Source organism: Fundulus heteroclitus, chromosome 19 (genome assembly GCF_011125445.2).
Source record: "Fundulus heteroclitus isolate FHET01 chromosome 19, MU-UCD_Fhet_4.1, whole genome shotgun sequence".
In the NCBI taxonomy this organism is placed as follows: Eukaryota; Metazoa; Chordata; class Actinopteri; order Cyprinodontiformes; family Fundulidae; genus Fundulus; species Fundulus heteroclitus.
Window position 1 is genome coordinate 9253635 of NC_046379.1, and position 144179 is coordinate 9397813.

The window sequence follows — 144179 nt, forward strand, 5'->3', positions numbered from 1 at the left end:
AACTTGACTCGAATTAAATGAGCTAATAAAATGTGACCTTAAAAAAAACTGAGAAAGTTTCAAAGGAAGATTTCTCTTTTTCTTAAAATGAATTTCAATAGTCCCAGGAGAATCAACATGAGCAGATTCAGATCCTGATGAAGAGCTGTCCAAGCTGACGGGCCAGAGTAGAAAATGCTGGAGCACAGAAGAACATAAAGTTCTGAGAAAGACGTCTGTAGCCGGACTGTGTTGAGGGATACGTGGGACGATGGCTTCATAGATGAAAATGTACCAGTGAGTGAGTCTACAGAACGATCACCAGTTGACCCATGAGGTCTGGAGACGTGGAAGTGGTGTGCTCCCCCCTTTGCTCTGGACCTCAACGCTCCGGCCTCGTTTTGTGAAGAGGCTGTAATGATTCATGCTTGAGGCCCGGAGGCGACTGCTGGTAGAGGGAGATCAGTACATGTCAGCAAGACGTTCTGTGACTTCTCCATCACTGACGTCTTTCTCCTCTGAGAAGTGAGCGCTTAAAATCCCGTTCCCACTGACTCCTGCATATCTGTGGGTTATCGTTCACATCTTCAGCAGCCGTGATTACAGGGTGGAGGCTCTAACAAGCAGAGCTTTGCCAAACTATTCATACCCCTCGGTCGTTTTAGCAAGGTCTAACTTAAATGTATCTCATTGGTTTGTATGTGGTGGATCAACACAAACTAGTGCGTAATTGAGAAATGGATATATGGTTTTCAAAGCCTGTGTGGCAAAATGTAACTGGTGGCATCCTTGGCAGCAGCAACTTACATCAGACCCTTTGGAGACCTGGCAGTGAGTCTTTTCTATCGGTGAGGAGGATTTCTGGCTCCTCCGTTGTTCTAGAATAGTTTTTATCCAGCCTCATCAGAGGGTTTATGATCTTAGGGCCATATTTAAGAACACTCCGCAGAATTGCTGTCTTAGTTTTAAGTCTATGTTTGGACTAGGACACTCCCAGACCTTCATTTTTTGTTCTGTTCAAAGAATGACTTGCAAGTGTCCTTTAGGTCACCGTTCTGCTCCAAACCTAAGTATGAGCACAAACTGAGGGCTGGGATTTTCTGTTAGAGAGTTTATGGCACCGTAAATCGCCAAAAACGGCAATAGTCCAGATCATACTACCACCACTATGTGTTAATGTTGGAATGCTGAAATGTTATTAGTTTTATGTCAAATCTACTGGCACTCGCATCTTAAAAAAAAAAAAACACTTTAATCTGGTTTGTTCACAGAATATCTAAAATTATATGGATTATCCAAAAGACCTTAACTAAGACAAAGTGAGGCCTGCAGGGCTTTAGATCTTGTTGCGAGTCATTTATTTTTTTTTACTTCCTGGATGAGTCTTTCAAGCTCTCTTGGAGTAATTTTGGTAAACCGTCTGTTCTTTGAAGGGTTCATTCCTGTTCTCTAATGGATGTCGCTGCCATTAACTAGAGTCCCAAAACCCTTGAAAATGGCTTTGTGATCCTTTCAGATCGCTAAATGTCAATAACTGTTTAGATCTTTCATCCTACTTCATGTTATCAGGCAGAGTTTTTTTTTTTTTTGTGATTTAATTTCATTCTACATGTCTGGAAGTAATATGAAACTGAACTGCTCTTCAGGAACTCTGGTTATTCACAGTTATTTCCTAAAGTAAAACGGAGTATTTTGATTTATTTTGGTTACTTTTGGGTTGTTTGTTCTGTCTGTCTATGTGTTGTCCTGCGATAGACTGGCGACCTGTCCAGGGTGTACCCCGCCTCTTGTCCAGTGAACGCCGGATATAGACACCAGCACCCCCCGCGACCCCATGAGGGACTAAGCGGGTCAGAAAATGGATGGATGGTTACTTTTGATATTAAAACTCATTTGATCTGAAATATTAAAATGCGAAAAAAGAGCAGAAACCAAAGTAGTGAAATGCTTTTTCAAGACCTTGTATGTACAGTACCCTTTACGCCGATACTTCTAAATAAAATCCAGTGCAACATAAAAAAACAACATAAAAAACAAACAATCTGTGGCATTTTTATTTTATTTTCACCTAGAAAGCGCATTAACACAATAGAGAAGAACAGATTTTTTACTGTGCTGAAAGATGAGATTGATGCGGACTTTATCTGCACAGAAAGCTGCTGCTGTCTTGCATGTTAAAAAGGCCTTCTAGACAACAAGACTGTTGTGCTTGCTGGCTGACTGGGAGAGAGGGTGGAGGGGGGGGGGGGGGGGGGGTGTCGGGTCAAGAGCACCAGCAACACAAGATCAGCACATTCCTCGCATTCTCCCACACCGTCATGCTGCAGTCAGCTGATGGGAGATCTGACTTTTGCTTTGATGCAAGCCTCGCCACGCCGCTTGCACCCGCAGCATCTTCATCACAAAGAAATCGCCTTTCACTGGCTGGAGTGAAACATTACTATTCACTCATCTAGGCGTGCTGTTCATTTAAAGGATCCTGTTGGTAAAATGGGATTTAACTGATAAACTGAAAGGGGAAGATTAAGTAGCGGTAGTTTCATTCCAGGCTGTTTTTTACCTCTGTGTAAGGCCTCATACATTAACAGGAACTGTACCAGACCCTTGTCGTCGTTGCTCACCATCTCTCTCTGTTGTGCAATTCAGCTCTGCAAGCTTCTTTGGACTCCGCCTCCTGAACTTAGATTTATGCTCGCACTACGCCAGCGCAGCTTCAGCACAAGCAGCCCACTCCCTGCATCTGCTCTCCATCAGTGTGGTATGCGCCGAAGAGTCTTTGATCCCCACCCACCCCCCCCCCCAAATCTTCTCAGCGTGTTTATGTGAGTCAAACAGAGGTAGAAACAAAACCTGCCGTGCTCTATTGCGAAAGACAATGCCCGGCGAACGAAAGCGCAGCGGAAAGAGGCAGCTGCAGCACAAAAGAGCAGTAAACATTCATTATACCCACTCCTTTAGGGGGTTGCCCTGAGCCCTTTAGTTATAGGTCTAAGTCAGCTTAAAGTTTGTGAAGAAGAAGCCAGACATCCGCGCTGGGAATCCGCAAGAAAGAAATCCAAAATGCCAGATGTTTCAGCTATTTTTTTCTTTTTCTTTCATATAATCGTTCTGCCTACAATAGGGCATTAGGGTGGGGATGCAAATACCTTCATGGACCCCCCCGTGACCCCTCACTACCTTTTTGTTTTTGTGTCAAGTGTTATTGTGCTTTGAAACTGAACACCAGTTCAAACAGAGGGCCGTAATTAGAGAGAGGCAATGGTGGGGTTGGAGGGAGGGGGGGGCACCAAAGGGGCCCCAGGCAGTGGGTGACTGAGCACCTTCAGCCATGGGGGTTCTTGTCAAAACAAGAATGAAGGCAGTAACGTGTTGATGAGACCGCCAGAGAAAGGGGGAGAGGGACTGGACACGTGAGGTCCGTCTCCCTTGAGGTGTTTCAGCAAATTCATCAATAAGTCAATCGCTGAGCAATCGGCCGAGCAAGCCGTACGGCTGCTGTTAGTTGAATCACATTATAAGAGAGAAATAAACATAAAACACATCCAAAGGCTTGGAGCCAGCAAACCAATCATCGGCAGTCATGTGAAAATAACCAAGCATGCCGCTCAGTAGTGGTGGTATTGAAGGCCCTTAAACCATTTAAAGATTTTGTCGCTTTATATCCACAAACCATGTTGCGAACCCACCTTTTGTTGCCGCTACAGCTGCGGGTCTTTTGGGGTCTGTCTGCGCTAGCTTTGCACGTCTAGAACCGCACGTTTATGCCCATTCCTCCTGTACAAAATACCTCAAGGTCCACCGGTCCATATAGCGGCCACATTTGTTGCCTTCACAGGTAATAGTTGTCAACAGATCCTCCCACCTGAGCTGTGGATATCAGCAGTTTCTCTAGTTACCGCGGGCCTCTTGGCTTCTTCTCTGATTAAGACTCAACTTGCCCTGTTTGTTAGTCTAGGCCGGTTCTTGGTGGGTTTGCAGCTTTGCTGGTTTTTTCCCCCTCCGTTTTGAATGTGGTGGTTTGAACGGTAAAATGTTCAAAGCTTTGGAAATTGAATCATACGCTAAACCTTGTATACATTTCAACCATGACCTGTCTCCTGTGTCCATTGGTCTTCACGTATCAGATCGTTTACTGATGTTTTGTAACATACCTCTTAGATTTAGGGGCACCTTATTAAAATGTGGGGGTGAATATTATATGAAATATGAAAGAAAACCATGTGTCATTTTATCCTACAGCACAACTGTGCACTACTTATTGCTGGTCTATCAAACAAAGATAGGTACATGTAGGTTTGTGCTTGAATCCTGACGAAGCGTGAACAGGTTAAATGGGTATGAACGCTGTTGCAAGGCATTGTGGTTGGTTGCGCAATCACTCACATGTTTTAGCAAAACTGCCATAAAGCCCTGATTATAGAAAGCTTTTAAAGAGCTCAGAAGAATCACAAACCAAATGAGGAAATCTGATTTCACCATCATCTCACTTCCCTGGGAAACAAACCTGAGCGATTATTTTCGCCACGAGTTTCCCACGACTACTCTCCCCTCTTCTTCATGTCTATATTGATATAGATCAGGATGTTTAGTTTTTAAGATGTTTTATTTATTTTTCTGAGACTGCAAGATTAATCACATATGTGCATCTGAAGGAGTAGCTATTGGAAAGCCATTTTATGGAATGCAAAAGCCCATTCATGGCACCGGGATTGAAAAAAGACTTTGTATCGTCTAACTGACACAGTTAAGTCTCAGTTTATCTTTTTGCCTTTGCTTAGTTTTTAAAATATTGCTTTTTAATTATGACATAGTTATCTCGTTAATGGATCATGTGTCGTTATAATGATGAGATAGTATCTCATCATTGTGGGACAGCCAAATCCTAATTCTGAGCTAGTATCGTATAATAATGATATATGATCTCCTCATTTGAAGAAGCTATATTATATCAATTATGAGATTGTATTTCACGGTTACACAAACATATCTCATATTTATCCCATTATTACAACTAAAATTATGTTTTCATTATTACATAATATTATCTAATATTTATCTGAAATTTACTGTCTCATAATTTCCAATTATGACATATAATGACCTGTCTATCTCATTATTATAAGACAGGTAAATCATGTTTATGAGATACTACCTCATATTTATCTCATGATTGTACTTCTAATGAAATAGATGTGTCATAATTCTAAGACATCATTTGATCTTTATCAGTTGGTACATCCTTATTATATACAGTGGAGTCAGATATGATGAGATCCCATCTTATAAGAGATTAGATGTTCATGAGACACTTTCTCATTCAATTCAATTAAGTTCAGGTTATTTTTTTTTAGCATGGAATCACAACATATATCTCACTTTACAGAAAATATCCAATCCAATCTTGTTCGATTAAATATGTAAATTGGTGATAAAGCTCCCCCGTCAAAGGAATTATCTCTTTATTTTATGAAGTGAATTATGATTATTTGTTTTTAGAATTTTAAAGAAATCGCAAGAAGCTAATTGTGAGAAAACCTACCAATTTCTAATTGCTATTGTTTCTAATGATTTTGTAGTAGCAACGTCTTAGTTGCTACTACAAAATAGTTGCATATTTGCATAGTTCTGACATACCATCTTAGAATTCTGATACATGCGCTCATAATTATGACCCAGTTGTCTCATGATTATGATGACCCCTCTTCATTGTAGCATTTTATAATTTTGAAGCACCTATCACAAGTACTATGAAATTACTACCTAATCTGATTGGATAGAGTAGCCAAACCTAATCTGATTGGATAGCGTAGCCAAAACTTGTACTCAAGTAAAAGTAAAAAGTTGTCAGCCAGGAAATTACTCAAGTGAGAGTAAAATAGTATTCAGTAAGACGGCTACAGTTCTGAGTGACTAATAACAGCTGATGACTTAATATTTAAAAATTATGTAATTGGACAGACACAAGTATAAGGTTATGTCCAAATTCTGTTATTTTAAAGACAAAAGATACACTCAAGACACTAAAGGCAAAATAAACATTTTTCTAAATAATTTCTTTAACATTAAACTTAAAAGTAATACTTACAAAAGTTAATATACATACTGTGTGTTAGAACAGTGCAAAGTACTTCCAATGATAATATCTACTGTTTACAGATAGAAAAACACATTAAAATAACAAAGCTTGGGTACAAACAAGAAGTCTCACTTTAACGTAAACTCAAAGTTATTTTTTCCTCTCTGGTGCATTTTTGGTTTAAAACAAGTCTGTTATTTATTTGTGAAGTTACTCACAGTAGGTAGAGTAGCCAGAAATGTTGCTCAAGAGAAAGTAAAAAAGTTGTCAGCCAGGGTAAATATACTGACAACATTATTTAGAGGAACATTTTGTTTATCTCATTTCTATTTATGTTCAAATGATTTGGAACCGGAAAGTTAATGTAATGTTTACCAATTACCTTTTTATGTGGTACTTTGTTGATTGTTTGAAGTATTTCTGAAATTGATTTATTTGTTATTATTATTATTAATTTTTGTTAATTTCTGAAACTGAATTATTTAGTATTTGTTAAATGTGTTAATTGTCTGAAATAAATTCCTTTTATCATCATCATCATCATCATCATCATCATCATCATCATCATCATCATCAAGAAGTGATACTCGAGTATTATGACTCAAGTAAAAGTAAAAAGTACAGCGTGGTAACATTACTCCTTCAAGTACATTTTGCTCAAAAAAAAGTTACTCAAGTAAATGTAACTGGTTACTACTGAATTATAATATAGACGCGGGGTTTCCAGAGCTAAACGTCAAACTTTATTTAATTTTTTTTGATGAGGCCCCTTTAAGAATTCCCCGATTGTAGTCTTTGTTTACATAACAGATGGTTCCACCCACGGAAAGTACACGGTGGGGAGACGGAAAACTAAACCAACGCTTTGTGGACTTTATCCTCCCGAACACTGAACTGATGAGAAAATATCAGCTGTTGACACTATTTAGGGTTTTAAAGGACGAGTCAGAGCCCGGTTTGAGCGCCGTCTGGGCGGGAGCGGGCTGAGGTGGGGAGGAGTGCCCCCCCTACAGAAAGTGAGGCCGGAGCGAATGGTACAGTCCGGCCCTGCTCCTCGCTGTTTTTGTATCTTCTGTAGAGCGGATTCAACCGCCAAGTAAGTTACGCTCTGCCGTGGTTAGCCGAGGAAGTTAAAGAGAGCACTTTCTTTTCTTTTTCTCTCCCTTTTTTATATATTAAATAGAGGAAGAAAAAAAAACTGGATTTATTTTAGACACGGATATACACACAAGCTGCGAGACTCGTAACATGTAGTGAGGGCTATTCGTGTGTTTTTTTTATTATTATTTATTTATTTTTTACTTCGCTCTTAAAGGGAATCTGTTTTATTTGTGAGACACTGTTATTATCACTGTTTAGCTAACTCCGTTAAAGCCTCATGTTTTCGTCGAGCCAAGAGGAGCACTGCGCCCCGTCCAAAGACCCGGTGAAGTACGGGGAGCTGGTGGTTCTCGGGTAAGATTGTTGGTAATTCTTTCTAAAACACATTTACTGGTTTAGGACAGAATAAGAGAGCGGCTGTTTGTCTTTGTTTCCCCGGATGTCTCTCTCTCTCTCTCTCACACACACACTCTCAGCCGAGCCATTTTAACTTGACTCTGAATTAGCAGGAATGTTTTTTTTGTTTTTTTTTTTATCTTATTTACGGTAACGGTCTGGTTGAACTCGACAGGCTCAGTTTAGAAACGCGCGAGCTCACGTTACTCCTCAAAGTAGACACGTGCGCAGTCAGAAACGAGTTCGTGTTCCAGTTGATGATGATGTTGGTGATGATGATGATGATGATGGTGATGATGTCTCGCTCCCTGATAACCAGAGGGGGTATGATGAAGACAACAACCCGCCCAGACAAGGGAGCACAACCCTGGGTGCTCCTCATTCCCAGCAGCCCCCGGACGGAGCGCTCCTCCCCGCCTTGAAGTTGGCTTCACGGGGCTTCAAGAATTCGGAAGTCGTGGTGGTCTCCACCCCCAGCCCCCAGGCTGCTTCCCTTTCTGCTGCCGCAACCCCAACACTGCCCAAACTGTTGTTCTAACACGCACTGCGCGTTGATTCCTGCCCTAAGGATTAATTAACCACCCCATGCATTGTTGCGTTGAGCTGCGCCCCCCCCCCCCCCCCCCCCACACACACACACACACACACAGACACCAAAGTAAGAGGAGGAGGTGGTGGGGATCAGTTAAGAAAGAACAAGCTAAAACCTCATCCGTGTTGTGAAATCCTCCCTTTAAACTTAGGTTGGACATTTCACCGACAACCACTATTGTGCAAGTCAGGGTTACAGGAAGTTGTGCTGTGCATAAGTCATCAGTAACAGGATACCAGTCATTTAATTCTTTAAAAAAGAAAAAAAAAACACAGCCAGAGGGCATGTTAAAGTTTGCATTGCACGTCATAGGTCAAAATCTAGGCACAGAGTTCACATTTTAGGTCCTGGGACCCCATCCCCCCTCCCCTCACCCTGGGGGTCCTGATGGAACCCCCCATTAAGTCATTAAAAAGTGGGAAAGTTTTAATTTCTCTAAGTGCGGAAATAAGAGTATTCTATCCATCGTTTTCAGCGTGCCCTTTCCATTCATGATATTTAGTTTGCTTAATTCAAGCCTCTATAGCTACGTTTACACGGACAAAAGTAATCGGAATAAAGGGCCGATCGGAATAAAAAACTGCGTCATGTAAACAAGCCAATCGGAATACGATGATCGGATTAGAGCTGGGCGATGAATCGATTTAATCGATTAATTTGAATTTACAATTCTTTAAGATTTAATTTTTGGAAAATATGGATTTTATTTTGCCAATACACTCATTGGGTTTCCATGAAGAGAACAGCATGTGATGCTGAATATATGTTTAGGCAAAATTATTGTCAAAATATTGTTAAGTGGAAACTTTTTTTTTTACCATAATACGAGGTACTTCATTTACTTTTTTACTTTTTTTTAACTTAGTTTGAAGTTCACAAGTGCAGTGAAGCCTGCTCTTAGCTCAATGTGTAATACCACTAGCAGCAAATGTTTTGTTATATTTTCATTGTTTATAATGGCACGGCTGCCATCTTGTTTTACAAGCATGTTTCACAGCTTGTTTTTAGTTGCACTTTGAATCCAGGTCAACTCCCTGACGAAATGCTTGACATAAAAAGCAAGGTTTTAAAATAATTTCTTTAATTTCTTTTTATGAAACAAAATGGAGGAAAAAATTGATTAATCGGATTTGGTATTATAAAATCTGAGATTTATTTTCTAATCCATATCGCCCAGCCCTAGATCGGATTAAGCTCAATTGGAATGAAATTGTAATCCGAATCAGAGGGGTAGTTTATGACGATTGATAATCCGATCAATGTGTATATAAACGCTTGTCAGGCTCAAGTTATTCCGAATGTGGGAAACTGACCCGAGTGCACCTGTGCGCCCGACATAAACGTGACGTATTTCCGCGTTGGCGAGTGGTGGAAATACGCTGGGAAGCAAAATTGTCGGAGCCCTGATACAACCTTTCTATTCGGAAAAACAAAAGAGCACGAAGTTGTTGCTTACCCAGTAACATTTTAACCATAAATAGAACATAGTGAAAGTCCATCCTGGCCGCCTGGAAGGCAAACTAGCTCATAAAATACTGTTTCGTTTACTATTTTTGTAGTTTAGCAAAGATGGAAGAAGTTCTTCTGTGTTTCTTTAGGGAAATTTGATAACTGCGCATTTCAGAGTGGTTCTATTCTGAATAAAGCCAGGTGCATATAAACACGCATTATGATTGGATTAATTGATTGTGTGCCCATATAAACTGTACAATCTGATTATTTAACCTCAATATGTTTTAATCAGAACGTGAAATTTTGTACACGTAAAGATAGCTACATGTGAGCTTGGCTTTAATATCTCATTCAGGTTGGAAACTTTATAATGTTCTTCTAAAACTTATTTTGTTTTGCTTCATTATTTACACAGTAGTTATATATATAATATATGTAATGTGTTGACAGTCACCACAAAAGTCAATCATTTGTATATATTGTTGAGACCATATATTTACATACCCCGTATAAAAAGACGATTACATTTCTTTAAGGCTGTCTGATATCAAACCAGACTAATTTCCTATTTTAGGTCAGTTAGGATTAATTAAGTCGTTTTGAGTACTTTTGTTGAATTCAGAGGTTTACACACACTAAGGTTTCTTATCAGCTGATGTCATGGCTTTGTGAGCTTCTGATCAGTTCTTATCTACAGCCGTTTGTTCAATAAAAAAGTGCCTGTGAGACATTTGGGATAAAGCTGTGATTGAGAGATGTCTTTTTATATTTACTTTATGAATAGTAAAACATATAAAGATAAATATCGTATATCGGCATTCAGCCTAAAAATATCGAGGTATTACTTTTGGTCCATGTCGCTCCCAGCCCCACTGTGGATGTGTTTTAAAGCAACGCCTCAAACACACCAGTCTCTTTTCTAACATAACGAGGAAATCAACAGACAGGGTATCAGGAGGAGCATTGTGGAGCTCCACAAGTCTGGTTGACCTCTGAAGACAATTCCCAGGTGGCTGGAGACGCCACGGTCATCTGTCCAGACTGTGGCTACATCCACACTGAGCCAAGTGAAGAATCTGAGCATAGCGATGAAACCTTAATAGCTGTTGTAATACCTAAGCATACCAGTGAGTGGCGTGCTAACAACGTAATGAATGGACGGCTTGTCATTCGTCCTCATAAACGCCGTAAAGGAGCAAAATGTCTCGCCGTAACATCCAGTTAGTTGAAAAGTGTCTGAAACACAACCGTAACTCAGAAGTCCGCCATGGTTGTGTTAATTAGCGTGTGCGTTTACATTGTGCAAACACGACAGTGTAGCCGGTTATGCGGATTGGGGTTATCCAGTCGAAGCTGAGGTTGGAGACGGTTTCAAACGCTTCGTCTGGACGGAGCCCCTAGCCAACCAAAAAGTTTGTCAGATGGAGCCTAACCCGTCTTTGTGTGGATTGTACGCCTGGATAAACACAGTGGGAATGTCCAGCTGTCATACCTGTCAGGCTGGAGGTGAGATCTGGTTATTATTTTTAAACCCTTATTTCCTTGTCTTGGTCCAAGCCAGGTTTGGTGATGAGTTATTCCAAATAAAGTAAAAAAAAAACAAAGCAACTGGACTTGTTTTCCGTAGTTGACGACGTTTCGCTTCCTCTCCAGGAAGCTTTCTCAATTCAAAAAGTCTTGAGTAATGTGCAGTACCAAGCTTTATACCACTGCCCAAAACAAAGGCCTTGTAATAGCTTAGATAACATGCAAATTCATGTTTTAGGCAGTAGTATAAAGCTTGGTACTCCACATTACTCCAGACTTTTTGAATTGAGAAAGCTTCCTAGAGAGGAAGCGAAACGTCTTCAACTACGGAAAACAAGTCCAGTTGCTTTGTTTTTTTTACTTTTTTTGGAATGACCATGACCTGGATGACTGAGAACCTTCACCAGTGATGAGTTATATTTGCCAACTCTGGGAATAATCGCGGGTTTCATCCATCTATCCATTATCTGTACCCGTTAATCCAGCAGGACTGGTGCCTATCTCCAGCGGTCTTTGGGTCAGAAACGGTCAGGTTGCCAGTTCATCACAGAGAACCAAGCATTTTCTCACCCCTTTACCTGACATCTCTTTATTGGAGCATATACATTTACAGTTAGCACAAAATCCCTCCCTAAAATAACCCAGAGCTCCCTCCACAAATGGCGGCAGCACTATTCTTTTCCCCGTCAGTCACAATCAGACAAAAAGGCTACTTCATAAAAATGCCTAAAACTGTAAATAATGTGAGGCGTCAATTTGGGGGACCTCAGCATTTCTCCCTGCTGTCTCCCAGAGACGAACACGCAATGGTCTGAAATGTGCGTGTCAGCTCACCCAGGGGGCGGGACCATCATGTTGTGTGGGCGTTTAGCTGTAGAGGAACTGGTGCACTCCACAAGACAGCTGCCAGCAAGAACGTTTTGCGGAAATGTTGAGGAAACATCTCGAGACGTCAGCCAGGAAGTTAAAACTTGGCCACAAGTTAGTCTTTCAAACGGATGATGGCACCAAGCGTACCTCTAAACCTGCTAGAAAGTGGCTTTCGGACAACAAGGTTAATGTTTTGGAGTGGCCATCACTGATCTCAGTCCCATAGAGGCTTTGTGGGCCCGAGCTGAAAAGGCCTGAGCGAGCAAGGCTGCCCACAAACCTGACTCAGCAGCTCCACTTCTGTCCAAAACATCTGACTAAAGTCATACCGGTCCAACGGCACTGCTGCCAAATGCTAAGGTAACTGTAAGCCAACTTCTGGAGCCAAGGTAAAAAAAAAAATAGACTCCATGATGGTGAAGCGTCTCAGTCATCCAGGTCATGATCATTCCAACAAAAGTTAACATGTTTGCATGTTATCTAAGCCATAACAAGGCCTTTTTGGGCAATAATATAAAGCTTGGAGCTCCACACTACTCCAGACATTTCAATTGAGAAAGTTTTCTGGATGGGAAGCGAAACATCTTCAAACTTTGTAAAAAAAAAAAAAAAAAAAGTCCTTTTTTTTTTTTTTTACTTTTTTTGTTCTCTCTCATTTCGCTGACATTCGGTAAAAGTAAATTATTTCTGCACAGTCCTTGGAAAATAATCTAATCGCGATTTTTTTTCTTAATATTGTGATTTAAGGCGATTTTTTTCCCCCCAGTTTAATTTATCATGTCTTCTTAAATATATACAAACAACAAATTAATTTGTTTCCTTGCTGTGCAGATTAGTTGCTAAAAGACCCGCAGCATCTAAACAGAAATTATTGCGTTCTGCCAACGAAATATTTCAACCAAAATTGCAATTTTGACTTTTACTCTGCGTTAACCACAAGCAACAAAAATTACCTCTAAATAAAGATGTTTGTAAACAAGGACTATTTAAAACAAGAACTTTTAATGTTTCTATTAATCAGAATATTATTCAAGAGAACAGCTTTTAGTAGATTTGGACATCAATCCTTGTTGAACATAAAGTGCAACCAACAAGCAAGTCTATGTATTAAACTGATTGACCTGTACTTAATGCTATGTATGATTATATAAACTCTAAAACAAGTAATAAAATAAGATTATCTCACTGCTGCAACTGCCTTCCCTTCCATGTGGAGGCAAACCCACTTTAAACATTTTACCAACACCTAAAGGATGTGTCTAATTCCCTAATTGTTACATAGCCAAAAATTGCAGACTGCGATTTGGAAATTGCGTTTTTTTTAATCGCGATTATATTAATAATGCGATTAATTGTTCAGCCCTCATTGAGATGCAGCAGAAAGTCCAGAAGTGGCCTGAGCAGCAGTAGAGATAAAGTGGCGCCTCTCTCTTTACAATAACAGCAATGGGATAGTTGAACATATTTTTCGTTTCTTTTTTTTACTTTGGGATTTTATGTTGTGAAAATCTAACAAAATGATCAAACACTATGTGGAATAAGCTGTTATTTTAATGCTGTGCTTATATTCTTCTTGGTCTAACGATATAGAGGAAGTTCTTTTTTTTTTTTTTTTTTTTTTTTTACCCCAGAAATACCAGTTCCCTGAAAAAGTTTATAAAAATCTCCACGCGCCGTTGGTGATGTGTCCAAAATACAAATTTCTGTTGCGTAAATGTGGAAACGTCGTTCAGTGGCCTTCTCTGGACCTTTTTTTGATGTTTTTTCTTCCGTTTCAAAAAGGAAATTCAGATAGCTTTGAGCACTTGTTAACAGCCTCGTCTATCTTCGTGTCTTTCTCTCTGACTTTTTTTTTTTTTTTCAAAAACACAGTTTCATTGTGATTTATAATTAGAAAGTCCTCTCTGAACGTTCTGCCCCAACAAACAGAGTTTATCATTAGAAACACAGGAGCAGTGCTGGAGTTTAGCCACGCAAAGGTCAAATACTCTAAAGCAGTGAAGCATGAGTCCCTGTTTAAAACTTCTCACAAGGGGATCTTTCCTTAATCATTAGCCTTAATGGATTATCTCGTTATTAGCTGATTTGTGGAAAGTTACCAGCAATGACTGTGTTGTAATGAATTCCTTAGAAGAAAACACACAGAAAAAAAAAAGTTGATCTGGACAATCAAGCTGCAGCATCTCCAATGCTCCGCCATGCTCTGATGCCGTTAGTGATAAGGCTTCGGTCTGTTTTGCCACCGGCCTGAACGCTGGAAATGAATAATTAACAGTTATAAGAGTCTGTGCTGTTCGTATCTCACGTTTACAGCACTTGAAGCAAGTTGCGCCAAAGTTATAGACTACGGAGTGGAGTGGGTGGCTTTGCCCCCCCCTCCCCTCCAGCTGTCCATTCAGCAGCCATCCTGCTTATTGTAAAGGACAAAAAGCGGCGCTGACTGGTTATCACCCAGGGCTGAGCGTGCGGTGTGTGTGTGACGCCGGGACTTTTGTTCTCCCTCCTGACATCAAGACACCCGTGCGAATCAGATGTGACGGGCGCATAATTGCCGCCGTGACATCACATCCCCATTGATAAAGCTGATGGTAGACAAGATAGCTGTCACCATGGGACAAAGCCTGTTTGAGCGGCGGCTTGTTGTCACGGCCGCGGCGGCTCTTGTTGCTGCCCTCCATCTCTGCCGCTCTACGCTGGGGTGGGATTGGCTCGGTGCTGGTCAGTGAACGGAGGAAGGTGGAGGGAGTGTGGGGGGGGGGGGGGGGGGGGGCTCTGGGCTGGATGGGTATCTCGGAAATGAAAGGACGGATTGATCAGGTCTCCGTCTTTGCTTTTCCTCAGCTTCCTCTGTCCATTGTGGCTCGGAGACTGGGCCCATTGAGTGAACTTTCAGCGTTTTCACCATGAAGAAGTGGTCGGCAAAGGAAGCCGGGCCAGCCTAGCTTTGTTACAGGCTTCCACTGATTGTTGATTCATAATGCCGTCTGCGGGAACTTGGTTCAGGAAAGAAAGCTGTCGTTTAGTCTTCTGCCCTACAACAAAAAGTTAATTTTTAATTTTGTATTGTCTTCTATGACCCTTAAAAACCAGCCTCTACTCCCTCCTCCCCTCCCTGATGAGTGTTGGAACATCTCTGCATACAGCGGACTCCTACATTATTCTCCTACATATTTCTTCTTTTCCTGCTTTTTGTTACTTAAATGTTTTAGGTTACCACATTAAAACAAGGATACTCCAATGAAGCTTTAATTTATTAAGTGAAAAGGCCCTTTGTGGAAAAGTAATTATTCCTCAGTCTCTAAAACTGGTTGTACCAGTGGCAACAGCAACCATTGAGTGTTGGCGATGGGTCTTTTATATCATAGTGGAGGATATCTTTGCAGATATTTATAAACTGCCCCACAGTCTCAGTTGGACTTATGTCTGGAGTAACGAGGCCATTCCAAGACCTCATTTTTTTTATGAATCATTCAGATGTGGACTTGCTGGTGGCCCTTTGTTGTGCTACACAACCCGAATACGCTTGAGCTACTAGTGGTAGCCTAGTGGTTAGAACAGGGGTGTCCAAACTTTGCTTCACGTGAGCCAAAATAGTAAAGTCAAAAGTACACGAGGGCCACAAATTGTATAAACCGGTATGTTAAAAACAAACTAAAATTACCAAAAAAATTCTATTGTGAATTTGTTTTAGCCTGCTCCACAAAATATGTGCATGAGCTGTTTTACTTAAACTAGTCTGATTTTATGTTGGAAAGAGAATATGCAAATAGATCCAAAACTTAAAAATGGTTTTGCATATTTGCCAAATTAAAATTTGGTCATCCAGTTTTCAAAGTCTCTTGGAATCGATTTGACTTTTTATCTATTAATTTTCGTGTCCATTCTCAGCGATAAGAACAGGATTTGGGTCGGTCTTTCTTTGAAAACGCTTGTTGTATTCAACCAAGTTTAATAAAAAACAAATAAGCAGACATGCCTGTGCACATTCTCCCATTTATGCCTGTTTACTGTTAAATAAAAGCAGAGTTTGTGCATTTAAGTCGTTGGATACTTGTGGTCCCATTTGCTATGAAATTAAAGAGAATGTCAAAAGTGTAGTGATTAAAAGACACAAATACTCTGTGTTACACCTTAATATTTTCAATCGAAAGAAGATTTTAACTAGTTTGTAATAATTCTTCCCTAGTTAAAAACAGGTGCGGGTGGAGCCAAATCATTTGACAGAATACAGTTGGGGGGGGCCGCAATAAAACAGTCCAGGTGCCGCAAATGGTCCCCGGGCCGCACTTTGGACACCCCTGGGTTAAAACAACACGCTTGCGTTCTGAGAAGGCTCCTGGTTATAACACTGCAGACTGCCCTGAGCCCTTATGGGTCCCTGAGCATGACCCTTGGCCCCAGATCGCTCCATGGGCGCTTTAAAACCTGCCCACTGCTCTCTAAGGAGTGGACAAAACACAGAAGACAAATCTTCTTAGAATGTACAATTGCAATGATAAATAAAGATTTCTAAGCCTAAGTTCATAAACCGATGGCAAATATTTTCCTTCAGGATTTTCTTTTAAACTACGTTCAAACCGAACACGAAGGCAAAATTTTCTCGTTGGTCGCTTGACGTTTCGCCTCTCTCACAAACAATTCGCACTGAGAACCCGCTGATAACGCTGCCAAATTTCGCCCAGCTCGCTTCACCGCCCCATCAGACAGGAGGAGCGTCTATCCGGTTCCAGTCGGTTCCCTTTGTGTGTTCAACTCACCGTGCCGGACGTGGACTTTATTCAGCCACTCACAGGGCTCTGTGCAGTGTCCAAAATTAACTTCCTGATTCACCGGCCAAGTTGACCGGTACGTGTAAAAATCTACCGACCACGAATATGTTTTACCGGCCAAAGTTAGTCTGACTGACTCTTGCTAAATATCTCCACATAATCCCGCTACGTAATTAGCCTGAGCTGATGGACATGACGTAGTTGCTGTCGTTCTCGTGTCACGTGTGGGAGTGTTTGTGTACGTTGAACATAAAGCCACATAAAACCCAAATGATGACTGAAAAACACGGCTTATTTGGTACAGACATTTTACTCAACATGTGGCAGCTAGCCCTCTGAAATTTACTCTCCAAACGGAAAATTTACTCGCATTTGCCGTCTGGCGAGTGTTAATTTCGGACCCTGGCTGTATGTGAAGTGGAATGTCGATAAACGACGTCGGCGCCCCTGGGTCCACCAGGTCCTCCAGAGACGGACCCGGGTTGGTGAGTACCTCCACCTGGAGCTGCTTCTGTATGACCGTCGCTTCTAGCCGTACATCCGTCTGACCAGGACCCAACATGAGGACCTGCTGCCCCGCACTGGAGGACGTTTCACCCCCTGGGACTCGAACTACAGGCGTCAGTAAATCCATCATTGATCAACAGTAATGTAGCCTAAATTTACTGTCTAAATATGTAACATATAAAAAACATTTTTCTGCCTAAATAAATGGACCAGGAGACAGAAAAGAGATTTCCCTTCACTCAAGTCGCACGTCCACCGCGCCTATTCACAGTTTAGCTGCGCTCTGTTTTCATTCCTCGAAATGCGTCGTTTGCATCGGTGACTGTTAATTCGTATGCCGTCTAAAGTATGAAAGCTCCTTTAGACGGCAGGATTCATGGTTCCTTAGGTTATAGAAAAAGGTCCAGGTCCAGTAGTAGCAAAGCAGCGCCACATCATGGTTCTTTTTAGATCCACAAGCCTACTTCATGTTGTCAGATGGGTTCTCTATGAGTTGAGCTCTTGATTCTGCAGACTTAGCATCAATAAGGCCTCGGTGCGGTGAATGACACTGAACTCACCTGTCCAGAAAAAGGGGCTAATTATACTTCATTTATAATTTAACATGGGAGGTAATTATTATTATGTATTTTTTTATTTTTTTTTTACTTTACACAGAGTCTGGTTGGTTTTAGACTGCCCATTAATGAATTAAATGACCATTCAAAAACTACATTTTGTATTTACCAAGGTAATCTTTGTATGACTCTAAAATTAGTTTGATGGTCTAAAATCTAAGCGACGAAAACAAACCCGTGAGGGGGCAAACACTTTTTCACAGCGCCGTATCTCCCTGCCGTTCTGCAAACACCTCCACATTAACACAAGAGGTAGGAGGTGCTGTTGGCTCCTCGCTGCAGTCCTGGAGGATTTGCGATATGCCACAGTCTTAATCCCTGCTGCTAAATATTGGAAGGTAAATCCGCCGTCTGCCTGGCACGGGTCAAAAGGGAACGTGATCACAATTAGTTGGTAGCGGCGCTCTAAAGAGCCTGTCCTAGCTAATGTGACGGTAGCAGCTCCTGGATGGCATGATATTGTTCTACAGTCTGATGATGAATTAATTTGAAGCTCGTGGAGCTTTTTATTACATGCTTAGAGGTTATGTTCTTCAGTATAATTGATCATGGGGAAGCTAAGCTTCGTGTCATCTGAATGCACGCTTAGTGTGAGACATTCAGGTACAGGGAGCCAGGCAGTGCCGAGTGCACGGCTGAACAATGTGGCCCTTGTTGGCCTTTATTTAGCCTGGGAGTTTCTGCGGTTGATCTGGGATATTTGTCGACTGCTGTCATCCGCCGTGGGACACATTGCAGCGTCTGTGTTGCCTTAAAATGTGAATTTTTTATTGCAGACGCTGAAACGTTTCAGTCAAAGCCGTAAGTGCAGATGGAGTCGCAGCGTTTCAGGTGTTTATGTACCTTCTGATCTGATGTACGGCCGTGAGAGGGTGTCATCCGTGGCGTGAGAAACAAGCTCGTTTCCAGCATCCAGAACCAAGACTTTCAAAGTAATAAATGTTTTAAATCTGCCAGGATGATCCGTCGGGCCATTCCTGTGGTTTTAGTGATATGCTTGAGGCTTGAGTCTTCTCCAGCAATAGGGGGTGTAGGATAATAGAGTGCTGCCCCTCCCCTCACACATTGCTGCATATTGCCTGTCAGCTGGCTGAAAGAACTTATAAAAAAAGGCGATTTTGGCTGTTTGGAAGTATTTCCAGCTGCTAAAAACTCAGACTACTATGAAGGCAGCGCTGTTTTAAGACTTGGTTGAGACTGTTTGACAGCCGGATGCAGTTAAGGGGCGGGGTTCAGTAAAATTACCTCCGTTTCATGATACTTACGCAAACCTTTGAGCAAAACTGCAACCTGGTCTAACTGACTTCATTGAAAACAGTTTTATACACTATATAATTTGTTATCATTTCAGCTCTAATAATGTTATCTTGTACATTTTATTTATTTCTGTTCTGATACATAGACTTGAGCAAAATTAATGGATAAAACCCTGTAAAATGTAGAAGTTGTTTTTAATTTCTTTTACTGAACAGATTATTAGTATATATAGAAATAAATAAATTGGGCTGTCTGCTTAGGTTGCCTGCAGTTGGGTGCTCCGCTGACACGTTGCTTGTTGCCAGCTGTAGTTTTAAAACTGCTATCCTACTAAAGCCTGGTTTATACTTGACGCATCTGTACTACGCTGAGAGTCCTGTGCGGATGAGCAAGCGTTCCTTCTGGGCGACGTTCGTAAATATAGACTTCTTTACCATTCGGCCCATAAAGATCGCCGTGATCAACAAATTGTTAACAGTTCCTGGACAGAAATCGCCGCCACTCATGGAAGAAAGTAAGAGGCTTAGAGCTATAGCTGGTAATCCTGTTCCGAAACATTTTTTGTTATACTGGGAGAAACTGTCCTACCATTGTGAAAATAGCAATATTTAAAATTAGATCTGCGTGCGTACTCGTTCCTCCTTAGTTTCCGCTTGCTGGTTGCGCATTCACACTCCAATGCTTGTGTATCCTGTTAGCTTAGCGGTTAGCTTCGGTGTTAGCCGTTCATTGTTGCTCTGCCTCAGTAGAAAGAAATAAGACCAGAGTGGATTTGGGATATTCTTTTTATTCAAAAAGGGACTTGGGGAAACTTCCTGAAGAATCGCTGACTCTGCCTTTAAATGTTAGAAACCACTGTTTTCTATTTTTATCTGTAGTGGCGTTTAAGTACGCTTGGCGCAGGAGCACAACGCTGCCCTCTAGAGCCTAGGAGAATAGTGCTACTTCAGAGGAAAAGCCGCATGGAGAATAAATGCATCAGGCGTGGTGTCTGCACGTGTCATTTCCGCGCAGAACGCACAGAACTTAAGACAGATGGGTGATACCGTTTTACTTTTTTGCGACCACAAATATTTCCTAATGGCTTGCTAGTCTAAAGTGTAGCAGTGGCCCAGCAGTGCTGGATTACTCTGTGCTTCATACGGCTGGAGAAAACAGCTCACTCCAACACTTATCTCTGTGCGCTCAATAAAAGGACTTTAACCACAGAAACAGTGTGGCGGAAATTGTTCTTAAAGCCTTGGTGTACCTTGATACCGTCTGATAACCATCCCATGGTTATAACCAGCTGCCATCAACTTGTAATCCTAGTGTTACTCTATGAAGAGCAGGCTGGAGTAAGTGCGAAGGACAAATTTAGCTGGTAATGTACAAGTTGGAATGACAAATAAATAGAAATACTATAACTGTTAAAAGGTTAAATATTCTGAATAATAAGCTATTGAATACTGCTAATACATTTAGCAGATCTTAATTCTCTATTGAATGAATGAATGAAAACTTTATTATCATTGTCACAAGAACAACGAAATTTAAAAAAGTGCCATTTATCCGTGCATATGTTTAAAAAAATAAAAAATTAAAATAAATAAATAAATCTCTGTCCCACAATTTACACACAATATAAGAAATAAATAACAAATAACTGATAAAAACAATTAATAAATAAAAAAATAGCACATTCTCACACACATCATCCATGATTATTAATGGTTATTTTTGGTTGCATTTAGTTTTGTTATTGCTGTCGGGTAAAAACTGTCTCTAAAACGGTTGGTTGTTGTTCTGATTTCTGTTCTGATTTCTGATTGTTGCATAAATCTGTGTATCAAATAAAAAAAGGACAATTACGTTGCACAATATAGTTTATATGAATCGTATCTTTGCGAGACATGCGTGCAATAGACTAAAGGGGTTTTTGAAATGCTACAATTACATCCATGTTATGAATTCACAACTGGGCGGTTTAATCATCCGGAAATGTACATTGAACGTGCAAAGCACAGCGGTTCTGTCAGGAACGATGTGCTTTACGGTGCCACGCAACCCGTAGCGTCTGCGTCCGCTACAGACGCGTCAAACATGATCAGAATGTGAGTAAAGATGTAAGAAAGAGCGATTAAAATGGCCCGGGGTGTGTGTTCTCGCACAGGATCGGCCTTCCTGGCTCTCCGTGGGTGGCTTGTCTTACAGGCCAGCTTTTGTGCACTGCGCTGACTGGGACCATGTGTTTCCCTGGCCGGCCAGCCGTTGCGGAGACTCGGGCGCAGGTGGACCAGCATTAGGAGGGAGGCGAGGGAGGTTCTGTTGCCTTCATGTGGCGGCAAACGGGAGACGGGTCCCATTATGCTGCGGCCGGTTGAACCTCCTCCCTCAGACGAATCGCTACGCAGAGTCGGGAGTCGGATGTAAACATTTCTGTCAGACGGCACACAGTGGTTCCATGTGAGGGCGTGAGCAGAAGGTCTGCATGTTGGATGGGATGCAAAGCGTGGGGTGGCCCAGCTGTAGGAACCAGCTGGTGGACAGAAAGTGGATCAGTCCCACCGGAAAGTGCTCCTCCATTCATGAGGAGGAGCCCGGGCGAGGTGCCTCACGCCGGACAGGAGGGCCAAAGCTGGAACCCGGTATGGGCATAGACCTCAGATGCTCATCCCACACCCCCCTCCTCCCAAAAAGCAGTCAAATCAAGATCTTGTAGCTTTCTGTGTAATTATATTAAATTCTGCTCAGTTTGCCACCCAGACTGCGTTTTTTAAAATGTGTTCCTGCTGCTAGCTGCGGCTTACAGAGCCCCGGCTCAGTGAAATCACCAGCGCCAGAGTGCATTATGTAATAAGAGACATTATCCAAGGTGACGCTTAGATTACTAATATGGTGTATTAGATTGCCAGTGATGTAATGCGTGGAAAAGCTCCCCTTTCAAAAGCACGCAAACGTTTCTAAATCTCCGTGTGTACTTTTTACATGATTACAAGAATTTTGCCTGCAAATCTCATTACACACATCTTTTTTGGAGCTACAAAAAAGACCGGCTTTTTATCCAGAGGAAGAAAAAAAAAAATGTAACTGTGAATGTTGTCCTTTTCTCCCCCATCCCCCCCCCCCCCCTTCTCTGTGACAGGTACAATGGCTCTCTGCCCAATGGAGATCGGGGTAGACGGAAAAGCAGATTTGCGCTTTTTAAGAGGACCAAAGCCAACGGTGTTAAGCCGAGCACCGTGCACATCCTCAACACACCCCAGGATAGCAAGGTACAGAACAAAAGATGAATTAGCAATTTAATGAACGCACTCTCGGTGCGAATGGCGCGTAGTTTGGACCCAGTGTGGAGAAATAGGCGTAAAAGGTTGTTGTCTGTCTTACCAGCCTGTAAACGTCGTCTCATTATGTTAAGATTAGCAATGAAGTGAACGAGGTGGGAGTTAAGGTTGAAGGGACAGTTTTCCGGATCTCTGACCCTCATGGAAGCTGAATTTATGTTGCTGTTGGCTCTGACTGTTGTGTTGACGTTTCCGGTTCAATAGCCATAGTTCCTCTTCGCCTCTCTTCACACCAGAGAGCCGGTATAACATGTTTCCCTTCCCGCATTCCTCTCCTCAGTTCCAGAGCCAAGCCGTTAAACAAGGAGCTGCTTTTTTCCTGCCGCTATTCAGACGTTTGTTCTCGGTTTAGCCCTCCGACCAAAGGCTCTCAGGTTCAGGTTTCTGTCACCTTGTGTAACCTGACTCCTGATATCTGCTTAGAGGGTTTGTTTTCTGTGAGAAAGGCCTCTCCACCGCAGAGACTGAACATTATTTCATTGGAGGACAAGCTGAATGTTGGGGTGCACTGCAAAAAGTGTACTAAAAGTAAGTGAAATTTTCTTGAAATCAATGTAGTTTTCCTTAATTAGAGCAGGTAAATAAGACTATTTGCCAATGGAATAAGATTTTTGCACTTAAAATAGGAACAATTCATCTCCATCATCTTATTTCAGATGTAGGATATCTAATTATCTTATTTTAGGGGTAAAAATACTCATTCCATTGGCAAATAGTCTTATTTAGCTCCTCAAATCAAGGAAAAATACAATAATTTCAAGAAACTTTTACTTACTTTTAGTTCCCTTTTTGCAGTGTGCGGTGGTTCACTGCGGCTTGGAAAAGTATTCGTACTCCTTGGACTTGGATTCGAACTCAATTCAGGATACATGTCGTCTCAAGGAACTTTACAAAGTCTAATTCTAGCAAATAATCCAGACAGATTGGTCAAAAAGTTTCCTCTCTAAGGAAACCCAGCAGATTGCATCAAGTCTCTCCAAGCAGCATTCACTCCTCCTGAAAGAGCGTAGAGCCACAGTGGACAGTCGTCTGCATTGTCCATGGCTTTGCAGCAATCCCTCATACTGAGCATGCATGAAGTAACAGTGGAGAGGAAAACTCCCCTTTAACAGGGAGGAAAATCTCCAGCAGAACCAGAACCAGACTCAGTATGAACGCTCATCTTCAAAGACCGACTGGGGGTTAGAGAAGACAGAGCAGAGACACAGAAAGCACAGAAGCACATTGATGCAGGAATCCTTTCTATGTTATAGGGGCGACAGCGGATGATCTGTCTCCCCTGGATGATGTCACAGCTAACAGAACGCCAGACCAGGTGTACCTTCTATGAAGAGGAAAAAAGACAAAGAGAACAAAATGTTAAAAGTTTAAATAATAAACAAGGCAAATTGGAGAACAGTAGGAGAACTCAGCAGAGTAAGAGAAATAGATCTTGATGTCCTCCAGCAGCCTAAGTCTATAGCAGCATAACTATAGAGATAGCTCAGGGTAACCTAAGCCACTCTAACTATAAGCTTTGTCAAAAAGGAAAGTTTTAAGATTAGTCTTAAAAGTAGACAGGGTGTCTGCCTCACGGACCAAAACTGGGAGTTGGTTCCACAGGAGAGGAGCCTGATAGCTAAAGGATCTGCCTCCCATTCTACTTTTAGAGACTCTAGGAACCACCAGCAGACCTGCAGTCTGAGAGCGAAGTGCTCTGTTAGGAACATACGGGGTAATCAGAGCTCTGATATATGATGGAGCTTGATTATTAAGGGCTTTATATGTGAGAAGAAGAATTTTAATGCATAATAATTGTAACTTAGAAGGAGAAATACAAATACACACCACACTAAAAAGTGTGGTTATGACTTCCTTTACTAGAAATAAAATTCAGTGCAATCGTGACTCAACAAATTGATAAACAAAGAGTCTTAAATATGGCTGCTCTGCATTTAGCTCCATCCATCTTCCCATGAACTCTGACCAGCTTCCTTGTTCCTTCTGAAAATAAGCTTTCCCGCAGCTCGCTGGTTTTTTTTACTCGTTGTCTCCTCCCCCATAAACTTAAAATTTATCTAAGGCAAAACAAAGCAGCTCCCTCAGCAGATTCTCCACCTGAGCAGAGCATTTGTGCAGCTCCTCTGGAGATCTTCTGGTTGCTTTACTGACTGATACGTCCCAGGGCTGTTAGTTCATTTCATGGCCGGTTTGCTGCGCTGCCAGTCTTTCCATTTCCAGAGGACAGATTGAACGCCGCTCCGTGAGACGTCCAGCGCTTAGGAAACTGTTTTATAGCCCAACCGTGCTTTATGACACTGTTTGTTTACTGGTGTTCTCAAACAAACTTTACAGAACAGCTCCGTTTATACTGAGATTGAAAGTGCACACACATGAACTCTGTTTACTGATTAGGTGACTTTAAAGGCTGCTTTTCGCCTCGGATTTTATTCATAAAAACATAAAAACAGGCCTTATTTTCCTTCTTCTTCCAGATTGTGGACTAGTCTGTGTTTGCCCTACATAAAAGATCTCAGTGAAACACATCAGAAAGTGTGAAGAAACTGAAATGATGCAAATAATTTGGCACGGCATTGTTTAAATTCTAGTGAAAGTTAGTTCTCAGAAACATTTACTGCATTGTTTGTGGCTTTAAAAGAACAATGTAGTGTTTTTTTTTTGTTTTGTTTTTTGCAGCCGTTTTCGGTACGAGAACCGCCGCAACGCTCTTCCTCTTTTACCTCTGTTCCTCTTTGCCCGCCCCGTTACCAGGCCATGGGGGGGGGGGGGATTATCAGGCTGGATGCCGGCGCTCTCGGCCAGCCCTCCTCCACTCCCAGCTGCACGCACTGTCAAAAATAACCATCTGTGAGAGACAAACAAGGTGGCGCGCCAGCAGCGTGATTAAATATATCAAACACCGAAGGAGCCGGATGAAAGAAGCCTCGGTGTCTCCTCTCATGGAGCGGTCTGCGGGGCCCCACGCGCGCTCCCTGACGGCGCAGCCTACGAGTGAACCGAGAACGCCCGGCGGCTGCGAGCGAACGCTCACATGTCTGCGCACGCGCTGGTGTTCATGACAGATAACCAGAAGCTCCCATGATGCCGCTGCCAGCCTTCTGCTCGTTGCTGTTCGTTCTGACTCCTCATTCTTCCGCCCTTATTTGTGTGTGTGTGTGTGCGACTTTTCCTGCTCAGGTAGAGAGCAGCGCTCGTCAGCGGCGGCGTTGACATTTGTCCCCCCGTCTGGTCTGCGTCTGAAGTTACAGCAGAGCGCGGCAGCTCTGGTGACCCACTTTCTCTCTCCTGCACGTGACGAAATAGGAAAGAGGAGGAGGAGGAGGAGGAGGAGGGGGGGGGGTTGTTTTGGAAATGCAATTTCCAGATAAGAGCTGGATGATGGCGGCATGTGTTTAAATGTTGATGAGAGCTGCCTTTTCGGGCCTCGACCGGCCCTGCCCTCAGCGGCTCTAGCTGACAGAGGCCCGGCGGGCAGTTCACTGTCACGGGACTGTGACTGTCACGGGAGGCTTGTCGCTGTTGCCGTTCCAGAAATGTGTGTCGCCCTGTGCAACCTGGGGTAATGCAATAAGACAAAAAGGCTGCAACAAACCGGATGAATTCTGGCTGCAGTTTAGTCTTAAAAACAGGACGGCCGTATGCACGACTCCCAACTCGGCACGCGATTCATCTGTTGAATGCCTTGTGAGTCGATGGAGGGATTACGTAAGATATCCTGTAGCGTCGTTCCTGTAAATGACTCTGCTGATTAGGGCTGAACAATTAATTGCATTTTCAATATAATCGCAATTTAAAAAAACACAATTTCCAAATCGCAGAGGTCAGCAATTTTTGGCTGTGTAACAATTAGTGAAGCAGACGCGTCCATTAGGTGTCGGTAATATATATAAAGTGGGTTTGCTCCACATGGAAGGGAAGACAGTTGCAGCAGTGAAATAATCTAATTTTATTACTTGTTTTAGAGTTTATATAATCATACATAGCATTAAGTTCTGGTCAATCAGTTTAATACATAGACTTGCTTGTTGGTTGTACTTTTATGTCCAACAAGGATTGATGTCCAAATCAATTAAAAGCTGTTCTCTTGAATAATATTCTGATTAATAAAAACATTAAAATTTCTTGTTTTAAATAGTCCTTCTTTACAAACATTTTTTTAGAGAACATTTATGTTGCTGGTGGTTAATGCAGAGGAAAGTCAAAATTGCAATTTTGGTTGAAATATATCGTAGGCAGAACGCGATCATTTCTGCTCTGAGTTTAGATGCTGCGGGTCTTTTAGCAACTAATCCACATGGCGAGGAAACAAATTGATTTGTTGTTTGTATATGTTTAAAAAGACATGATAAATTAAACTGGGGGAAAAAATCGCATTAAATCGCAATATTAAGAAACCGCAATTAGATTATTTAGCAAAATTGTTCAGTCCTACTGCTGATCCAGTCAGAGCCACAAGAAAGTGGTTGAAGCACAAAAATCACTTTTTAGTGATAGGAAGTTTCAGATACGGTGCCTAGCAAAGAAAGGTTCACGCCCCCGCCGCGAACCTTTTCGCATTTTTCGTTAAAACCACAAACTTCAGTGTATTCTGTAGAGATTTTCTGTGACGGACCAACACAAAGCAGAGCAGGGCTGTGACGTGGAGGAAACATTGTTCATTTTCAATTTTACAACGAAAAAATCTATCAAAAGTTGATTTGCATTTGGATTTTTTTTTCTGACACCCTTAAATAAAATCCAGCACAGCCTTCAGAAGTGACTGAAATAGTGAGTAAAGTCCACCAGCTGTTCTGTGAAGGTTTCAGACTCGTCAGAGAACATTGGTATCTAAACAGTATCATGACCGTTTGTGTTGTTTGTTTACCTAAAGTCTCAATAAGATGCATTAAAATGTGAGTTTGTGGGACAAACTGTCAACAAATGGGAGGGTATGAAAACTTTCACTAGTCTGGGTATTTGTGTTTTATTATGAAGGTTAATTGTAGTTCAGAAAAGTTTGGAATTTATTTTCCATCTCTGGATAAATACGAAAAAAAATTAAAAATATTTGCATTTCCAGCCTTTATAGCCGGTCCAATTGCCTAAATGTTGTGTCCTCAATTAGTTTTGTCCTACCTTTGTTCCTCATATACTTCTTTTTTTCTTTCCTACCTCCTTTCTGTCTTTCCATCCTTATGTCCCACCTTTCTCCCTCCCTCTCTACCTACCTTCCTCTCTTCCTTCCCGCCTTTCTTCCAGCTTCTGGTTTTTGCAGCCTCCATATTTAAAGCCGTCAGTAACGTGTGGTCTTGTTTCAGGCCGTGAACTGTAAAGGCCAACACAGCATCTCCTACACGCTGTCCCGGCACCAGACGGTGGTGGTGGAGTACAGCCATGACAAAGACACAGACATGTTTCAGGTAAACGCCCCGTTTAATCACACGCTTGTTTGGAAAGGAGGCTGCATCGAAGTTTTATGTGTACATTTCAGATTTTTTACTTTTTTTTTTTTTACACATTTGTGTCCTATAGTGCGCTGTGATGTGTAAAATATGTGGTTTAATGCTGAAATGTGTGAAACGCTGTGGTTTAACGCATTTGAAAGCCAGAATATTAATAGAAAGATGAGTTCACATGTTAACCCGTCGTCGTATTCCGTTGTTTTAGAGCAAGTGTGTCAAACTCATTTGTATATGGGGCCACTTTGGCGTCATGAAGTCTTTAAAAGGGCTGGTTACATGTGTAGAGACGATACTTTTCATTTCATAATTTCATTCCAGTTCACATAGTAGTATAAAAAATGCACAGTAACATAGAAATAGCAACCATAAGCCCAGTTTATACAGTTTATCTGCAAAAAAAAAAGTTGATATTGGGGTGAGTTACACTTACAGGAGGCACAGTTTTAGCCACTTTATACACTTTAAAAGGATATATGTCTCTACTTTATGACATGATATGCCTTTTTTTTGGCTCTTGAGGGCCGGATAATTTATCTTGACGGGCCGGATTCGGCCCGCGGGCCTTGAGTTTGACACCTGTGTTTTAGAGCAACACTGGAAACACAAAGTAGAAAACAGAAAAACTGAACAAATGAAGGATTTTAGGAAGTTTTCAGAGAGCAGAAAGTAATGGTCAAATGAAAAAGGGAAACGTTCCTTTCTGCCTCTGGTTTCCTCAGCATCAGTCTGATGCAACGCTTAAAGCTAAGCCTAAAAACATGTCCCCCCCCCCCAAACTAACAAACCCTTCCCAAAATACGATGATCATGCCTCGTGATCTGGGTTTAAAGATGGATCTGAGGACAGTATTCCGTTTGAAACGGCAAAAACCGTCATATAAATAGCTGAAACTGAGACGGTTTACCGCGTTTCGATAAACGGATGCTAATTTTGAACCTGACGGCAGCAGCATGTTTAAAAACGGAGCTGAGGCTGGAACATCAAAAGGTCATTCGCCTACAGGTCAGTAACATGTTATAAAAAGAGGCTGGCTGGGTGGGTGGGGCTTAGCGCAGGGGCCTAAACTATAAACACCACACTTCCTGTCTCTAAGTCACTGAGGAGCTCTCCTCTGTTGGTGTTACACTGAAAAGTGTCAACTTTAGCCTCAGGACTTAGATTATTGAACAACGTTGGTGACTTTTAATAGAAGCTGCAGCGCCTTGCAAACATATTTCTACCCCTTGAACCTTTCCATCACTTTAACTGGGGGGAGGTGGGGTCAGCAAACTTTTTAATCCAAAAAAGCATTTTTTCTTTCTTAACCATATAAAATGTACTTGTTTTATTATTGAAATAAAGAATCCCAACATAATCGATCAAAGGAAAACAACTGAGACATATTTATGTGTGTGTGTGTGTGTGTGTGTGTGTGTGTGGGGGGGGGGCATATTATTTGGAGCCTGAGCAGAAAAGGAAAGGACTAAACAAACAAAAGAGGAATTTATTTATTAGTGTTATCCTAATATGTACCATGAAATGTTTTTTTTATTTAAAAAAGTGAGCAACTGGAAGACAAGTCTGTCTTTTAAATGAGACCTCATGTGTTGATGAAACTACTCGTATAAATAAAGGTTTAATAGTAATAAGAAAGACCTAAAGGATCACATGAAGCTCCACAGCCGACCTAAGATGGACCAAAACAAAGTGGTATAATTGTGAAAGGGAAGGTCATTTTCTACGTAAATCTGGAAAGTGTGGCGTACACGTGGATTAGAACCGCCTTCAGCTTGAATTATAGCCTCAATTTTCAAATATTCTAAATCATCTATTGGAGTTATGTCTAGGTTTTAGATGGGTTGTTCAATTCTATCCATATTTATTTATATTGCACCAATGCACAAAACATGTCATCTCAAGGCTCTTTACAATGTCAAATTCAATCAAATCCTCCAGATTGTTCAGAAAGTTACCTCTCTAAGGAAACCCAGCAGGTTGCATCAAGTCTTGACAAGCAGTATTCACTCCTCCTGAAAGAGCATAGAGCCACAATGAATGGACAGTCGTCTTTATTATCGATGGCTTTGCAGCAATCCCTCATACTGGACAAGCATGAAGTGACAGTGGAGAGGAAAACTCCCCTTTAACAGAAAGGAAAACCCTCCAGCAGAACCAGAACCAGGCTCAGTGTGAACGCTCATCTGCCTCGACCCACTGCGGGCTGTAACACACGTATGAGCTTTGTTTAAAAGCAATCCCTTGTAGCTCTGGCTGAATGTTAGGGTCTACCTTTCCTTACTTTTTAGAGACAATGTTGAAGGTGAAGGTGTCGTCCTGCAGGGAGCTGAAGCTCCTTCTCAAGGCTTTCACTGCCTCTAACGGGTTCTCCTCCAGCATTTCCCTGTATCCATCTTCATCCATCTCATCTTCCCCTTAGCTCTGATTAGCTTCCCTGCCTCTGCTGCAGAAAAACCTCCCAACAGCATGATGCTGCTGATTGGTTTAGTGCCCCACTGGTAGAGGTGTGAATCTCTGCAGCTCCTCCAGAGTTACCGTCACCCTCTTAGCTGCTTCTCTGAACATTGCTCTCCTTGCCTCCTTATGTATTTGTTAGAAAATAGGGAAGGTCCAAGGGGAGCGAATACTTTTGCAAGGTATAAACTGGGATCAGACTGCAAGAGGAAAAACTGTCATGTGGTTGGATGTAGGGCTGAACGATTTTGGAAAATAATCTAATTGCAATTTTTTAATCATGTCTTTTTAAACATATACAAAACAACAAGTCAATTTGTTTCCATGCCGTGCGGATTAGTTGCTAAAACACCCACAGCATCTAAACTTGGAGCAGAAATGATCGCGTTCTGCCTACGAAACAAGAACTTTTAATGTTTCTATTAATCAGAATATTATTCAAGAGAACAACTTTTAATTGATTGGGACATTGATCCTTGTTGAACATAAAGTGCAACCAACAAGCAAGTCATTGTATTAAACTGATTGACCAGAACTTAATGTTATGTATCATTATATAAACTCTAAAACAAGTAAAATTAGATTATCTCACTGCTGCAACTCTTTTCCCTTCCATGTGAAGGCAAACCCACTTTAAACATTTTACCGACAACTAAATGACGCATCTGATTCCCTAATTGTTACATAGCCAAAAATTGCAGACCTCTGCGATTTGGAAATTGCGTTTTTTAAAATTGCGATTTTATTAAAAATGCGATTAATTGTTCATGCCCTAGTTGGATGACTTTAACATTCAATACGTTATCAGCATCCCCCACACAGAGGAGAATATGGACTATCTGGCTGCTTTAACGCTGCTCGCTTTGATAACCTGAAGGCTCATGAGGTCGCTACTAGAACCTAGCAACAAAAAGCGGGCTTAGAACCTTTTTTCTACTAGAGAACGTCAAACCACGCATTGCAGAGGAGCGAGTCTCCGGGCTCCACGTCTCCACGGCGCTCTGCTGTGCTGTTAGACGGCGACAAACGGGATTAATTGATTACAAAATGGTGAAAACATTTTTTTTATTATTCCCGCGTAAATTGGCCCGATTACCTCCCGAATGTTTACTCCAGCATCAGTTGGGCGGTGATGCAACACAGTAGTGTTGTTTTGAAACCTGTTTTTAACATCAGGCGGACGTTGGGCTTTCAAAAACAATCAATTCCTCAGTTTCATCACGGCCGGTGTGTTTTCTTCATTCTAGCTCTCAGAATCTGAACTCTTTTTTTGGCGGTTCTTTTGTTCTGATGAGCTGAATGTGACGGACTTGTTCCGCAGATCGGACGCTCCACGGAGAACCCGATAGACTTCGTGGTGACGGACACCGTGGCGGGAGGCCAGGACGGGGAGGAGACGCAGATCACGCAGAGCACCATCTCCCGCTTCGCCTGCAGGGTCGTCTGCGAACGCAACCCGCCCTTCACCGCACGCATCTACGCCGCTGGATTCGACTCCTCCAAGAACATCTTCCTAGGGGTGAATAATAGTCACGTTTTCCCTTAGATCGGCTCACGCGAAGACATTAAATGTATTTTTTTGTGTGTGTGGAAATAATAAAATCTGATTTGTGCACCAGGAAAAAGCAGCGAAATGGAAGAACCCCGACGGCCACATGGACGGGCTGACCACCAACGGGGTGCTGGTGATGCACCCTAAGGAGGGCTTCATGGAGGAGTCCAAGCCCGGCGTCTGGAGAGAGATCTCCGTTTGTGGAGATGTCTACACTCTGAGGGAGACCCGCTCAGCGCAGACCCCAGGAAAACTGGTTCGTAGAGTTCAGCAACAACACCATAAAAGTATTCACACCCCTTAAACTCGACCACTTATGTCACTCACGCCAGTGTTTTTGTGTTAGAGCAACACAAACCGGTTTGACCTACAGCGCTTAGTTGCGGCTTAGGCTGTCACTTCTCAGCTGCACTGCAAAAATGGAACTTAAAATAAGCAAAATATTCTTAAAATTAATGCATCTGTCCTTGATTTGAGCAGGTAAATAAGGTAATTTGCCAATGGAATAAGATTTTTTCACTTAAAATAGGAACAACTCATCTCCATCATCTTATTTAAAGTGCAGGATGTCTAATTATCTTATATTAGGGGTCAAAATATTCATTCCATTGGCAAATCATCTTATTTACCTGCTCAAATCAAGGACAAATACACTAACTTTAAGAACATTTTACTTATTTTTAGATCTGTTTTTGCAGTGTGGAAAGTAAGAAAGCAGCAGTTTAAAAACCTTTTGCTGCGTCTCACCGTGTTTAGCCCTGACCAGCTTCCCTTCTCCTGCAGGACAAAAGCCTTCATGCACTATGATGCTGTTTAATGGGGTGCTTTGGTTGTTGGTTCTGTGCCGCACTGAAGGTCAGGAGGTTTTCGTTTGGTCTCATCAGACCAGAGCGCCCTCTTCCACATGTTTGCTTTGTACATGGCGTCCTGGAAATGGGATTCTTTCAGTTGCTGCTCTCTTCTTGCTACGCATCCAAAAGCCTTGGGAACTTCACATCTATTATGGTTCCTGCCGTCAAATTCTCCCACCTGAGCTGCGGATCTCGTCTCAGCTGCTTCCTCCGAACGACGCTTACTTTGCCCATTCTGGCAGTTGCGCTGAAAAAGGGAACGTAAAAGTTAGTAAAAATGTTCTTGAAATAAATGTATTTCCCTTCATTTGTGCAGGTAAATAAGATGATCTGCCAATCGAATAAGATTTCTGCACTTAAAATAGGAACAACTCATCTCCATCAACTTATTTCAGGCGAAGAGATCTATGTATCTTATTTTAGGGGTAAAAATACTAATTCCATTGGCAGACCATGTTAATTACCTGCTCAAATCAAGGACAAATACACTCATTTCAAGAATATTTGACTTACTTTTAGTTCCATTCTTGCAGGGTGAGGTGAACGGCCACGTCTCAGACGGTGTGCAGTGGTGCCGTTCTCTTTCCCCTCTACAGCTGACGGGTTCATCAGAGCTCAGAAACGTTCAGAGTTGTTTTAGAACCCGAGCCTGGGTCAGGCTTCTCCACAGCTTTTCTTTTTTTATTTAAATAGTGTCCTGTGTGGCAGTGTGGCATTAAGAATTGTTGTCTTAATGCCAAAAAGAGCCCATAGTGCTCCGCTTGATTTATACATGCAAGAGGCTTTATTATAATTTATGCAGAGAAGATTTCATGTTATATCGACACTAAAACAAGAAGGTAGAAGAGGGAAAAAAGGAGAAAATGTGAAAGAGGAGAGAAAAGGGAGAGAAGAATACATCTTCAGTCTGCTTCTTCACCTGCAAAGAGATGTAAAAAGAACAGCACAACCAGCCGATAAAGTATTACAGATACAATCAAGTAACGCCTTGATACCATCACTGAAGATTATACAGTATTAGTTAATACAACATTAATAAAGTGATAGGAGAAGATAATAATAGGGGTTTTCTGTATAGAAGTGAGTCTGTAAGCACCTGCAGGTGTTTGTGAGAGCCTGTTTGTGTATGTAACGTTTATCCATGAGAAAAATGCTCCACAGCTTTTCACTGCTGGGCTCCTTGGTCTTGGTGATGCTGTGTTTCCACTAGTTTTCCTCAACAAACCCGTGAGAACAGCTGGATTTCTATTGAGATGGAATCACACGCATCTTCTGTTCAATGTCAATGTCAATGTCAAATTTATTTATATAGCACTTTAAAACAGGCATAGAACTGCACCAAAGTGCTGTACAAGAGTGACAACAACACAAATTAATAAAAACAAAGTATCAAACACTAGTTTAATTAAATGCCAAAGAATAAAAATAAGTTTTAAGAAGCAATTTAAAATGATCCAGGCTGTGGGCAGATCTAATTTGGAAAGGTAGATTGTTCCATAGAGAAGGAGCAACAGCAGAAAAAGCCCGATCTCCTTTCCTCTTAAGTCTGGTCCGAGGAACTGTTAGTAAAAGCTGATTATTAGAACGTAGGGTTCTGGACACGGGCTGAAATTTTAAAAGTTCCAGAAGATAAGGGGGAGCTAATCCATTTAAAGCTTTATAAGTTAATAAGAGAATCTTAAAATCTATTCGATAAAAAACAGGCAGCCAATGTAAAGAGGCCAGTATGGGCCTTATATGGTCACGCTTCCTGGTTCCTGTAAGAAGCCGAGCCGCTTCGTTCTGGATCATTTGGAGTCGCTGCATCTGTGATTTATCCAGGCCTCTATATAATGAATTACAATAGTCCAAACGAGATGTGATGAAGGCATGGATAAGTCCTTCAAAGTCTGTTCGGGTGCATCAGCAACAGGAGGCCCAGACTTTTACTTTTAATCATCCTTCTTCCACCTCACATCGATGTTTTTCTGTCGGTCACTCACACAAAAGCCACGTTTTTTTTTCACAAAGGATGCGTGAATCCCGTTAGGAAGGTGCTGTAGACGTCATCAGCCCTTTTATTTTTTTTTAATAAACTAAACTCGTCTCTGTTTTTACAGGTGGAGAACGAGAGTAACATCCTGCAGGACGGCTCTCTGGTGGATCTGTGCGGAGCCACGCTGCTGTGGCGCACCGCGGAGGGCCTCTTTCACACTCCCACCCAAAAGCACCTGGAGGCCCTCAGGCAGGAGATCAACGCGGCGCGCCCCCAGTGCCCCGTGGGCCTCAACACGCTCGCCTTCCCCAGCATGCAGCGCAGCCGGGCCCTCTCCTCGCTGGAGGACAAGCAGCCCTGGGTCTACCTGGCGTGCGGCCACGTGCACGGCTACCACAACTGGGGCCACCGCTCCGAGCGGGAGCCCAACACCCAGCGGGAGTGTCCCATGTGCCGGGTGGTGGGGCCCTACGTGCCGCTGTGGCTGGGCTGCGAGCCGGCCTTCTACGTGGACACGGGCGCACCCACCCACGCCTTCGTGCCGTGCGGACACGTGTGCTCGGAGAAGTCGGTCAGGTACTGGTCGGAGATCCCGCTGCCGCACGGCACCCACGCCTTCCACGCCGCCTGCCCCTTCTGCGCCACCCAGCTGGGCCCCTCCCAGGGCTGGTCCAAGCTCATCTTTCAGGGCCCGGTGGACTGAGAGGAGGAGGATCTCCGCTGCGGGGAGGGGGGGAACATTTGGACGTTTGGACACACCGGCCTGGGAGTGGAACCGGTCCGCCTGAGTTTTTGGCCGTCTAACCGTGGATCCTGTTTAAGCAGAGAGCGAAAAAACAAAAAAAACACAAACGGCAGGGGGACACTGTCCAGACAGCAAGTTGTTGTTTTTCTAGGCTCCAGACCGCTTAATCCACACTACCAGCAGATTGCCGTTGAAGAAAGGCTCTTGAACGAATGACTTATTTCTCCCACACAGAACACAGCGCTCGGTCTGCCGGGAGGGAAAGCAGCTGTTTTGGTTTCTGATGGGCCGGGGATGAAGCTTTTTTACAGAGCCAGACAGCTGGACTGCTGGCTGGGAGAAAAGCCGGGAGAGAAACTTTGGGCTCATCTTGGCCGTAATCTCTCACCGGCACCCAGATCTTCAGACGCGCCACCAGTGGCTTCCATTCACCGAATGGAGGAAGAGATGCAATCCAGTGCCTGAGATCCCGTCAAAAAGCGGGAGTATTTTTATTAGAAATTGAAAATATATATATATTTTGTGGACGGTAAAGAAAGAGACGACGACCCGCGTGTGTTTTGCTACGCCAGAGGCTGTTGAAATGTTTTGTAACCCAAATGTTAATATATTTTTTTCTCCTTCGTATATAACGTGTGTGAGAATGAGTGCTGGCTCGTTAGGTGCGTGCGTGCGTGAGGTTTTTACCCCCCCCCCGCGTTATTATTTTTACCCCGACCGCTAAATATAATCTCACACGTCGACCCAAAGCGCTAACAGAGGCGTCACAGGAAGGAGGTCGCTACGTTTCAGAACGACGGCGTGGGAATGAAGCTGCGCTCCTCACCGCCGCCGCTTTAATTACACGACCCGCTTTTCTCGGTTAATGGCAGTGTGACGTTTCGGGCTCTGGCGCTGACACCTACGCCGCTGTTAGCTCTGTCCTGCGTCGGGTCTGATCCAAGGACTCGGTTGGCTGTGGAGTCCTGGGCGCCGTCTCGGCAGCACTGTGAGATTATAACACAAGGGACGGCTTTAGAGACCCAAAGTGTTCCTGTGAGCCACACGGCTGCAGGGTTCCTACACAGCCCCAGGGCAACGTACAGGTGTCCAGTTAGTTACATTAGAGAACGCGAAAACACATTTAGACTCTTCTCCGTGTTCCATTTGTGAGAAAATGAACATCTGAGTTTCTAATAACTTGCTCAAAGTGGGTGGAGTGATGTTCAAACTGATTGTTTAGAAGATACGGTGTGTGAAAGCAGAAGTAGGCTCCAACAACTTCTTTAATTCTGAATTTCTGCCGTTTACGTCATATTAAGTGAGATGAAATGTATTTTATCTATTAAAAAAAACTATCCAACCGCTAACATCACCGTCCTGATTTCTAAGTTAAGTAAATAAATTAATTAGTTCAACAAATCTATCAACATAACATTGACATCTCGATTTCTTCTTGTCTTCTTATTGGGATAATTATCTTCTTATATCGAGATGAAATAAAGCCGAGATGAAGCCACTATCTAAAAAAAATAAATAAAAAATTAGCTGACGGTCACATTAATTTACGATATTGAGATAATAAAGCTACTTCTGTGACATAATGAGCTTGAACAGTTATTTTGAGATAATGAGAGGGTTTAATTGGAATAACAAACAACATCCCTGGTGGTGAAAACAATTTCAAATGACTTAACATTAAAAAAAAAAAAACTGTTACACCAACAAAAAGAACTTAACTTAAGATCTCCAGGTCTTGTTATTGTAAGATAAAGGAAATAATGACGGTGTTATAACAAACGATCTCCTCATCTCAACTTAGTGAAACCGTTATCAGTGAATAAACCCGAAACCACCGTCACAAGATAACGAGGTTAAAAGTGAAGATCTCGTTATCTAATCCCCCAAAAGAGACTAAAATGTTGTTGGGTTGAGATTGAGACATTTATTATTTTATGAGGGTTTATTTTTAGAAAATTAAACCGTCATAAAAGCGCTCAGAGTATCGTTATCCCAACAAACTGGGATAATTGAAGGATTAGAACAACAACAAGAAGAAAAAAACCTAAAAAGAACACAATATCTCGAGATAACGACACTTGTTGTAGCGCCAACAACTGATTATCTTGACGTGATGAGATAAATGAACGATTATAACATTAAAACACATACGTAGACATGATGAAACATTCATTAAAACAAAATGAGCTCAAGCTCTTGTAATATTGAGTAAAATAGGCTATGACCCATAGAATAAAACGCTTAAAATATCCTTATCGACATAAATCTTGTAGTGACAGGACCACTTTGACCTTTGGTCATCATCAGAGATATCTCTCTGGTGTCTCTGTATAGTTTTAATCTTTACAGCGTGAAGTGAAGAGCTTAACGACAAAGCAAAGGTGTTATCTGGTTGTCTCAACATTTAGAGACAATGGAAGCTCATTGACCTCGTTATGGGGTCACTAAACCGTCGCTACCAATAATGTTATCCCTACAAACTAAGCCTGCGATGTTACCTCGTTATAACAAAGGTACTGAAAGCGTTGCTGCAAACCGACCTGGGAGCTTCTTACCTCCAGGGCGACGGACTTATTAAATGGTTTCCAGGAGAGGTTTTCAGATGTTGATGCCGCAGCGTAACCTGCCGACACGAAACCTCAAACACTGCAAATAAAAAAAGAAGAAGAAGAACTCTACTAAATCACGTCAAACCTTTAGACCGAACTATTCCTCGTGGCCTTGGGAATCGATAAGTCTGAACATCGGACTCTGGGAAAGGGCGGGATTTTGGGAAATGTGTAGGAACCCCCGTCTGTAGTGAACGATGTCGTGGTCGGAGGAGACGAGCGGCCCAGAACAAAGTAGCCGGAGAACTGAAATGTGAAGAGTCGGGGAGAAATGGCTTCCAAATCTGATCAGTTTATCAGCAGCATTGAGAGCATTAAAAGGAGGAGACGCGTTCAAGTATACTTCCAGGCTGTTCCAAAAAAAGTAAAAAACAAAGCAACTTGACTTGTTTTTCGTAGTTGAAGACTTTTCGCAAATGTCTTCAACTATAAAAAACAAGTCTAGCTGTTTTGTTTTTTTTTTTTACTTTTTTTGGAATGACCATGACCTGAATGACTGAGAATCTTCACCATTACTTCCAGGCTGGGCTGCAATGAGAGAAAAATGCATCACAGGGGGGGGGGGGGGCAGAATCCATCCACCAGTGAAGGGCTCCAACATTTAAACAAAAAATCTTATTTTTTTCCCACAGAGAAGCTATTTAAACATTCTTATAGATTCTTTACAAACACCAGCAGCGTCTGTCCTACCACTGAGAAATCTCTGGGTTTCTGCCTGTTTTCTAAAAAACTGCCATGCTGGCGTGGGTTGGTGGGGGGGGCGATGCACCACCTGGACCTGCCCTCTCAGCAGACTCAGGTTTTCAGACACTGAGACCGTATCCTGTGACAGCTGCAGCGTAGCCGCCCCAAACACCCCCCCCCCCCCCCTCGCTAAACATGGCTGGGGCTTTGCAGTTTCTCCCAAGGGCTCCCTTCTGTGAAATTTGTATTTTATTTCCCTTCCTGCAGGAACTCTGTACTCTGTACTCAAGCCATAGAACACGCCGATGCTCCCGATGCCTCCTTTTGCAGAGAATAAAGATATTTCTTTTTTTTTTTTTATAAAATAATAAAAAGAAAAACACCAGCAGTGGTTTGAGCTTCTCTCTCTCTGACTTGTCAGGTTGTATTTTATCCTTGTGGTTAACGGTGAAGGGGGGGGGGGGGGCGCAGGGCATTTCATCCACTGATTTAAAGGGGCTGGGTGCATTTTAAAGGAGATTTGTTGGTTTTCTTATTCAGCCCTCGCCTTTGAACTCCAGATGTGTGCGCCGTGTTCGCTCAGCCAGCACAGCAGCGGCGTTTAATCATCGTTACACATGTGTTTCATCATGCATCCGTGTGAGCATCGGCTCTACATGCTGATAGCTCTATCAGAATAGTTCACTCCAGATAAGCCAAAGAATGTTCTTGAAGTTTGTTTTCTTCACATTTTTTTTTTGTCCCTGTCATGAGAATCCTTTTTTTCTTGTGTGTGTGCGCGCAGTTCCCCCAGAGGCCGCAGGAGGGCACTGTTTCACCAACAATGGCGCTGTTGGCGCTGCGCCCTCAGGCGCCCAGCAGCCGCAGCAAAGAGATGAAAGTTTTTATGTGCGCATAAATACATTAGAAACAAGAGAAGCAGAATTATCTGCACATGACTGAAAACCCCGCAAATAGGCAACTAAAGGAGATGCATGTCAGCCGTATATTTAAAGCTATTACAGATGAATCTCTTGCATTCTGGATGCTTTTTGCTTGTGCGGTTAATTTAATTACAGGGTGCTTTTATTGCCCTTTTATCTCCAAGAAATGCTAAATGTGTACATTTAGATTTTTTTACTCATGTATTGCCTTTAATTTTAAATTCCCTTAAATAGGAAAAAAAAAAAGAAACGCAAGATGCTGACAATGACATTTCCAATCATTCTCATTTGACTCCATCTCGCCTATAATAAGGCCACATGAAAGCGATTTAAATACAGTGCATGTCAGCCCGTCACTGGCAGAGGACTGAAGCTGTGCGGTGGCATGCGTCCTGATTAACATTTCTCCAGCAGATGGGGAAAATGGGTTCACATGTCTGCACACTCGCCTGTTTTGCTGAATGACAGAAGAGACGGCGAAGGTGACAGCATGCTAATTTTGGGATCACTCACTGACTCCTCTCCCTTAAGCAGGGCAGGGTTATGCAAATGTAGGGGAATTGTGCCGTTTTTTCTTCTCGGGGAAAGTTTGTACGCAGGACTGGTGCTGCTCCTTATAAATGTACATAGCCGCTTATAATTACACCAACGAACTACAAGTGATACTGTAAGGGTGTGTTCTGGAAAACTACTAAAACTTGTCACATTCTCAAGAAAGAGCACTCTATGGATGACAGAAAAATTTGAATTAGGAACAACCCCAGCTCAAGGTTAAAAGATTAATTTAATGTGCATTATTATTATTATTATCATTATTATTGTGCTCTATTTAAATGATACTCCCTTTCAGCCTTTTATTCAGCCAACAGGACAAAAATGCTTGTTTAAGACAGGATTAGGTTCTAAAACATCCCCCCTGAGATCTGTTCAATAAGTCATCTGGAAACAAAAAGAGTGTGGTACACCTGTAGACCTGTGTCACTATCCACCGGCTAGACGAGGAGAACATTAGAAGAGCCCAAAAGTCACATGTTAACTCTGAAGGAGCTGCAGATTCAGTGGTCAGTATGACAACTATTATTATTACAGTCGGGCCTGTATGGCAGCGTGACGAGAAGAAAACAACAGGAAGTCCCGTCCAGAGCAGTGCTTCTCAATCCTTGTATTCACTGTTCTTGGTGTTTTAGATGTTTATCTGCTCCAGCACAACTGATTCAATTCGAAATGCCGAGTTTCGGCGTGCCAGTCAGCTACAAAGAAGCCTGTGAATCAAATCAAGCATTCATTTAAGTCTGCCGTGTGGCAGCTGGGAACCAGTGGTGGTTCTAGACCAAATTTAGCAGGGGGGCCAGGCTGGGGCCAGTGTTTTTTCACAGGGGCACAGAACAAAAGATTGGGGGAAAAAACCTAAACAGATCAACATTTCATCGTTTAATATATTAAGTAAGCCAAAGAGCCAATTGTGGCTCTGGAACTGCAGGTTGCAGACCCCTGATCTTTTCTCAATACAGCGGGAGCTTAAAGTGGAACAGCTTAATTTTTTTAATTATGGTTATTTTTTTTATATTTATTTTTTAATTATTTTGTTATTTTATTATTGGGAAAAACCATAAACGTAAAAAATACAACTGATTCAAATGACCAGTCAGTCACGGTATCTTTTATCATTTATCATCCTAAGAAATTTAATATGTCTTTAGTACAGGGGCCATAACAGTTCTACAGGGGCACAGGCCCCTGTTGGCCCCTGTCTAGAACCGCCCCTGCTGGAAACCCCCTACAACCTGCAGTAGGTCCTGAGGACCACTGGGTCAGAGAACACCAACAGTGATGAGCAGATTTATCAAGCAGGTGAGCCATTGTAAATAAGAACTTGTTCTTAATGGCTTGCCTGTAAAAATAAAAGGTATAATAACAAAAACGAGAGGCCCTCTGGTTGGTAAGATTAGACTACAAGCAAAACACTAACGCTGCATGAGCCCCTGAACACACCACCCGTATGGTGAAACAAGGCGATGGCAGCGCCATGCTGAGGGGACGTTTTTCTTCAGTGGGGTAAGTGGAACTGCTCACATTTGATGGGAAGGTGGACATGGATCAAGATGGGATAATCCTGGAGGAAAACTTGTTAGAGAAGACTAGAGACTGCAGTGTAAGTACATCTTCCAGCAGGACGGTCTACGGCTCTAAGCTTACAGCAAGAGATGGAATTGCTCAGATCGTGTTTAAATGTTAGAATGGCTCAGTCAAAGTCTAGAGCTGTGATTTTGCAAGGCGCTATATATACATACGACAGTAACAAAACAGATCCCTCTCCCCAGTGACATCCTCCAGCTCATTCTGGTGGGATCCCAGGTCAGATGGGATATATACTCCCTCCAGCGAGTTATAAATCTTCCCAGGGTCTCCTCCCAGTGGGACGCACCAGGAAGACCCCCAAAAAGAGGCGTCCAGGGCGCATCCTGATCAAATGTCCGAACCACTCCTACTGGCTCCTTTTGATGCAGGGAAGCAGCAGCTGCACTTTAGGCTCCCCACAGATAACCGAACTCCTCAGCCTATCTTTAAGGCTGAGCCCGGCCACCCTCTGGAGGAAGCTCATCCCTATCTGTTGGTCCATCTCTGGTCCCATCCTACCGTCACACATAGAAAAGACACTTAAACTCCTCCGCTTAAGGCCGAGGCCGAGACCGACCCCCAACCCCCAGTCCACCCTTTTCCAGCCGAGGGCCAAAGGTTGGGGGCGTTTAGATGCTAATCCCTGGTGACAAAACATTAAACACACAAGGTAAGTCAAAACTCTATAAGACTACAAACAGGTTTAAAGCACCACACGTATAGCGAGATACACAGTCAGTCTTAACAGCATTCATTCAGAAAGAAAAGGAAGCTATGCAGCGGTCTGTTCTGTTGGCTCTGCCTCTGATGTCGCGTCACCTTTTGCCTGACTGCAGCAGTTCAAAAAAAGAGGATGAAGATGGTGTGAGGCGCCTGTGGTGGTGGGTAGAGCTCTGATCCTGCAGCAGTTTGGAAATACATCCAGGACAGAAGGTAGAGGGACACCCCATGACTCTTGAGCTCCTCTTCGCTATCCTCCGGCAGGCACACGCGGCCCAGGCCCATGTTGCAGCTGAGTTCTCACTGTTTCTGGCTTGTGTGGTGTTCACTCTTTGTGTAGGAACCAGGTTTCCTGGGTTTTTAAGCTTGAAATTGGGTTCATTGGTCACTGTCCAAAACATGAAGCGTTCACTTTAGACGCCGGTCTCAGAATCCATAGATTGCTTTCTCGCTATATAGAATGAGACAATCAGCAGCTTTACGCGGTGCCGTCTGAAGAGGATTATGATTATATCATGCCTATTTACTATTTCATGTGGTTCTTGATGATGCTTTGTACTCAAGCCACTCAGCTTATTACATATCAATGAATAACAAATGAGTTTTGGAATAAAAGACAAATAACCAGAGACAAATAGATCAGCTGAGCATATGCCGGAGGAACAGAGGTTCGGAAAATCAAGCATTAAATTCCAACATGAAAGCTCCTCTTTGAGCACCTCGTGTCCTTTTTTTTTTTTTTTTGGTCCTCTGCTCTTACAGAGGCACATGCGGCGTCTTGCCTACTCATCCAAACAAGGGGCCAAATGACTTTAATTATGGAGTAATTGCAGAGTCTGGTGTTAATTAAATCTTTATCAGTTAATGTAAGTGGATTTCTCCCACATGGAAACGACGCAGCAACGTGCCGTCTCGCTCTCTCCCCCTCCTGCCTTCTGCCCGGGCGTAATTTTCTGTTTGAGGCCGCCTTTCGTTCGCTCGCCGTCCGGCCGTTCTCCCACCGCTGGGTCCCCCTGAGATGATTGGGATTAGCGGGCCACGGCGAAAGGGGGTTGTTTCTCCAACCCGGTAGCCAGCTGTGTCTTAAAAACACCGTAGCAAACATGATAGCGCCGATGTGAGGGAGTATCGTGCGCTGGAAAATGAGATACATGATTTATCTGAGGTTCCTGGTGTTTGACAAAATTGAATCCCCCTCATTTTAATTGCTCTCGACGAGGTGTGCTGCCCTGGGCCATGGAAACGTGAGCTCTGTGTGTTGTCCCTTGTTCTCCACAGACTATTATTCTCCATTGTGCAAAACACAGATTATGAATTGCCGTATCCTTGTCATCTATCTTATTTAGGATCGTTTAGGTAGCCACATGTTACAAAGAAACAGCAGTCAGCCCTGTTATTATGTGTGTTTGAGTCCCCCTGCTTCCTGTAATGAGAACAGGATCACAGAGGAAAATTAATCTGTCTGAAGTCGCATTCGCTGGTTCAAGGCCTCACTGTGCAGACCTTTTTATCCACAATAATAGAATGATAATGTGTTCCTTTTTTTTTACATTTTCAAAAGCACACATTTACAAAGTGCTTCACAGATGACAGAGCTATTTTGTCCCCTAATTGATGCACACAGAGCCTCGCGAAAGTATTCAGGTGGTTTCTTTCTCAAGGAAATGGTATCACCCTTGAGAAGTGAGTGAATATAAGCACCGAGCAGACAAACACAAACATAAACATGTTTACCATCTGCTCTAACTGGGAACAGACCTACCATCTAATGTAGAACAGATTACTGGATCAATGTGTGCTTCTGTGCTTCTTTGTCTCTCTTGTTGTGTCTCTGCTCTGTCTTCTGTAACCCCCAGTCGGTCGAGGCGGATGACCGTTCATACTTAGCCTGGTTCTGCTGGAGGTTTTCCTTCCCGTTAATGGGGAGTTTTTCTTCCCACTGTCGCTTCATGCTTGCTCAGTATGAGGGATTGCAGCAAAGCCATGTACAATGCAGACGACTCTCCCTGTAGCTCTACACTTCTCCAGGAGTGAATGCTGCTTGTCGGGACTTTGATGCAATCAACTGGTTTCCTTATATAGGACATTTTTGACCAATCTGTACAATCTGACCCTATCTGTATAATATGATTGAACTTGATTTTGTAAAGTGCCTTGAGATGACATGTTTCATGATTTGGCGCTATATAAATAAAATTGAATTGAATTGAATTGGTGCAAAACTGCTTTGCAGGTCTGCAAACTTTAGGATGTTCCCATTTTTCTTTGTGAAACAACTCAGTCTCAGTCAGATTGGATGAAGCGTATTCGTGAGGATCAATTAGCAAGTATTTGCCACCCGTTCCCAGATGGCTTAAGGTCTGGACTTTGACTGGGCCGTTCTAACACATGATCATCCTTTGGTCAGCATCGGTCCACTGTAGCTTTGTCTGTCTGTTTAGGATTCTCATCCTGTTGGAGGGTGAACCTTCTCCCTTATCTCTAACAGATTTCTTCCAGGGAATATCCTGCAGCTAGCTCCATTTATCTCCTGATCACCTTTAACTAGCTTCCCTGTTCCTGCTGAGGATAAACATCCCCACAGGGTGATGCTGCCACCACCATGTTTCACTGTTGGACGGTCAGTTCAGGGCGAAGTGCAGTGAATGCAGGCCAAAATGTTACATTTTTCCTCTCATCTGGCCAGGTCCCACATGCTTGTTGTGTCTTCTTAAACCTTTTTTTTTTTTTCCAGTGTCCTGTCTAGCAATGTGGCAATAACAATTGATATCTTAATGCCAAATAGAGCTCGACAGATTTTACTTTCACAAGTGGAGCAAACAGCTTTCGCCATAATGCTCCGCTTGATTTGTGAATCAAACCTTAAAGGAGACCTGTCAGCTTGTTTTAACAGCTTGCCATTGTACAATAGGGGCTTGGATTGTGAAGTGCAAAACTAATAGTTATAAGTTGACAGTTTCCTCCACCTGAGCTGTGGACTTCTGCAGCTCCTCCATAGTTACCATGGGACTCCTGGCAGCTTCTCTGATTAATAAAGCTTTTCTTTCCTGACCTGTATGTTAAACTGGATGATGGCTAAAATCTATTGATCAGAAAGGCAACGGTTTGGGATTTATATTATTTTTATGGACCCACTCAAACATTTCCAAAAGGCCAGCTGTAATGATTTGTGATCAGAAGATGAACCCGGTATTCAGCCAGACACTAGAGTTCTATGCTTCACAGGATTTATTGGAGTGATGACGAGGGAGGATCAGCCAGGTACAGAGAAAACATCCAAGGAGGGCAAAAACAAAAATAGACGAACTGGGCAGACTCAAAAAATAGGCAATGGGATAAGGACAAGAAATCAGACAGGCAGATAACAAGAATGCTGGGAAACTCTTACCGGACAGGTGAATGAGGAAAGCAACACATATGTGACGTTCTGGCAGGGAGCAGAGAACCGAGGCAGGTATAAATAGGCAGGAGAACAAAGGAGAGAGGGAGAGCTAATTAAACACAACAGGTGGAACTAATCAGAAGGAGAAGAAGTGGCTGAAAGAGTGACAGGACAAGTGGCAGGAACAGGACAGAACTGAACTAGACAAAATACTGAACCAAAGTAACATACAAACTAATCCAAGACAGGAAAACTAACTTTAACCAAAATAATAACATAAACCAGAACAGAACATTACACCAGCTTCAAGTCTATAAATCTACATCATAGATGGTAACTAACTGTAGTGCTAGAGTGACCTTCTAAGGGCCAAATCTCAGCATCACTGTGTGGTTAAAACGTTTGCTTGGCTCTTTGCACTCACAAAGGGTACGCATTTTAATCTTTCGGTGTCTCCAGTTTGAACATTTTGGCTCGTGGACCCAGTGCCTGTGTTTAGCGGAGAATGTTTGCGGGGTGATGAATGGGTGTAAAATGGCTCTGAAGCAGATTCAAAAGGGCTTAACTGGATTACACCTCATTTCAAGGATGCTTAAGGTAAGATTAAAACAGATATGGGGTAAGTAGGGGAAAATACAGAACCAAATAGATGGAATTTCACTCGGTTGCCTCGTAAGCCACTAGCTCATGCATCCCTCCGCTGTTTCTGTTTGTTACGAAACATTAGCAGCAAAAAGCACAAAACCACATGTCGGTTGCTAGCGCAGAAAGGTCTCGACAAAGGAGGCATTTCCCCCACAACAGTTTTGCTCCACTGGACCATCACGATTTACCATTAACGCCCTTTCTTATCTTATGCAATAAATCCCCCGAGCTGGAACATTACAACTCTCTAATCACACACACACACACTGCCATGCAAACACACGCGTACATTAATCGCACACCTCGCACACAATCTGAAAAGATAATGAATTTAATACAGCTGCTGTTAATGGTAATAGTACGGCGCAAGACGGAATGAGAGTTTCAGCCATTTGGGTAATTGCCCTCTTTGGACGAGCTGTCAATAAAAAAGGCCTTGCATTTTCTGGGATGCATGGTGTGTGTGTGTGTGTGTGTGTGTGGGGGGGGGGGGGGCTTAATCCAGCAGGCTCTAATGATTCCTCTGTGCCTTGAATTGGAACTACAGGCCTCAGTGAATGTGTTTTATCTCTCCTATCAGAGCTCCACGTTTGTGTCTATATTAGCACCCTATTGAGCTTTAATGCATATGATGTAGGAAATGAAAACAGAAGTCTTTATGACGTACTTTATTACCCCCCCCCCCCCCCCCCCCCCTTTCCTCCAGCACTGCAACCCGGCGGATAACCAAGCTTGGATTAGCAGTGACATCACAGTGAAGAGAGGGCTGAGCCACCCCCCGCGCCCCCCCTGTCTGAGGAAGGGATAGTGCTTTGGTTTCCGCGTGGCAGATGGGTGTGAGTGTTGTGTGTGTGTGTGTGTGTGTGTGTGTGTGTGTTGGAGGCTGATTAGACAGCAAGGGTGGCGGCGAGAGGAAGAGGAGGATTAGAGAGCCATCGGAGAGTTAGTTAGGTGCTGACACCACTCCACCTCATCGAGAGCTCAACATACTGGGGGATCAGACTCATTTATGGTGAGCTGGGATTATTATCAGTTCAATAGGGCAATTTCTTACGTACTGTCACCCCTTGACCTGTGAGATACAGGCGCTTGTGAGACATTTACGAGATTGAGTATATCGTTTCAGGTGTACTTAGAGATTTTTTTGTGTAGCTGTAATAAAGTGTAGCTATAATACAGTAAAAAAAAAAGGGAGATTTTTTGATTCATGTATGCAGTTAAATATAAATATACATTTTATTTGTTTTTAAAGGACTCTGTTGATCAAGAAATGTAGTTGAAATTTAAAATTTACCCAAAACATTTGAGCAGTACTGTGTCAATGCGATGTTCATGATTTGAATGCATGCTGTATTCATTTTGGTCTTACAATGACACATCTGTTGGTTTTCAGGTAAGACTGACGACACTACATGAAACTACAATGTATTTTAATCATGGATAATCGGGTGTTATTTCATTATATGTTTTTGAGCTCAAACACAAAGACCAAAGTAAACCTGTAGCATCAAGTTGTAACTAAAAAAAAAAAAAAAAAACAGAAACAGAAATTTGAAAATTATTCTTCGCACATTTACAAAATAAGCTTGCCAATTTCTTTAAGTCTTAAATTTTAACTTTATACCAATTTTTCTATGCTAAAACCATCAAATCAAATTTAATAGTATTTTAATTCCCAATTGACAAAAATAAAAATCTTTGACCACACTGTGTCTGCTGTGGGGCACCTGCTGTGGGTTGGGTTCCTAGGAATCACGATCTCTCTGGACCTGACAAGGTCCTCACACACAGCTGTTCAGAAAAAGGCAGCGTCTTTCTAAAAAAGAACAGGGCCAGACTGCAATGGACAATTAGGTCTGCAGTGATAATATTCCGGGCAGACCATCCATTGATTAATCCATCCATTCTGGATTTGTACAGGTCTAGGGAGAGGAATAGGATAGCTAACATCTCTGCAGACCCCACACATCCTGCACAAAAACTGTTTAGACTTTTACCTTCAGGTTGGCGCTACGGAGCGCTACTTGCAAAAGCCAGCCGCCAGAGGGACAGTTTCCTCCCACAGGCTGTCTGATCTGATGAACACTGTGTTAATCAGACAGAGTTCAGAACACGTCATTTTCAGAGTGCCCATATCAATATCAGTCAGTCTTGCACTAATTCAAACATGCCTTTCTTTTATGTAAAAACGCTGTGTATGTATATGCACATTTACAAAAAAACATACACTTTTATATAGGTAAATTTAAAATGTCAAGTAGAATAATGCTGATTCTGATTCCATCTCCGCCTGCATCCTCTCAGCCCATACTGTTGTTTAACTCACTTTACAGTGAACAGTGACTCACATGTACAACCCTGCTAAAGAAACCTTTCACGGCGAGATGAGAAGAAGGGTTGTTCAGCCACAATAACCAAAAGTATGGTTGCAGAAATCAATGAAGGTTTTCAAACCAAAAAAACATTGTACAAACTGTCATGCATAGTGTTAATAGCATCATGTTGTGGGTCTGTTTTACTAGAGGTTCTGGTGCAAAATTTCACCTTATGTCAACAACTTGGTAAACATACCACCTTCACAAAAGGATGGTTCAAATGCAAAATTCAGTGCTCACAGTTACTAAGAGAGGCTGATGACGAGTGGAAAGCTGTAACAGGAAATTAATATAAATAAGTGACACGTGTGTGGAAAAGAATGTATAGGAAAAATCCATGGGTAATTCTTTGCTCAGAATATGCAAAAATATTTAGTAAATATGACTTTAGTAGTAGATTTAAAATACCAGATGTGTTTTTGAACCAATGAAAATGATAAAATATTAATGTTGCACTGCATTAAATATTTAGATAATCATTTTCCTTCCAGAGCCCCACCACATATAAGTAAATAAAATAAACATAGACAGAGCCCCACCACATATAAGTAGATAAAATAAACATAGACAGATTAATTGTGAAATAAAAATCACAGCTTTTTCCACAGAAATGATCCAGAGAAACACTTCCTGGTCGGTAATATCGCGAGGTTTGCCCGTGAGCGTGGCTGTGGATGCTATTTCCCAGGGAACAACAACACCACCTCAACTTAGCTAATTATCATGCGTTTAAAGATAAAACTTTAGACTCAAAGTGCGCTTATGTTCACCTTGTCCATGCCCGGCAGCGTAGTTCGCAACAGGAAATCGCTCAGATTCAAGTCTGAACCCTGTATCTCTAAATGTGGAGGCATGCTAACATTAGCTTGCTAGCTAAGCAACACACCGCGGGCAGCTTCCGGGATTCTACGGCATATAAACATGCCTGCGGAGCAGAGAGGAAGCTGGATACTGACCGGGACTACGGTTGCCTTCGTGACGGCTGTGTATGTGCCCCGTGTGCAGAGGACTGTCCCCGGGGGAGACTCAGGTTGGTGCTACCAGGCTAACACACGCTGCTCGGGTCACGTGGCTTTGTTGTTCTCTGCCGGGAAAGCCAATGGCTGTTGCTGTCCATGGTGCTGCAGCTGTAGGCGCATTCATTTAAATAACAGGGCTGTCACAAACATCCCTGAATTATTCTGTTTCATCTACAGTCATAAAGAAAAAGGGAAGCTGCATAAAAATAGAAATGATTGAAAGAGTTTTTAGTTTCTCTGTCTGCTACTATAAATAGGAACCTGCATAATTAAAGTGTTAAAATCATTTTATTTCTGTTTGGTAACAGAAATATTAACGGGTTGGTATGTTACAAAACAACAAATTGTCTTTCACTTCTAGGGTTTTCAATTATTTGGTCATAATAACAACTTTATTATTATTATTATTATTATTATCTGTACAAAACTTTCAAAAGCTTTGCATGCCAAAACAGTTTAATCTAAAAAAACAGTATTTGATGCAAAGATCAATGATCATGCATGCAATTTATACCAGCACACTCAATACTGGGGTAGACATGCACTGCAATCCGTCCATCATTTTCTGATTGATCTGTGATGAATTTCAACATTTACCACGCTAACTGACTCCTGTAGAGCCTGAGGTGGAGTTCTTGTTTTTTTTTTTTTTTTTTCTCCAAGTACAGCCTGACCTTGTTGTGCATTTGATTTGATGTCCATTCCTGGGAAGATTGCTAGTTTAGAATATTTTCATCTTATTAATTACCTGTGTTTATAATTATAAGCCACAAGAAGTTCAGAAATTGCCTCACGACCCTTCCCAGATTCCCAGATCCTCCTGGATCATTGCTAATGTTGGTCCTCCTTGACTTTATGTTACCACAGAGAACGTCTAGCTGCCAAATCCGCTTTAATACAGATGGACAAATTAAGAATAAATAGTCGAGTGCATTAGATTGTTACACCTGGTCATTAGTTTGCTAGTTTCCTGTTGAAATACCACAGAAGTAGCAAAGGTAAACTTAGTTTTTCATACACAGTTTTTCTATTGTTAATTTTTGTTTGGTGTATGATAACAGTGTAGATTCTGCTGTGTATTTTATACACTTCACGTTAAATATTTTAGATATAATTTGGACCGGTCAAAGGAGCAATAAGGGAATTTTTACCACTAGGGGGGCTGTTGAGCTGTGTCTGTAGTAGGGCTGGACCATATAGGAAAAAAAGCGATATTCGATATTGATAATTTTAAAGATATTGTATTGAACTTTTACTGACCCTTTTTTGTCTATTGAGCGATATATACGGTTATTGAATTGTCGTCCAGCCCTAGTCTGTAGACCAAAACAAAATGTGTGACAAGCCACGACTCTCCACTCCAGCTGCAATTTTTTATTCTATCCAAAATAATGAGGATTTTGCTTATTGCTCCTTTAAAGACCAGATATCTTTAACGCCGTCCTGATGTATAATCCTATAATTGAAAGATGCCGCATTTACCATGGTCACAAGTAATTATTTCAGCTGAAACATGCCACCTGTGTGTGTGTGTGTGTGTGTATATTTATTTAACCTCCACCATTCATAAAAGGCATTTTTATTTTGGTGCTGGTTGTGGGAAGGGGTAATGCCACGTGCAATTAATCTATTTCGGAGGGATAGCAAGGTTACAAACTTGTAAACGTGGACCTGAGGGCATGAAGGCTCCCCTTGTTAGGTGTGCACTGCTCAGACACGCGAGCGGCAGAAGGCAGAGCGTTTCTCGAGAGTGAAGGGATAAGAGAAGCTCGAGCGGATAGAAAAGAGCTGAGGAGAGGAGCGGGCAATGGGAGCGCTGAGTGGCCCCGCTGCTTGTGCTGCTGTCTAGCAGGGTCTTTGAAAAAATGGCCAGCCCCTTCTCCACAGCGTTTAGGGACGGTGCAGGATGCCCGCTCTGATAGTGCCAGCTGAACACCCTTCCGAATTCTCCAGGTCTCCGTCTCTGTGTCCTAATCTCTTTAGGTGTGATGTGCCCCGGAGAGGCTTGAGCGCAGCCCCGTGGGCACACTGTTGTCTAGGAATGTGAAGTGTGGAAATGACGGGGATTATGGGAAGACTGATGTGGGTGCCCGTGCTCCACCGTCACAAAGACTTTTGGCACCCGTGCTGCATCCCTGTAGAGTCAATATTTTCCCTTTTTAGTGGTGGGGCTGCAGAAGCGCATCTCTGTGGCGCCGAGATGAATGTTTTGGCTTAGTGCTAGTTTCTGCGCTGAATGGGGTAAAAGTGTGCCACTACCGCGGGAAGACGAGTGAAATTGAGAAACTGATGAAGGGTGAGAAAGTGCGATGTGGCATGATGGCTGGTAGCTGGCGGCTGGCGCCAGGTGAAACGGAGCCATAAAAAACATTTAAGCCGTGCAGGTGGAGGAGTTCTGACTTCATGGTCCATTAGACTGATAAGTGCTTGGGCTCCTCGTGTGGCAGAATTTTAGGCGCCATAATTCGCTGTATCGACAGGGTTGCAAAATATATGTGAGGCAGCCGGTGCCATCTGAAATTCAGCCATTCTGCTCCAAAATGGAGGGCTCCTGTGGACGACGTTCTTGCTCTGCACACGTTTATATTTGATCTGTAGACACACTTACCGCTGCTCGCGTTTGAAATAACCTCTTAGGCCTTTACTGCGCCTTGCTAAACTATTCCTACCCCCTTGGACTTGTTCACATTTTGTCACGTTCCAACCGCTAACTTCAATGTGGTTCACTGTGAATTTACATTATTGCAAAGTGGAAGGAAAATTGTTCAAGGTTTAGAGATTTTTTTAAAAGAAAATCTGAAAATGTATTTGTATCTGGAGTCAGTAACCTCCTTATACTGCAATTACAGGTCAGTTAGCAGCTTTGGACATTTACAGACTGAGGTTTTTGCCCTTTCTTGTTCAGGATGAACGTTTGTGATTTAGAGATTATACACATCGTAACACACAGTTGCTCAGCACCATGTAACTGCTCTATGGGAGCCTTTTTGATGAGGCATTGTTTGAATTTTTAGATTGTATTTATTCTATGGGGTTGTGACTGTTGGCAATGATACAGGTGTAGCCAAAAATACATAATCATCCTCTTTTTTTATATTTTATCATTGAAAAATATTGTGATGGATTTTTAAGCCCTATTCCTACTGTAAACATAAATTTTCAGCACAAATTCTTAGTTGGAGTTCAGGTCAGGCCTTTGACTAGGCCATCCTTACAGATGAACATACATTGATTTAAACCACTCCCTGTGTTGATCTAGGCAATATATCGAGATTTTAAAAATATTAAGATAAAAAAAAAGGGATATAAGATAAGACTAAATCGTTTATATCAAGATGGTCTATGTTGTATTATAATTATACTTTTATGTGTTCCAGGTTATTTTTCAGCTGTATTTCATATTTATCTGCATCTTTATGTAAATAAAAATGAGCCTATGAGACATTTGAGATAAAGCTTTGATACAGAGATGCCTTTTTATAACAACTGATGTACAACTGATGATACAAAGTTATGTACTTTCTACTCATAGTTTAATGTAAGGAAACATTTCTAAAGTGTAAAGAGATTATGGGCTTCTTGTAGGGGTGGACAATAATTCAATATCAATATATATCGCCATATAACTTTATTCAATAAAGGTGATATGATATCTCCAATATTTCAATATACATTACAGTCTATGATTATAGCATTTGTCACCAACAGATGTTCTGGGTTTTATGTAATTTTATATTTTATTTTATAAATCAAATATTTCTATGTTATTTCGGAGGAGATTTATAAATATGGCAAAAATAATTGTTCTAAGTTTATACAGGCATCTGTTGTAGGCATTCTTGACAGTCTTTCTGGGTTTTTAAATTTTGTTTATATCGATATCGTAATTATATCGTATTGACAAAAATTAAGAAACATATCATAATATGAAGTTTTGGCCATAATGTCCAGCACTCGCTTCTTGGCTTCTTCTGTAAATAGAGTTCTCCTTTTTTTGGCGTCGGTTTAGGCAGATTTGCACTTGTGCCAGACTCTTCTTGTTCAGATGATGGATTGAACACTGCTCCATGAGATGTATTAAACTCTGAAGCTGTTTTTAATTTCTCAACAACTTTATGTCTGACCTGTCTGTGGCTACCTTTTGGCTTTTCTAACATATCACATAACATAACACATCTGATAAGCCACATTTATCCTGGGATCAAACTACACTCAGGTGGACTCTATTTATCCATTAGACGACCTCTGACGGGGATCTGGCTGCACTGGATGTTTATTCAGGAGTGTGAGGCTAAAAAAAAGGGGCCGAAGCCACATGCATGCCACACTTTTCAGATTTTTATTTGAAGAAAGAAAACAAAAATGGATCTTGAGTTCTTCTTTTTCTTTTAGCATAAAGCATTAGCCTCATTATCCTGTCAGCGCTGATGCAGGAAACCAGACAGGGTCGGAGCAAGGTGACGAGGCGAGAGGACTTCCCCTGGAGCGCCAGTAGAGGGAGCCGTCCTGATCCCCCAGCATTTATCAATGTCATTTAATCTGAACCAAATTTCAATTTCCATGAGTGGGAGATGCAAACATTGGGTGAGAAATCAGTCTAATTTGAAACGCTCTGGGTGTATTCTGGCACAAATGGGTTTGCGCCCAGATACATTAAAGCTGCCTCAAATAGCTTTTAGGGGTTTTCTTTTCACTTTGTGCTGCGCCTCACACAGAGCTTGTCAGAAAACGGTGCAGCCGGCTCTTATTTTTTCCTTAAAGCTTACCTCATTCTGTGACTGTCACCGACGTAGCCTTTTCTGTTTGTGCCCAACGGACTAAAGGAGACACTAAGACACTGGGAGTGTGGGAGCGGCAGAGAGGCACATTGAGCGTGGAAGAAAGGAAGAAGGGAAGGGGACCCTGATGCACGGGGAGGATGGGAGTGGAGGCATTATTCTCAGATCAGCATATGTGTGTCTTTGTGTGACAGGGCATTGGAGAGGGAGTCTCATGGTTTGTGCGCTTGTTTATATCCATGTGTGTGTGTGTGCAGAGGAAAGGGAGGGAGGCATCAGGGGAGACGCGGAAGATGAAGAGAATGAGCGTGCCGCTTAGGAAATGTCACACTGGGAAGATTTGCAGGTTTTGATCCTGGCAAATTAATGCAAAACCCCAGTGCAAGTATTTGATTTGGGAAAACTTTGGGAGCAGACTTGTCTCTTAATAATAATTATTGGGTTTACATTAATTTCCTTCCCTACTCTCTTCCACAGGAGAGCTGATCACCACCGCATGTGAGCTGGGGGTAAGTATTAGCCGTATTGTTTAATCAATTCACTCATTAACTCTTAGAAGCATTAGGGAAGTTTAATTAAGCATGGGCAGAAAGCAGATTAATTTACTTTCAGTCCACAGGTTTTTTCCCCTGCTTTTCTATACACTTATTTTACTAAGTTGCAAGTAGAGAATGCTATAATTTGCAACCCGTTTTTCAAATCCAATTAAAGTCAATGGTAAGGCGATGGCTTTTGTAGGCTTTGCCTTATGTACGGTATAAGGCTTATTATATCCACCCCTCTTTTTTTTTGTGTGTGTGTGTGTAAGCCGCGAAGAATGAACTAAATCGGGTTAACAGTTATAATAAGTTTTATTATTTAATAAAGTTTATTACGCTGCTGTGATCCTTTTAGGGAGGCTGTGTCGGTGTCACTATGCCAGTAATCCTGCGGTTAGTGCTGCAGTCCGTGTGGCCTGCCTGTCTGCCGTTCAGGCCTCCCCAGGGCCTCGCAGGCCATCCCTCTGCCCCAAGCTGCCCCCCCCCCCCCGCCCCCCTCTCTGGTCCTCAGGGCTGTAGACTTGCTCTTCCTCTGGCTTCATGTGGCCTTCAGCCGCACGTCTGTATACTTGAGTCGGTCGTTTCGTTCGCCCTGCCTCCTTCAAACGATCCCTCGTTACTGTCTTTCGCTCCTCAGCTCTGTGCCGTCTTTTCCTGTCCTCCCAGGTTTCTCTTTTCTCCACCCGTCTCGTCGCTTAAACCAACCACCGAGACTTTCCCTTGTTTAAGGTGACTGTGGAAGCAGTCACTTTTTCACCTTTCAGCTCTGTGCTCATTTGTGAGGGGCCGTCCCTTCTCCCTGCCTGCACGGCTCGTGTTATCAGTGCCAGGGAATGAGCCCGTGTTTAATGACTGAGCCTTTATCTGGGTGGAGGAGACTTAGCGGCTAATTGCTGTGATTGCCGAGATCCCCCAGGCGAGAGCAACCGCGGCTCTTAGGTGGCTCGGGGGCTGAGGCTGTCGAGCAGCACGTGGTTCGTCACGGGCCCCGGGGAGCCGTGTTGTCCTTGGGAAGAGGCCAGAGGAAGGCGCGAGGAAATGTGGGCTATAGTATCACAGCAAAGTCGGCAGCAGTCATACGAAGCTGTCTCGCTGCCCTCTATTTTCTGTGCTATTATGATTGCATGGTCTATAAAAGCGCAACCCACAGCAGCCTGGAAGTATTCATACCCGACGAACTTCTTGACATTTGGTCAGATTACGACAGACCGAGCCAAACTTGGACAAAACCGAATGGAAAATTTTAAAGGAAAAACACAAATGGACTTGATAGTAAAGTAAAGTCTGAAAACTGTAGAATAACTTCCAGTTCAACGGCCTGCCTTCCAAAATTGCCTAATTAGTAAACTGCAAATCTAGCAATACATGGTCGTCCCCCTTAAACGGACCGGCTGGTCAAGCCGAGCATTAATCTGAGAACCAGGTAAAAGACCCATAGTAGCTCAAGGTGAGCTGCACGGATACTAGATTAGCGAGAAGTTTGACACTGGTGGAGAAAACCATAAGAACTGCAGTTTAAAGTTTGCCACAAGCCGTTTAGGTAACACAGCAAACACTTGGAAAGTGGTCCGCTGGTCAGAGAGACCGGAATTTGGCTTTTTGGCCTACGTGCAAAGCACCATGTGCAGAGGAAAACTACCTCTTCACATCTTCTTGGAAACTGCATCCCCACAGTGGCATTTGGTGCAGGAAGCATCATGCCGTCAGGATGGGTCCCCCACGCCCCATACAAAGATATGGAAGCTGATCAGAGTTGATGTTAGGGCGGATTGAGCTAAATGAGTTTTCCTTCATTCCCTAAATGAACCCCAGACTTGGCCAAAGGGTCGCCTTCCAGTAGGACAGTGATCCTAAACATGCAGCCAGAGCCACAACGGGAGGGTTTAGGTCCACTTAGCTCCCAGTTGATCTCTCACATGAATCCCTATAAAATATAATGGTTATAATGTGATAAAATGTGGAAGATATCAAGGGTTCAGAAGGCGTTATGCATTTGCTGATTGAAACACTACCTGCTTATAGCTGTAAGTCCAAATGTGAAACCATTTTGCCGTGTCTCTGCTGCTAGCGGGTCTAACCTCTCCGTTTTTGTTCTTAGGTGGCTCATCCTCCAGGATATCCAGTCTTCACCCTCTTGGCCCGTTTGTCCATGTACGTGCTGCCCTCGTTGTCTCCAGCTCACAGCGTCAACCTGATGTGCAGCCTGCTGGGAGCTGCAGCTTGCGGTTGCTTCAGTCTGACCGTCTGCAGGTAAGAAAATGCATGTTCCCTTCAGCTTTGTCACCACTCTACTTTGTCGTTTTTGTATGGGTAAAATATCCATAACTCACTGTAAATGTGTTCTTTATCTTTTAATTTGACATTTTCTGAAGGTTTATGTTCCATCTTTGAAGAGAAGTCAACAAGCTGTAACGCAAAAGTACTCATACGGCTGTAACTTTTCCACTTTTTGTCACATTACAACCACAAACTCCATGTATTTTATTGGGATTTTATGTCATAGATCAACGCCTGGTCGTGCATAATTGTGACGTGGAAGAAAAATGAACCAACTTTCCCTACAATTACAGCTGCAAGTCGGTTTTGCTTGTGTCTGCACCTGCTTTATTATTTTAGAGACATCATTTTAGTAATTACTGAGTTTAGGTCTGGAATGTGACCTCTCTAACGCGTCCAAACCTTTTCATTGTAGCTCGAAACGTATGTTTACGGTTGTTATCCTGATGGGAGGTGACCCTCCATCCCAGGACCTTTGCGTTCTGGAGTTGAACATTTTGAAAAAATCCCGGTCTTCATTGTGGCTTACACAGGAAAAACAGAACCTACCAGTGTTGGGAAGCCCGGCATGCGCAGTATGACTTAGCGGTGGCGCCTTTTTGAGCAGGGAGGGTTTCTACGCAGGCACATGTTGTTGAGTGTCAAAGAACATAGCGCCTACTAGTGGCATGGCGGGGACATTACAGTTTTTAACGTTTCTGCACGGAGATCGTAATTTTAACATTTGTCGTGTATTCGTGTTGACAGAAAAGGAACAATCCCGTTTTTGTTGTCGTGTGCACAGAGCCCCAGTTTCACGTCTTTAGCAGCTTCTAACTGGTTTACTTCTCGGACTGACCTGCATTTAGCTGCATACGTCCAGTGTGACCAACTTCGGTGTCCCTAATGCATTATTGTTTTTCCAACAAACGGCATTTTGGACGCAGGTCAGAAAAATGTACGCAGGTATCATCCCACCAGAGCAGCTCCTTCCACATGTTTGGTTTCAGAAGGATTTCTTGAGGCCTTATTTGCATTTGTCCACTATTGTTCTTTGTTATAATAATTAGTTTTACTTTGGGGTTGATTGTGGTTTGGTTTCTGATAATTTTTTTGTTTATCTGAGTTGTCAGTCATGAAAAATACCTTTTGAATTTGGTGACTTGTGAGGCCAGGGAGCACTGGGTCTTTTTTAGGCGTATTATATTAAGGCGAGCAGAGTACAAATGTGGTTCTAGCGGTGTGAATACTTTTTTCAATGTGCACTTTAAAAAAAGGAAGAAGCCGTTTCCGAATGGAAGTGGCTTTTAAACACCTCCCTGCTTACTTCTTGCATCTTGATGCCGTCTGTGACGCGGAGCAGTGTTTTCAGGTCCTGACTGACACGCAGTGGCGTCCCTGATCCTCTGTTCTGTATTCAGCAGCAGAACCCAGCCACCCTCCTTCCTCCCACCGCCCTTCCCCGCCTATTTACCCATCAGCCACCCGTCGTGATGGCGCGTGTGTGTGTATGTATATCGCAATTATCGTGCCCTGCAGCCCCTCCCACCCCGATGCCCCGTGTTCTCCTGCCCCAGCGCTGCCCAGCATGCTCCCAATCCTGACATGGCACGATTTCTAATCTCCCCCTTCTCGCCTCCAGTGTCTGAGGGGAGCAGGATCCCTAACCGTGCTCCTCCCTCTCGCCACCTCTCCCCTCACTCAGCCGTGAAACGCAGGTTACAGCCTCTGCATTGTCATCCACCCACCGCGCTGTTTCGCCTGCATGCTGACTCCATCATGTAAGGAGTATTTGACGCATTCCTTCTTTGGCGTGTCTTTTTTTTTGTTTGTTTTTTTTATCTCGGGTGGTTAGCAGGACAGCCTTACATCACGCGTTTGCTGATCATAGTCATTTTCCACGTTGTTGGTGATGGCTTAGTGTGACCATTTCACTTTCTTTTTTTTTTTTTTTTGTCCCAGTTTATGAATACCTAAACATTTTCAGTCCTCCGTATCTAATTTACTTCTTTTATAATAGGAATTGTAAAGCATGATGTAATTTCTGTGAGGCAGGCAGCAGAAGAGCAAATGAAGATGAAAATGTAAGTGTTGCCAGGTTTGCAGTAATAGGCCTGCGTGTGTGTTTGGCAGCAAAACGCCAGGTTATGACATAATTTAGGGACCACAGGACAAGAGCCTTTAGTTCAGACTGCACCGACTTTCTTGTAAGAGACGGATGCTGCAGTTCTGGGTACTTTTACTGTATTTTTATTGCATTTATTGATCACCCAGCCATTTAGAGAATTAGTTCCTTTTTTTATTTCATTGGCTGGAAATCTACCAGGGTGATATCTGGCTTTCAGTGTCCACGTTAGCCGCAGCCTTATTGTAATCTCTGAGGATTTAGATCCAGTTATGGATTATGTTCTGATAAATGGTCATTATGAGCAGCTAAAATCCATACCCTCCACCCAACAGGGTTCAATGGGATAGAGAAGACTCGAGCCAGAGCACAGTCTCATTGCATAAGCTTAAGTGTGAATGTATAATCTATGCAGAAAAAAAAGCATAAAAAGCTTTAGTTATTATCTGTTCAAGGCCTACTTTAGGTGGAGCGCTGGGGAACATTTTGTCTGATGGGTGCAGAGGGAGGGTCTGTTGATGGTGAACTTCTTGGAGGAAACCGGCTCCCTTCAGAGTTCATATGCTGTCAGGAAATCTGTGGACTTTAAGTTTTTACCAAAGTTTGATCAAAAATATTTGTATTTTCAGACTTTATTTCATGTCCAGGTCTCTAACAGTCTGTCCATCCATAGTTTTTCATTATCTAAGGATTGCGTCAAGACCTAGAGACACCTCCTTTTCTCTCTGCCCATTTCCTGTGTGATTGTGCCACTAAATCTTAAAAAGAAAGAAAGACAGTGCTGTTGGCGCAGTGCTGAGATGTTTGGTGTTTGAACACCTAGTTGGTTGTGACTGATTGTTGCTTATATTGAGCCTGTTTTTTTTCTGGAAGTCTCCTCATGTTAAAAGACAACCTCGTTTTTTTCTTCCACTCTGCCACATGCTCACATAGGAGGACTCGCCATCTGTCCACCCATCCATCCATCCTTGTGGCTGCCCATCCATTTGTGTCCATATATCCATCCGTACATCTGCCCACCCATCTACTACCGTAGTTTGTTTTTTTTCTAAGATAAAACCCAACAACTGCAGAAATATCTGCCATAAATGTTGGTATTTATGCTTTGAAAACGGGCTAATGAGACTGGGAACCCTGGAAATCTGAGTGTGGAAAACTATGTAGTTTTGACATTACGACTCTGCAGGACGCCGGGACGCATCCTGAATTTCAACATTGATTTATTTTCTGTGGCTAAATTCTACCCTGACCTTTCCTTCATTAGAAAAATTACCAGCTGAGTCTTTCTCATATCTGCTTCCTCATAAGAAGCCACACAAATTTCCGTCTTTTTTTCCCCCCCTCAGTAATTTGGTTCAGAAACGTCACTTTTGTCTCTCTGTGCTACTTTTGTGTGTAGTTTGCCGTAGCCCAGAAACACACCCAACCCCAATCAAACGATTGTGTCATGTGATTTATGTTCAGATGGGAAGAAATATTGAAATTAATGTGAGGACTTGTTGGCAGTTTCCCCTCTAATGATAAATTGGTAAGACCTTGAAATTTGTCTGGAATACGCCCAACATGGCAAGCCTTTGATGTATCAGTTTAAATTAGTCGGCCAGATTGCCGTGGTTAATGTGGAGGGAATGTAAGTTGATAGGCTGGGAAGCCAATTCTCTCTCTCTCGCATAAGTTTAAATGCAGCATTTTAGCCTCCCTTTGATTTGTCAATTACAGCCCTCTTGGCTCGATCACGCGGTTTGATTGCCAAAATTGCATGTCTTTTTATGTTTTCACACCACGGCCTGACAAGCCTTTGAGGATGCTGGACGTAATGATAATCACCATTGATTGCGCTCGGAGTTTTCGCGGAGGAACCGCTTGGTGAAGTGCCACAGGTCTCAGCCGTGAGTTTGTGGAGGAATGCACCCTTCGTGGCGGGATAATCCAGACAGCCCTATATGCCGTGCTCTCCCTCATTTCACAGTTTATCTGCTAAAGCTGCTCCGAATCTCTGCTACCTGAGAGCAATATCTCTCCCCCCTCGTTCCTGAGCTTATCCTGAGAAACCAGGAGCGGGCGCGTTAGGAGCGCTGACAGCCATCACGTCAGGAATAAAAAATAAAAAAAACACTCAGTCATCAGCACTTTTGGTTTGATCACATGATTACGTAACATACCCGCCCAAGCAACTATGTCTGGCCTCGCTTTCTCTCGAGGAAGAAATGCACACCTCGGCTCCTCCTGCCAAGCGCCGGCCCGTGTGGCACAGCTGATGCCTCGGTGGACAGGAGGATGGGCTGGCAGCCATCTCCTGCTCCTCAGAAGGACCTTTACCATATGGTCACGGTGGCGCATTCTCTCCTCGCTCAGGTGGGCTGTTTTTTTCCACAGGAGTAAGATGTGTCGTGATGGTGAGAACAGCTGAATAGGTTTGTTTTGTTAGACGCCTTTATCACCTCTCCCCGCAGGCGACCGGGCCGCCCCTTCCTTTCACATCTGCTGCACTCAGATGAAATCTTCATCCCACGTAGACGCAAGGAAAATTGCTTTCCAGAGATGCACCAATCAGGGGTTATAACGTCCGATTTCCAGGCCAACACCAATCTGGTATTATTAATGCCATCAAAATATACTTTTTCTTTAGTTTGGTCGATTCAGATTCAGTTTTTTCCAACCTTTTTCACAGATGTTTGTCCTTTTCTTTTCTCTTTACTTTTCTTAAATTGTAGAGAATGCGTTACGTTAATTCACCTCACTGTATGGCTCCCACATACAGTAACCTATATAAAATGTATAGTTTTACCTATATTACATAAAGGTATCCTTTAATGTTCTGAATAAATCAGTCAAAACTATATATTTTAGGGTTATTATAAAGTTAAACAATAATTCTGCCCAAATTTGCTGTAAATCTACAAAATCTGCTTCCTCTGACTTAATTCATTTTTAAACCTCTCAATGATACTAAAAATAGCTAAATAGCTTTTGATACAGTAGACCACAACATCAGGGATACGCCATTGGATTGGTTTAAATCGTATTTAGAAAACCGAACTTTCTGTGTCTCTCTTAGCGATTTTAAGTCATCCTCTGCTACCTTATTGTGTGGGGTGCCACAGGGCTCAGTTTTGGGCCCACTTCTCTTTCGCCCTTTATCTATTCCCGCTTGGCTCCATAAAGAGGAACCATGGTGTCCATTTCCATTGTTATGCTGATGAGAGCCAAATTTATATTCCTTTAAGCAAAAACAACGGGAACTCAATTCGCGTGCTGTTAAATTGCCTTGGAAAATCTAAAGACCTGGATGACCCTGAACGTCTTGAAATTCAATGAGAGTAAGACCGAGGTCATGGTTTTTAGCAGCACATCTGAGGTTCCTTCATTGAGCGAGGTTACCTAGCCCGGTATAGGAAGTCAGTTATCACAAGCCTTGGTGTCAAAGTGGAGGCTGATCTTAAATTCGATAACCAGATAAAGGCAACTGTGAAGAAAAGTTTCTTTCAGTTAAGGCAGTTGGCCAAAATAAAGCCCATTCTTTCCAGAGATCTTTTAGAGACAGTAATCCATGCCTTTATCACTACCCGGCTGGATTACTGTAACGCACTTTATTTGGGGGTTAGTGCCTTCAACATTGCTCAACTCCAGAGAGTGCAAAATGCTGCGGCACGTCTTTTATCCGGCACTCGTAAATATTAACACATTACCCCCATTTGAGCCTCATTAACTGGCTCTCTATACATTTTAGGATTCATTTCAAAGTTGTTTTATATGTTTTTAAGGCTCTCCATGGTCTTGCTCCATCTTATCTTTCTGAGTTGCTGCACCTTCATGCACCCTCCCGTTCACTCAGGTCAGCCGATCAGCTGCTTCTGGAGGTCCCAAAAACTAAACGGAAGCTTAGGGGGGATCGTACTTTCTCCGTGGCAGATCCAAAAATGTGGAACAACCTTGGAACAACAAATTAAATTGTCTACTTCTTTGTCTGATTTTTAAATCGCTCTTAAAAACTCATCTCTGTGCCTTGGCCTTCTAAACTGTGTGAGATGTTGATTTTAGTCTGTGATACATTATTTTAAGTTACTTTTATTTGTATTTTATTATAGATTTTATAGTTCTGATTTTAATTTAGTCTTTTATGCTTGTATCGTTTTTGAGTCTGTAATGGTGTTATGTTGTTTCAGTGTACAGCACTTTGGTCCTTTGAGAAATTTTAAAGTGCTTTATAAATAAAGTTGGATTGGATCGGAAATGTCTGTTGGTCTAAACGGGATTCTTCCTACAGTAACAACTTCCTCACCGAAGAGTGTTGTCGTCAGCGAAACCTGTTAGTATGGTACGTTCACTGACTGAACGAAGGGTCGGGTTTTTAGCTTTTTCAGCCAGGCGACCACAGATCTGGGCCGCTGAGGCGTAAGCCCAGCTGACTCCGGTCCCCATCCGATTTCCCCCGCGCATCTCCAGAACTCCCCAGATCCTTTTGTTCCCTTTCTGTTGCGTCTCGTGTCTCACATTGTCGTCCAACAGACCTCCTTGGCTCTCCCCATCCTCAGCATGACCAATGGTTCCCCCAGGACTTATCCTCTAATACAGTTAAACAGATGTCTAATGAAGATGTTATTTCCTCATTACTGGCTACGGGATGAGGATGGAGCTGAGGGGTGGCGGGGAGGAGGGCTAGATAGACAGCCGAATGCAGTGGCAGTTTAATATTCCTTTCGCCCGTGGGCCTGAGATTTTGTCTGTCTCGGACGTCAATATTACATTCCTCGCCCACCACAGGCAGCCTTAATAAGGCACCAGGCACAGAGGCAGATCAGACTCGGCAATTACAATTCACCCAGAATTAGTTAATGGAATCTATACAGCTACATTTATGTATCGCTGGTGTGTGCCTAATGACTTTCGTTGGAAAAATGGTATTCAGGGAATGGCGTAAACAGGAGGTTTTTGTAAATTGTTATTTTATTTTTTTTTGTCCCTGTAATTTTTGTGTGTGGGGTGGAGATTAAGATGACATTCTGGGAGAAATTGTCATGTCAGTGGCTGTATTGTTTGCAGAGAATTGTGGTGATTAATTTTACACGCACTTGTAGCTCAGGAGCGCTCGCTCACATGGAAGGAGGGACGTCTGAGCAGCAGATCCCGGGACCCTCATTCGTCCCTCTCTCCGACAGCCTCACAGCCGCACACAGGATGGGACAAGGCTCCTGGATATGATTGGCTGAAAATGTTTTCAAATGTGCATGTTTCAGAAGAAAAGGTCTCTTGCATATCTATATTAAATATATTGATATTTAAGTATCAAAGAAAAAAAAACACAAAGAAACTTTCCATGCATTTTCACTTCAAGAGAATCATAAAAAGATTTAGGAACGTTGTTTTTTTTCTCCAGTAACATATCAGTAATTTAATATCTGTGAGTTAACCTTACTTCTTTTAAATCTAGGCTAAAGCTCAGACCTCCTTGCTGTCCCAAAGGAACACATCGTATGTTTAGATGACAGTAACACACAAATTTGAGAGAAATAACACCGTCATCAAAACAGGAATAATGGCTCAGATGACAAAAATGCACATCGCGGTAAATAAATAAAATGTAAGTATAATGTCAAGTATTAAAAGCCAAAGCAAAACAGTTTGTTTTGAGCAAATATTTAAAGTTTTCCAGGATTTAGCTCCCCTGATATGGAGATTTAGGTCATTCTACAGTATCAGAGCATCTGTTGTCACTTGATTTTAGTTTAGGAGACGAGACGTCCAGTAGCAACCGAGGTCCTGTGACTGAACAGCTCAACACATCAATTATGGATTTGATTGAATGCCTTTTCTTTCAAGTTTTTATTTTTTAAGTGTTTAAGCTTCAAACTAGATTAAGAAATTAACATGAAACTAATGTAAAGAGGCCAGTACTGGTGTGATATGTTCACGTTAGCTCTTGTCTGCTTAAAAGTCAAGTGTCAGTATTTCGCAGGCAATGGGTGTGTTATTCAGCCCTTAATATGCGGCATTGCAAGATGTTGTAAATGCATAGACGGCTTATTTGGTTAGAGGACGGTAAGGCTCTAACTTCACCACAATCCGCAGATTAAAGAAGCTGGTTTTAAAAGCTGAGCACATCTGTTTGTGTATCTTAAAAGAAGTGTAAGGAATAACTCCCAGATCTCTGATTATAGGTTAGTTGTCCTAGAACTGAATCAACTCCATCAACAAGATTGTCTTTGGTCAAAGTCAAAATTCCCAGTTATAGTTTTATTAAAGCTCAGGAAGTTAAATTCAGTCCCTGATTTAAGAGTTCTGCAATTTAGCAAGATCAAAAGTTGCCCTAGGATGAAACCCTGAGGAGCTCCATCTTGTAATAGGACTGCTGTGATCTAGGTGGAACGAAAAAGTCCAGTCCTGTAGGTATGATTGGAATCATTTAAGAGCAATACCTTTTAATAAATTCTCACAGTTCTCACAGTTCAAAGCAGTGAAGCAGAAGCTGATGGTCGAATGTCAAAAGCTTCACAGGTCTAAAAGCACTAAGACATCTATTACCCAAAATCAGCATGCTATAAATAAAAATAACCTCAAGGTATACTTCCTGGTAAATCTATTTCTCGTTAGTTTTGTTCCTTTTTTTTCACTATTTACAAGGGAAAATATGACGAGAAACATTTTAATTGCAATGATTGAAAAAAATCTTTTTATTAAATAAAAAAAAATGTCTAGACAATGTGATTTTTTTTTTGCCCCTTAGTCAATAACTCATTAGAAGCTATGAGACTCATTATATAGTTAAACATTTTATGTAGAATTATAAGGAATAAATAATTTATTTCATTCCTTATGCATTCTGTAGACACACAGACGCCTTATTGCTGCCGTTACTCATTGTTAATCAGACTGAGCACAGCACAAAGTTCACTATAACGATAATATATTCACGAAAATGTTTATTAATGACACACTGACACTTCCCACTATTGGCGTTTGCCCAGCCTTTGATTTGCGGACAAACATTATCATTTAAATGTTCGTCTGTCTTGCTTGGCTTTTGAAACTTCAAAGCAATACATCAGACACTTACCCTTCATATAATAGCTGCTAAGTACCCTGGCTGGGGTCCTGGCCAGAGGGAGCCCCCGGGGTGTGTGAGCGAGGGCCAGCTGGAAACCCCGGCCTCAGCCTGAGCCGGCCACCCCCTCTCCGGGGCTTTCTACCCTCTTCAGGAATGTGTGATTCCTTTCCAGCGCTTGCCGCCGCTCGGTTAGAGAGCAGCGCAGCTCTGATCCACAGTAGCACAGCTGTGGTATTGTCTGCTCCCCTGGGTGGTGTGTGACAGCGGCTTCCTTGGCCAGCTCCATTGTAAATCCTCATTCGGTACAGAGTGCTGGTGTAGGCTTTGTGTGCGCTGTTATATAGCGGAAGATTGACGCTGGCGCCGGTCTGGCCGATGTAGAACGGAGCGAGTCGACACGCAGGTTTCATTTGGTTCTTCAAGGTGATGATTCAGGGCGTTTTTGCATCATTTTAGGGTATAAAAAACTAATTTTTAAAAATGTATTCCATTTTTTTTTTGGAAAAAAACTTATGTAAGCGAACTCTCACAAACACCTACAGGTGTTTGGATTCAGGGGCTTACAGATTCACTTCTATACAGAAAACCCCTATTATTAGCTTCAGCTGTCACTTTATACATGTCATATTAATTAATACTGTATATTCTTCAGTGACGGTATCAGGGCGTTGGTTTTTTTGTACCTGTAATACTTTATCGGCTGGCTTTGCTGTTCTTTTTATATCTCTTTGCAGGTGTAGCAGCAGACTCAGAGGATGTTATATTGATCTCTCTCCCTTTACTCTCCTCTTTCTCTTTCACCTTTTCTCTCTTTTTAGCATTTTGTCTCCTCTGTTTCTCCATTTTTTTCCTCTTCTTCCTTCCCATTTCTGTCTATTGAACCTGAAATAGACCCAGCATAAAATCTAATAAAGCTTCTCGCATGTATAAATCAAGCGGAGCACTACGGCGACAGCAGTAAGGCTCCACTTGTGAAAGTAAAATCTGTTGGGCTCTGTTTGGCAATAAGACAACAATTCGTAATGCTATATTGACAGACAGGACACACAAACATAATTTTTTGGGGGCTTAGCAAAAAGAATTTATTTAAATCAGTTCCTTTACATACTGTGATATGATTCCAGTGTTTATTAAAGGTAATTTTGAGGATTAGGATTTACGGCTAATGAGGAAACAAAATTCATACTTGATCGACTGAGGGTAAGCTGTAAAAGGTCGTTGCTGTTTGAGTTCTGAATGTTGATGCGAAGTTGAGTGGAAGAAAAAAAAAAAACCTGGTAGAAAACGATGCATCAGCAACACTAATAACTGCAACCTTGAGAAGATTGTAAAGCAAACGTTCTGGAAAGATGCCCGAGGTGTGAGCTGCAGCTGGAGTCAGGGTCTCAAGAGGCACCAAACATTGGCAGTTCAAGGACCCGGATATAGGACTGGACTGTTGCTCAGCGGTCCAAAATCCTGCTTTTAAGGAAAAAAGTGAATTTAGAATTTCATAAAAAAATTATAAAATAATTAAGGTCCTGGTGTCTGAAGGAAAGAATCCACTTTGCTTAAGGCCTAGTGTGACATCCCCGATGTCGGTCATGATTTAGGTTGCTGCGTCATCTGCTGTTGATTCACTGAGTTTTTATCAAGTCTAAGGTCAGCCAGGAAACCTCAGAGGACTTCATGCCTCCCTCTGGTGACAAGCTTCATGCAGCTGCTGATTAAGTCTTCCAGCAGGACTCAGCAGCTGCTCAAAGGTCCGGACACCAGGTTTAATAACCATAGTAACACTCAGGTCAGGTCAGCTTGCTGGCCAAACAAGCTAAGTCCCGTAAAAGAAACGACGGAGTACTGTCAATAGGAAGATGAGATAAACCAGATCCAAAAACCTGAAGCTAACTGGGCTTCTTTAAAGGTATACTATGCAACCGGGGTTGATTTTCCAGCAAGGCTCCCCCCAGAGGGCGAAAGTAAAAGTGCACTGTCGTAAAGATGCTCAGCTGTTCTGGTTTCTCCGTCAAGCCAGGCGCGGTTGTTTTGAGCTTAGCAGACAGGCAAACGCAACGAAAAGTGGAAAAAACGGCAGTACAAACAATGACTAACACAGTGAAAGTATGAACATCAGGGTTTCCCGCAGCACTATCTTGGCAAGGCGGCCGCCTCGCCAAACTCACGCTACCGCCTCGCCAACATTAAAAAAATAAATAAAAAAAATAATAAAAAATAATAATAATAATAAAAAACTCGATATTCTTGCATGTTTATTTGACGTTAACACACAGTTCTTTGTTGTTGCTTTCACGCGTGCATATAGTGAATGGCTGGGCAAAAACACATGGAGTTCTCGCCGTAAAGCAAGACAGACTCTCGCGGTCTTGCACGACACTTCTGAGCCTGTGGGTGCGGGCTGAGGGTTCCTGCAATTGCAAGTACGGTATTTCCCCCACAGACCAACAGGGCAGCCGAAAAAACCTTTGTTCAACCTGAAATGACTCATTTCAGGTCGAACTGAAAAATGTTGCATAGTATGCCTTTAACACGTCAGCAGAGCCGCAGGCTAAATGCCGCCATGTCATGCTTTAATCATGCAAAAGGAGCCCCGACTATCTTGACTGCGAGTCCTGCACAGTAGATGGACATAGTTTTATTAGGCCAACAGTTCTGTGTTGTCTTTCTGGTCTTATGTAATATTCATTTGTTCTCTAAAACAGAATCTATTTTTTTTTCTTCTTTTTTTTTAGAAAATTCTGAATGCTTTTTTTTAGTTATCCATAATCATCAAAAAAATGAAATGTATCCTTTAAATACTGTAAGAGTTCCTCTTTTGAATTGAATTGGCAACATAAAATCATATTTTATTTCACCGCTCTGCAGCTGTGCCTGCCATGCAGCCAGTTACCCAAATGATGATGTAGACATTTCTGGCGGGGCGGAGCAGTCGGGGGCAGCACAGCCTTGTTGTTGACTGTTGTCACCTTCCCGCTAAGTGTCAACCAGCCCATTGTCGCCGAGCGGCATGCCGCTCCGCGCTCGGTGCTGATAACGGGGAACACGGCCATCCCTGTGTCAGGACGTGTCCTGTGGACACCCGAGAGCATCCAGCCTGCAGCAGTGAGCTGTAGGGACGCCCGGGAGGCTGACTGGCACCCAGGTGGTCCCGCTCCGACAGGCGGGGTCATTCACAAGCCGCACTCCTAATGACTGACAAGCTCTACCAGAGAGATTTGTTCGGCACTTGGGGAATTTAAAGAAGCTGGAAAGCAGGAGTTGTACGTGGGGGGAAAATGTGGCCATCAGACGAACTTCAGAAGCAGGGGCAGACTCCGTGCAATAACCACATTGGTGGACCCCCCATGACTACCCTTCACCCTGCGCTAGCCCCAAACCAGCCCCCCTGCTAAGTGCACGAGCTGCGGGTTAATTGTCATGCGGCGAGGTAAAATTATGGGTGCGGGAGGTCCCTGCACCTCAACAAAAGTCCCCGTCTGCCTCCCCTCCCTCGCGCTGCCACCCTTCTTCATCCTTCCTGCAACTTACAACTAATTCCTGGAGCGGTGCATCGAGAAAGACGCCGCTATCTCTTATTAAGACCCACGACTCGGCACCCCCCCCCCTCCCCTTTTAAGTGCACACACTCTCACATATACTGTACAGTCTCATTCAGAGAACACAGAGGGAAAATAGTAGAGGGTGAGAGAGAAAATGGGAAGTAGTCAGCAAGCTGGAGTTTTTTTTTTTTTTTTTTTTTATTTCCCCACTACCCTTCTCTCGCTCTCCCCTTTCCTTTTTTCCCCTGATTTGCCGTGCTTTCCTCAGAAAGCTCCATTGTTCCCCTAGCCTAAGTCTCATCAGGCCTTTTGTGGCTGACTATCACAGCGGCAGGCAGAGAGCTGGAAATGTATAAATGGTATCATGCCTTGTGATTAATGGCGGTGCTTATGAGTCAGGTCTGATAACGGGCCTGCTCTCTACTCAATTTCAGATACCGTTAATGGAATCTGTCTTCTGCGATTGTAATGTGAGAGCGCCTAATTTGCTATGGAGCTTGAAGCTGTCACCGGCAAGGGATTGTGGGGTCATAAGGGACCTGGCAGCCGTTTGGCCTGCAGCTTGTATCTGCGGTGCTGAATAGAGCAGCTCTCTGCCTGTCAGTTAGCTGATAGGCTGATGAGGACTCTAAGCCACTCCACACAATAGTGGAAAGGGCCATACTGCCTGACTTCCCTAATTGTCGAGCCTGCTCATATTTCAGAGCCAGCATGCTCTGGACTCGGTTGCTTTTTTTTTTATTTCCTTTCTTCCCCTTCTCTCTTCATGAACTTTTTTTTATTTATTTCCCTCTTCCTGTATTTCATCCTACATCCCGCACGCTGTCTTACCCCTTTAATGCACACTCTACTGCACTATTTTCCCCTTTCCCCCCCCTCGTAATTCCCCCCCCCCCCCTCCCCTTCTCTGTCTCTCATATTAGTAAGTGGTGGGTCTTAGCGTATGACAGATTATCCCAAGTTTGCTTCAATTACCGCAGAGGAGATGGGAACAGCACAGGAGAGGAGGAAAGGGAAAACTTTTTGTGCGCACATTATATTTAAGAAGCTGAGGATAAAGTGCTATCTCCACCGCGGTGGTTTCTGCGACCGTCTGCTCGAGATCAACCGGCTGCTGGGAACAGAGTTCTGATGAATTACCTCAAATCACAGAGAGGGGGATTTTTTTTTTTTTTTTTTTTTTACTTCCGAAGGTCTGGTCCGAGAAGCAGAATTGGGCAGGAGGAAGATTATCACCGGTCCCTAAATTAGTCTGAAAGAAGCGGGAGCTTATTTGGCTGGAACATTTGCATGCTGTGGGAAGTTGCTGACTTTGTTGTTTTTATTTCATAAATTCTTTTAAACTTTTTTTTTATTTTTTATTTTTTTACACCAGTCAATCGGCCAGGGGCGGAAATCATACAGGTTTGGCCTTGATTGAGTCTGATTGGTTAGATACTGTAAAATCAGTTTTTATGATCATATAATAAATGCATAAAAACTAAGAGCTCCCACCTTTTTCAGGCCAGTGCACTTTACTGACTTCATTAAAAATCAGATCAAGGTTAGGGACATATGCTTTTAATCTGGTGATTACTGCATTTTCTGTCACGTTCAAAACAATTTCAAAGAACCTGCAGCAAATAGTTTTCTCCGTTTGTGTTTTTACGTCCTTAAAAACACATCTGAATGGATCAATAGGATGGTTATCAATAAAGGCCAAGAAAAGCCCCACTGGTGCAAATCTAAAATAAAGATGTTAAAGATGCTTAGAAAACTGATCAATGATAATAATAATAATATCTTAAATTGAGACTGTATTTAAATTTGTATACAGAGAACATTAATAATTTCACAGAAAAAATAAACTTAAATATTTTCTCAAAGAAATTACAAAATGCATTAATTATTCATGTATTTATGTGTTTTTCTTTTAAACAAATCTTTTTACTCAGAACCTACAAATAATCTGTTACTTTTTTGCTGCAGTATCAGTATTCTTAGATAGTTGACAACTCACAAAGTTTTTTCATGCATAAATAAATCTTTCTTTATCAGAGCAGGATGTTGTGGTGCTGAGTGTTATCATTGGTTTGGGTTTGAAGGATAATGACGGGGTGGAGATTTTTTTTTTTCCCTGTCAGTCAGTATGATTTATTAATATACCCATATTCTGACAACCGTAAAAAGTACAGCATGTTTTATAGTCCCATGTAAGAAGTAGAGAAATCAGCTGGTGACCAGATTCGGTCGATTATCAGCTTGACTGATGGTGAATCAGAAACTCAACAAATTATATCTTTTCCCACTCACTGGATGCATCACACCTACGTTTGGACTTTCTGTCGACATTCTTCGGTGTAGTAATTGTTACTGGGGGGCGAAAACTAAAACTTAGCTTTTCAGAGTTTTAGGTGTTTAAAATAAAGTCAAGGAAAGCAATATGATTTGAGAACTTCCTAATATGGATAATTAACAATTATTTCTTAAATATTCTATTTTTATGGGTTTTGTGGCACTAGTGGCTAATTTTAAAAAAATAGGCTGACAAGAAAGGGGGATTGGGAGAAGGGTAAGGCGAGCGGTAAAGGACTTTAGGCCGGAATCAAACCCAGGTCAGCCGCGTCGAGGGCTAAGGCCTCCGTACACGGGTCACATGCTCACTGCGCCATCAGATCCTGCCAATGATTATTAACTGCATAAAGTCTTGGAAAGATATATCTTGAATCCTGTTAAACGTAATTATGGCTAAACTTTACATTGAAAATCTAAAAAATAAAAAAAACAGTGATCAGAAATCAGCCAAGAAACTCTCATCTGTGCGTCTCTGAAAAATGAGTCAAAGACCGTTGTTGTTGATTGCCAGGTTGACGGGTTCTGGACCCGGTGCCGTTCTAGCTGGAGGGCTGTTTGCTGTGTCCAGGCTCAGCTGGCAGTGGTCGACGGTGGCTGAAGTCTTCGCCCTCAACAACCTTTTTGTTGGCCTCCTCTTCTTCTTGATGGCCAGCTTCCACTGTGCTGAAGACTCCAGGCAGAGGAGAAAGGTCGTCCCATCAGACGCGTCGTTACCGACCTCCATCTTCTTTCTGGATGCGTCTCGGATGTTAAACTGACAGCGTTGTGTTGTGATCGTTTTTTTTTTTTCAGATTGCACATTGGGGAGCGTTTTCCTGCGGCCTGGGGCTGTGCAACCAACACACCCTGGTCCTGTATGTGCTGATCATCATCCCCTGGGTCCTTTACCGACTCTATGCTCTGAAGGTAAGTCTCTGTCCAGTCTAAACTGGATTCACTTACATAAAGGACCCAAATAATATCTGTGAATACTTCTAAAATGCATTTAAACAGGAGCTGTCTCTTTTGGGCGTTGTGTCCCTGGGAGCTTGTTTCGTCGCTGGCTTCCTCCCGTACATCTACCTCCCCCTGTCGTCCTACCTCAACACGGCCCGCTGGAGCTGGGGGGACCAGACCACCCTGTCCGGGTTGCTGACCCATCTGCTGAGGGCAGAGTATGGCACTTTCAGCCTTGTACGAGCTGCTTTCTTCTCTCTATACCAATTTGCACATTATGTTTTACAGAAAAACTCTTGCTGTTCTTATCACGAAAGTTTTACCCTTTTTATATTTTTAGATCTGTACCTTTTTGTGTTTTTTAGGCAAAGGCAGAGACCTCCGTGAGTCTGACCACAATGCTGCAGTGAGTTTATTAGTCTTTCCCTTAATATCAAATGTTTTGGTACATATTTACACTGATCACAAATTGCAAATTGGTAACACGCACCTGAATAGACCTTACTTCAAAATGAGGAACCTGTTCACTGCAAAAATGGAACTAAAAATAAGTAAGATTTTCTTAAAATTAGTGTATCTGTCCTTGATTTGAGCAGATTAATAAAATGATCTGCCAATGAAATAAGAGCTATGCACTTAAAATAGTAACAATTCATCTCCATCGTCTTATTTCAAGTGCAGGATGTTTAATAATCTTATTTTAGGGGTCAAAATACTCATTCCATTGGCAGATAATATTATTTACCTGCTCAAATCATGGACAGAAACACAAATTTTAGGAACGTTTTGCTTATTTTTAGATCCGTTTTTGCAGAGTTGTCTGTGTTTTAGTTCACATACCTAATGAATGAGACTTTCACTTAATAGAGAAACCCTGATTGATGTAGTTTATATGACTCTTTCAAAGAGGTACCGTTCTGGTGAGGGTTCTGTTGTCATGAGTATGAAAATTTAGGCTTTTAATGGTTTAATTCAGCTTTTCCTATTACAGGGTGGAAGTATAATATGACAGACAACTTCAATAAATTTGGTTTGGATTTGCTTTTTAGTTTTCAAGACCAAAAAAATTACACATGCCATAGTATGTGCCCAGCTTTTATATATAATCCTTAACTTGTTAACGACGTCAATGCCATTCCAGAAGGTCAGTGTTAGCCTCAGCTTTGTCCTTTTGAAAACCACATTTGATTTTGTTTTGGTATTGTCGTCCAACTGTGACCAAATTTCAACCGTCCGACCAAAACCTTCTATTTAAGATGGAGGGAAATTGGTCAGAAAGTTGGAGAACAACCCAGAGACCTCCACAGCTCAAGCCTGCCATGTGCTGGAGAATGCTGGGACTCCAGGGTCACTGCTGAGCATGAAAGAAGGCCCTGATCCAAAGCTGGTACTTTTGAGCTGGGAAGACATTAGTAGCTGCCCACATGGACGAGACAGAGGCCCTCTGGAGGAACTGTTATAGTGAGACGAGATGCAGGTGGAGCTGTTTGGTCACAGCAACCATAAATGTGTTTTACAGGAGTTAATGTGAGGCTCAGACGCTGTATCAGCTGTCAACCTGTGAGGCTGTTATAGTGAATAAGACAAAGTTGGTGGGTTGATAATGTAGGACCACCAAAGTCTTCAACTTCACCTCAGATTAAAAGCTAGAGGGAAACCTGGACACAATGATGTGTTGCAGCAGAACAATGATCCTGAACGCACATCAGCAATGATTAGAGAACAAATAAAGCCAGCTCTGATTAACCTTTTGGGATGGTCCCAAAAACTCATTCAAAGTTTGTAGACTTTGTTTAAAAGTCCGGTCTGTACCTCTGTTTTTAAATATCATCATGGGTTCAGACACATTTTTTTTTTCTTTTTATAAGAAGGAAGTCGAGAGCTAGGCTGGTCTGCCTTGCTGCACCGATGGCGTTGGTGGTTTCTCTTCCGAGGAAAATTGTAGCAAGCTAGTCAGAGTTGATGGGAATATTTACTTGGTGGATCTGAATATAAATGCAATCTGCATTAATTTTGAACTAAAACAAAACATGTATCATTTTCCTTTTATATCACATTATTATCTTTGTGCTGATCTATCACATACAACATGACAAAAAGTTAAAAAGTTCAGTGCCCATGAATGTCCTTTACAAACTGCTGGGCAATTTTTGTTTAAATCAATTGGAATAAATTACGGTACCTAAAGTTCAGTTATACAGACAGTTTATAATCACAGAAATTGTAGCAAATTCTTAAATTTTGCATCTATTCTTTATATATATATATATATATATATATATATATATATATATATATATATATATATATATATATATATATATATATATATATATATATATTAGGTCTGTGTTTCATCTAGGATGAGTCGTGAACAGTAATGGCGCGCTGTAATAACGCCCCCTAGAGGTTGGGAGGTATATCGATATTGAAAGTCAGAATATTGATATTAAATAGTTTTTGAAAACATTGATATTAATCTTTGTATGGATTTTTATGCACAGCGCTTTTATTCATATATATATATATATATATATATATATATATATATATATATAAATTATTTAATTCTAAATGTTTAAGGTACATCTTGTAGCTCTCTGTCAATTTGACTATTTTATGTAATATGGAGCAAAAGAGAAGCTATAAAGTGAAGTGAGGGCTTTGATCTCAGACACACGGCGAGCACATTTCGGTCTGAAGATGGAGGACGCAGCCACTCAATGCTGTATGGTTATGGTGGTTTACTCAGGTTTAACTGCAGACACGCCAATTTTCCGAGAGAGCCAAGAGTCGGTGCTGCGTCCCCTCTTCCTTCCCCGCTCACTCTGGCAGCTTTTGTTCTTCCCGTTCCACTCTCTCCCATCAAAGAACTGAACCTGCTTACGGGCCAAAAAAACGCTGTGTTCTGTTTCTCTTGCAGTTTGAACTGATCACTCAGCTCTAGTGGTGAACCGTGACAAGCTGTGATGACAAACACTGCAGCAGAGCTGGAGAAATTGTATTTTTCTCTCCCCCCCCCCACCACCACCACCAATAAATATATCCTCCTTTTGCTCTCCGCCACCACTGCAGTCATCCCACTGCTGCTATCTTTCTCCAACTGATGGGACATGAGTGGTGGGGGGTGGTGGGGGGGGTGTATGTTCATCTTAGGACCCCCCACCACCAGACCCCCTTCTGCCAGCCACCCACCCCTTCCCATCCACCCCTGCTGCTTGACGGACACGCACACCTTCAATGTGGGGGGAAAGAGGCGAACATGACAGGCATGTCACTCTGGAGACGTAAACCCGGCGGAGACGTTGACACACACACACTCACACAGACACCGGCTCGTGAGCACATCACACACAGTGTTCATTGGGAGATATAGAGACTCAATAAGCTGTCAAATAGAGATGGGTATTAAGGAAGAGGCAGGGAACTATCTCTCTGCACTGAGCAAGCGCTTTGTGAATGACAGGCGCTGTGAGGAGAGGACAGGGTTGCCGGGGACGGATGACACAGTCATTCGTATCTGTCAATCCGATTGAAAGAGGAAGCACGCGGTCCAGGGAGTTTGTTTTCACGAGGGAAGGAGGGCATTTGATAATTGCTGTCCTTGACTCCAGTATGGCGAAGGGTAATTAGGCGCGTCTTTGGTGTCCATCACGCGCTCTGCATCCGTACGTGTGTGTTTCTGTGTGTGCAGGGCCCAGCTGGACCACTGCGTGGCGGATCTCTCTCCTCCTGTTTTGGTCCTGGCAGGCGCCGGCCTTCTCCTCTCCACGTGGGACAGGTAGGACGCGCAAGGCGGCTGTACAACACGGCACTCGGCAGCCACATCTGCCGCCACCCCCCCCTCCTAAAAAATATAAATAAAATCTTAATCCTCTGGAGTGAAAGACGACTAACAAGACCGCTGACAAAACGCTGATCCTGGAAAACGTGAACACAAAACGAGGCTGAGGCACCTCGCTGTCAAGCTGTCACGACACTCCACATTCAGATGGAGAGCCGTTGATATTTATTTAGGATTTAAAAAATAAACATGTTTGCATGCGCCAGTAAGTCTCTGTGCGTATGTGACGGCGGCATCCAGTGATTCATTACAGTGGTGGCTTTGCTGGGGTCTGTGGGGTGGCGCTGATAAAGCCTGGTGCTGCCCTGGAGCGCTCTGCAAAGCACCAGCCGTTCCCCCCCTCTCCTCCTCCTGAGGTGAACTTTAATAAACCACAAACACATGAAGAAGACCAAGGTCAGCCCATCGAAGTGCCAAAGGGAAGCAATGCAAATTGCACATCGTGCTATGTTACCACACCAAGAAGTCGCCTTGCAAATAATAATTTTTCCGAGTGCAGAAATAAATCTTTAATTTGTCGAGATATGAGAGAAATCAGGATTTGAAATGAGCTCACATATCCAAAAAACCCACCACCTGACATCTGTTTGTTGAGGAACTCATTCTGACCCGATCTTCTAAGGTTCAGACGATGACGTGTTTTTTTTTTTTTTTTTGCCATGAGAGTGAACGTGTTTTTATTTAGTCGTCTCTAAGCATATTTTACAGCTTTACTGTAATGACTTTGTGATTCAGAGGCTGGCAGCAGCTCTTTATGACTCAGTCTGCATTAGAAAATCAATCATGCTCCTCGTAGCTTGCTAGCAAGCAACCAGCCTGTTAGTATTAATAATAATTAAACAGTTTGTTAAATAAGTATGTTTATAACAGAGAAAAGGGATACATTTAATATTTAAAAAAATAATACACACAGTAATTCATTGTATATCTAGGTTTATGATAGACCTTCACAAAGCAGTGCATAATTTTAAAGTAGGAAGGCAAAAGGATACATCATTTTCACTTGTTTTCAAAACAGAAATCTGAAAAGTGCGGCCTACATTTGAGTTCAGCTCTTCTCAGACAGTTCTGTGTTATTCCTCCTTTCGCTATAATTGCAGCTGCAAGACTTTTTGTCCCTACCAGCTTTGCACATCTAGAAACAAACTTTTTGCCCAATCTTCCTTACAAAATAGCTTAAACTCGGTCACATTGGCTGGAGAGCCGGAGGTTTTCCATTAGAGCTAAGCCTGTAGCTTTATATTTAGAGTTGTAGTCCTGCTAGAAGGTGAACCTGCGCTCCACTCTCAAGTCTTTTGGAGCCTTGAACAGTTTTTTTCCCTTCTTTTCTTTGATCTTTTCTGACTATACTGTATTTAACCCCAATCATATCATTACCATCATCTGTGAACAGCTAAAGAAAAGCCTTCCCACAGGATGTTGCTGCTACCGCCATGTTTTACCATGAGGATAGTGTGTTAAAGGTGGTATGCAGCGTCGCACACAAGCCAAAAAAAATCTATCTTACGCTTGTTTGAGCAGAACCTTACTTCCACATGTTTGGTGTGTCTCTGTGTGGCTCGCTGTGCCAAACTGTCCATTCAAAGATAATTTAATTTTTTTTTTAGATTTATGATGCTGTTTTTGGTTCACTAATGTTCTCAAACACTTCTGAAGGCAATTGGATTTTATTTAAAATTGAATATTTAAAAAAATCTTTTCAGATTTAGATTTGTTCACATTTTTAAAAACCGCATAGCATTTTTATTCCACATCAAAATGATGCACTCTGTGTGTTGGTCGATCACATGGAATCCTAATAAAGCACGTTGTAGTCTGTGGTTGTAATTCGACAAAATGAGAAATCCAAAGGGGTTTGAATACATTTTGCACTGTGTCTGAGTGTTGATTACTTGGAAATAAAAGCAAATGAAATATCTGATTTATGTATAGCTGGTATTCTTTCCTTTCCAGGACCTGCTGCTCCGTCTCCTGGCTCTTGACTGCAATGCTGCTTGTCTACTCCCTGTTTTTTGCTTGGAGAGCTAACCTGGACATCAGTAGACCTTTACTGCTTGGAGTGGTGCGCAGAACCCTGTCTAAAACCTTTATTTTTTGCTTCTGTGTATATTTCTCTTACTGTTATGACTAGATATGTTACGTTTTACATGCATCTGTGTTCGACTTCCTGCAGGTGGAGCGTTTTTGGCTCCAGAGCGACGCTGCAGTGTGTGTGCTGGCCGGCCTCGGTTTGAGTCACGCTCACAGTAAACTGGAGAGGTGGCACGGACTGAGGGGGCTGTGGAAGACCGCCGCCTGGGTCTTCACTTTAGCTCTGCTGGGACAGACGTGTCACACCAACCACAGGTAGACACAATTAGCATAAATAAACCTGCTGTCACTGACTTATGAGGCAAACAAACAAGCACCGGTGCTGTCAAGAAAAGGCAAGAATATTTTCATTTAATTGCATATGAAACAGCAGAATATAATCCGGATAAAACACTAAACAAAAACGTAAAGACCGACTTAAAGTTTTAGGATTACATTTGTTTGCTGGTAGTGAATTGAGGACAGAATCAAAGTAAAGCGAAGTCAGCATTAAAAACTTCCAATGTTGCAGCGAAGTGAACTCGTTTCAGAGTTCACTTCGCTGCAACATTTCTGCCCTGTAGATTTTTAGTTAAACACTCCTATTTTGTTAGGGCTCAAACTCCTATTCAGCTTTGTAACATTCAAGTTTGCAGACAATTACGGAAACCAATTTTACAACAGCAAAGATTTTGATCACAGTAGCCATAATTATTATGGCTGCATTGTATTGCACTTCCACAGGCTATTAGTAATTCCAGGCTCTAATTGTGTTTTTGCAGCAGGCTTTTTTAACTCTGCACAATCTTTGAGCATTTTTTCTGTCAGTTAGACGGCGCTCCTGCTGCAAAAGTTACGCTAGAACCAAACAAAAACCCAGCCTTTAAAAAGCTTTCATTCCCCCTCAAACTTTTTTTATACATGTCAAGTTATGGAGACAGGCTTTTTAAGGAACTATTCTTACTTGGATTTTACGTGATGGAGCAACACAAAGTAGAGCATCATTGAGAAGTGGAAGTAAAATTAATGCTTTTCACACCATTTTTTTAAAACTAGTAAAAATAAGAAAAGTAGAGGATGCACATTTATTGAGTCCCCTTTAATCAAATACCCCCAGATAAAATCCAGTGCAAAGAAAGTGCTAAATTCAAATGAAGATTAGTGTGAAGACTAGAAAACGGACATTCACTGACACACTTCAACTAATCTGTTTGAGCTCGAGCCATTTTATAAAAAAGAAACATAACTAGATCTGCAAAGCTGATGAAGACATAACTCAAAAGACCTGCGACTCTATTGGCCCAAAAGGTGCTTGCAGAAGGTGTCGACTCAGAGGGGCTGAATACAAACGTGCAAAACAGGAAACACTCTTAGGGGTATGAATACTTTTGCAAGACGCAGCATGAAAAGTAAAGTTCAACACTTTGGCTTTTTAAAGTTTAAGGGAAATAGACACTCCCCATTATTTCTGTCTGAAATCCCACAACCAGCTGCATGTTTTTCCTGAGTCAACCTGATTTGTTTCTACTGCACTTCATACCACAGGCCTGAACTCCACATGTCAGGTTCTTCCTTCGCTCGCCTGTTTGGTGAAGGCTAAAAGAGAGGCACGGTTAGCACGCAGATTCCACTCGCAGGGCTCAGTCTGAGATGTTAGCTGTCCGAGAAGGCAGATTACACCAGCGCAACGCCGCGGCGTGCCAGACAGCCATCACCGAGCGGCTTTGATCAAGGAGGAGAGCATGGCCTGTGCTGTCAGACCAGTCGCACCTGTCTCCCTACAATTAGATAGGCAGCCAGAGAGCTGTTTGAAGGAAGCGGGTTCACAGTGACGACTTCCCCTCAGAGCGCCCAGGAATCATCATACTAACATGTTCACGCACTTAGCGGTACATATAAGACTCTGAGCAAAAGTAAGAGAGCGCATATCTCTTGACTGATGATGGTGATTGAATACATGACAATCGTTTCAGGGAGTGTGACCAGAGCAGGAACAATGTGGTGGAGCGGTTCGGCAGGGAGCTTCTGGCCTCCTTCCCAAAAGACTCACTCATCCTGACCAGAGGAGACCTGCCAGGAAACTCTCTGCGTTACCTGCACTACTGCCAGGACATCCGGCCTGATATCCGCCTGGTCGACCAGGAGGTCAGGACCTCCATCTCTGCTGCCTCCGTTCGCTGTCCAGCTGGTCTGCTTAGGGATCTTATTGCAGTCTAGACCCAAGAATCAAAGCAAATAGTTTTTAATCATTAAAACATTAATTTCAGCTGCTCAAACCAAATGAAGTTTAGGTTTTCTCTAAAGTATTTAAATATGGACTGTTTTTTTATGGGGGGGAAATCGATTAATATAAATTGATTAAGAAAAAAAATCACAGAAAAGGATTTGTATAAAATCCTACATGAATGTATAACGAAACAAAAAGCAAAGGTCAGAAAGTAAAAACAATGCTTTAATTTCTGGCAAATGGTTTAAACTAAAATGACTTTGATGAGTTTCAAGTCCAGGAGAATTTTTTAGGTAGCAAAAATATCCTCCTAAACATGCATACATTGTAAATGTGTTCGTATTGGTTGGTAAACTTAAGCCTTAAACTTCGATCTATACAAAAAAACAAAACAATTTATGCCTTACTAAAAGAAAACATTTTGATGCCCTTAAATTAATTCAGATGCGTCGACAAGTTTTATTTTTTTTCATTTTTATTTTATTTTCTGACTGGTCCTGAAGGTTGATCTGGTGGTCAGTAACTAAATATCCGATCTTTGTTCCGATCAGTGAACCCACCACACAAAAAAAGTTATCAGGTTGCAGTGAAGAAAAACACTTTTCTGTGGTAGTTACTGCGTAAAGAAGACTTGCAGACATTTTCATTAGCGGCATAATTCAGAGGAAGCACAAAAGGTATTTTCTGCAAAGGTATGTGGACTGTTCATTCAAGATGCTACAAGAAGTTAGATGTCCGCAGATAACAGGAAACTGTACATATTACTGCAAAGTTACTCTTTTATCCCTTTGGAGTCAAAGTTTGTCTGCTGTGGAACCTGCTGAGTTAGGAAATGGTCTAGTTTGGTGGTAGTTTGGTCGCTAGTAACCACTCTATACTGCTCAATGGTAATATAAGATAGTAAAAGTATTTAATAATGTTAGCTCTAATCAGTTTTGGAAATATAAATGGAACCTCGTTTACCTGCAGAGCTGTGTGACAAAGACTGCTCTCCCTCGCTTACATTGTCACGTCACTTCTGGCCCTGATACAATTAATTAATGATAGATATGATTAATCATAAACCAAAGGCTTCATGTGGTCCTGTATGTTACAATAAACACATGGAGGATTTACAATATGACACAGAATAAATCTGACATTCTACCTCAAATATGAAGCTGTTCTCATTTTTTTATTATTATTATTAATTTTCTTGGAGAAAAATAATAATAATCTTTAACAATCTGGTGATATGCTGCACTTTACATTTTGGTTGGACCAAATAAATGAAAGAGGTATGTTCTTACTAACCCTAACCCTTATTCATTTGGTTTATTCTACTGATAAATCAGTTCATTCTGAGGATTTCAGTGTTCTTGAAGACTTTCAGTGATTCAGCTCTGTAACTTAGGGTTGTTTTTGAGAAATCATTGCTTTCCTAATATGCTGTCAAAATGATTCAGTTTTTAGTTTACCCAGAAAGTTTAAAAACATCTTTTGGTCTAATGTATAGTTTTCAAAAACAAAGTGGAATCAGTTAAAAAAAAGGGGCCTGCAGGTCAAATCTTTATCAAAATCCATAAAATCTCCCACTGGCAAGCATTTGCTTTTTTTAATTTTAGATACATTATATGTAGCCACTTATTTACAGGACACATCACACAGTTTTTTTATTTTTTTTCTTGTTCTAGATGATGACATATTCTTGGTATGTGACCAAGCTGAGGAGCCATCTTCCTGGGGTCCACTTTCCAGGCCACTGGTGGGACCCGGTCCACCACGAAGACAAGGACACCTTCAGCCTCGAGCAGTTTCTGTCCCACAACACACAGTGAGTGTCTGAGACACAGAGAACAGAGAAGAGATGAAGGGATGGCCTGAACAGCTAAATAGGAAGGTGTTAAGTGGAGCGACTGAACTGTGAGGGTAACAATGGTCCAAATGAGCAAGTGGGTGATCTAACGAGGGAGGGATCAGTGAGGACGGTCCACACAGCGGCGAGTGCAGGGAGAAGATAAGCCCACAGAACTGTTAAGGCTTTAAAAGAGTTTGATGAACTACAAATGTCAACTAATCTGCTGGATTTGGTTAAATAGTCTCCGGTGGACTCATCGCTGCTCCCTGTTCTCACGTCTACTCCTCCGGGCGGATCGGCCACCCTAAAAACTGCCTTGTGCCTGGTTAATACCAAGCCCACCAGGGGGCAGTGTTTGCCAGGCCAAAATGATTCTCTCTCCGTGGGGTAACACTGACCTCTGGGATTAACCCTGAGCAGCACGGGGATGAAGGAAGGCTAGAAGGTGTTTGGATGTGAGGAAATGCTTGTACGTGTGTTCTTTCCTCAACACAAATCATCTGATATCGCCCCCCCCCCCCCCCCCCCCCCCCCACAGCAGGGATGTATTTGCCTGCATCGGGCTGCCTGACGGAGATCCAAGCTGGGTACGTAGCTTCTCCCGTTGGCCGTTGGGTGTGTGTGACTACCTGGTGCCGGCCCAGAGGCAGTTTCACCCAGAGCAGTGGGCCGAGCGCACCCGCCGGATCTACAACTGGAGCGAGCCACACAACAGGTGACCACTGAAAAACAGAAAACCATGGATGTGACAACCTGTAGAAATGACCACAGTGTTACTGTATTTACACAAACATGTCAAACATGCTTCTATAACATGATTTTATTACTTTTATGTGAAACAAAAGAGCCACAGCTATTCCTACGGCTGCTAAATGAATCTAGCATAGTGAATATTAGTTAAATCTTACATTTGCTCACTTTTATTTTTATACTCAGACTTTAGGCAAAAATACTGGTTAATTTCATCTGAGTAAATCTGAATATCAACAAAATGTTAATTTCAGTAAATTGGTTTAAAAACTGAATACTCACGTAAAGACCCATTACACGAAGAATCATATATTTTAAATAATTTATTTCCGTTAATTTTAATAATTGTGGCTTACATTTAATGATAACCTCAAATTCCCCTGAATACAAAAATTCCAAAAAGCTTAGAATATATACGAAGACCAATAAAAATAATATTTTATACGTTAATGTTATATCACAGCTTAGACAACCTTAGGGAAGAATGCTGAGCAGGTTTTAGCAGACAGTCCCAGGCGCCCTCTAAAAGTAGGATAAGCCATAAAAAGCCATTGCTGAAGAACCCGTCTGTTCTTAAAGTGTTAAATCTGAGAATATTAATGGAAAGTTGAGTGGAAGAAAAAAGTCTGCATCAAAAACGGATAACTTGATCTTTTAGCTGTTTATGAAGCAAAGCCCATTGAAGTGTTGTGGGAGATTCACAAGGTCTGGACTTCATCTGGGGGCGAAGACATGAGCTGCAACTGGCATATTCCTCGTGTTAAGCCAGTCCTAAATCAAATACAACGACCATATTGCTTTAACTGGCCTAAAGAGAAAAAGGACAGGACTGCTGCACGCTTGTGCAAAGTCCATTTCTCAGATAAAGAAAAGAGACTCTGGACCAGATGAAGGCACAGAACACAAGTTGATGATGGGCAGCAATGTCATCTGTTGCAGTTTGCCCAATGTTTGATCAAATCCAAAGCCAGCGCTGCCATCCACCTCTAAATATGCTTCTTTCTGATGACAAGCTTAATGGTGATTTCTGTTTCCATTAGGATTAAGCTACTGCCCACACTGCCAAAAGCACCAATACCTGCCTTAATGCCCGTGGCATCGCTGTGCTGATGGGCCGGCACACTGACCCGACATATTGCCCTCAGAAAATCTGGATTATTGTCAAGAGGAAGAGACCAGAGCCAATGATGAAGAGGAGCTGAAGGTCATTGGATACCTCAGCAGAGCCACAGACTAAACGCCTCCGTGCCACGCTGCATAGATGCAGTAATTTATGTAAGAGGAGCCCTGACTAGCTAGGGTTCTAAAGACCTCTAAATCTAATGAGTATCACCCGGCTTAGAGTTCCTGTGAGACCTTTTTAGCTGGATAAAATGGACACGTTCTACTAACCACCTCCCTCCTAGGGCCACACCCTTTTTCAGTAGACAAGTTGGGTAACCTAGTAGCCTGAGGCCACCTATTTAGATTAGATTAGATTAGATTAGATTAGATTAGATTCAACTTTATTGTCATTACACAGGTACAAGGCAACAAAATGCAGTTTAGGTCTAACCAGAAGTGCAATAGCAGCAAGTGCAGGATAAACAATGGTTCCATAAGTACAGGACATGGTTTTTTACTGAATAAATATAGAGATGAATACTATTATAAACAGAATTTTACTGATAGATTTGTCCTATGGGTATAATATATAGATTACTAGTATTGTGAACTAAATTTACAGCTGGATATGTACCGAATATAAAATACAGGTGGATATTGCCATAGAGTTTTACAGATATGTACACATATGTATATATAGATAACTAGTACTGTGAACTAAATTTACAGCTGGATATGTACTGAATATAATATACAGGTGGATATTACTATGAATAGAGTTTTACAGATATGTACAATAGCGTGATATACAGATTATTGTTATTATAACAGAGTTTACATGTACTATGAATATAAGTACAGATGGCTATTACTATAGGCAGAATTGTGAGCATGATATGCAGGTAGCTATTACTATAAAATGTATAAATAAAGTTTGGACAGAAGCTATTTAAATTAAAGTGCAGTGGAAGGTAATTGCATATAACAGTTAAAGTACGGTATTGTAAATGTATATGTAAACAACTGTGAATAAACAGTCAGCAGTGCAAATCAATATACAGTCATGATGAGTAGTGCAAGATGCATGTAAACATGTTGTTACAATAGTAACAGTCAGGAGTGCAGGTGAACATTACAGTCGCTGCCCTAGTTAACGGGGGCTCCTACTTTTATACAACGGCACTTGTTATTAGATCGGTTAAGTTTTAGTGACTCAAAACACCCTAAGGGTGTTGTTTATCAATGTTTTGCTACAGACAACCTTCAAAGACCTCCTAAATAATTTTAGAACCATGCACCATGTCTGTTTCACAACCATTAAAGAACTCAATAAACACAGACTCAATAAATTCAATTCAATAAATAAATCACTCAGATATCCACGGATGATTCGATTCAATAAATCGAATGTCCACAACTTCTAATAGAGTTTAATATGCTTCTTTAATTGGTACGCTTTTAGCAGGCAATTAGTAGCAGCATTATTAGTCAGCGACAGAAATCACAAATTAATATTTAACCAACTTCCTAACGCTATCTAAGGCTGATTACTAATATGTTCAGGAGAGGCTTTTGAATTTAGAGGAGCAGACTGACCCACACCGCAGATGGAATCCCTGAATAACTGCTTGAAATATATCAACCTGTATATAATGAATCCATTTAATATGTTTAGGGAGCCTTCTTTCAGCCAGCTGACGACAATTTCCCAATAACGTGGGGGAGAGGCATGTTACATAGAGAAAAGAGTTGGAGAAAACTCTGGTAGCGCTGACAATTTCTCATTAAATCAACTTTAAACCACAGGGATGTTAAAATAGAACGTTTTCACAATTTTGAAACCTAAACCTTTGTATACCAGATCTCTCAGAGGTTCTTAGGGGCTTTAAAATCAGCAAGGTGTAGTTTTTTTTTTTTACAGCGCTACTGACAAAAACAAGTCGACTCTTTTTGAAATAAATCCGTTTGCTGCTTTTTCTCTCTGTGGTCTCTTGTCCTCAGACTCCAACAGAGTTCCCTTCGCGTTGAGTTCATTCGCCGCTCTCCGTGCTGCGATCCTGCTCTTTGTGAATGCAACCAGAGCAAGACATTAGGCCCTCAGCCATTTGAAATGAGACTGAAGATGAAAAATAATGAGTTTCTTATTGCATTTTGTCAATAACTGTGTCAAAACTGGAATTAGTCAAAGCTCCATATTCTGTTGCTGTTGCCAGCAGCCCTTCTTTCACTCAGATATCCACGGATGAATACTGTGACATTATTTCCCGCGCCCTCACGACAAGCGTGTCCGCAGATGCCCACAAGCCAAATATTAGCCGAGAGACCTTGCTGCTTAAATATTCTTTTGAAGAAGAGGTCAAGCGTTTGCACTCGGGAAAGCGAAGAAAGGCAGACGTGCTTTTACTGCATGTCTAATGTGTTAGCCGGTATTGTTGCTCAGTCATTCCGCGTCGATGCATGATTTAAAAACCTGCAACGTTATCATTTATGGTTGCAGGAATTGTGCATAAACGTCCGCCTGAAGCTGCTCTAAATGAAGCGTTTGTGCTTGACTTTGAACAGTTTTCACCCTGCATCCTGGGAGCGCGTTGCTAACGAGGAGATGTGGCAAGCGAGGTATGTTTAAACGTCTCACAGAACATATCGGGTGCGCCTGTATGGTGCAAATAAAAAAAGCCGCGTCACAATGCATGCCGGGCCCCGGCAACATCTCCATAAACCAGTCTTGTGTGGTAGAGCATCTACATGTACATTCTGTTTTGGGGGCCGCATCTACATAAATCACTCCATCGTAGTGGTGCGTTTGAGAGCGTGGATCTGGATGACTCACCCATCCAGCACTTAGCCCTGAGCCCTGCGTGCTTTGTTTCAGGATGAAGACGGCTTTCTTTCTGTTTGACCTGGCAGAGAGGACGCGGGGAGAGGGGAAAGCGCGTCTCTTTGAGCTGTCTTACACCGTGAGTCTTATCAAACGTGCTTCAAAGAGAGGACCTGCACACACAAACTCGCATTGGTTTTTACACGCTTCTCTGTCGTACGCAGCTGTATACAGAAATCGTCGGGGCTTACTCGGACTACCCTCCCAACTGGGACAAGAACCTTGCCCTGGCGTGCGAGAGGCTGCTCCGCTCAGGTCACCGGGGCTACAGTCCGGACCACCTGCTGACCTGCAGCGTTCAGCACTTTAGTCTCTACCTGGAGAAAGACCCCGCCGATCCCCAGGCGGCGGCCATACGCTCGGCCGTTTCCCACCTGGTCAAGGAGAGAGACAGACTACGGCAGAGCCGGAGGCAAACCCCGTGATTGGGTCTTGGAAAACAGCTGAGAGACGGCGAGGTTCTCCAAAACGGATCAAACTGCACTGCTGTGAGGATGATAGTTCTGTTGAAAAGTCCTAAACCACTCCCCACTTTTCACACTTTGACAGATCCTTCATGGGACTTTGTTTACATTAACTGTTTAAAAAGTCAATGCGACGAGAAATTAACCATTAGAGGTATTCAAATTGGTTCTTTGGCAAAAAAAAATATAAAAAAGGTGATGCAGTTCATTGGAGAAAAACATTTGTGCATCTAACTTTTTCACATTACAAACACAAACTATCTATACATTTATTGGGGTGTCACGTGACAGACAAGCTCAGAGTAGGGCATAATGGTGAGTTAAAAAGGAAAATGATAACATGATTTTCAAATTCACTTACAAATAATAACCTTAAAAGTGCTGTGCCTTTCAACTCACTTACCTCCATCTAGGCTGGTTAACTCTGACCAGCTTCCCCATCCTTGCCAAAAAAAAAGCCTTTCTGTAGCTTAACTCTGCCACTAGACATGGAAAGTTTATTTGTAATGCACATTTCAGCAACACGACAATTCCAAGTGCTTTACACAATGAAAACACAAGATACATGTACAAAACTGCATTACAGTGGCACAATAAAGTAAAGAAAGTAAAGCGGGACCAAATCCTGTAATTGATACACTATATAATACGCTATATTTCAGTTAATGTTTTATATAGAGCAGCATAAGGCAAATGGGGTTCTAACCTTGATTTGAAAGAACTTCGGGTTAGCATAAGAACTGAATGCTGCTTCTCTGTGATTGGTTCTGGTTCTAGACATGTGGAGCAGACTTGAACCAGGAGACCTGGGTCTGGAAGGTTGATCCAGCAACAACGTATCTTTAATGTATTTCATTGCTAAGCCATTCTGTGTCTTTTTTTTTTTTAGAATTAGAAACTAATCAAAGTATTTTAAAAGTTTATTCTCTAAAGTGTAACTCACCCTGACGTAAAGGCATAACCCCGCCCCCAGACACATTTTGAGAAATGGCATCGGAGTGGGCGGTTCCAGGAGCCGCGGATGAGCGGTGGGAGTTTTAAGCAGCGCCTCTTTGCTGCGGCGGTCGGGATGAGGGAAACGCGACCTGTTGAAACATGGAGTAAACAGGGTGACGTCTGCTGCTTTTTGTCACAGAACTGTCCTTTGAGGTTGACGATTTTTCAGATGTAGGGTTGTAAGCATTTACCGGTTGACCCAGTAGGAAAATTCAACTGCAATAGCCACCGTTCAACCCAGCACTAAGACAGTTTTTAGACAGATATTACAGAACTGAACAAGTTCACATAAAATTTTAAAGACTGTACAGTAATATTAAAGTAGCACCCTTAGGCCCGGTTGATCTGCAAAAAGGTTGATTTTGGGTGAGTTACACTTTAAGATACAGGTAGCAGGTATAAGAACTTTAGAACTGGGTTCTTAGTTTTAGTGAAGATGTGGGAAGAAGTGTTCTGGATCAGCTGCGGATATCTGACGTTTTAGGCAGACCTGTGACGACACTGTTTGAAGTGATGAATTCGACTAAAGATAAAAGCATGGATGAGTTTTCCCAACATCCTGCTGGGAATTTAGTCCCTTAATCCTAGAAATGTTCTTTAGGTGGCAGGAAGCTGACTTAGTTACTGTCTTTGTCTGCATCTGAAGGTTCTGGTCCTGTACTAGAATCTTTCAACAGGAGGATGGTGGGTTCAAGGTCTTGTGCAGTCGTAGTTTTAGATGTAAATGGCCTCAATTTAGGGACCGGGTGAACAAGTGTTAGTCACTCACATTTGCCATATATTCATACACCAAATACACAAATCAATAGGCAGTTTGTGTTTATGGTAAATGCCTTGCAGATGAGCACATTAACATAGCAACTGCTCTTCAGACTGAGGCACAGCCGCCCGGCTCGAAAGTTTCATATTTATCTCACATAAGACATTTTTTTTTTTTTTTCCATGTTTGCTGTGTCCCTGTGGAGATTCTCCCAGCAGAGCTGTGGATCTTTGCAGCTCCTCCAGAGTTACCATGGGCTCCTCGGCTGGTTCTCTTATAAATGCTCAGGTGTTTGTCTGGTCTGTTCCATGCTGCTGTTCATTTATGTTCTCTAAATAACCTCTGAGGCCTTCACAGAGCTGTTGTCTTTGTACTGATATTAAATTACACAGAGGTAGACTTTTACTAATTAATTACCTTCCATTGCCGACCGCCTTACTCAATTTTATTCAAGGGTATCAGAGTAAAAGGTGGCTAAAAAACATAAAATCGAGGATAAATTGTGTTTTCTGTCCATGCATCAAAAGTGGGAACAGATTGAGTTTAAACAGGAGTGAATAGGCGGCAAATTTGAAGGTTTCCTAGAAATTCTGGGAAACTGGCTCAAGAACAGTGGATCCCTACAAGCAGATGACGAAGAAGTGGAGGGTGGCTCACGACTTTTGTAAGGCTTTTTTGTAAGGGATAAATCTGAGCCAGTGTGCCACAAGAGGAAGTGGCTAAATTTGTCTTTTATGATTTCTCAGTCAGAAATGGACTCGGGACAAATGCTGTTCTTTTTTTTTTTTTTTTTTAATGGCCTCCAGTTCTTAAAAATTTCTAGAGAAAACAACATAGCAGCCCAGAGGAACACGTCTTACAATAAATGTTTACAGTTGGCCGAAAAAACGAAAAGAGCTGTTGTAGAAACCTTTCTGACCTCAATCAATGACAAATCAAATTCTGTTTTTTATTTTGTTTACGTCTCTTTTTTCCCCACTGCTGTTCTGTTGTCACAGCTTTTAACATGCAGATTATATTGCCTCTGCTCTAGTTTTCTTTTTCTCACATTAGGATGCCAAGGCCGAGATTGAGGGAAACCCAATTTAAGGGGCAGAAATGGGGGGGGGATTAAAACTGCTGTTTAATCTAGGGCAGAATTACACTCTGCCATACCATGCAGTCCTCAGACAGCCCTCTCTCTCCCTCCATCACTTTGTCTTCAATGGCCCTTTAAATGTTTAAAACTAATGGATTCAATAAGTGTTTTTTTTTCTCTCTTTTTTTCCCTTCCTAACAGGGGGGCTATAATCCCTGCTGGATTTAAATGAAATATGAAATGTCACAATGCCAGAGAGCCTTTTAGAGGTGTGTTTCCGTGTGCATGCGTGTTGATTTTTGTGTGTACACGTTTAAATCTGCACTCAAGCTTTTTCAGCTGCCAGAGACGCATGTAAACAAATTTGATAAACAGATTGGTTCAATGAAAAGCAGTATGTTTTGGTCATTGGAGAGCTGCACTCATGCTAACTCCTGGGACACGCACCGGCGGTGAGACGGTCAGCGGACAGCTTTTATTCGGGCCACCATAGAGAAAAAGGATGAAAATCAAACCAAATTTGACCGTTTTTTTGTTTTTTTTCCAAGACCCTGGATGTGGTTTTTTTTTTTTTTTTTTTTAGATGTGCTGAATTTTATGTCTATTTTCATATTTGAGTTTTTGTAAAGCTTTGACCTGTCTACATATTTCATCTGATTTTGAGCTCTCTATAAGAACTGTTAGATTAGAAGACATTAGAACAACAGTCAAGATTTTTTCCAGCCTTCCTGCCATGAGGAGTGGTTAGTTGAGGAGAGGTGATGTCTGCTGTAAAACAGGATTTTCCTGTTATTTTAAAATAAAAACAATTTGTTCCAGGCCTGCCATTTTAAAACACACACATACAGAAGTAGATGCTGCTGAAGAAACATCAGCATGTCTGCCATATTGTGAGTGGCAAGTTTGTCTTGAAAATCAGTACAAGTATTGCTGGAAACTGCAATTTTTTTCTTATAAAATAACTTAAATTTACGTTTTGATAATTTTGACTACTCTCATTTGTATACATTAATAAAGTAGGCCAGCTATCCTTCATTTTTTAGACGTGTCTCTGCTCCAGCCCACCTCATCCCAATGATAGCATCACCTCATCTAGCTGCAGAAGTCTGTTTGTCACCCAGTAATTTAAGCCAGGGCAATTTAGAGTGATATTTAACCAAACCCGTATACTTATGGGCTGCAGTTGGAGGCTGGAGAACACATGATGTACAGAAGGCCCCTGCCTGGGATTCGAACCCTGCACCTTCTTGCTTCAAGGCAAAAGCTAGTGCACCGTGCAATCTAATTGTTTTTAATGAATCTATTTTTGTCTAAAACTATACTAAGGAGTGGAGACTGTTTAATCTTGGTCTTCAGATGCAAATAATATGATAGTTGTAATATCTATCTATCTGCCATGATGTGCCACTCACAACATGGCAGAGAGGTCGCTACATTCAGGTCAGTCTGCGTTTCTCTGTTTTAAACTCTCTTAAAGCATCTTATACTAGCAGTTAGCACAGTTAGCCAAGCAGTACCTTCTTTTTCTGTAGTAAGCAAACCCTATAGCTGAGATTTCCAAAAAAAGGTTGCTAAACATATTGTTGTATGTTTTATGATGGGTTAAAGGCTCAAAAATATAAAGAAGCATCTCTGCTGCTGTCTGTTCAGCCTTTCTGTTATCTGCCAAAGTCTTGCTCCTCTGTTTCTTATGCAGCCTGAATGAATTGCAGAAATGTCTCCACATGATCTAGAAAACCTAGATTCCCTTTAAATTACACGTAACACCATCGTTCTTCTCCTGGCTCCTCTTTGAAACACTTTGAAACCTTTTTACTCATCAGTAACATCCACAGAGGTGCATGGAGGCGTCTCTGTACGACTTCATAGGATCCAACACCTCAAGTCAGACACTATTTAATGTTTGGGTTCATTATAGCTGCCTGCCAATGAAATTTGTCACATAAAGGTCAACGTTGTATTTTTTCACAAGCTTCGTGATGCAGCTGAAGGAGCCTGCTTGTCGAGATACGGCGGGAAAGCGAAGGGCGGCGAGTACAAGAGTGGTTTTCTCAGGATGTAATCTGCCGTTTCTTCTCGCTGGCCTGTTTAGTGGCTGCTAAGTGATTGGATGATGACATTTTACCTGCTGTTACACGGATGGTTTGGTGCCTCAGAAAGCTGTCTAAAGTTGAAAATATTTTAATAAAGATTAACTTTTTGTATATTTCTGTGGTCCTTTATTATTGTCTTTAAAAAAAAAATGGGTGATTTGATGCTAGAGGAAAATAAAAACGCGTCCACCTTCCTTGCCTCTCCCCTCCTCTCACCCGTCTGTTCTCTTCTCCCCTGTCTCTGAGAGTCGGTTGCCCACCCTAAATCAGCAAGCTGCCGAGGATTGTGGGAACCCGTGGAATCGCCGTGACCAGGGATGCAGGCAGGGAGCCACGGCAATGCTGGAATGTGGGGCGTCTGAGGAGATAAGAGCTGCGAGCCCAAGCCAAGGAGGGAACAGGGATGCAGCGAGCAGGGTGGGGAGAGGAGGTGTGGAGGGGGGGCATGGCGGAGTGAGGAGGGTGAGAGTGAGACGGAAACAGGGGCGGCTGCATGCCTGTGAATGGGAGACAGAAACACAGCACCGTAAACAACCAGAGTGCAAGACAGAGTGAAACGAAGAAAGAGGGGAGGGGGACTTAGGGGGGGTTGGGGGGCACACTGGAGATGGGAAGCCAGCCTTATTCCTCTTTGCATTTCATTTACATCCTTGGCCGTATCGACCAATCGGATTGGGAGCAAAGCCCAGGGCTTAGGAGGGGAATAAAAAGACAAAATGCCTTTGCTGCTCTCATCCCTCCCTGATAATACCCCTTCTGTTTTTCCTTTCTCCTTTTCTCGTCTATAAGTAGATACTGTCCGAAATGCCAGCAGAAAAGCGACACCTCCGCTTGCTGTGTATCTCAGATAGACCGAGCGGGAGCAGGGGCTGAAAAGACAGCTTTAGCGACTGGGCCTATCTCCACTCCTCTCCCTGGCTGGGCTGGATGGAAGCTCGGAGTGGAGAGAGGCGGAGGGCCGGGGCGGGTTGGTTAGTGTTTGGGAAAAGAATAGAGGGTGTGAGAGGCATGATATACTAAGCTGGCAACAGATTTCACAGAATCTTACACTCAGAAAAAGGGATCTTGAGGCAAAGTTTTTCAAAGCTTGAGAAACCTGTTTCAAGGATGTTTACCAGGTACCACCCATCTTTGTGAGGACTGCAAATTACTTCTGCTGAACTTTACATATTTTTAGCTAAAGGTTGCCCGCTGGTATTCTACTCTTTCGCTCAAAATTGCAGGATTTGCTAAAACCTCGTGTGTCGTGTTCGTTTCCTGGTTGAATGCCGTTTTTTCTGTCTCAACTTATCAGCGCGTATTGGGTAGAATTAGGCTTATTAACAAACGCCTGGGCTGTCCTGATTGATTTGTCTCAAGTTTCAGTTTGCCGTTACTCTCCAGTTGCATGTTTTTGTTTGTGTTGTGGACGGTCTTTGTATACCAGGCCCGGTATGTGTTCAGGTTTGTTTGTACAGGTGTTTGCAGGGCTCAACGCTGTCTATCTGTTTGGGTTACTTTGGGCCTGTCAAGTGTTTCTCCTGCGTTTAAAGGACTGCGCTAATCTCTGCCTGCTCACATCTTTGTGCAGCTCCTTATAGTATTTATACACCAGTGGAGTGGTGCACTGTTGTCAAGTGGAAGGAAGATAATTAATGGGTTCTGGAGATAGAAAGCATAAAAGTGTGCATTTGTGTCCAGTCTCCCTGAGAATACACTTTGTCGAACCATGCTTTGCCCTCTTTACAGCTACAAGTCTTTTGGCTTATGAGTCTACATCAGAGGTGCCTTAGTCTGGTCCTCGAGATTCACTATCCTGCAACTTTTACATGCAAATCCCTCTCCAACACACCTAAATTAAATATGTTGGTATGTTGTAAGTAGGTATGTTGCAGCAGGGTCGTCATTTGGTTCTGCAGAGGCCTTATAATGAGCCGTTCAATTGATTCAGGTGTGTTGGGGGAGGGATGTATCTAAAAAAGAAAACAGGATAGTTGCTCCTGAGGACTGACTTTAAAATAGCTCAAGCTCAGTCATATTGGATGGAGAGTCTTTGACAACACCAGTATTTTAGTTTTGCAACAGATTCTCAATGGGATTTTGGTCTGGACTTTGACTAGGCCATTCCAACACACAAATATCCATTGATAAAAACCACTCTGACGGTATGTTTAGGGTTGGTGTTTTGTTGCGAGGTAAGTCTTTGCTGCAGCTTTTCTCCCAGGGTAACCGTGTCCTTAGCTCCATCCACTTCCCCGTCAAATCTGACCGCTTTTCTTCTGTTTCTGTTAACGAATACACCCTCACAGCCTGATGCTGCCACTGCCGTTTTTCACAGTGGGGATGGTGAGTTCAGGGTGATGTGGATTATCATTATTCCATGTCGAGCTCCACAAACTTATATTTTCAATCTCAGTTGACCAAAACACCCTCTTCCACGTGTTTGCTGTGTCTCCTTCATGAGTTTGGCTAAACTTCACTCTTCCTCCAAAAAGGCCAGATTTGTGGTGGGCATGAATAATAACTGTGTTTTCAACCCATTCTTTGGAGGAGCTGCAGAGATCCACAGCTCGGGCGGCCATGTCTTGGTAGGTTTGCAGCTGTTAGCCGTACTGTCTCTGTTTTCAGATGATGGATTGAACAGTGCTTCTTGGGATGCTGAAAGCTAGGGATACCCTGCTTTAAACCTCTCCACAACTTCTACTGTGGTTCTCGCTCTCAGTGATGATCTTTTTTTTCACCTTTCATGTCTAACAAACCTTTAAGGCCTTCACAGAACGGGTGTATTTATCTTGGGATTTACTCATAAATTTGGCAATTGCTTGCACCGGTTTTGATTTAGGTGTCCTGGAGGAGGAAGACTACATGCATGACACACCTTACAGTATTGTTCGGAACAAAATGTTGTCTTTCCTTCTACTTTACAATTATGCTCTGCTTCATGTTGCTTTATTTAATAAAGGTTTTGGTGGATCTAAGCTGGAGGAGAGGCCTTATCCAAGTTCTGCTCGGTGGCGAACATTTCAGAAACGGTAACGTCTGTTACCTACCTGCACCAGACGCATGCAAGCGATACGGTCACCTCAGGATCCCCCCCTTCACCTTCGCAGCTTTCTCCTCCTCCTCAGCCCACACAACCTCTCCCCTACAGTAAATCAAACCAAACAACAGAGGCTGGTGTCTGAGGGATTAGAGGTCAGGGGGTTGAGAAATGCCACATCCACTTTTTGCTGGGATCAATCTTCAACCGCTTGGTAATCTCTGGCCCCCCGGCCTCGCATACCTCCAGTGGTCTCCCTCACCGGGAGATGGCATTGCCAAGCGGGTCCCTCATGCTGGGTGAGAGGAGCTGATATAAGGGAGAGGTGTGAGGGGTAAGAGAGGAGTACAATATGTCCCTTATCCTCAGCCCGATGTGTGCAAATACGTGTCACCCACGATATTTCAGCTTTTGAGTTCCTCCCTGCATGTGTACTGTGTTGTGTACTTTAAGCAGGCATCCATAAAGTTTGTTTAATCTGCCAATGTGGAATAACTTTGACTTCTTCATGGCAAACCGAATATTATCCGCAAGTTCCCGCTGTTATCTTGTGTACACACATTTGTTTATTTGATACAGGCCCTCTCCGCTACAGCACTTTTGTATATCAAAGACAGCGGTGCGGAGTGTAATTGAAAATGGCTACCGTGGAGAAAGGTCTCTCTCTGCTTTGACTGAGGAGAGGAAGAAAAAAAAAATGCTCCGCTCCCTTCTTGGATCTATTTAAATAATTGAGGAGTAAACTGACAAATTAGACACCTTTATGGAAACCCGTGGGGTCTCTCCGGGGTCTTCCACGTTTCCCAGTACAAGAGAGCGCCACTAGGCACGGGATAATATCTTGTGTGCTTTGAGAAGGGAGGGGTGATGTGCTGCAGTGGGCCAGGAGGGGTTTCGCCAATCAAGCGGGCCACACTTCCTCCCCCAGGTTCTAATTTTGTGCCACATTAAAGAGCTCGGCCTCCATTTAGGACACAGAGAGACATTTTCATAATTTGCCGGGTGTCTCGGCTAGCTCGAGGTGCCTCTGCCCTCCTTTTCTCACTCTGTATCTGAATGGAGGGCCTGAGGAGGAAGAGGGGGAAATTCATTCGTCTCCTTTCAACCAACCAGCATCAGTTCTGCATAATGTTGCTGCTAGGTGTGTGCACAAGCTAATATTTATCTCTTTATTAGCTCCCCATTAGACCTGAATATTGTATGCCCTATAAAGCCAACACTGCTTATTGTCGTCTCTATACTGAACCACTAGAAGTCATGTTTTGTCGAACCATCAGGGTTAATTCGATTATCCATAATTAGCAGTTAGTTGTGTAGGCAGGAGGGGAAATAAATACTGAGCACGTCAACTTTTCTTCTCATTAAATCTATTTTTAATAAGACCGTTGACAAGAAATCCACAACAAATATTGATAACAATCAAAGTGATCCATTCAAATAAATAAATCCAAACACATCAGTCCATGTATTAAGTTGCGTGAAATAAAATACTACATTATTAGAAAGTACTAAACATGCCCAATGAAATTTGTTAAACACTTTGAGTAAAAGTCAGTTTTTTAATAATTGCAGCAAGACTTCCTATATATGGAGAAACTGGTAGCTTGCATTTCTCAAGCTACCTGTTTCTCGTCCACGTAAACTGCCTTTGCATCTTCAAAGTTTGAGAGGGGTCTTCATCCGGTGTTCTGTTCCTTCCACAGATTTTCAATTAGTTCCAGGATTTATGTTAATTTCTGTGTTCTTGCAATCATTGTCCCTCTTTTCCTCTGGAGATTCTTATCAAAAATATCTCAGTAATTTTTTTTCTTTTCACCCTTCCTTCTATGTCGTCTGCCAGTACCAGAAGACAAAAAAAAAAAAAAAAAAAAACAGCCCCACACTGCTCTTACCTCCAAACTTCACTAAACTCCTGGTGTTTTGAAGTTATGTGCAGTATCATTTCCCCATCACCTGTACGGACATTTAGAGGGTTCATTTTGGGCTCGTCTGATCAGACTAAATTCTCCCAATATTTCACTGGTTTGTCCAAATATCCTGAAAGGAATTTCTCCACGATAACAGGCGGGGACAAATTAAGCTTGAAATGTTTGTAGAAGACCTTTAACCCTTACGTCTTACGCTTAATTACAATGGTATGAAGAAATTCATTGTGTTTTTTCTGTTGCTCAGATGCTAAGTAGCTAGGTGCAACATAAAAATACATTTATATTTAGGTAAAATGCACATTGGATATGGTAGTTAAAAGAAAAAATCCATTCTCAGGTATATAGACTGTTTTACTGCTGCAGCCACTGCTTTGAAATTTAAACCACACACAGTTCATTCTGGTCCATCATCGCCGTATTTCAAACACAGCTTATTACTGTAAAATCAGAACCGGATGCCCTGTAAGTGAATCTCATATTACCCTTTATATGTAGAATATATTCATCTAGAGACACCTCAGCTGCATTATGGCTGCAAGCAGTTTGAGGGGATTTTGCACCTAAAAGGCATTAAACAAGCCTTTTCTTCAGCAGTGGAGTCTTGTGCAGTGAGTGGGCATGGAGGTCGTTGAGATGGAGTGCTTTACTAAGCACCACTTAAAGTTTATGATTACAAAATCTGGAACAATCAGAAAAACTGCTGGAACCAACCATCTGAATGTTTGGCGGTAAGAAGGTCTTGAGAGAGCTTTTTGCTTTTATGCATCCCGCTGACACACTTCTGGTGCTACACTTTTTTTTTTTTATATATACATAGGCCATCATTTAAGACCAAACCAGCTCAAATTAATTTGCACTAACGGGGTAGGTTGGCTTTCTGAAAAAATTCAGATTTCTGCTGTTTTCTTGGCTATCTATGTCAGGACTCAGCTGGCAGGGCCATGCAGCCTGTTGCCATCTTTGCTTCGTCCACAGGTGTTCGTGGTTGGCTGGTGAGCGGAGTAGACGCACCTGCAGCTCGTCAGCAGCACCGGAGCTGCACTATAAGATCTGCACTCGGACAACGGGTGGATGCCTGAGTGTTACCGTTGTGGTATGCCTACCAGCCTCGACCTCACGCCACCAAGACTTTGCTCCCACGCTAACCGCCACCCTTTGTGTCTCCCAGGTACCTCCTCGTGCTCCTTCGTCCTTCTTCAAGCTCCTCAGTCCTCCTCGAGTCACCTTCTGGGATTCCCTCGTTCCTCTCGAGTGGAGCCTTGCTTCGCGGACGAGACGCACTTCCAACGACCCCCAGGTTCCATCCGTTGTCCTGGATTCTCCGGTGCTGCTCGGACCTCTCGCCACGCTCTCAGCCGCCCGGACACCTACGACCAACATCCAGCTGAGTCCACACTGCCGTCCTCCCCGGTCAGGTTTCTAGCACCTCGTGGTAAGCTTACGTTCACCTGACTACTTTCCTTAGGGCTTTTCCCTCCGAGAATTAATGTTCTTCCCTCACCTCCAGATCGACCTGGTTCCCTGCCGCCCGAGTTCCTGCCCGAGTTCCTTCCAGCCCGCAGATTAGCTTCGCCGCCTAGCATTCTTGCCTGTGTAAACAAATAAACCTTTTAAACTTACCCGTTGTTACCGAGTGTGTTTCTGCATGTGGGCCCGACATCTCAAGGCAAACATGACAGAAGAACACTCAGGCCAAAGCGCCTCAGCAGGCACACTCGGTGGGGCTCTAGCGGCCCAGCAAGATCAGATCCGTGGGTTAGAATCCACTGTAGTAGGCCTGCAAGGCCAGATACAGAGTTTAGCCGGTCAAATTAACCAACTCACGGCCATGCTAAATGCTAACCAGCAGGCAGCCGCTTCAGCCCCTTCTACTTCCGCTTCCGAGTCAGTCATGAATCCAGTGACGTCACCGCCCGATCCCCAGGCCTCCTCCCCTGCTCCGGAGAAATTCTCCGGAGACAGTGGTGATTGCGGAGGATTTTTGTTCCAATGTGCCCTAGTTTTTAATCGTTCCCCTCGCTTGTTCGTCCAGGATGACGTGAAGATTTCCTTTATTTTACGGCTACTTACCGGCCGAGCTCTTAAGTGGGCAGAGACCCGTTTCCCAAATTGCCAGCAGTTTGGTTGCTCATTCAACGATTTTCTTTCTGAGTTTAAGTCAGTTTTTGCAGCTGAAGTTGATGAGGTTCAGGACTCTCGGCGACTTTTAGCCCTCCGGCAGCGGGGTAGGCGCGTCGCCGACTTCGCCATTGAGTTTCGCACGGTGGCCGCTGCGGCAGGATGGGAGCAGCGCGCGCTAAAGACCGTGTTTTTTCAAGCTGTCACTGTCACTGCTTTTAAATTGTTTTTATTGTTTTATATTTGTGCATATGTATTAATTGGTTTTATTTTTGTAACCAGGTTGTAGTGTTTTTGCATATTTCTGCCCAGGTCCCCCTTGAAAATGAGATCCAGATCTCAACGGGGTTTACCTGGTTAAATAAAGGAAATAAAAAAAAATAAAAAAATAAAAAATAAAAAAAAAGCTCTAGATGACTCCCTTAAGGACGAGCTGACGCGTCTGGAGGAACCTACCACTCTTAATGAGTTCATCTCTTTAGCCATCCGTATTGATAACCGACTCCGGGTTCGGTCCAGAAACCGACCTGTGGCTCCGCTCGCTTCTCGGCCGCCTCCTCCCGAGCGTAGTGTCCCTAAGCCGGTTGAGTCACCGCTTCCACCTCCGGAGCCCATGCAGTTGGGCCGAGTTCGGTTAACCCCAGATGAAAGAGAGAAGCGGATGACTTCCAGGCTGTGTTTATATTGTGCCTCCGCCGCTCACTTTATTAAGAACTGCCCTGAGCGACCAAAAGAGTAGGTCCGTCGGTCATTCCGGAGGGACCGGCGGACCAGTCCAAGCAGACGCTATCCTCTCCTCCGCGACTTTGTTTGAGGGCTGCAATCGTCTCTCTCCGAGACACTTTTTCGTTTTCCGCTCTAGTTGATTCAGGGTGCGATTTTAATTTAATTGATCAAGCTTTTGTTCAACGGGCTGGTTTGGAGACCGTCCCTCTTACCTCTCCACTCCAGGTTTCAGCACTAGATGGTGGAGTTCTACCCAGAATTACACATAGAACCACACCATTAGAGTTGGTCGTGTCTGGGAACCATAGAGAACGGCTGTCTTTTTTTGTTTTTCCCGTTAAGCATGCGCCCCTAGTTTTAGGTTTCCCCTGGCTACAGCAGCATAACCCGCATCTAAACTGGGCAGAGCGGCGAGTTGAGACCTGGTCGTCCAACTGTCACGCCGTCTGCTTACAGTCTGCGGTGCCTCCGTGTCAAACCCCCGTGCAGCCACCTAGTCAGGTAGATCCTGATCTTTTAAAGTTGGTTCCCGAGTGTTATCATGACCTAAGGCAGGTCTTCAGTAAGACCCAAGCTTGCTCCTTGCCGCCGCATCGGCCATACGACTGCGCTATTGACCTTCTGCCTGGCGCCCCGCTGCCGGCTAGTCGCCTTTATAACATCTCTCAGGCCGAACGCCAGGCCATGGAGAAATATATTAAAGAATCGTTAGCAGCCGGGCTGATTAGAACCTCGTCATCCCCTTTGGGAGCAGGGTTTTTCTTTGTGTCCAAGAAGGACGGTTCCCTACGCCCCTATATCGATTATCGAGGGTTAAACGCCATCACGGTGAAGAATAAGTATCCTCTCCCACTCCTTTCCTCAGCCCTAGAACCGGTCCAGTCAGCCACGGTCTTTACTAAGTTAGACTTACGTAATGCTTACCACTTGGTGCGGATCCGCCGGGGAGATGAGTGGAAGACAGCCTTCAAGACTCCCCTGGGCCACTTTGAGTATCAAGTCATGCCGTTCGGCCTCTGTAACGCCCCAGCAGTATTCCAGGCTCTGGTCAATGACGTCCTCCGAGACTTCCTCAATGTGTTCGTCTTTGTTTACCTTGACGATATACTCATTTACTCCAACAATCCCACAGATCATCGGCGTCATGTTCGGTTGGTCCTGCAACGCCTGCTCGAGAATAAATTATTCGTCAAAGCTGAAAAATGTGAGTTCCACAAACCCTCTGTGTCCTTCCTTGGCCTCATTCTAGAAGGAGGAAGGGTTCGATCTGACCCCGAGAAGATCAAGGCGGTCCTCGACTGGCCAGTCCCCGGGACCCGGAAGGAGCTGCAACGTTTCTTAGGCTTCGCCAACTTTTATCGTCGGTTCATCCGGGGTTATAGCCAGATCGCCGCTCCTCTCCACGCCCTCACGTCGGTCAAGATACCCTTCTCCTGGAACCCGCAAGCAAACACAGCATTCTCCGACCTCAAGAGGAGGTTCTCCCAAGCACCAATCCTCGTCCACCCAGATCCAAAGAAACAGTTTGTGGTCGAAATCGACGCCTCAGACACAGGAGTGGGCGCGATCCTTTCCCAAAGCTCCGACCAAGACCACAAACTGCACCCCTGTGCCTTCTTCTCTCGACGGTTGTCTCCTGCTGAACGGAATTACGATGTGGGCGACAGAGAGCTGCTTGCAATCAAGCTTGCCCTGGAGGAGTGGCGCCATTGGCTTGAGGGGTCCGAGCAGCCCGTCCTCATCTGGACCGACCATAAAAATCTGGCTTACATTCAAACAGCTAAGAGACTAAACCCTAGACAAGCCCGCTGGTCCCTTTTTTTCTCCCGATTCAATTTATCCATCTCCTACCGTCCCGGTTCTAAGAATCAGAAGCCAGACGCCCTGTCCCGTCTCTACTCACCACCCGACGCAGAGAGGGAACCCACGACCATTATTCCTCCCTCTTGTGTTTTTGGAGCCCTCCAGTGGGAGATCCAGGATGTCATCTCCCAAGCCCAGCTCACGGATCCAGACCCTGGAACCGGCCCCCCCAACCGAACCTATGTTCCCCGCTCAGCCCGTACCCGAGTACTACAGTGGGCTCATTCAGAGAAGTTCTCTGCTCACCCTGGCATTCATCGAACCCGCTCCTTTTTGTCACGGTGGTTCTGGTGGCCTTCCATGTCCCAAGACGTCAAGGACTTCGTTCTCTCTTGTCCCGTATGCGCTCAGAGCAAACCGTCAAACCGGCCACCTGCGGGTCTTCTTCAGCCTCTGCCTGTCCCAGAACGTCCCTGGTCCCATATCGCCCTGGACTTTGTTACTGGGCTCCCCTCGTCACAAGGTATGACAGTCATCCTAACAGTAATCGACCGTTTTTCTAAGGCCTGTCATCTCATTCCCCTCAGAAAACTACCCTCAGCTTTTCAAACGGCCCAGCTCCTGGTCAAACATGTTTTCCGTCTACACGGAATTCCCCAGGAGGTTCTGTCTGACCGTGGTCCCCAATTCATATCGCGGGTATGGAAGGAGTTTGCCGTGGCCCTGGGGGCCCGGTATACCCTAACCTCAGGCTACCACCCGCAGACCAACGGTCAGACAGAACGTTTGAACCAGGAGCTGGAGACCGCCCTCCGCTGCCTCACCTCACAGAACCCATCAGACTGGAGCAAATATCTACCCTGGATCGAATACGCACACAACAGCCACGTCTCCGCCGCAACAGGAATGTCCCCCTTCGAGGTCTCCCTAGGCTACCAGCCACCACTACTCCCCGAAGACAGCAGACGGATCGCTGTACCCTCGGTAAAGGACCACATCGACCGCTGCAAACTCTATTGGTCTCAAACCATCCAGGCCTTAAAGGACACCGCCGAGAATAACCGCAAGTTCGCCGACCGTAGACGCATCCCAGCCCCCAGTTATCAACCAGGTCAACAAGTCTGGCTCTCCACCCGTGACCTCCCCTCCCGAGCAGCCTCACGCAAACTGTCCCCACGATTCACTGGCCCCTACGAGATAACCTCCATTCCCAGTCCCATGACTGTCCGTCTCCGCCTCCCGTCCCACTCCCGAGTTCATCCCACGTACCATTTCTCTCAGATCAAGCCTGTCAACTCCAGCCCCTTGTGCCCTCCGGCCGAACCCCCTCCACCCTCCCAGGACCATCATGGACGCCAGATCCAACGGATCGTGGCCTCCCGTCGGCGAGGTAAGGGGTTCCAGTATCTCGTCGACTGGGTGGGCCGCGGTCCCGAGGATCGGTCCTGGATCCCTGGCTCCGCCATTCCGGACCGCTCACTCATTGACTCTTTTCTCTCCTCTCGTCCATCCACGTCTTCCTCTGGGCCGCCAGGTGGCGACCCTTGAGGGGGGGGGGTGGTGTCAGGACTCAGCTGGCAGGGCCATGCAGCCTGTTGCCATCTTTGCTTCGTCCACAGGTGTTCGTGGTTGGCTGGTGAGCGGAGTAGACGCACCTGCAGCTCGTCAGCAGCACCGGAGCTGCACTATAAGATCTGCACTCGGACAACGGGTGGATGCCTGAGTGTTACCGTTGTGGTATGCCTACCAGCCTCGACCTCACGCCACCAAGACTTTGCTCCCACGCTAACCGCCACCCTTTGTGTCTCCCAGGTACCTCCTCGTGCTCCTTCGTCCTTCTTCAAGCTCCTCAGTCCTCCTCGAGTCACCTTCTGGGATTCCCTCGTTCCTCTCGAGTGGAGCCTTGCTTCGCGGACGAGACGCACTTCCAACGACCCCCAGGTTCCATCCGTTGTCCTGGATTCTCCGGTGCTGCTCGGACCTCTCGCCACGCTCTCAGCCGCCCGGACACCTACGACCAACATCCAGCTGAGTCCACACTGCCGTCCTCCCCGGTCAGGTTTCTAGCACCTCGTGGTAAGCTTACGTTCACCTGACTACTTTCCTTAGGGCTTTTCCCTCCGAGAATTAATGTTCTTCCCTCACCTCCAGATCGACCTGGTTCCCTGCCGCCCGAGTTCCTGCCCGAGTTCCTTCCAGCCCGCAGATTAGCTTCGCCGCCTAGCATTCTTGCCTGTGTAAACAAATAAACCTTTTAAACTTACCCGTTGTTACCGAGTGTGTTTCTGCATGTGGGCCCGACATCTCAAGGCAAACATGACAATCTATACCTTTTCCTCCTAATTTTTTCATGCATTCAATACTTAGTCCCTGTGTCATTCCACTTTATCACAAATAACCTGATTTATAGACTTATAAATCTATAAATCAGGATTTATAACTTTGGTTTCAAATTCCTTTCCAGTAGCCCCATTTGTAATATATTTGTTTGGAAAACATTAACTTGGTTGATGCTTATGTTCTCTGTAGTCACATTGTTCCACATGATAAAGATGAGTTCTTTAGGTTATGTGCAATACTCATGTCTGGATTAAGCGGTTCCATCCCGTTATGGTGACGCCATCCATTCATGCTCTGCTTGCTTCTGCATCGATTCATATGTGATTGGTCACATGATTCGGTCTCAAGGGGCATTCCTTTGCTGACAGACAAGCTAATCTAAAATCCCCCCCCAATTTACAAATGAAAATCCCACCATCCAATTGAGCTAATAGAGGGACTTGAATGGGATAATAAGATGTGGTGTAATACTGTGTAAAAAGCCTGTAATGTTGTGTTGGTGTAAGAGGCTGTGTGACTGGATGTATGACTGTTTGCAGCAATTATGGAGGCCTGCGGGCCTGGCGGCGGCTCCGTGGCTGGGGCAGGGAGCTTTCTCCCTGGGCACGGAGATACGGCTGTCTGCCCCTTCTGCTGCTGGAGCTACAGGGGAGCAGGATGTCAGGAGGGAGAGCGCTCCCTGCGAGCTCCAGCCGCCGCCGTGGTTCGGGTCTTCGCCGCTGCAGTGCTTGCAGATGTGCACAAACAAGGGAGGATTAAAGCAAAACAAATCTAAACAGACAAATGGAATTAGAGTGATGGGTGTCGGTGGGCTGGTTCGCAGTGATAAACATAATGATGCTCTGTGTGTGTAAGTGTGAGTGTGTGTGTCTGGGGGATTATCGGTGATTAGGTGTGTGGTGTGTATGGCTGGGTGACTGCTTCTGGGTGTCTTTGTGTGTTTGTCTATCTCACTATGTTTTTGTAATTATGTGTGTATATATTTACTCTGTTTCTGGTTTATGTGTGTGATAAATGAGTTATTCCATATGGCTATGCATGTGTGTGGTTATGTGTTTTCTTTTTGGTTTCAGGGTCACAGCCCTCTCCTGGCTTTCTCGGCGGTTTTGTTTCTCCTGTTCAGACGCACACGTTTTGAACCCAAACTCTTCACCTTATAACTACCTCAGCAAGAGGCTGAAAACTCGCCGTGAAGAATGCTTTGTCATTCATTCGCAGTTGTTTTGTTTTCTTGTGCCAGGGACCCCATGAGGGGGTCAGGCGTGTGGAGGAACCAGCAGGGGGGCCCGGCGATCAACAGTCTGGGCTTCCCTGCAGAGGAGTCTGGGATTAGGGCTAAACCCTGCCATGCCAGATGGGCACAACGCATCCCCAACATCAGCACCTTTAGGACACCCTGAGTGTAGCTTCTGTGAAACACAAACCAGGGGTGAACTGAAGCGTGCAGAAATCAATCAATCAGGTTCCATTTAGGGAACTTTTTCTCACTCTTGTTAAAACCAAGATCACAAAAAGAATAAATAAAAGTGTATATATATATATATATATATATATATATATATATATATATATATATATGTATAAATTATGATTTTATTTCCTCACAAATAGGTTAGAAACATCCCGTTTTGTATTCGGCAACCTGTGATCAGAATGTAATAACTGAGTCCAGGTTTGACTTCTCTAAATACTGCAGTTTCGGTCAGCCTAACGCTGTCTGAACGGCAAAAATCTTTTTTTTTTTTTTTAAAACTATGTTTTAGTTATCTGTCGATAATCATTATTCAAAAAGCCCTCATCATGGAATAAATATTAAAAATAATTAAGGAAAACCGAAATGAATAGAAAAAACTCTGTAGATTTACATTTTTGTATGAATTCAAGATCACAAATAATAAAATGAAAAACAAATAAATAAAAATTATGTTGAATAACTCTTTAAGAAAAAACGAATTATCTTCTGATGCTGGTGTGTGTGTGTGTGTGTGTGTGTGTGTGTGGTGGTGGTGTGTGTGTGATCTGTTTAAGGGGAATAATACCCTTCAAATGTTCATTATGAAACAACCACAGCAGTGACAGGGAAGACAATAAGATGTTTTAAAATCAGAATATCAAGGTAAAGGTTCAATACAACTACAGATATGACTCATTTAGACTCAAACCAGGAGTAAACAGTCTTAATTACTCAAACTTAAGTAGAATTCAAATCAAGATGATGTCTTAAATTTATTTTTTTCCAAACCTCTGTTGTCTCTGTTGCTCTCAAGTCTTCAGGAAGGCTGTTCCTGGGCTATAATAACAAAATTATGCCTCATCATGGCTTTCCTTCTTACTTCTGGCTTTATCAGAAGACCAGGGTGATCTGGATGGGTTATACAGTGATTTTAAAGCCAATAAAAGTACAGGACTCTGACCTCAAGTTATTGAAATCTAATCTAATTTATACTGGGAGCCAATTTAGAAACTGTAATGACGTGAGCGCTCCCTCTGGTCTTTGTCAGCGTTTGTGCAGCTGATGATGGTGATTCTAAGACCTACGCGTTTTAATCATTCAAACGTGTCCATTCGTCCACAGGTCACAGCTGATTGCATAAACGCTTGATTGAATACAATTAGGTAAGTGTTCATTCAGGCATTTCATGGGGGCATCCCTCACGTCTTCTGAGGAGCTCACAGAGAGGCGGCTGCCTCTTCAAAGTGTGGGGTTGTGGACAGTTGTGGACAGTCAGCAGCTTCAGCAGGGATATCAGAAATGAAACTTACAGGTTGTTTTGATGTGCTTGTAGTTCAGAGCCACGGGCAACACTGAGATGATAAGGTGCATGTGTGCAGGGATGGCTATAGATTGGTGGCTCAGGCATCAGCAGTGGGTAGATTGCTTCCTGCTTGACTTTTATCGCGCATAATTTGCACTTAGTAGTATTTCTGGTTTAAACGGAGTTTATATCTTTTTGCTTATTTACTGCACTGAGCCAATTTTCAAGCCCTTGTTTAGCAGGTTAAAGAAATGCACGCATGTCTAAACTCAGCATCTCTGTTGTTATGGCCTAGCAGTCGGGTTGGCAGGCCTAAATAAACATTTATGGAAAATGCACACGTTAAAACGCTGTGTAGCATCGACCTAAACCAGTGGGACAGCAGCCCACCTGGCTCCATAATCCACTGGTTCGCCACCAAGACCCAGAAAATCATCTCTGTATTACTAGAAAGCAGATTACACGAGACAAGTGTACAGACAAATAAAAGATTACAGGCTGTGAACATGTTTCAGTCTAATGCCCTTTCAACATGCAGTGCTCAGCACAATGCTTCCCTCTCCCCAAGCTAAATTTGAATTCCCGTCTTATTTTTATTTATTTTTTTTGAAGGCCTGCTGGCCAGGCGTGTCTTCAGCACCCGCAGAACCTCTGTGATGATGGTGTTCGACGTGAACGGCCCGTCTCCTCTGGTGTATTAGTTAGGCTTTGGAGTTCAAGTGACTACAGGGTTTAAACACAGATTTCTTTTTTTTTTAGGATGGGGGGGGGGGGGGATTCGCTGTTGTTCTTGAAAAGCTGTGTTTATCCTGGATTAGAGACACCAACATGTTAATAATTGTTTCTCACAGAACTGCAAAGAAGCACTTTCCTGTAATCCCCTAATCAGGCATTACACCTCTGAGCGAAGCCACAACGCAGGCGCGTGGTGTCTGTGACGCAGCACGCCCACAGTGTGTAATACGCGCAGATCTCCGGCACCACTCCCACCACGTGCAGAAAAAAAAACACACCAGCTCCATTCTGGCTCTTCCTGCAGCTGCATCATCCATTCAATCCATTCTGCTAATAAGATTCACTGTGTCTTCCTGTCACAATTTACAAAATCTATCTGTGAAATATTCCTTTCTAGAACTTCAATGGATCTGGTTACGTGTGACTACTCACATTTACTCCAGTTTTGGTTTATTTTTGAGATATATTTATTTACAAATGAAGATGCTGCTTAATGCTTCCTCAACAATAACGTCTTAACCCCAGGTGCAGAATTACACATACCGGATCAAATATTTGCACGCAGCCTCATACAGATATTATTGGAAACACACCCCTCAGTATCTGCTAAGCTTCTCACATTATTCTAGCTCGATGTTTGACCTCTCCTCATTTAAATAGTTCTCTTTTTCCTGGTATGGACTCAGCCTTTAAAAATATAGTCTGTATGTATTATCTATACGTTTAGCTTCAGGGCCATTCTAGAAGCTTATTGCTATCCTTCTTTATTTCTTAATTCCTTTGATGCATGTTCGGGATCTTGGTCCTCTTGGAACATCCAAATGTGTCCAGGTTTCACCCATCCGGGTGACTTAAAGGTAGAGTCAGTGATTTTTCTCGAAATGCAAGTAAGAATCCTAAGTCCCTTTTTTGAATAACTGCACATGCGCAAAACCGTCTTATCTGCTGTTCCGCTCCTCAGGGGGATCGAGTGAAAAAATCTCCCAAATCCACTCTAATCTTATTTGTATCTATTGAGGCTTTCCTCTTCTTCTTATAAACGTGTACGCAGTTTGCTTCTAGCGACTCTCAGCCATTTTCAAAGTATATGGTGAAAGCAGCAGAGCTACAATAGACGGCTAACGCTAAAGGTAACTACTAAGCTAACCGGATACGTAAACACTAGAAGTGGGCATGTGGGAAACTAACAAGGAAAGAGCACACTGGCGTTACGTGAGCGCATCACAATGATTGCCATGTGGGACAACCAAAAGGTAAGGTGATAACCCAGAACTTGAGGGACAGAAGAGGATGTGGGCAGGACACGACATGAAAGCATCTGATTGGTTTTTCCATTCGGACCGAATCGCAGTGATTGGTCAGAGTTTTTACTAGACTGTAGCTCTTACAGAGATCAAATTTTTACATAAATACATAAATACATAATGTATGGGCATCTGTCAGGATGGAAGGACCATTTATACCCAATATAACAAAACGTGTTAATGATCTTCTTTGTTTTATGACAATAGGATAAACAGCGGTTGACCACTAGAAAGGCATCGCTGAATTTCCCCTACTTGAGGAACACCTTTCTACATTATCTAAACTAAAAGGAGGAAAATATCTGTGAAAGCACAGACTATTTATTATTATTTTCTCTAATATCCACAGGGTCCAAATGTTTGCATATCTCTAATAATATTTGGGTACATTTTTTTTTAGCTGTAGAGAAACCTAGGGTCATTCTGGATAGATATTGGATCCCTTATCTTTTGAGACTATTCATCCTTTCCAAAACCAGTTTTAATGTCTTTTTGGATTAGTGTTCTGTTGGAACATCAAGCTGTGACCAAGTTTCAACATTCTCACTGTTCATGTCATTTGAAGTTGAAGAATGGAGGGTAGAAAAATGCACATAATAGTGTTGAATGCCACATGTTTGTGATCTAAAAAGTTATTTTTTTTTAATTATTCAAAAACTCTTGCCACATTTAATGTGACATTGTGCCATGATCCACTGGTGTGTTGTTTTGGTTTTCCTCTTTGTTTTCAAATTAATTATCTTGTTAGTTTTTAGATGCTGCCTTATCTGTTTATTGCTTTGTGCTTAGTTTCTAGTTTATTCTATTCTCTTTTCTGCATATTTAGTGTTATTTCTGTTACCACTCTGTTTACCTTTCCTCCCTTGGTTGTTTATCTCGTTATATGCCAGCTCAGCTCCCCTGTGTTAATCACTTATTTCCCTGCCCTGCCTCCTCCCCTGATCCACATGCCTATAATTTTTCTACCCCTGCTTCATTGTGTGTGTGTGTCGATATATATATATATATATATATATATATATATATATATATATATATATATATATATATATATATATATATATGTTCCTGACTATGAGTTTTTGGTGTTTTTACATTTTTCATTAAAAACACTTTAATCACAACAATGCAGCTTGCCTGTCTGTAAGATGGTCTAGCTTTTGCTCTATTCAACATGACACATTAGTCCTGTATTGCCTTTGCTATGGATAAAGCAGACTAACGTTAAGCTTTTGGAAAATCGCTGACCTCAACTGTGTTGGCTATGTATGGTCTTTGTTTAAAAGTCAAATTGAAGTTAGGAAACCAATCAAAAATAAATTAACTTTAATTTCTATCGGAGGAGTGGTAAAGTATGTGATTTCTTTGCCACTAGCCAATTGGACTACTTTGAATCAATGAAGAAATCTGAATTGTTGTAAAAGTGACTCCAATACACAGTGTGTTATTCAACAACATAAGTCTTAACATGTCCAATAAATAATTTATAGTTAATGATGAAACATAACAAAGTCAAAGCTCATCTTGTATAAGATAATTAAAGCTGTTATCACTTAAAAAAAATACCTTAAGTTACTCTAAGCTTCATGCATGTTTGCCCATACATCTTGTTGAAACACGTCCCACTACTTCTCAACCTACCATGACTGTTTTATTTATTTATTTCAAGAAATATTTTTCCATCTGTTGACTTTTTGTGATCATATTTAGCCCTGAATGTTTGCCTGTTGCCTCTGTGCCCTGTCTCCTTGGACGACCAGGCTGGGGAGTGCGGTGTGGCGATCCTCGGGGATTAACCTGGGGAATTTAATTAGAGAAGCTGTCGCCTCTAACGTTTCAATCCCCCCCCCCCCCCCCCCACCCCCCCTCCGAGCTGGGCGGCTGTGCTGGAGTCGGACCTGCTGAAGCTGTCTGCGTGGAAAAGGAATAAGGGAGAGGAGGTAGATTCCAGAGGCAAGAAAGGTGTCTGATTTGTCCATAATCCTGGTGGCGATGAGTCCTGAAATATGAAGCCTGTCTTCTAGTGTAAGCTTGATTTACAAAAGAAGGTAATTAGCAGGACTCGACTAGGCTAACCACAGCTGTAGAGAAATGCACCAGGTACTGGGCTGAAATAGACCGCTCATTTAATCCTTTTTCTTCTTTTCACTTCTTTACTTTTGATTCTCACCTTCAGCGGCATCTCAAGAAGATTTCATGTCAGTGAAAAGTTTATTTCTTTCAGTCGTTTATGTGAAACTCATCCATTAGAGATTAATTTTTCGTCCCTCTGGCAACAAAAAACATCTATAAGAAGTAATTTATCGCCAGTGGAATACCCATTCTTAACCAAATGAAATGATGAGATCTATGTCCAAAGTGTTAGCACTACAAGTGTATTTTATTCTATGTTTGGAGTACCGAAGGAAAATGTTCCCATTGGACAATAAAGTTGTGTTTTATCTAATTATGTGATACTGTTCAAGCTTTTATTTTTAGGTTAATGTTGATTGTTACTGCTTACAACTGGTAAAAACCACATAGTCTGTTTCTTAGTGAAAATCAGAACATTACATAAAACCAATGTGTGCTTGCTGAATGTATGTCCATGTACTGTACAATATATGCACTCAATATTTAGTCTGGGCTACTTTTGCATGAATTATTACGTCTGGAGGGTCTCAGCCTTTGGCTCTGCTGAAGCACTCAGAAAGCCCAGGTTGCTTTTATCGCTGCCTGCAGCTCTTTGCATTGTTGGTTCTGGTGTCTTTTGTCTCACTTTGGACAATATCACCTAGAAAGGCTAGTTTAATGACTGATCAATCGCAGTAATCACAGAGTTAATGAAGCAGATTTTTTTTTTTTTTGACAAATTAAATCATTATCTCCATAAAGCTTGTCAGCAGCGGGAAACATGAAGGGCTCTAAAATTTCTTAGTCGACTGACTGAGACGGTGGACCAACACCAGCAGATGTCCAATCTGTCCAATCATCACTGACTGTGAAAACTTGTCACTGGATCAGTCTTTGGCACAAAGTTTGGGTGTTTCCTTTATTAAATATAATCTTCATTTGTCATATGCAATAGTCTAATTTTCTGAGAAATTGCAATTTGGGGTTTTCCTTAGCTGTAAGCGATAATAGTTAAAACCCAAACCTTTTGAAAACTGAATTACTGAAATAAATTAACTTTTAGATGAATTCATTGACTTCCACCTGTTGTTTATCTTGGGTTGAACAAGAAAGGGGCAAAAATAATGATGCAGATTTCCATTATTCACTCTGTGACGATGGTGAGGAACATGGGTAGGTAACTGGAAATAGCGTGGGGTAATCACCATTCCATCCACAGCCTCAGTGTTGCTTTGTAATCCTGATGCTAAACTCCCCACTACTCCATCTGGGACCCAACAACAACCCACCCCCCTCCACCTGCCCCCAACACACACACACACACACACAGTCAAAGCAACTGTGGCTTTAAGGGTTTTCAGTCCTGTTTGCGCTTCCCTGGAGGAAGGGAGGGAGGAATCATGTCCTGCAAATTAAAAAAGCTGCTGTAGGAATGTCGCCAAGTCCCGCGGGAGCACCCATCGCCCGTCCCTCTTCCAGTGCTGACCCAGTGGTCAGTGGTGAATCCCCCTGTTTGTATTCTGCACGCACGCCGGGCCCCGGGGAGCGCTTCTGCACGCCTCCTGTGGGACTGCTGGTAATTTAAGTCAAACACGATGTCCATGCTTGCTTGACACCCATTTAAAGCGTTTCAATCACACGTGTGTTTGCTAAAAGGCCGTCCTTGCCGCACTCGTTCAAAGACCCAATCAATCTTATTTGATCGAGTTCCTCGTGTCCAGACAATTATTTCTTTTTCTCTTTGAATGAAGTGGTTGAACTGATAATTCGTGATGGGTCAAAGGTCCTTATTGATATTGTAAAGATGGATTTTTGTTAAAGTAGGACCTTGCACCCCTCCCCCATGTGCCTCCCCCTTTCTCCTGGCAGGCCACTCCAAGTCGTGGGTGGACTAGTGTCATGTGCCACTAATTAAGTCTTAAAGGGCTATGGAGCATACTCATTAATGAACTGTAGCATCCTTACTGTCCATTTGGGTGATTAAGAAGGGGAGGGCTAATTCGGTTTGGGGGTCTTAGGCAGTTAAAGAGTCCCAAAAAAGAAAAATAACATTCATGCATTTTTTTAATTGCAAAAAAAAATAAAGAAAACACATACATCTAATTAAGTTAGGTAAGAAAAAGTCAATTAATATTTCTTCCAGCTCTACATTACAACTTTAATTGATTTGACTAATTTAGCGTTTTTATGTTTTTGTTAAAAAATTCTCTGCACCTGATACATTTTCTGTCACTGTTCATTAATTTATTTATTTATTCATTTATATACAATAAACACAACAACAAGAGCGAAGATGCGCCAGCTGCCCCCTCCCTGCCATTTGTTTATTCCATTTTCATGGAAATGCAAAAAAGAAAACAAAGCAAATGGCCGTATTTGTCTTTATGAAAGTAGGCCAAACAACCGCTGACAAACAAGAGGGGGAGTTGTAGGTCAGGGCGCCACAAGCCATGTGTAACCGTGCCTGTTGAGAGAGCGTGTCACGCTGTAGTAAGCCACAATACACACAATAACATACGCACACTCCTGCCAGAATGATGTAACGCTGTCTAGACTTAACAAGAACATACATTTAGATAAGTAAGACTTTTAACAATTACTCTAATATAGCTTTGACCGGAAAATCAAGTAGGTCAGATACAAGATGTTGTTAATGTGTTCAAACCCATTCAACTTTTCATTATCTTACAACTACAAATGTCTGTAGACTTTATAGGAAATTAATGTAATAAACCAACGAAAAGCAGTGCACAATTGTAAAGAGGAAGGAAAGGAATACACAAAGCTTGCAGATACTTTTAAAATAGAAAATTTGAAATGTGTGGAGTCTATTTTTATTCATCCCCTTCACTCTGATACTTCTAAATAAAGTCCTGTGCGGCCAGCTGCCCTAGGAAATCTCATTGTTAGTAAAAATCTAAAGAACACCTGTGTGCAAATTTGCCTTAGTTTATACGCAGCGTTTATCTTGAAGCCTCAGATGTTTAGTAGAGAACATTAGTGAGCAAACAGCATCATGGAGACCACAGAACATGGCCGGTATTATGGTTTTGAGAGGTTTCTTTGGCTCCTCACAACCACTTGAGCATTTTTCTAATGGACAAACCTTACATATGCAAGTACTCTCTTGCAAGCACCTACAGGTGCTTGGATCCAGATACATTTCTGTACAAATAAACCCTATAGTTAGCTTTGGCTGTCACTAAATACATATCGTATTAAGTAACACTGCGTGAATTTCAGTGATGTTATCAAAGGCGTTAGTTTTTCTACCTGTGATACTTTTTTGGTTGGTTTTGATGTTCTTTTTATATTTCTTTCTGCAGGTGTAGAAGCAGACTCCGGTGTTATCTTGTTCTCTTTTTTTCACCTGTTCTGTTTTAGTCACCTTTTCCCTCATGTTGTTCTCTTCCTTTCTTTCTCTTTTCCCTTTCCGTTTATGTGTCCTTTGAACTTGAAATAATCCCAAAAATAAAGTTTTTGTGCATAATATCAAGTGGAGCACTATGGCAAAATAGCAACGCTCCACTTGCAAATGTAAATCTTTTGGGCTCTCTTTGGCATTAAGACAGCAATTCTTAACGCTACACTGCCAGACAGGACACACAAAAATGTAAAAACTATACAGAACAACTGTAAACCCACCAAGTCCATCTGCCCTAACTGACCAAGAGGGCCATGGTAACTTTGGAGGAGCTGCAGTGATTCATAGCTCAGGTGGAAGTATATGTAAACTGGACAACAATCATAAAATAGAAATAACCTCTACTGTCTGTCAGTGAGGAAATTGAGATGTAGCAAAAGTGACACGCAAGTAAAAGCATGCGGATTCACACGCAGGAAAAAATAGTACAAAGTAGAAATAAGAGACTGTACAGTAAAGGCACATTTACAATATAGGAAAAAAAAATATCTATATTCATACATCCCACAAATTTGGCATTCTAATTTCCATTTCTAGTTTGGCTCAACCAATATGGGGGCCACATCAAAGAAGGATGGTGTGGGCAGATGAGACCAACGTTCAACTTGTTGGCCTACATGTAAAACCCAGACGTTACCCTGAACTCACCATCCTCACCGTGAAGCATCATGGTGGCAGGATGTTGCTGTGACAATAATTTTCTTTAGTAGGGACAGGGAGCCTGTTCAGAATCAAGAGGAAGTTGAGCAATCCTGGAAGAAAACCCGTTAGAGGCTTCAAACGACTCGAGACTTGAGGGGGAGGGTTACCTTCCAGCAGGACGAGGATGTTTAGATCAAAGCGCATTTATATGCCGGAATAAGAGAGACAGCTTCGCCTGAACCAAAACTCAAGTCTTAATTACAAAAGCAAAGCCGTGAAGAAGAGAGGGTGAAACCTCCTCTTCTCTGTGAGGATGAGGTCATGCAAGTTATTTTAGGAAAAGGCTGTTTTAAAAACTCTTGAACCATTAGCTCTTCACGCTCTGACATACTAGCTTTTGCTTAATTTCCAGATTTACTGTATGCATATGATTTAGTATTTTTTTTCCCTGACAGATAAAACCTTTAACTTTATTAAACAGCTTTCCTAACTTCAAACAACTGCATTTTGTTGTTTGACTTTTATTTATACGAAATAAAGCTCCCTGAGAAATAAATTCCAATTTTCAAGAGGTAGCTGTATATTTCCTCTTATTTCACTACATTGTGAGCAAGAAAGAACATTTTTTTTTATCTTTGTTGTTTTTCTGTTAACAGGATTGGGTCCATTAAAAACTGACAGTTACAGGCATTTCATTATTTTCAGCTGAGGGTGAAGATGACAAGGTTGGAAAAGGTCATCAGACACCATCTTTGTCCCTTCACAGAGTGAATCATGTGTTGTGTTACTTTATTTTTCTCTGTTGACCTGCAGGTCATGATCCTGAGGACCCGCACAGGCTTGACTTGACCTTCCTGACCTGAACCCAGTGTCCCTGCTGTGTAAGTGTGTTTTTTTTCCACCTGAGTTCATTAAATCACTGCACCGCAGTCAAACCAGAGCTCCTGGCCTGTTGATAGCAATGAGCCACTTGTTTGTGAAGTTGATGTTTAATTGATTGTATTAATCCAAGTAACAGGGAAAGGTTTCTCCATATTTATTTAAAATTACATACTGCATATTGAGCAGGTGCTCTCACATCCACTTTTGAAGTAGGTGAAATATTTTTGAAATAAAACTGTGACTCTTTTTGTCTGGTCTTGTTTGTTGGTACATTTATTCGAAATCTGGATGCTGATTTTCATAATCACTGGTGAGAAAAAGAAGCTGATTATTTTTGATTTGGACCTGACTTATGTAAAAAAAAGTGTGCAGACTTCTATGTAGGATTTGCTTGGAAATAAGAATAAAATAATTTACCTTGACACAGGTCTATATAATGACATGTAAGGCATACATAACCCTTGAACTTTCTACAAGCTTTGCACCTTTTGTGCAATATGATGTAAATCTTGCCCCATATTCTCAAATGTATGCAGGTGTGGACTTTGAGTGGGCCTCTATCACACGTTGACATGGTTTGAAATTTGAAAAGATTTCATTGCAACTCTGGTTTTATGTTCAGGAATAGAAGTTGAACCTCTTCTCTCCGTCTCAAGACTCTTGCAGCCTGTAAATGTTTTTTCATCCTTCCACCCATGAACTATCAGTATCACTGATATTGACAATGAAAAGCATCTCCACGACATGAAATTACCACCACCATACTTCACTATACTGGAAGGTTTGTTCAGGGGTTGCCACAGTTGCATAAAGACCAAATATTCAGCGTGTACAACTCATGGGTATCCAGTTGACAGATTATCTGAACAACAGATCTCTGCAGCTTCTCCAAAGTTACCATGGACCTATGGGCTGCATTCCTGATCAGTGCTTTTCTTGTGCTGCCATTCTGTTAAGGTAGAGGACCGTGTCTTGGTAGCTTTGCTGTGGTGTTATACTTTTTTAATTGACAGATGACAGATTCTACAGCGCATCATGAGATATTCAAAGCTTGAGTTGTTGTTTTATAATCCAACCCTTCCCTAAACCTTTCTATGTTCTCAAATTAAATGATTGATCACAGAACAGCTGTACAGTAACAGTTTAAATTAATTATTCAGATCAATAATATTACAGCACGAGGTTTGGGGGCCTTGGGGAGGCCTCCGGTAGCTACTTCTTGGGGGGTGGACCCAGCCTGGGTCTCTATCGTCTTATGTGGTGTGGGAGTTGTTTTAATGTTAGTGTTGGGTTTAATATTATTTTTTCTTTCCTCTGTGTGGGGGGGAGGGGGATAGTGGGGTGTTGCTCAGAAGGCTCCTGTCTTGGTCCTGGTTCATGGCGGCTCTGGGTGCTAGTTCTATCCGGATGGCAGGGGTCTGCATAGCTTGGGCGAGCTGGCTGACAAGAGTAATTTTTTTGTTTGTTTGTGTTTTCTTTCCCCTGGGCCATTCCGGGTGTTGCTTTCAGTTTGCTGTTGTCTGTCGGGTCTTGTTGCTTGTTTCTAGCCTCTGACCCCGCAGTCTTTGGTGGTGCGGCTAATGCTGCCTCTCTAGGGTAGGTTTTCAAAATGGGGGTGCCTATTGGAGCCAGCGGGGGAACTGGCTTCCTGGGAGGGTATGTTACTTCCCAGTCATTCCTCCTGATCCCCGGATGCCTCCCTTTGCCTACTCCTTCACGCTACCACACATGTAGGACCTTGAGGAGTGGGGATGTCACTGGGGAGCGGGGAGGATTTCCCAGTCCCGCTGTCTTGTGACGTACTTGGCCCCAATTAAATTGTACAACTTAGACACTTTAATTTATAACATTCTCACAACACACATATGTAAGGTATTAATTGGGCGAGGTGTAAGGCCTGTGGTTGGGGGCTGATTGTGTAGACCTCACCCCTGTTAGCTTCCTATGCCCCTATTCACATTTAGACATTGAGGGATCTGAGTATTTCATATGTGCCGGGCGCCCCCCTTTTGGCCCTCCCAGGTTTAAATGCACTTGAGAACAACATGCAACAACACGCCATTTGAGCAGGCGGAGGCAGGCTCAGGGTCTTTCTTACACCCCTGTTCTCCAATTGCCATCCAGAGTTTGGGGCCGGGAGGAGGTCGGGGTCTGGGCTGGGGGTGAACGTAGGGTCCACGGGGTTGGCTGTTGCTGGCACTTCTACTCTCTCCCAAAATATGGGGGTAGATCTTAAGTATGGAGGGTAGGGTGTGGGGGAGGCAGTGCCTCCGGGTTCATGGGGTGGGCTCTGGTTGGCTGGCCCGTTTGGTTCATGTTGGCCCTATCTCCGGGTGGATCAGCTTGTGAGTCGTCTGGGCTGGGATCAGGGTGGGGGGCTTAGGGCCGGAGTGTGGACTGGCTAGGTCGGGTTGTGGGGACAGTTTGGTTTGAAGGTGGTTCCTACATCCTAATGATGCGGTTCACCTCAGAGGTCTGAGGGCTGGATACCCCACTGGGGTGCCGGTACCTGGACCTGAGAGGATAGGATGTGTGTGATGAGTGCGAGTGTGTGTACTCAATCTTTTTTTTTTTTTTGTGGGTAAGAGTGTATGCATGTTGGGACACTAGGGTGGCGACATGTGAATGTGACTGTGTACCTGGTATTCTGCTTGTCTTTTTGTCAGGTTGGGTTTGGACTACCTCCTGGGACATCTCAGGTCTTCACTAAGTGTGGAGGCCATCATCCCCGTCTTGGTCCTCTCCATTGGCTGGTGCCTGGATCTGCTGGTGCAATGGTGGTCCTCAGTGTCTGGGGCTGGGTGCTCGGGTGTGTGCTTACTCATTCCTGGTGGCTGCTGCGCAGGGCCTGGGCCCGGTGGCTCCATCGCTGGGGGGCAGGGTACCCCTGGGCCTCGGGTCTCTGGGCACATGGCTAGATCCGCTCCAACGTCGCTGGCTGCCGTTGGAGACCAAGGGCTTGTCGCTGCAGCTCCTGGGGCTTCAGCACTGTGGCTGTTGTGGGATTTCCGGGGGCTCCTCTCTGCTCTTCTTTGGGATGGGGGAGGCTCTTATCCCCGTGTTGGTCCCTCTTGGACACCTTTGCTCTGTGGATCCTTTGGCTCCTCACGACCACTATTGAGCATTTTTCTTATGAATAAACCTTACATACACAAGTGCGCTCTCACAAACACTCACAGGTGCTTGGATTCAGCTGCTTACAGATTTACTTTTATACAGAAAACCCCTATTATTAGCTTCAGCTGTCACTTTATACATCTTGTATTAAATAATACTGTGCAAGTAATCAAGGCGTTGGTTGTTTGTACCTGTAATACTTTATCAGTTTGTTTTGCTGTTCTTGTTATATCTCTCTTTGCAGGTGTATAAGCAGACTCCAAGGATGTTATCTTATTCTCTCCTCTTCCTCTCCTCTATTTTAGTCACCTTTTCTCCCTTTTAGCATTTTGTCTCATCTTTTCCTCTTCTTTTTTCTCTTCTACATTCCCGTTGAACATGAAATAACCCCAGAATAATTTTTATGCATGTATAATTCAAGGATAGCACTATTGCAAAAGCAGTAATGCTCCACTTGTGAAAGTAAAATATGTTGGGCTCTCATTAAGAAAGCAATTTTTAATGCTACACTGCCAGAGAGGACACGTTAAAAACAAAAAACGAAAAGATCAAGGAGTATAAATACTTAAGGCACGGTTTATGCTTATAATTTATTGTAATCTGCAGTCCTCTAGAGCTAAAGAAACAAAGCACAACATTTTCTGGGATTTTCTATTTATTTATTTTACATTTTGCTGTACTTTAACTTTTACATATAATTTAAAGTATAGGGTTTACAATTATACTCACAGAGGAAAATTTGGTTCCTTGCTTTTTTAAGCGACAAGAAGTTTGTTGAAGGTTGATATTATTATTATTAGGGGATTTCTATTATAGTTTATGCTCAGTGCATGCATGTTTCCTGCAAGACTACCTCACTCAGACATATGCAGTTTATTTCTCAGATGTCAGCAGATCAGTTAAGAGGATACATAAATAAAATAGCTGCATAAGTAGCTTCATATGAATCTCATTAGCAGCAGAGATTGACCTGTTATATTGACAAAGACTACAATGAAATTAAAGTGTGGACCTCATTTAATTACAGAAGAGGCAATTGTTCTTAAGTAACCACCCTCCACCTCATACACAACCCATACCCTTTGTGTCCTGCCCTCTCCTCTGGCACAATACCACACACACACACATACACACATATATACACAACAGATGCCCCCTGACGCTTACTCGCATAAAGCGGGCACGTGATGGACGGCAATGGGTCCGGAGGCCTGCCAGCCTCATGGCATTGTGTTTCCCCTCGGGCAGGCAGCAGGCCTCCCTGAGTACCCTTTTGTCTTGGGTTGGATAACAAAGCGTTGGCCAAGCCGCTGGTGTGGCACGCGCACATCCACTCAATCCCCCTGGTCTGTGACCCAAACAGGTGGATTGGAGGGAAGGGCTGGTCGTGGCGGGTGGATGAGGGAGGGGGTGGACGGGAGAGAGGAGGCTGCATCTGTCCCTACACTCAACGACTCCCTGGGTCAGCCATATGCTCCCAGGAGAGAGGGAGACACGCATGCAGACCCAGACTAACAGGTGGAGAGTAGGGGGGGTAGGGAGGATTAAAAGAGGTAAAACTCATCAGTGGAGGATATTCAAACTGTCAAATTGGCTGTATGAGAACATGACTGTTCTTAGAAGATTTCATGTTAGTCAGGACATTCTTAACATGTGAGCAAAAGTAGGTGTTTGAGTGACATGTGAGAAGAAGCAGTTCAGAGTGGGTGAGCAGGGTGATATCCATGCATGCACAGAGTCTTACAGAGAGGTGTTATTTCAAATTATTATTGTTCTTTTTCTGCATAAAGTTTATAGAAAACAGGTGGACATCTGCAGCATCTGAGCTCCTGCACAGAATGAGCGTCCCATTTTTACCCATAACCATCCTGGGTTCGATTCCTGACCTCTGGACCTTTGCTGCATGCGTTTCCTTCTTCTCGTTCTGCCTGTTTCCTGTGTAATTACTTTAAATAAGTACCACTGGTGCAAAAAAAATTGGGCAAGAATTTATGAACATTTGAAATTCCTTCCAAGATAAAAAAAAATAGGTGTTTTAAATGCTAAAACTCATTCCTGCAATTTTGCAAGAGATTGTGCGGTGGTCAAACAACTAATTAAATCTTGCTGAGATAACACAGAACTACCTTACACCAAAGACAAATGGATCAAACCCATTTCCAAAAATGTACAATATAAATCAGAGTAATTCAGTCTAGTTGTGTGATTCAATGTTTACTACATACATCCGGTTCTGGATGGCGATAAGTACCTGTTCCAACAGGAGCATCTAAAACATGCAGGATGGTGACTGTTGGGATTGCACACTACAGCTGGCACTAAAGTTCCTCTTTTAAAACTCGTAATGTTTAGAGTTAGAAACATCATGAAACCTAGGCACAGTGAAGAACTTAACTTACCCTTTAATTTTTTTTTCACATCAAAGATCTGGAATCTTGACTAATTTTTGTTGTACCTACAGTGCCTGGATATAGTATTCATAACTCTTGAAAATTTCTACATTTTGTCATGCTACTCCCAAAAAAAAGTAAAAAGAAAATGTCTTGCTATTGTATGCTATAGACCAAACACCAGCATAAACATTATTGTGTAGTGGGATAAAAAAAATTATACATGAAAAAATTGTTTTTCAAAGTTTCTACTGATTGTACTCAGCCTCCTTTATTCTGATAAATGGAAATAAAATCCAGTGCAGACTTCAGAAGTCACCTGCTTAGTAAATAAAGTAAGTGTGTAATTATATCTAGGGATAAGTACAGCTGCTCTGTGAAGGCCTCAGAGGTTTGTTGGTTAACATTCATGAAAACAAAAACATCGTTATGATGGCCAAGGAACCCAGGGGACAGGTCAGGAATAAATATTTAAATAAAAGGGTTAGAATATAAAACAACATCCCAAACTTTGAACATCTCAACAAGCAATGTTCAGCCCATCAAATGAAAGACATGGCCAACTATCTAAACGGACTGATCAAGCACGAAGACCATCCATCACAAAATCAGCCAAGAGGCCACTGGTCACTCTAGAGGAGATGCAGAGAACCACAGCTCAGGTAGGAGAATCTGGTGAAATACTCCACAAAACTGTACTTTTTTGAAATAGTGGCAAGAAGACAGGCCTCAGGCATGCCACAAGCCATTTAGACGACACCACAAACATGTGGAAGAAGATGCTCAGGTAAGTTGAGATCACAACTAAGCTTTCTGACCAACATGCAAAAGCACTGTGTCAAACTAAACTTTGAATTCCGTCTATATGATGAAATGCAGAAACACATATCAAATTCAATGTGAATTAGATCTGTTGCATTTGTAAAATGCCTTCAGACACTTGCAGTGAATCAGTGCCATGTTAAAAAAAGTGAATTAAATTTAATGAGACTGATCAAAAGCGTGTTTGAGTCCATTAACATTTTGGTTTCTTCTTAGTTTTTTACTGCCATTTTATTGCAGAGGATAAAATCGTTTAGAAAGATGTCTTACTTTTATCCCGTTGCGGGGAAATTCAGGTGTACCAGCAGCAAAGAGCAAATTTACAATATCAGAACAAAATACTGTACTGTTATTAGTTATTAATACTTAAAATTATTAAATTAAGAGCTTAAATATCTCCTTTATTTGGGGATGTTCCTGACGTCATGGCTGATAAACAAAATTCTCACTTCTGCCAAGAGGTTCCAGAGATTTTAGCCCGATTTGGTTGGATGAACTCACCTGACCTCCAGGAGACGTCGTTATCTACCGAAGAAGGCCTCGAAAAAGCATCAGAATGAAAATGTTTCTGCAAACTGACCACCTGCTGCCAATCTGTGGCCTCACAGGTCATTTAAAACATAAACAAGTTCATAAATCGAGCACAACAGTCTGGAGCTTAACGTGGTCCATTAAAAAAAAAAAAAGACTGCGTGACATGTTGGTCTTTACAAGCATTAGTGAGTTTGTCATCACTTAGCGGTGATTACACATTAAATGTTTCAACACTTTAGTGTTTTTTTCTGTGTTGCAGGGCTTTAGTCACCGCTGCGTTATCCATTGCCAACGTATTTTACATACAAGCTGTACACTTTGCAGCAAAATATTTGAACCTATGTGCTTAAAATTGCATTTAAATGACATTGTTCATTGTGTTATCTTCTGGTGGATAGTTTTAACACGAAGCCAATCTAAAATTCAAAGTTTTATTCTATATTTTAATTACATGACTTCTTGGACAACAATATTTTTGTCAAATGGGTGTACGTGTGAGCTTTTACTGATGGGTGGTTTTAGCTCCACCCATTACATTTTTTAACATATGTTGAGGTCCACTAATCTTCTTATTGGTTGGAGTTTTTTTTGCCTCTCCAGTTCTGAATAGCTTAGCAAAAATGTGCCTCAGTAATGGATGGTCATATCCTCATCCATCTCCCTCCTCCCTCCAGCTATAACTTGAAATAGGCCATCAAGTGGCTAATGAACTGATAAGCCCTCTGTGTCCTGTGGGGCTTATGAACATCATAAGCCAAATGTCTGGGCATATTGGTGATACTGTCTTTTTTTTTTAAGTGGAGTAATGTGTTCTGGATCCTGGCTCCCTAAAATGCATGCGTTTCCCCATAAATAGCTACATGTTATAAAAGGATAACCACCTCTACATCACAGAGTTGTTCTTCGTTTCCCTTTCAGGACATCTTGTTACTTCTGCGACTGTGTGGCCCCTTCGCTTCGTGGGACCTCCAGCTAGTCAAGCTGCTGGTATCATTATCAGTTCTGGATCTGTGTAAATCCGTGGATTTGTGTGAGCAGTCTGAGAAATTAAAATAACATGCTTTTTACAGCGCTTACTTCAAATCTCTTTAGACTTCATTTTTTTTTAAACATCTAAATCTGTTATTATGTAGGCTGCACAAAACCCTTTTAATGTAATCTTTGACAAGATTATCAAATTCATTGATGATGTCACAAACTTAAATAATTAAAAAAATGTTTTGACTAAGCCTGGATAAGCACATTCAAGGGGATACTGCAGGATTAGAACGTTATTTATTTATATCATTTCCTATGAGTTATCGGCACAGTAAATATCATTATGCTGTTTATTTTATTTATATTTTATCCCACTGTTTATTTCTTAAGGCACATTAAAGTAGGCTAGTGGAGCAGTTGTTAGAATGATGTGTTAATTGTGATCTAATTGAGCAAGATTTTTTTTTTAATTGACAGCATTTTAATTAATTTCTCTCATTTCAACACATCATCCCAGATTCTTTCATATTATATATATATAAATGTATATAATAAAAACTATTAAATTGTATATCTACTAAATCTCTCTGTGTTACACAAGAGTTTCATTAAACTCCAGATGAATAAAATATTTGCACCTACATGATATTTTGCAAAGAATCATCCTCATACCAACATTTGGCTCCATCTTGTGTTTCTTCTCAATGCGTCCCTGCTGTTTTGGCTTGCGTGTCCACTTGTGTATTTAAGTTTGTGTATGTAAGTTTTATCCAGAATTTTTTAGCAGCAGTTGCTTGGTCCTTCTTTGCTAAAACTCATTGTAAAAAGGGAGCGTGTCTGAAAGCTGGATCCTCCGTCATATTGACTTGTAGGCTCCTAACACAGGAGACCTTGGAATAACCAGCATGGTGATTTTTTTTATCTTAAACTGGATTAATCAGTGAGTGTTGACCCCTCAAAGTATTAATTTAATGTCGTGAGGATGGACTTTGCACAGCTGATGTAATGCTTTATGGAGATCTAAGTGGAGCTTAATTTAGGGGCCCAGTTCCATTTTAGTCCACCAGCCGCCACAGCACCACTGACCACTTTTATATCTTCCTTACATCACCTTTTGTTTAACCAGTATGCAAAGAAACTATTTAAATTCCTACTGCACTTTGTTGCTTGGAACCTATTGGCATGGGCTATTACGCAACAATATAATTTCAAAGTAATCTACTAAATTGAGACTTTTTAACCTATTAAAGTTATACCAAATCATGCATATGTCAGCCTATCTTGTATCGTGTCTTAGGCAGCTGCAAATTCTGCTTGCTGCTTTAGCTGTCCCTGGGGCACTGCCTCTTTAAATATTTATGTTTGTTGTTAGGTTGCTGTTTTCATTATTTTAAATCATATTTAGCAGTTGGAATTTGCGGATGTTGGGCGTTCAAAAATGGTGGAGAAAAAAATTCTAAGTCCAGGTGAAGTCAATCACACTTTATTTGTGAGTTGAATTGTGTTTCTGTTTTTAGTTAATTTTTTTCCTCTGTAGGATGACATTTAAAAGTAACCCTACAGGCCATTAATTAACATTTTCCTTCTTTCTGGAGTGTTTTTTTTTAAACACCAGTGTTTAACAGACATAATCTCATGAATATGCAGACCTCTTTCAGCCTTAGCTATTGTTTTTAAACTCACTTGTTTCATTGTTTATGACCATAGCTCCACATATTTGTGCACTCTCAAACACAGACTTGGGTTGTTGCAATGATATGATTGATTGTTGTGAATCAAAAAAGAAAAAACTACTCTAGACCTAAAAGAAAGAAGAAGAGCAACACCTAAAAGAAATCTACTTTACCTTTGATATAGGTCACACCAGCTGTTGCATAAATAGGCTTTTTGTTTTTGCACACACACTTTCTTTCTGACCGCGCAGGAGTGGAATCAGAGTGTGTCGTCTTTTTAAAGTAGATTATTTCAAGAAACACTTTTAATTAGCGGAGACTCCAATGAAAGAGAGATTATTGGCAAAGTCAAGGATGCTAATTGAATGCTGGACTTCTGACAGTCAGTGCACTGCTGTGTTGCGCAGACTCATTACAGATTCCTCAGCCTTTAGAGTCTGCAGTGTGTAAAACGGACTCAAGAGCAACAAAGAAAAGAACAAATTCAGTTGGGATTTCTAAGTGTTTCTCCCTCATGTGACAAAATTGTTCTCCAGGTGGTTTTGTGTGTCTGGATGAAATTGTGGAACTTTTTTTTTTTTTTTTTTTTTTTTTTTTACATGAAATGTTTTAAAGGGAGACCACTCAAAGTCGAGTCTTAATTGCTCTTAATTGGGGGTTGGGGGTCAGAAAGTTTTGTGGCCAGATGGCCAGATTACCAATAATAATCTTGGGTTAGCACGCTTAACATAAAAGCTGTGGCAAAAAAATAACCTTTTTATTAGGTATGTTGATATGTAATAGGTAATTTTGAAATTTAGGATACATTTGAAAAGTTTTTGTGCCAGCACATGACTTTTTAGCTCTTGCAAAATGCAGCGTCCACAATTTTGAAATGCGGTCCCTCTTTTAATTTTTGCCTTGTTGATCCTGGCGTCATTTGGAAGGTTAATTTAGACTCTTTCAAGAACCATAACTTAAATAAATAAAACAAAACAGTTTTAGAAATAATGTTTAATGACCCAACTTTGCTATAATGCTACTGCATGTGAGAAAGTGCATGATGGGATGATCAAGGCCGGGGGAGTAAGTATCGGAGCTCTGACAAAACAAAAAGCAGGAGCGTATTTAAATGCAATAAATTAATGAATAAATCAATAAATAGATAAATAAATACGCTGGTTACTTATAGGTTTATTCCCTTCTTCTCTTAAATTTTTATCCAGAAAAGGTTTTGCATATGTTTACCATTGTTTACACCAGCCTATAATGCTTATTATTTAGTCATGGTATATTTAAAAATACACTCTGAATAAGAACACTGAGTTCCACAGAAACCTAGGCTACTTAATTATTTGAATTAACAGGCTACTCCATAAAATATCTTCTGTGCCCTAGTAAAATCTCCATATTAGATTTTAACATAAAGTTAATGTATAGCACAATGGGTCATTGTAGAGATTTGCTCTAAATAGATTACATGGGTAGAAAAGTATAAACGCATAAGGAAAGACCATTGCAGCAGTGCTGATTGTGCAGATGGGGACTGCACATTGAAGGCAGTTATATAAAAAAATGTACAACGAAAAATCATCAAAGTAGGAAGCTGTAACGGAACTAAAATGTTTTTTTTTTTTTTTTTTTTACTCTAAATAATTACATACAATTTACAAAGAGATCCTGAAGAAGATGTGAAGGCTGTTTAGATTAGAAATTCAGAAGGAAAGCAGCATTTGTTATTTTTATCTTTTCAAAAGTCTTCTTCAGTTCTGTGGAGTTTATTTTTATGGGAAATAAAATTGTAAATTTGTGTCTGGACTTGATGTCAATTAAGGCCCCTAGTTTAATCAATATATATATATATATATATATATATATATATATATATATATATATATATATATATATATATATATATATATATATATATATATATATATATATATATAGATAAATATATATATATAAATATATATATATATAGCTCTATATATATATATATATCTATATATATATATCTATATACTATATATATATATATATAAACAAAATCTAATACATTGGCTTTTGTTGGTTAAAGTGAGAAAGGATTTTTTTACATCTTAACAGTGGAGTGAGTGAGCAATTTAAACCACAAATCAGATTTAAAAGCACCGCCTGTTGGTCCCATGCTGTAATTATTTTAGATGTGTTGGATCAAGAGGTTATAAAATATGCATGAGAAAACAGAGCGCGGTCGAAACTGACGAGTGTAATTATTACTCACTTGGATGGCAATTACGGGCCCAATTAAAGCGAAACTGCGCGTTTAAACCAACAAATCTGTGACCTAGTTCTTTTTTTTTTTCTTCTCAGGAAATGTATCAAATATTTTGCCAGAATGAATAGTGAATAGAAAAGCATCCACAGCTGTTTTGCGAACTGAGACACACACATTCACGCACACACTTGTGTTTTTGGTAGAAGAGTAAGCCCACAGGATCTTTATTCATGTCTTTTCAGCGATGAGGTCACACTCTCTTTGGGGGACCGAGTGAAGGATCCACAATCAGATCAGTAAAAGGGGTGGGGTGGCGGGTGGCGTGGGGGGTGGGGGGAGCAAACAGCCGACAGTCTTTTCCAGTATGGCCCCAACCCTCGATAATGCGCCTCCAGAAAAAAAAAAGTCTCGTCTCTGTCTCTCTTTGAATTTTACTTTTTTTTAAGCTCCATTTTTGTCCCTACCCCCGAAAAAAGTTAGAAATTTATTAAAATCACAGCAGAGAGTCTGATGCGAGAGGGGGGCTCACAAATTGCATACAATACAACAGATCACAGTTTCGAAGGCTATATCACAGATAAAAAAAACACCTATGTACCATTTATTTAAGACGCACACTGATTGTCTCTTAGAAACTACATATTGATTCCTTATAAACACTTTTTTTTCTTAAATAAAGTAGTGCATCCATGTCCACACAGTATCCTCATGTCTCTCTGCCAGCAGGTTCATATTTTTTTTAAAGAGGTCTGCACTTCAGCGGGACTCACTGAAGTGTTCGTTCCGTGGCTGCGGTTGTCCTCAACAGGTGTTTTTTTTTTACGCACAGAGGCACGCAATGATAGAGGTGGATGAGGGGCTACAGGGTGTGAATGAACGGGGAGGGAAATCTATGCCAGTGCTAAAATAAATTAAACCTCTCCTTTAGGAGTACCGAAGACCACCGGGATAAAAAAAAAAAGAGGAGAGAGCGCAGCGCGGCTCAACCAGTCTAGTGTTGAGTCTTATTGAAGGATGGCTGGACTGCGTCTCATGTGATCGTCGCTGCTCTGTTCACAGGACCTGGAATTTCCACGAGGATGTTTGATCCTTATAATCCAAGCAATCGGCATTGAAGTTCAGCTTCCACGACGCCGCTTGGTCCTTATAATCCAGGCAGTCTGCCGTGGAGTTGAAGCCCAGGCCGGACGTCCCGTAGCCCTGGGCGGAGAGGGACGCCGGGGACTGGTTCAGATGGCTTGTGACCGCGTTCGTGCTCATCGGGCTGAGAGTCGAGCCGGGCCCCGACAGCTGGTGGTGCATCGGAGTGAGGTAAGAGCTGCAGTCCATGCCCCCAAAGTAGGACGTCGACCCGGCGTAGCCCTGGCTGTAGCCCGATGCCTGAGTGTAGGTCATGGGGTAGGACCGCTGCATGCAGGATGAGGAGGTAGACAGGGGGTCCGAGAGAGGAGAGATGGACGCGGGGCTCCAAATGGACACCGGGGCGGTGCTGGTGGAGATGGCGGGGACTGTGGTGGTGCTCGTTGGGGGAGTGAACTGGCCGCTGGCTCCGCTTTCCGAGCTCACCTCCCTGGTTGGAGAACTTTTCTTTTTAGGGGGTCGCACCTTGTTCTGCCCGCCGTTCTGTTGCTGCTGCTGCTGCTGGCGACACTTGGCGCGCCGGTTCTTGAACCAAACCTTTAAAAGAAGCGTTGAGACATAAATCATAATTATAAGGGGAAAATAAAATGGTGATTTGTCCAAATACAGTTCAGCCACAAAAATAGCTGTTGCCAAAAAAGAAAGAAAAAAAAAAAAAAGGTTTATGCTTTGATTTAATTTGGTCTGAGTTACATTGCAGCCATTTTCCTGAAGGTGAAAATGTATAGTTTTTTATTAAATTAATTTTCAAAGAACAAAATGTTGCTTTGTTTCCTGTTGATTTGACATATGCCTATTAACGAATCAAGAAAAGTGAAATAACTACTATAAAATAATTCAAATATATTAATATTGAATAATAACAAAAAAGAAGATGAAATATGAAACGGAAATTTCCCCAAATACAGACGAATAACAAAAGTTGATGAGGCTTACAGATAGTCTTTTTCTAATGTAACATAAACTTCATCAAAAGTGTAATTATGTTTTCTACAAAGATATAACAAAAATAAGCTAATTAATTACGAATAAAACATATTTTTGAAAATAATAGTAATAAAAAGAGGAAACAAAACAGTACAAAAAAGTACAAAATCTTGATGTGGCCTAAAGATACTTTTGTTTTTATTATAATAACGATAATAGGAAATAAATGTGATTTTCACATTTTTAACTATTAATTAATTCATATTGTGTTTTTACAATTTAGTTTTTCACCAGTACACGTTTCTGTCTCATATCACTAACATAAGAGATAAAATTAATGCAAATTATTATTTTATTATCCATATTAGGTGACTAGCAGAAGGGATGAACGCATTACATTTGTGCCGCGTTAAATGTTGCAGAGTAACTTGTAAATGGTGACAACAATTCTTAAAATATAGCAATATCGTTTTTTCATCTGAGATTCGTCTGTTGACTCACCTGTACTCTGGATTCAGGTAAGTTGATTTTCAGCGCCACCTCTTCGCGCATGAATATGTCCGGGTACCTAGTTTTGGCGAACAACGCCTCCAGAACGTCGAGCTGTGCGCGCGTAAAAGTAGTCCTTTCTCGCCTCTGTTTTCGTGGCGTGGCTGCAGGCAGAACAGCAATGTAAATTTGTTTAATGTTGCTTATGCTGGTAAATAAAGCGAATAACATTCAAATAAAATGCTGGGGTGTGAATGGGATAATATGACAGCAAGTTTTGTTTTTGTGTGTGCAATTACGCACAAGCCTCCAGTCTCAGTTTTAACTTAAGTGTTTCCTTTCAATCAATCAAACAAGACGATTGTTTAAACTAAATGTAGAATTTTGTATTTTTTAAATATAAAATAATCAAATATAGCTCTGCAATAAATATACATTTTAGAATCCGGCAATTTGTGAATCAATAAAATAATAAAATAAATGATGAGTGCATTATTATTATTATCATCATCATCATCATCAGAATACAATATTCGTTTTTTTCTTCTTTTTTTCTGAGGGGGGGGGGGGGGGGGGGGGGGGTATTTCAAGCCAACGTCACAGACAAACCGAGACCCACCTGGATAACCCACTGATGGATGCAGAAGGTCCATCCCGGAGGTTGTTAGGCTCAGGCCATTGACTGTGTAAGGTGGTTGCTTTAGATACGACATCATGCTAATGTTTGTCTGAGGGCTGAAGTTGGAGAAAATTTTGAAAACTGATGTCGCTCCAAAGGCGCCCCTCGTGTCCTCTCTGATCTCCGTGGGCTCCGTGTTACACCGGGTACCTGTTCCAAAAATAACAAGGAGATGGTTAGTTCATTTGAACCTGTATCAGCTCATCTTACACCCTGGTGTCGGGATGTGCGCTCTCTCCAAAGACGCACGTCGCTTCCCATAAAGCCTCCAGCGCATCTCCAGTCGCCCTTACCACTATACGACCCCCCCCCCCTCCTCCTCCCCCATTCGACGAGGGCAAACAAAGCACGGGCGTCAGAGCTGCAACAAGTCACTTGGAAATTTAATTAAAGTCACTAACGCTTGTTTAGACAGTGAAGTGAGAAATTGGACGTTCAATTGTCTGAACCGAACCAAATATATCTTTGTTTTTATTTTATGTAAATACATTATGGAGTATTTGAGTACGAATCCACATTTAGAATAGAAGAATAAATCAGGCTTGCTACGAGCGCTAAGTAAAAAGAGGAATCTCAATGATTGACTGACGGACATATGCCTCCTCAGTGAACATCGTGATGTTGTCTGGTAAACACTTCAGCTCCAGTGACCCTCCGCCACCCGCGATCCCCACTGTGCCTCTTGATTAGTTGCATCTTCTCCCTCTCCATCCAACGGTTTTAACCCCCTCATCCCAATCTGTCACACTTAAACACACACCAACCCGTCAACCGGTTGCTCTCCTACACCCGCTCAATAATAATAATTACCCCCTCATCCAACGATTAATTATGGGAAATGTAGCACTGCTGATGAATTGGGGTGGTAATCCAAGTGGCAACCAGCTTCAGCTGCTGCAGGCTCGTAAAATGACACACAGTTTGATCTTAAAATTAATATAATTTCAGATTTTTTCTTCTATATAACCATAAAACAAATGAACTCAAAATAAAAAGATTTGTCATACCTGTGGGTTTGGTAGAGGTAAAGCCTCAAGAAGCAGGTGGAAGATATTAAATGTGACACGCTGGTTTATTGTCTGCTGAATTATTTATTTCTGCAGTCACAGGAGGCGCAATAGGCCCCGGAAGATTTCCCCCCTCCTCTTATCCTCTAAAGTAATGTTTTGTTTAGTTTTTTTTCTCGATAGAAGAATCTTTCATAGTTGCTTTGTTTGATATGATGATTTTTCTTCCTTTTTTTTTTACGAGAATTTTGCTTTTTGTGTTTGTTGTGTGTGTGCTTTCCCCAGTCTTTGCTTAGACTGGATAATTCAAATAAACAAAGTTGATAAATGCAATAAAAATTACCAAATGAAATAAAATAAAGAAACAAAATAGAAATATCCTCCGGGAATAACACAGTGGATAAAGAACTAATTTCTATTTCAAAGGCTTTAGATTAGCTTCAACCCCACAGTTTCTGTTTTTTTTATCTGAAGGTGCTTTCATTGTATAGTTTCAATTGTTTTTGATCGAAGATGCACATTTTCTATACCGACCTAAAATGCTGTTGCAATGAAATAAAGAGAAAATAGTAAAAAGTTTGAATCACTGCAGCCATTTTACTGGCCTCCGCTAGAGCCGTTATAATCAAGAAAGATATATTCATTTGGTAAAAAAAAACAAAAAAATCTTTAATAATAATAATAATAATAATAATAATAATAATAATAATAATAATAATAATAATAATAATAATAATAATAATAATAATAATAATAATAATAATAATAATTTACTTACCCTGGCATTTAGGTGTAGAATTTGCTTCTCTTTTCTCGCTTCCTCTCTCTTTGGGGGGGATAACCAAAGCTGTGCGGAAATCAACGAGTCCGATTGAGAAAACCTCCAAAAGCCAAGCAGGAGCAGCCTCGTTCAACTGAACAGCAACGGCAGAGATAAAAGTTGAGCGGTGAGCGCAGCATCGAGCTCTGAACTGACGCGGACGGCGGCGGAGCTGCGGAGGAGGCTGTGTGCGCGCCTTTAGGATTTGTTCAGACTGAAGTGGTTTGAGTTAGATTTTGTACAAACCGCCAGCCAATGGGGAGCCTGCAGAACTGAGCTGAGGTCCTTCTCTGTCTCCGTCTCTCACACTGGTGGGAAGCACCCCCCCTTCCCCCCGCCACTTTTTTTTTTTTTTTTTTTTCACAGAGGAACAAATGTCTCCAGCTACTTTTTTTTTGACGCACGGTCCTCAACCAATGGCAGCGAGAGAGCGACTGACAGCCTCCCCATCCCACCGCAGAGAGGCTGCGCTGATGGGAAACAAACAGTATGCCGGTGGAGGATGACGCCGGACTTTATTTATGTTTATTTATCCTTTTATTGCACTTTACTTCGTGTCATCAAGAGAAACAGGGAGAAAGAAAAAGGCCCCGTAAAGACTGACAACGAAGAGTTTCCAACAAGAGCAGAAAAAGTGACATTTATTTGCAGAGGCATCGATCAGACGCAGAGTCTCATTGCTGTTTAAAAAAAATCTGATCTAACAGAAGGCTGGGAAGGTGTCTTTACCTCATCAAAGAAGTAATTTTAAATAAAAGAGGGAATAATCTACGAAGGGGAAGGGGGTGGGGGTCTCACATTCCATTGCGGCGCAGGAAAAAAAAAAGGGGGGGGATTTAGAGCGACTTATTTCCTTTAAATCGTCCTCCGGTCCGCCGAGCTAGTCAGTCTGTTGCCGTGAGGATCTCGCAGGCCTCCGCAGAAGTGCACCAGGGAGAGAAACACCAAGGAGCAAAGGGAGATGGTAGAGGCATCACCTGGGGAGGACATCCGGCTGGAGATGAGGACAAATGATGGAAGAAGACGAAGGAGGGGAGAGGAAGAAGAAAAAAATAAAGCTACGATGAATCATTTGATGTTCCCTCATTTACTAAGGTAGGCCTCTTTGATACTAATGATCATAATAATAAATAATAATTGTGGCTAATCGTGCTGACTGTGTGGAACAGATGTGACGTTGGAGCACCAACAGCCTCTGAGGGACAACGTAAAATCCTCCTTGGCGTCACTTGCATTTTTGAACCTGTGTGCCCGTCTCAAAATAATATGCTGAAGGTTTTTGTCACGGCTTGGTAAATGTATCATCTTAAGAGGCTTTTTTTTCCAACACCTACACACACACACACACACACACACACACACACACACACACACACACACACACACACACACACACACACACACACACACACACACACACACACACACACACACACACACACTCACTCTCTCTCTCTCTCTCTCTCTCTCTCTCTCTGCAGCGCCTGGACGGACTCACCCGCTCCCTTCAAACAGATTTGAATATTGATTTAGATTTATAAACACAGGCAGAGGGTGGCTTTCCCCCCCCCCTCTCTCCCTCGTTTATCATTTGCCTCCCTCTCTCCCTCTCGCTTTCTCTTTCCCTCTGTTTCTGCGTGGCTCCCGTGGAAAGGACCAGAGTCAAAGGTGTCGTGACAGCTGGGAGGAATGCTTTTCAGCCAGAACAAACTTCCTAGAGTCGGCCACGTCCCTTCGGACTGCTTTCGATCGGCATGAGGTCCACGCGTGGATCCAGAAGTTGGATTTGTCTCGGATCCGAGAGGAGGAGGAGGAAAGTTTTGCTGGCGAAAAAAAAAAAGAGCTGCAACACATGCAGGTATTATTAGTCTTTATGTTTTTTGTGCTTTTCTTTTTGTCATTTTCGAAATTCTGCAGGAAAATGTTGCATCTTTAATCTTAAATTTAATTTTTGGACATTGAGACTTGATGCAGAGATTAAAAACGATAGCTAAAAATTAAAAAGGGAAAATACATACAATTGTGCAATAACTAGAAAAAAATGAACCCTAAATAATGCAAGTGAAGTTAATTGTGCTTATTTTGTTTTATTCATGCTCGAATATAAACACGCTGTTACCCAAGTTGGATAATTGTCCCCCTTTCATATATTGATTGTGACAATGCAATTTACTCCCGATGAAGTGCATATCCATTTATCTTTTCAAAACGTTTCACACTGGAAATTAAACCATCACAAAAAAAGGAATATCTCTGAAGTACAACAATTCCAACTTTGATCGGCAGCAGCGTGCGTTGCGTGGAAATAAAACCACTCTACTGTAAATAAAACCACTCTACTATAAAAATACCGTACAGTAAATAATATTGTACATTTCAGCCCACTTATTTGACATGCTTTCCTTGTTCATAATAACTTTTTGTAACTTTCCACACATGTGTAAAGTTTAAATCAGAACGCACATAATTGCCTCTTTTAAGTCATATTGTAAACACATAACGTTACAAAACTGGTATAGGCTATATATATATATATATATATATATATATATATATATATATATATATATATATATATATATATATATATATATATATATATATATATATATATATATATATATATAAACACATTGTATGTGCTGCGCGTCTTCTTCCAGGCCGCTTCATTATAGCAGCTGCATGGTAATGGATCCTAATGCGAGACGTTTTCAAACTGCAGCGTGGAGAATGATGATGTCTGATGCTGTTATCTGCCGCATCTTACCGTTTAAAATCGCTAAATAAATTATTAAAGTGCAAAGCGAGGCCCCTCCGCGGGGACTCGGGATCTTAAAAGGACGTTTAAAGGCAGAAGCGGCGGAGCGCCTCCGGCGGGCTGCGCTCCCACTGACTCCTGGCTAATTGACGACGAGCGGCTTTTATCTCCGCCTGCGCTGCACTCAACCTGAGGGCGAGGATTTCTCCACCGGGCCTGCTCCAACCTGTGATTTCCGCCTGTTAATGCGCGGCCACGCATCCTTACAAACGCACCGCGCAGGCTTGCCTGTTTGACCCCCTGTTTGATAGTCTTGAAAGGGGAAAAAAAAAAAAAAAAAAATCGCATTTTAAGATTGGGTAATTGCAGGCAGACAGCCCCCTTCTCTCTCTCTTTGCTCTATGCGTCAGTAGACGTAATCAGCACTTTATGGAATAATTAGATGTGTGGCTTTTAAATCAAATAAGAAAAATAAATCTACACCTTGAAACATGGGACATTTATTTTGGTGCATTAAGAAATATCAAGCCGACACATTACCCATATATTCTTAATGTGGCTTTCATCTCTCTTGAGCCTTTCCCCCCTGCCCTGACGGCCTTTCACATGACTGCATGGGAGGAATGTGTTGGTGAAATTTATTCCATCTTAAAAAATAATAAATAAATAAACAAATAAATAAATAAGGCATTCATAAAATTCAGACAAATCTTGCAAATATTTGTCTTCTGATCCTGAAATAGTAATAATAAAAAATCTGCAGGGATTTAAATTTGCAATTTTAGACCACTAATTAGACAGAGACTTTATCAATCCCAATTAATAAAGTTAATTTGTCCCTGTAGCATGCACATGTGAAAGAGCCGACAACACGATTTACAAAAAAACTAACAAATCGTTAAATAAAATGTAACTTTAGGGGAAATGAAAATGAACAATAATAGGAATGCCATTTATGTACAATATTCACAGAGTGCAGTAATCAAAGAATAATTGTAGGAGCAGCAGTGCAATGACATGTTGTCATGGCTTAGATAGTTTAATAGTAATAAATAAAAAGTGTTGATTGTCTCCAAAAACCTGTATTAATATCTAGAAATTATCTCACGGCACCAAAGAGTTTATATTTTTCCTGAAGAAGAGGAGCTGGTCTGAAATTATATTTTAAATCAGCCTGCATGCTTTGAAATGAACTGTTGCTGCTTTAAATGAAGGGAGAAAAAAAAAGAGTCAAAATAAAGAGGTCTTCCTGCTGTGTTCTCTTATCACAAAGAAGCTAAACCTTTGTGTAATGTAACATGTAACTGACCCCAGAGGTCATCAGCGCACATCCAGACCCCTCCCCAAGGATTAATGGGGCAAGCCCCCTTTTCAGAGCCTGTTTGAGGAGAGTTCACTGACACAGCCGAGTGCAGGCATCCAAGATTCAATCATTTAATTTCCTTTTCATATAAAGAAATAAAGACAAGCATCCCCGACTGCCCATGATGCTCGTATCTTACGCTTTTAATATGAAAACGATGAATGATGGTTGTGTTTTCCATAAATGTGTGAGACGTATTCAAATGTAAGGGCCTGCTTGTGTTTACCAAGTTTGTTCCTTCTGTTAATATGACACGCCTCTTCAATTACCGCCCTAATTGTTTGTGTTTACGCAGGAGCTCGCAAGCAAACAAGTGCAAGCGGTGAACACAGTCCGATCCTCCACTAGAAGTCAAGGTCAAGACGGGCTGACGGAGACAAACGAGCAGGGGGGAGACTCGCTGTTAACATTATGAGAACTGTCTGGAGGTGGAGGAAGGTTTGCATGAAGATGCCCCTTCAATGCTCAGCTTTAAAACTCTCAAACTGTGTATTCTGTAATTGCCTGTGAGTGAAGCCAAATTAATTGACTGTGACTGTTTTTGTAATTAAACTTCAATGCGAAAAAAACCCCAAAAAAAAAAACATTGTTGCTAGCACTGTTGCAGGTTTACCCTGCATCCCCTCGCCATTAGTAGCCCCTCTTCCTGTGCGCTCTGAGGAGTCTGCACGGCGTGGTAAAACCTGCCCCGCAGACCGGACCTTCCCCCGTCTTCAAAGCAGGAAGAACTCAATGCGAGGGGGATTTGTTCAGGCTTATTTGGTAACCTAGGATTTGAATTGGATTCTTGGAGGCATTCACGACACATGTGAAAAATGTTACATTGTGCGATTTTGTGTGTAATCCCCATAATAAATTTTTAGAAATGGTCGCACAACTGTGAGTATTCATGATTCATCAAGTGGTTTTCTTGTCTTGCCTCTCAGGGGTGAGGTGTGTGTTGCCTGCAGGGAATTGGGTGGGGTAGGGATAAATCGCAGCAGTCACTTTTTAAAAAAGGGTAAAAACTACAGAACACACTGGATCTTACAAAGATACAACATTTATTTGACCTGAAAATGTGATAAGGTCAGCAGAGGAGATCATGCCCCTGCTTTAGAGACTTTTATTGTTTTATAAAACAGAAACGATGAAACATGTCAATAAGTCATCCACATATACAAAAAAATGAAAACTAATTAGTACACGTATCGAAGTACAATGGCAAAGAGAATAGTACTGGACAAAAAAGGAGCAAAGAAAGACAAGAAAGTTTATTAAATCTGTCAGTACTCAGAAAGCAATCCCTCCACAGTACAAATTAATACGAGCTGGTTTAGTCCTAACCGATGGCCTATAAAAAGGTTTCTCATTACCAAGGTATCAGACAGGAATCCTTCCATAATAGACAAAAGCTGGCTTCAGACTTTTGCAGCCTTATTATTGCTGAACACGCTGACTGCGTTGGTCACTGATGTATTTCTGAATGTATGAATGGTACAGGGAGCACCATCGGGAGTGTGAATTCAACCGCAACAAAAGGAAACTCAGAAGATTTTACTGCGCAACACTCCACTGCTGAATTAAAAGTATGTTGAAGCTTGTTGAACGTTCGATGCACAACATTTGGACAAGGCAGTGAAAGATTAAAAGAATATAGTCTTATCGTAGGAGACCATCTGTACCAACTTGGATTTTTTTGCACACACCATGTTTAGAACAGAAATAGTATGAGGGTGTAGGGCTGTTTTTGGCAAAACATACTGGCATACTTTGTATAAACGATAAAAGGATAAGAAAGAGAAATTCACTGAGAGATTTCTGGTAAGAATTTAGTGATATTACAGGGTTTGCTTCTTTCAGAAAGAAAGAACTCAAGCGTACAGCAATGGAAACTCTCTGCTGGAGGACAGAGTTGCTGAAATGGTTGTCAGTCACGTGACCTGAATTGAAAATGTTTTGAAAGAACTGAGAATTAGAGCTCGTAGAAGTTGCCCTCAGCACCTTAAAATTTGCGGACAGAATCTCATCTGAGCATTGCATGGGACGAGTGATTTCACAGAACACATATTTTCATTAATCTTACAAAAACTTACTTTTCTGCTGAGTATTTAAAATATTTCAGTGAGCGTTTTCAATACTTATTCATCCTGTCATTCCACATTATTACACAATTTAATTTATTGATTTATTTTTCAGTTATTTCTCCACATGCGTGGATTGGATAGTTTGTTATCAATATCTTGTGCGAATTTTATTCACAAACGTTAATTATAAATATATCTAATGAGAAAAATGTTGCCGTGTTTAACACTTATTTTTCAACTCTATACCTACCTGCAACGGGGATTAGTGTAAATGCACATAGACAGTATAGTTAATTAAACTGTAGTCCTCAGTCCATGGATTTATTTTCCTCCAATGATATTTTGAAAAGCTTCTTCCTTTACTGCAGTCAACTAAAAATGGTTTATGTTTAAGTTTTTTTTTTCTGCTGAAAATCCATAAATCTGTGATGGACTGGAGACTTGACCGTGGTGTACCCTGCCTCTTGATCAATGGCCGCTTGACATAGGCACCATTCCCCCCCTCATCCCTGCAAGGACAAGTGGGTACAGATGATGGATGGATGAATCAACCAGAAATTGTACAAATTAAATCCAAAGTTTCTGCTCAGTTGATAAAGTCAAACATTGGCAGGAGATAAAGCTAAATGCGTAGGAAACCCCTAATATTAGACCAAAGCTGGCCCCTGAAAACTGTAATTTTAAAGAACCACCACTCACATTGAACCATAGACGCAGAATGGTCCGCTCTTCTGCACTTGAATCATGACATCCATCAGTTCATTTCATCCTCTTGCAGAGTTGCACTGGAGCTGGTGACTGCGTATCTCCAGTGATCGATACATGTGAGCTGATCCATCACAAGGCAACACAGACACACACCCTATTTGCTAAATGTGAAAAGTCGAAATATATAAACAAAATAGAGCTACAAGAAAAGGATATCCTATTGGTTGGCATGTGCTTCAGAAACAACATCTAACAAGAGAGTAAAATTTGAACAATTAAACTCTTTGAACACGCTTTATCGTGCACTTAGGTAACCCAGCTCTTGTAGTCTGGTGCAACTGGATAATGGAAATGTGTATGTGTGTGTGTGTGTTTGTGTGTGTGTGTGTGAGATAGAGAGAATCAGTACTTGTGCCCTGGCCAAACCCACTTTGCTTTGAATGACACTTTGGCGATGCCCCCAGCTCCCTACTTCGACTTCTCAAGCACAGTCCCCCGTCAGTACCAGCTCTGCCAATTCCTCTCATGTCTTTAATATCTCTCTTTGGGCCCTTGGATTTTGCCATTGAAGGCTCCCTCTTTGACACTTGGACATTGCTGTCACATTTGGGAGACAGCGGCAAGTGTTTGCAGGGTTCCCAGCCCTCGGGCCTGCGGGGAATCTGTGATGGCTCGCCTGTCAGCCGGCCCCTCCCCTGTAATTAGGAGAGTAAACACAGCGTCTGGCTCTGCTTGGGGGACAAGTGAGAGGGAGCGGAGGAGGGGACACTCCGGCTCCTGTCCTGTTGCTTACTTGAGCTGTCCAGGAGCAGCTTTGGACTGACAGAGCATCATTTGCATTCTGTCAAATCTCTAAAGAAAAGCGATGAGATGTGGAGAAGTTTCTGTAGGCAAAGGTATTCATACATGCAACGACAAACTTCTTTGGATTTTACAGGGATAATTTTGTGATAGACTATCAGAAACAGAAGAAGAGTCATACATGGTTTTCAAAATTGGTTGTATATAAAAACCTGAAAAATGTGACGTGCATTCATTTGTATTCAGCTCCTCTAATCCTGGTTTAATTCATTGCAACCAGTTGCCTCAATCCATCCAGCCATTGTCTTTCACTTATTCGAGATTGGGTTGTTGGGGGAACTGGCCTAGGAGGGCTACCCAGAGATCTCTCACCTTCACCCTCCAGCTGCTTCTGGAGAAAAAGAAGACGGTGTTTATGCAAATCTTTGACCGAGTGAGGCCAAATACATTTGCCTACAGTTAAGATATTCCTTTGTTAAAAGTTTCAGTATAATTCTCCTATCGCCCAACAAACATTTGCCACTTTGTGTACGTAGGTCTATCACATAAAATCCTAAGACAAGACCATACATAAAAGTTTCAAAGTAAGAAGAATGCAAACAGTGAAGACTATGAGGATGACAACTTTGTGTTGGAGGTTGTTGTAACCTTAAACAGCGTAGGACTCCAGCTGGTAAAATGAAAACTCAGCCTTCTTCTCTCATTCCTTCACCTCTCTCCTGGTTGCTGGGGGGACTGGTCAGTGGCCACAGGAATGCGTCGAGGGCTGCAGTAGAAGCTGTAGCTCTGCACCAGTTTTGGAGAAAGTGGAGGGGGGGGGGGTGGTGTCCACCCTACCCCAGCCACCGTGCTCTGTGCAGGCCGGGAAGTGGGCCACGGGAATGCTAAGACCAGGAGGGGAAGAATTTCACCGTAGGACCTGCCAGAGAAGTGTCATGGAGCGAGCGATGAAGAGAGCAACCTAGACAGAGATCAGGAGGAACAGGAGGTCTCAGCCAATTAAAAGGGCGGCCTGACAGTGTCATTTTAGACTCGCGGGATACTTACTGATGATGCGCCAGTAGCCGGTGGCCTCGCAGACACTGTGGCACCGAATCTGACTGGGATCTTCCTGGACGGCATCTGAGATCAGAAAGAACAAATTTTAACTCTAGTGCATTTACCCTGCTTCTCGTGCATCGCCCACTTTGTTTATGCGTGAGTTTTCCAATCAGGTGGCGTCCGTCCGTGTTCGCTGTGGCGGACATGGGAGAGTCCAAAGAGAGGGTTGCTCGAAGGCCTCAGCCCCCTTGCCAAAGTCTTTCGCGGCACCCAGAGAGCCATGCTGCAGCATCATGGTCCACAGCATGGAAAGACATGGGGCAGATGGGTGCAGCGTAGCAGCTCAACCTTCCCCCTTTCTTCTTCAAAACGCAAGGAAGCAGTGGTGGGAATGGCACAGCGTGAGAGGGTTCACGGCTGAAGCAGAAAAGCTGTTGGAGGAGCATTTGGGGGGCTGGGAGAGAGAGAGAGAGAGTGGGAGCATGAAACTGTTAGAGGTGGCAGTGGAGGGGAGTCTTTGGGATCCTGTGAAGAAGAGGGAAAGCCAGTGCCCCCCCCCAATAACATCTCTTTGAAACCCAAGAGAAGGGGCACGAGCCCAGCGAGGAGGGGCACTGTGGCCCAGCGCCTGGGCAGACAGGCAGTCACCGTACTGGGCTACTGTCCAGCAAGCCTCTCCTGGCCCCTTCCCACTCAAGCCCACCCCGTCTGTCCCAGGCTTATGGGAGTCAGGCAGCTGACCCCCAGCGGACACACTGAAGCACCATCTCATATCCTCGGTTGGGTTCGAAACAGCGGCAGCATCCCCCGAGGAGAGCGGCCCTGCAGGGATGAGAGAGGGGGGGCGCTTCCACTGCACTCAGGCCTCTGGACGGTGGCCCAAAGTGGTCTGCTGCTGATGATAACCCCCACCTCACCATCAGGCCATTCTGCCTCCGAGGCCTGTGCAGATCCACACATCCCCATGGCAACAGTGGCAAGGCCGTCCACACAATGTGAGTGGGCAGCGAGCCAAGCGCTGCCAAACTGGGATGAGGGAGAGAGGTTTCCAGAGAATACTCAATTCAGAACCTTTTCACCTTTATTTTGTCTCTGGGTTAATCTTGTTTTGGGCTCCAGTGATCTAATATCACAAATCTGATCAAGATTGTCTGTGAACAGGGGTCAGTAGAAACCTTTGTGATGTTCAGCAACACCGCTACCTGTCTCCTAAACACCAGAAACTCTCTGTGCTA

At 42.4% G+C, this 144179-nt stretch overlaps 3 protein-coding genes and 2 long non-coding RNA genes across 10 annotated transcripts; 4 read left to right on the forward strand and 1 right to left on the reverse strand.

The window, feature by feature from the left end:
* Positions 1-7022: 7022 nt before the first annotated feature.
* On the forward strand, positions 7023-36830 carry peli2 (pellino E3 ubiquitin protein ligase family member 2). The gene is made up of 6 exons (XM_036150568.1): positions 7023-7510; positions 22268-22397; positions 27764-27865; positions 31680-31877; positions 31978-32166; positions 34861-36830. Exons 1-6 carry the CDS (start codon positions 7434-7436, stop codon positions 35437-35439), a joined length of 1275 nt encoding a protein of 424 aa, XP_036006461.1. The 5' UTR covers positions 7023-7433; the 3' UTR covers positions 35440-36830.
* Positions 36831-47431: 10601 nt separating this feature from the next.
* Positions 47432-91099, forward strand: tmem260 (transmembrane protein 260). Of its 4 annotated transcripts, XR_004933368.1 has the most exons (17): positions 49563-49967; positions 55212-55243; positions 57372-57523; positions 73078-73255; positions 73359-73472; positions 73560-73739; positions 73868-73908; positions 77197-77283; positions 79300-79408; positions 79520-79692; positions 81390-81561; positions 83317-83456; positions 84019-84195; positions 87897-87950; positions 88207-88291; positions 88377-88700; positions 89454-91099. XR_004933368.1 is itself a non-coding variant. In XM_036150549.1 (16 exons), the coding sequence occupies exons 3-16, from the start codon at positions 57423-57425 to the stop codon at positions 88635-88637; spliced, it is 1872 nt and encodes a 623-aa protein (XP_036006442.1). In that variant the 5' UTR covers positions 47432-47574; positions 55212-55243; positions 57372-57422; the 3' UTR covers positions 88638-89057. The 4 variants fall into 4 exon arrangements, 3 of the variants coding, with proteins under 3 accessions (XP_036006442.1, XP_012707852.2, XP_021166260.2); XM_036150549.1 differs by lacking the exons at positions 49563-49967; positions 89454-91099 and adding an exon at positions 47432-47574 and having other exon boundaries at positions 88377-89057; XM_012852398.3 differs by lacking the exon at positions 89454-91099 and having other exon boundaries at positions 88377-89057.
* Positions 91100-116206: 25107 nt separating this feature from the next.
* Positions 116207-124734, forward strand: LOC110366815. 2 transcript variants are annotated; one of them, XR_004933404.1, is made up of 3 exons: positions 116207-117245; positions 117324-117391; positions 124181-124734. It is a non-coding gene; the product is annotated as an uncharacterized LOC110366815 (long non-coding RNA). The 2 variants fall into 2 exon arrangements; XR_002426998.2 differs by having other exon boundaries at positions 116207-117235.
* A 4846-nt stretch (positions 124735-129580) lies between these two features.
* On the reverse strand, positions 129581-134556 carry otx2b (orthodenticle homeobox 2b). Its single transcript, XM_012852387.3, has 4 exons — positions 134166-134556; positions 132321-132530; positions 131714-131865; positions 129581-130822 (listed from the first exon to the last, which is right to left on the reverse strand). The coding sequence occupies exons 2-4, from the start codon at positions 132415-132417 to the stop codon at positions 130199-130201; spliced, it is 873 nt and encodes a 290-aa protein (XP_012707841.1). The 5' UTR covers positions 132418-132530; positions 134166-134556; the 3' UTR covers positions 129581-130198.
* Positions 134557-135001: 445 nt separating this feature from the next.
* Positions 135002-139200, forward strand: LOC118566947. Of its 2 annotated transcripts, XR_004933382.1 has the most exons (3): positions 135002-135302; positions 135862-136065; positions 138624-139200. It is a non-coding gene; the product is annotated as an uncharacterized LOC118566947 (long non-coding RNA). The 2 variants fall into 2 exon arrangements; XR_004933381.1 differs by lacking the exon at positions 135002-135302 and having other exon boundaries at positions 135664-136065.
* The last annotated feature ends 4979 nt before the right edge of the window (positions 139201-144179 follow it).

What these genes read in the sequence shown, in the direction of transcription:
- otx2b (XM_012852387.3), bottom strand. Translation starts at nt 132,417, where the DNA reads ATGATGTCGTATCTAAAGCAACCACCTTACACAGTCAATGGCCTGAGC. An exon ending in TCCATCAGTGGGTTATCCAG is followed by an intron (nt 131,866 to 132,320) that starts GTGGGTCTCGGT and finishes TTCTGCCTGCAG; the next exon opens with CCACGCCACGAAAACAGAGG. An exon ending in TACCTGAATCCAGAGTACAG is followed by an intron (nt 130,823 to 131,713) that starts GTGAGTCAACAG and finishes CTTCTTTTAAAG; the next exon opens with GTTTGGTTCAAGAACCGGCG.
- tmem260 (XM_012852398.3), top strand. Translation starts at nt 49,859, where the DNA reads ATGCCTGCGGAGCAGAGAGGAAGCTGGATACTGACCGGGACTACGGTT. An exon ending in CCACCGCATGTGAGCTGGGG is followed by an intron (nt 55,244 to 57,371) that starts GTAAGTATTAGC and finishes TTTTGTTCTTAG; the next exon opens with GTGGCTCATCCTCCAGGATA. An exon ending in TCTTTGAGCTGTCTTACACC is followed by an intron (nt 88,292 to 88,376) that starts GTGAGTCTTATC and finishes TGTCGTACGCAG; the next exon opens with CTGTATACAGAAATCGTCGG.
- peli2 (XM_036150568.1), top strand. Translation starts at nt 7,434, where the DNA reads ATGTTTTCGTCGAGCCAAGAGGAGCACTGCGCCCCGTCCAAAGACCCG. An exon ending in CCAAGAACATCTTCCTAGGG is followed by an intron (nt 31,878 to 31,977) that starts GTGAATAATAGT and finishes TTTGTGCACCAG; the next exon opens with GAAAAAGCAGCGAAATGGAA. An exon ending in CGCAGACCCCAGGAAAACTG is followed by an intron (nt 32,167 to 34,860) that starts GTTCGTAGAGTT and finishes CTGTTTTTACAG; the next exon opens with GTGGAGAACGAGAGTAACAT.